Source organism: Salvelinus alpinus, chromosome 25 (assembly GCF_045679555.1).
Source record: "Salvelinus alpinus chromosome 25, SLU_Salpinus.1, whole genome shotgun sequence".
NCBI classification, from domain to species: Eukaryota; Metazoa; Chordata; class Actinopteri; order Salmoniformes; family Salmonidae; genus Salvelinus; species Salvelinus alpinus.
Window position 1 is genome coordinate 30,811,348 of NC_092110.1, and position 144,179 is coordinate 30,955,526.

The window sequence follows — 144,179 nt, forward strand, 5'->3', positions numbered from 1 at the left end:
TTGTTTCCTTTATTTAATTGGCACTGATCAGAAAGAACTACATCTATCCCCAATCATATAAGTTGAGATGAGTGCAGATGGAAGGGAGGAAGCCACTGTGTACTACTGACATGCAGCATGAAGCCTGTAGGCTTGACAGGGTTCCTCCACTGTCCTCTTAAGGCGGCTGCATTTATTTCCAGACAGAACACCATGCCACTCCAAGCTGAGTCCACCCCTCTGGGTGACTGACGTGCGTGCGTGTGTTCCTGCTTCTCGGCAACTGCTTGTGCGTATGTATTTGCGTGAGTGTCCATGCTTTCAGAATATATTTGTGCGAGTGAATGAATGTGTGTGTTGCTCTGGCCAGCTGATGTAATTGTTGTCTCAGGGATTAGCTGACCTGTGCTGTTAAGGAGGTGTGGAATATCTGGAGGCTAGACACTTCCAGATGGATCGCAGTACATGGAAGGAAGGATGGCTCATGGCCAGGTGAATTGGTTTGTTCTGAGTGACTTGGGCGAAATAAAGAAAACACATTCCATCTTCTGGTGTCTATCCTGTCTGTTATTTACAGAAAGTTATTTTCAGCTCATCCAAGCCATGTCTGAAATTGTCAAACCCACAATGAGGACACACTTAAAGGGTAGACCCTTTTCATTGGTGTGTTGAAAGATACTGAGCCATTATTGAATGAGATTTTCTAGATTTGTGAAATTAATGCTATTTGGCGACATCTGCTGTTCTGATTGTTGGGAATTTATTCAAGCTGCCATCAATCAAAATCAACATAGGTCACTACTTTTCAAATGTTTAGTTTACATGGTTACACAAATACTCCCGAGTCGATATTCACGTAATAATAAGGAATACCCCTCGACCACGCCCGCAATTTGGGGATAAAACATTTTCAATTGACCCCCATTGTAAAAGAGACAACTTTTTTTGTAATACTGAAATAACAAAACATGCCGAAAGCTGATATGTTGTTCAATGTAATATTACACTGAACAAAAAATATAAACGCAACTTGCAAAATTTTCAAAGATTATACTGAGCTACAGTTCACATAAGGAAATCAGTCAATTGAAATCAATGAATTAGGTCCTAATCTATGGATGTCACATGACTGGGAATAGAGATATGCATCTGTTGGACACAGACGCCTTTTAAAACAGGTCGGGGTGTGGATCAGAAAACCAGTCAGTATCTGGTGGGACCACCATTTGCCTCATGCAGGCGCCACATCTTCGCATAGAGTTGATCAGGCTGTTGGTCCACTCCTCTCCCATAGGGTGGCCCACAATTGGCCCAGTGTCGTCCGGGTTATGGGTTGGCCTGCGTAGGATATATACTACAGGTGAGTCTTGGAGAGGAGGGGTAGGATTACCTGGTATATACTACAGGTGAGTCTTGGAGAGGAGGGGTAGGATTACCTGGTATATACTACAGGTGAGTCTTGGAGGAGGGGGTAGGATTACCTGGTATAGTGCAGGAGACAATGTCATGGTTATCCAAATCTAGGGACAGGCCCGCTGGCCAAAAACTGGTTTAAAAAATATATGTGATGACATTGAATCAACGTGGAAAACCAGTTGGATTTGCAAAAAGTAATCAACGTAAGGGCATTTCATATTTTTTCACACAACTTTTAACCTAAATCCAATGACGGTAAATATTTTTTTGTTGATTTCACGCCAGTTGACAACTCAATCAAATGTAAATCAAAACTACACGTAAAAATACTTACCTAATGCACAATGTTCAGTTAATGTTGGTTTGCCTGTTGAATATTAGGGGAGACAGTCCTTTCTTCTTGGTCCAAAATACTCCTGATGAAGTGATGTTCACTGAAGTAGTTTAAACCTACAGTGGGGCAAAAAAGTATTTAGTCAGCCACCAATTGTGCAAGTTCTCCCACTTAAAAAGATGAGAGGGGCCTGTAATTTTCATCATAGGTACACTTCAACTATGACAGACAAAATGAGGGAAAAAAATCCAGAAAATCACATTGTAGGCTTTTTAATGAATTTATTTGCAAATTATGGTGGAAAATAAACTTTTGTTATTGACCAAATACTTATCTCAATACTTTGTTATATACCCTTTGTTGGCAATGACAGAGGTCAAACGTTTTCTGTAAGTCTTCACAAGGTTTTCACACACCGTTGCTGGTATTTTGGCCCATTCCTCCATGCAGATCTCCTCTAGAGCAGTGATGTTTTGGGGCTGTTGCTGGGCAACACGGACTTTCAACTCCCTCCAAAGATTTTCTGAATGCTGAGGACTGGGGTAAAGTAATTTTTTCTGATGAATCCCCTTTCCGATTGTTTAGGGCATCCGGAAAAAAGCTTGTCCGGAGAAGACAAGGTGAGCGCTACCATCAGTCCTGTGTCATGCCAACAGTAAAGCATCCTGAGACCATTCATGTGTGGGGTTGCTTCTCAGCCAAGGGAGTGGACTCACTCACAATTTTGCCTAAGAACACAGCCATGAATAAAGAATGGTACCAACACATCCTCCGAGAGCAACTTCTCCCAACCATCAGGGACAGTTTGGTGACAAACAATGCCTTTTCCAGCATGATGGAGCACCTTGCCATAAGGCAAAAGTGATAACTAAGTGGCTCGGGGAACAAAACATCGATATTTTGGGTCCATGGCCAGGAAACTCCCCAGACCTTAATCCCATTGTGAACTTGTGGTCAATCCTCAAGAGGCAGGTGGACAAACAAAAACCCACAAATTTTGACAAACTCCAATTATTGATTATGCAAGAATGGGCTGTCAGGATGTGGCCCAGAAGTTAATTGACATCATGCCAGGGCGGATTGCAGAGGTCTTGAAAAAGAAGGGTCAACACTGCAAATATTGACTCTGCATCAACTTCATGTAATTGTCAATAAAAGCCTTTGACACTTATGAAATGCTTGTAATTATACTTCAGTATTCCATAGTAACATCTGACAAAAATATCTAAAGACACTGAAGCAGCAAACTTTGTGAAAATTAATATTTGTGTTATTCTCAAAACTTTTGGACACGACTGTACAGCCCGTTTGATTATGTTGTTCTTGGCTAGCTTCGTGTTCCTTCGGTAGCTACATAGCACTCAGTCACACCATCATGAAAAGACGCCTCACAATGTTACGTTTTTCTAAGTAGTGAGAATGCTAGGGAGCAGGCAATGTTGAAAAGTAATCATTAGACATGTTGTACTTTTCTTAAATGTAGTTTTGTAATTGATTTTTAAAAAGTAGACAAGTAGTAGACGCTTAGCGTTTGAAAAAGGTCAAGTTTTTGCTTTTGGCCAATGCAGTAAAGTAGGTAACCACAGGTTGTTTTCCCCGGCAGGGCCAAGTACCCCTGACTGCAGTGTGTAATTCGGCTTCTCGGCAGGGCCAAGTACCCCTGACTGCAGTGTGTAATTCGGCTTCTCGGCAGGGCCAAGTACCCCTGACTGCAGTGTGTAATTCGGCTTCTCGGCAGGGCCGCGGAGTTCTATCTAATAGCGACTGGAACTTTCAGAAAGTGACACGGCAACTGAAACCAAGCAACAGATGCCATGGATTTTTCAATTAAACACATCCGCGCGAGCATAACTATATGTAACTTATTTCAGATTCTTTACTCTCTTTTTTTCCAAAATGAGTTTCTGTCCGCATCTTGCATGCCGCAGCTCTCACGACTTTTGCTCGAGCATAGAATGCACAGCCGTGAGAGCGGATATTATGCCCGCGCTCTGAGGCTCGCTGTTTCCGGACTAGCTCAGCCGAATGCCCGGTCTCCAACTGATGCCAGCCTCGATGATCATGCTGATAACACCGTTACACTGGTATGCCATGAAGGTAATTGCTTGGTTCAGGAATGGATATCCAGTACCAGTCAAAAGTTTGGACACACCTACTCATTCCAGGGTTTTCTTAATTTATTTTGCTATTTTCTACATTGTAGAATAGTAGTGAAGACATCAACACTATGACATAACACATATGAAATCATGTTGTAACCAAAAAAAAGTTAAACAAATCAAAATATATTTGAGATTCTTCAAAGTTGCCACCCTTTGCCTTGATGACAGCTTTGCTGCACAGAGTTCAAGTAACAGACACATCTCAACATCAACTGTTCAGAGGAGACTGCTTGAATCAGGCCTTCATGGTTGAATTGCTGCAAAGAAACCACTACTAAAATAAACTAAGAAGAAGAAGAGACTTGCTTGGGCCAAGAAACATGAGCAATGAACATTAGACCGGTGGAAATCTATCCTTTGGTCTGATGAGTCCAAATGTGAGATTTTTGGTTCCAACCACCGTGTCTTTGTGAGACACAGAGTAGGTGAACGGATGATCTCTGCATGTGTGGTTCCCACCGTGAAGCATGGAGGAAGAGGTGTGATGGTGTGGGGGTGCTTTGCTGGTGACACAGGGATTTATTTAGAATTCAAGGCACACTTAACCAGCATGTCTGCCACAGCATTCTGCAGTGATACGCCATCCCATCTGGTTTGTGCTTAGTAGGACTATCATTTGTTTTTCAACAGGACAATGACCTTAAACACACCTCCAGGCTGTGTAAGGGCTATTTGACCAAGAAGGAGAGTGATGGTTTGCTGCATCAGATGACCTGGCCTCCACAATCACCCGACCTCAACCCAATTGAGATGGTTTGGGATGAGTTGGACCGCAGAGGGAAGGAAAAGCAGCCAACAAGTGCTCAGCATATGTGGAAACTCCAAGACTGTTGGAAAAGCATTCCTCATGAAGCTGGTTGGGAGAATGCCAAGAGTGTGTAAACCTGTCATCAAGGCAAAGGGTGGCTACTTTGAATAATCTAAAATCATTTTGATTTGTTTAACACTTTTTGGGCTATTGCATTATTCCATATGTGTTATTTCATAGTTTTGATGTCTTCACTATTATTCTACAATGTAGACTGGTACTGTATATATCCTATATATATCCTATATAATAATTTATAGAACTACCTGGCTACTACCAATGTCAAGGAGCCTGTTTGAGGTGATAATGATTTTAGGGAAAAGGGGGTACCTAGTCAGTTGTCCAACTAAAATGTGTCTTCCGCATTTAACCCAACCCCTCTGAATCAGAGAGGTGCGGGGGGCTGCCTTAATCGACATCCACGTCTTCGGCGCCCGGGGAACAGTGGGTTAACTGCCTTGCTCAGGGGCAGAATGACAGATTTTTACCTTGTCAGCTCAGAGATTCGATCCAGCATCCTTACGGTTACTAGTCCAACACTCTAACCACTATGCTACCTGCCGCCCCTACACTCTAACCACTAGGCTACCTGCTGCCCCTACACTCTAACCACTAGGCTACCTGCCGCCCCTACACTCTAACCACTAGGCAGGCTATTTCTCAGTGTTAAATTTGACCATATTGACTACAATGATTAGTTGTTTCCCTTTTCAAGGAAAATTAACATAAACGATTCCAAAGTTTATTATGCAACTATGATTGACTGGATTTATTGGTGGTTGAACTGTTGTCCCTCACAGATGGGCCTAGTGCCCAGGGTCCACCCACCCCAGGGCAGTTCTGATGGGGACACCAACCCCCACACACCAGGCATCGCCCTGGGGTGCCCCAGAACCTCCCGTCCTCGCCCATGGACCCCCATAGGTAGGACCAGGCTGAATCCGCAGAGGCAGAATTTCCTGAAAGTAGCCTACTCACTTGTGATTTTAAACATCATCAAATCTGTGTGTGCTGTGGTCCCACCCTTCTGTAGGTGTCTGTTGTGCAACAGGGACGTACAGCAGGAGGGACCACAATGGAGCTACAGTCAGCATCAGTGGATCCATGCACACCTCCACCCACCCTGCCTCTGCCCTTAGCCCTGCTTCTGCCCAACCAGCCCCTACCCCTGCATATCTCAACCCAGCCTGCCCCAGGCAGCCCTTGCCCCTACGCCTGACTTTGTAACTTTGTTAATTTGGAAATACTTCATTTATTTTACTTTGTGTCAGTTACACATCCATTTTCTTTTAAAGCATGGTTCCATTAAAAACGGTTTGTCTGCACTCTTTCAGCAGTATGGCATGTGTGTGTATCGAGAGAGTGTGTAACTAGAGAGAGATGGAGAGATCTGGAGAGCCCCTTTGTTGTCTGTCTGTACCCTGCAGTGGTGGGACCAAGTGATTGTTTTGCAAGTCACAAGTAAGTCTCAAGTCTTAGCACTCAAGTCCCAAGTCAAGTCTCAAGTCAAGACGCCAAGTATCAAGTCAAGTCTCAAGTCCTAAACTTTCAGTTTCGAGTCCTAAACAAGTCATAATGTGCTCTTCACCAAATGTAATACCATTTCATATTTTTAACAATAGTAATAGTATATTACATTTACGCAAATCATGAATGCTTTTAAAAATATCTATATATTTATTACTTTCCAAATAAACTTTATATTTCCATTGAAATACATGGGTAGCCATGAGAAAGACCACCCCCCCACAATAGTGATCGACTATCGAGGATCTATATATATTCTATATATATTTATCGCCCTCCAGGTTCCCTTGGAGAGTTCATCAATGAGCTTGACGCCCTGATAAGTTCCTTTCCTGAGGATGGCTCACCTCTCACAGTTCTGGGTGACTTTAACCTCCCCACGTCTACCTTTGACTCATTCCTCTCTGCCTCCTTCTTTCCACTCCTCTCCTCTTTTGACCTCACCCTCTCACCTTCCCCCCCTACTCACAAGGCAGGCAATACGCTTGACCTCATCTTTACTAGATGCTGTTCTTCCACTAATCTCATTGCAACTCCCCTCCAAGTCTCCGACCACTACCTTGTATCCTTTTCCCTCTCGCTCTCATCCAACACTTCCCACACTGCCCCTACTCGCATGGTATCGCGCCGTCCCAACCTTCGCTCTCTCTCCCCCGCTACTCTCTCCTCTTCCATCCTATCATCTCTTCCCTCTGCTCAAACCAACCTATCTCCTGATTCTGCCTCCTCAACCCTCCTCTCCTCCCTCTCTGCATCCTTTGACTCTCTATGTCCCCTATCCTCCAGGCCGGCTCGGTCCTCCCCTCCTGCTCCGTGGCTCGACGACTCACTGCGAGCTCACAGAACAGGGCTCCGGGCAGCCGAGCGGAAATGGAGGAAAACTCGCCTCCCTGCGGACCTGGCATCCTTTCACTCCCTCCTCTCTACATTCTCCTCTTCTGTCTCTGCTGCTAAAGCCACTTTCTACCACTCTAAATTCCAAGCATCTGCCTCTAACCCTAGGAAGCTCTTTGCCACCTTCTCCTCCCTCCTGAATCCTCCTCCCCCTCCTCCCCCCTCCTCCCTCTCTGCGGATGACTTCGTCAACCATTTTGAAAAGAAGGTCGACGACATCCGAATCCTCGTTTGCTAAGTCAAACGACACTGCTGGTTCTGCTCACACTGCCCTACCCTGTGCTTTGACCTCTTTCTCCCCTCTCTCTCCAGATGAAATCTCGCGTCTTGTGACGGCCGGCCGCCCAACAACCTGCCCGCTTGACCCTATCCCCTCCTCTCTTCTCCAGACCATTTCCGGAGACCTTCTCCCTTACCTCACCTCGCTCATCAACTCATCCTTGACCGCTGGCTACGTCCCTTCCGTCTTCAAGAGAGCGAGAGTTGCACCCCTTCTGAAAAAACCTACACTCGATCCCTCCGATGTCAACAACTACAGACCAGTATCCCTTCTTTCTTTTCTCTCCAAAACTCTTGAACGTGCCGTCCTTGGCCAGCTCTCCTGCTATCTCTCTCAGAATGACCTTCTTGATCCAAATCAGTCAGGTTTCAAGACTAGTCATTCAACTGAGACTGCTCTTCTCTGTGTCACGGAGGCGCTCCGCACTGCTAAAGCTAACTCTCTCTCCTCTGCTCTCATCCTTCTAGACCTATCGGCTGCCTTTGATACTGTGAACCATCAGATCCTCCTCTCCACCCTCTCCGAGCTGGGCATCTCCGGCGCGGCCCACGCTTGGATTGCGTCCTACCTGACAGGTCGCTCCTACCAGGTGGCGTGGCGAGAATCTGTCTCCGCACCACGTGCTCTCACCACTGGTGTCCCCCAGGGCTCTGTTCTAGGCCCTCTCCTATTCTCGCTATACACCAAGTCACTTGGCTCTGTCATATCCTCACATGGTCTCTCCTATCATTGCTATGCAGACGACACACAATTAATCTTCTCCTTTCCCCCCTCTGATAACCAGGTGGCGAATCGCATCTCTGCATGTCTGGCAGACATATCAGTGTGGATGACGGATCACCACCTCAAGCTGAACCTCGGCAAGACGGAGCTGCTCTTCCTCCCGGGGAAGGACTGCCCGTTCCATGATCTCGCCATCACGGTTGACAAACTCCATTGTGTCCTCCTCCCAGAGTGCTAAGAACCTTGGCGTGATCCTGGACAACACCCTGTCGTTCTCAACTCACATCAAGGCGGTGACCCGTTCCTGTAGGTTCATGCTCTACAACATTCGCAGAGTACGACCCTGCCTCACACAGGAAGCAGCGCAGGTCCTAATCCAGGCACTTGTCATCTCCCGTCTGGACTACTGCAACTCGCTGTTGGCTGGGCTCCCTGCCTGTGCTATTAAACCCCTACAACTCATCCAGAACGCCGCAGCCCGTCTGGTGTTCAACCTTCCCAAGTTCTCTCACGTCACCCCGCTCCTCCGCTCTCTCCACTGGCTTCCAGTTGAAGCTCGCATCCGCTACAAGACCATGGTGCTTGCCTACGGAGCTGTGAGGGGAACGGCACCTCCGTACCTTCAGGCTCTGATCAGGCCCTACACCCAAACAAGGGCACTGCGTTCATCCACCTCTGGCCTGCTCGCCTCCCTACCTCTGAGGAAGTACAGTTCCCGCTCAGCCCAGTCAAAACTGTTCGCTGCTCTGGCACCCCAATGGTGGAACAAACTCCCTCACGACGCCAGGTCAGCGGAGTCAATCACCACCTTCCGGAGACACCTGAAACCCCACCTCTTTAAGGAATACCTAGGATAGGATAAAGTAATCCTTCTAACCCCCCCCTCCCCCTTAAAAGAGTTAGATGCACTATTGTAAAGTGGCTGTTCCACTGGATATCATAAGGTGAATGCACCAATTTGTAAGTCGCTCTGGATAAGAGCGTCTGCTAAATGACTTAAATTTAAATGTCTATATGGGTGCAATCGGGCGATGTATGCTTGTACACAATCGCCCAACCTTAACACACACACTCTCTGTGTGGTTACAGTAGGCTAATGTATGTCAATGGTTTTAGGAACAGCAGTAACATCAGGCAGGATTTAGGCTACCTACTGCCTAGCCAGTTGTAGCTCAATCTTGGGTGCAATGATCACGTTCCCGTACTGACTGACTGTGTGGAGGCTCATTGATTTAACGTTACGTTAGCCTACATGATACACCAGTAAAGTAATAAAATATATAGCTGTCGGCTATATTAGCCACGACTTACCGTTCTTTGTGCAGCTTCAAATGTCGATCAAAGTTGGAAATTGTTGCGCCTCCGTCTGTAATTTTCTTCCTGCATGTTTTGGAAGTTGCAATCAATTTTTTGTTGATACAGCATCGTCTTTATATCCGAAAATAATAATTTTGGGTCTCATCTTTCCAAGGGCTCCATCTGACTTCCCCCGCCAACGTTCCTCTGCACTGCCACGCACAACTTTTTCTCAGTTGGCACAATTTGATTGGCTGCTGTCCGATTCAAACTTTAATCCGTTAAATGAAGAGTTGATGCGCTGCACACTTTTTTAAATAGCATCATTTTTTATATTTGGGCGTGGGGAGGGTATCAAGTCAGGTCAAGTCATAAGGCTCAAGTCCAAGTCAAGTCACGAGTCATTGGTGTTAAGTCAAAGTTGAGTTGCAAGTCATCATATTTGTGACTCGAGTCTGACTCGAGTCTAAGTCATGTGACTTGAGTCAACACCTCTGGTACCCTGTGTGGTAAAATCTGCAACTCTCTATTAATGTGCCATAGCTGACAGAAAGCTCTCACTAGCAGGACAGATGGGGAGGTGGGAGAACCAGAGACTTCATTCTTACACCATCCTGAGCATACTGTATAAAGTCACCCAGTTGTGCTGAACACCATGGAGAATAGATTAGATTAGATTTAGATAGACCTCTCCAGCCAACAATTCTAGGGAGAGAGAATGTTTTTTAATTTTACCTGTAATGTTCCCCTAATGTTTGAGTGTCCAGTTTTCTGTTAATTAGGGGAAAATTGTATCTATCTTTATTTATTTTATATTTTATGTAGAAAAAACCTTCTGATAACCTTTTTAGCATGTTTTGGTGTTAAAGTTAAGAGAATATTCCCTTTGTCACACCTTGATCTGTTTCGCCTGTCTTTGTTGATTGTCTCCACCTCCCTCCAGGTGTCGCCCATCTTCCCCATTATCCCCTGTGTATTTATACCTGTGTTCTCTGTTTGTCTGTTGCTAGTTTGTTTTGTTTGTCAAACCTACCAGCGTTTGTTCCGCTGCTCCTGCCTGTTTTCCTGCTCCTGTTTTCTAGTCCTTCCCGGTTTTGACTGTTCTGCCTGCCCTGACCCTGAGACTTCCTGCCGTTCTGGACCCTTTATACGTTCTCTGGATTATTGACCCCTGCCTGCCTTGACCTGTCGTTTGCCTGCCCCTGTTGTTAGGAATTAACTTTTGTTTCTTCAACTCTGTCTGCATCTGGGACATACCTCAAACGTGATAGTACGAACTGGCCCAGACTGACCCAGCAGACTCGGCCCAGCTCCGCAACGCCATCTCCTCCCAAGGAGCCACCATTGGAAGGCACGAGGAGTTGGAGGCATTGGCTGGAGGGGGCGGAACATCCATTCATCGTGTAGACCGACCACAAGAACCTGGAATATCTCCGCACCGCCAAGCACATCAATTCCAGGCAGGCTAGGTGGGCCCTACTGTTCACCCAGTTCAACTTCTCCCTCTCCTACCGGCTGGGATCAATGAACGTCAAGCCAGATGCGCTGTCACGCCGCTATAGCCCCACGAATACTACCCCAGAACCTGAGACCATCCTTCCCACCTCGTGCCTGGCGACGGCACTCAGCTGGGGAATAGGGAAGCATGTTCGGGAGGCGCAGCATTCCCAGCCGAACCCCGGGGGGGGGGGGGGGGGTCCAGATAACCGGATGTTCCTGCCTGACGTGGTCCTGGAGTGGGCCCACTCCTCCAGACTTGCCTGCCACCCAGAATCCCGTCGGACCTTGACTTTTCTGCGACAATGCTTTTGGTTGCTTACCATGGTCCCTAACGTCTTCATATTCGTCCCCGCTTGCACGTTTTGTGCACAAAACAAGACTCCTCAGCAAGCTCCGCCTGGTCTCCTCCAACCTCTGCCCGTCCCTCACCGTCCCTGGTCTCACATTTCCCTGGACTTTGTCACAGGTCTTCCCCCGTCTGATGGCAACACCGCCATCCTGACTGTGGTGGATCGCTTTTCCAAGTCCGCCCATTTCATTCCTCTCCGGAAGCTACCCTCTGCCAAGGAGACGGCCCAGCTCATGGTGCAGCACGTCTTCCTAATCCATGGACTGCCCGTGCACATGGTCTCCAACCGGGGTCCTCAGTTCTCGTCCCGGTTCTGGAAGGTGTTCTGCACCCTCATTGGGTCATCGGCAAGCTTGTCCTCCGGGTTCTACCCCCAGTCCAATGGCTAGTCGGAGCGAGCCAACCAGGACCTCGAGACTACTCTGCGCTGCCTGGTCTCCGCCAACCCCACCACCTGAGCAAGCAGCTTGTGTGGGTGGAAAATGCCGGCAACAACCTTCCCTGCTCTGCCATGGACCTATCGCCATTTGAGTGTTCCCTGGGGTATCATCCCCCTCTCTTCCCCGAGCAGGAAGAAGAGGTCGGCATACCTTCTGCCCAGATGTTTGTCCGCCGCTGTCGTCGTACCTGGAGGAAAGCTCAGTCGGCTCTCCTCAAGACCACCTCCAGGTATCGACGACAAGCGGATCGCCACCGGACCCCGGCTCCCGGTATCGTCTCCGGCAGAAGGTATGGCTATCCACCCGGGATCTGCCCCTCCGGGTGGAATCCCGCAAACTCTCCCCCCGGTTTATTGTCCCGTTTCCCATCTCCAAAATGATTAGCCCCTCTGCTGTTCGTCTTCTGTTGCCCCGAACCATTCGTATACATCCCACCTTTCATGTGTCCAGAGTTAAACCCATGTCTCACAGCCCTTTGTCTCCTGTTTCCAGGCCCACACCTCTCCCACGTCTCAACGACGGCCAACCGGCGTACATGGTGAGGCGTCTCCTGAAGGTTCGACCTCGGTGAAGGGGGTTCCAGTACCTGGTTGAGTGGAAGGATTATGGCCCAGAGGAGAGGTGCTGGGTCCCCGCCAGGGACATCCTGGACCCAAGCATCATCGCGGATTTCCAACGCAGACACCCCGGTCAACCAGGTATGTGCCCAGGTATGACGCCAGGTGGCGCCCCTATGACGCCTGGGTCCCCCTTATTCATCAAACCTACCAGCGTTTGTTCCGCTGCTCCTGCCTGTTTTCCTGCTCCTGTTTTCTAGTCCTTCCCGGTTTTGACTGTTCTGCCTGCCCTGACCCTGAGACTGCCTGCCGTTCTGGACCCTTTATACGTTCTCTGGATTATTGACCCCTGCCTGCCTTAACCTGTCGTTTGCCTGCCCCTGTTAGGAATTAACTTTTGTTTCTTCAACTCTGTCTGCATCTGGATCATACCTCAAACGTGATACCCTTAATGTCAAACAGAACGTATCTAGAACTTACAATGTTCGCAATATACCACATTAATGTTCTAGATGTGTTTTATGGGATGTTGGAAGGACATTAGTGTCCAGTTTTCTGACGGTTAGGAGGATATTCCATCAACGTCCCACCAAACATAAACAGAACATGGTTGCCATGTTCTCAGAATGTAAGATAATAATGTTCTAGACATGCTTTATGGGAACATTGCAAAAATATTTCTGTGTCAGTTGTCAAGATGTTGCCAGATAGTCCCAAAGAAACATTCTCCCCCCAAAACATGTCATTACATATCACACCTTGTTAATGTTGCCAAGCACATCAAGGCTCTGATTGGTGAACCACTGATCCATTCACAGCTCTTTTTGTCTGTTGACAAGGTTACTCATACTCAGAGTGCTTTTAACATACAGAGTTTTCAAGTTACATATTTGACACATTATTACATTGTGCATTTTTATACAGTAATTGTTAGTCAAATGTATTTGATGACAGGTAAGATGACTGAGAACACATTCTCATTTACAGCAACAACCTGCGGAATAGTTACAGGGGAGAGGAATTTGCCAATTGGAAGCTGGGGATGATTAAGTGGCCATGATGGTATGAGGGCCAGATTGGGAATTTAGCCAGGATACCAGGGTCAACATCATCCCTACTCATACAATAAGTCCCATGGGCTTTTTAGTGACCACAGAGAGTAAAGACACCTGTTTAACATCCCAGCCAAAAGACAGCACCCTACACAGGGCAATGTCCCAAATCACTGCCCATTGGAATATTTATTTTTTTAGAGCAGAGGAAAGAGTGCCTCTGGCCCTCCAACACCTCTTCCAGCAGCATCTGATCTCCCATCCAGGAACAACCCTGCTTAGATTTAGAGTCAAACCAAAAGTGTTAGTCAGTGTTAGTTATCAGTTAATTTTACTATTCTCTCATTGATTAGATTAATTTATTTTAACAATGTAAGGGCTTTCTGTATAGTTGTCTGATGTTGAAAGGACATATTAACCTGTTTTAATGACACCCCTGAATCACTGATCAACAAAGTTTTTATTGGGTCTGCTTTTAACAGTGAACCGCTAAGGAAGTCACCCTACTCTCACATTCTTAGCAATATATTTTTATGTCATTATTTGGCAACAGTAACAACACACCTATCTTATCTAATTAAGATGTGTTTCTCATTGAAAGATTGGGATTGGTAGAATTCTAGATACCGGAGCATCTCAAAGAGAACTCTCTGTTGTCTTTTTGAAATCCACACCACATATACCATGAAAACAAACATGTCTCTGATTAAGAATCACATCAAAATGCCTATTTACTCTGTTCCGTCTGACTGCGCAATCCACTCTCATCAGCCCAGCCAGGCAATTTATAAACTTGATCGCCACTATAAAAAGCATCTAGACATTATCTCACATTTCTTTAAGACTAACATTTAGTTTTCAACAGCAGAGATTTGTATAAACCTTGCTGTTTTCTCTCTGACATTTGCCACATTGTTTCAATATTCAAATTTGATCTCCAGCTGTCCCATAGTAATGAACGTGTTGGGAGTCGGGATGAGACAGACAGGCAGGCAGTGTTTCTCAGCCAGTCGAAATCATGAATCAGCTGGCATCATTTTCATGGATATCAAAAAAGGTGAAAACAAAACGAAGTGCAGCTAGTTTGCAGTCTTTCCAGCCTCAGATTGAAGTGATTGTGTGTTAGGAATTTTATGAATAATGACTAAAACAATGTCTACATTTAGATAAAACTATAACTAATTGAACTCTGCACGGTATTATTATTATATCTGATTAATAATGTTAATTCATAAGGAAGGGATTAGGTAGTATGAATGCAATAAACACCATTCCAACTTAGTTAGAGAGATTTGTGCTGTGGGTTATAAAGTAAGCAAAAAGGGTCGTTAAACTATGGTTGAACTGACCCAACTTACCCAGAGATGTTTAGATAAGGCAGTGAGTAACTTTTTAGGTCTTCCATTATCTTGAGTTGTCTGCTAAAGTGGTAATAAAATATAGTGAGCCTTCAGGAGAATAAATTATATTGTGTGTCATGTGTGTGCGCTGGGGAGTTGGAATGAACTTTTGAACCTGTTTTATCTTGGTCAAGAGGAGGAGATTTATTCTGTAACCAATGACGTCATATCTTGTATATAAACTGTTGTTCATGGTTAAATGGGAGCGTGCTCCGAGAATAAATACTATTATCTAATTTTAATAAGACTGTACAATAAGACTATTTTATGTTAATAAGTATCTTACAAATACTTAGAAATAGACAGATTGATTTGAATTAATGAGTACATAGAGGAATTATTTAATTCCCTTAACATTGTGTTAGCTGTGTTGTTGGCTAGCTCCTCTGAACAGCAGTGTCCTGACGAGAGAGCACATTTTCTATGCCAGGCGAAATGGCGCCTCATTAGCTCATTGTTATGGATGGATCCAAATAAATGTCACTAGAAAACAGCTTAAACAAATGCAAATGCAGGTACTGTTGTTAGTCTGACTGCACTGTTGGCTAGCTAGCAAGCAAGGGATAAGAACGTTGCCAGCCAGTATGGCAATGGAACATTTAGAACGAATGACTGGGTCAAAAAGACTGAACGACTGGGTCGCGTCCATAGATACAGAACAAAAAGACTGAACGACTGGGTCGCGTCCATAGATACAGAACAAAAAAACTGAACGTCTGGGTCGCGTCTCTGGCAACCGAACTGATAGAACAAACAACCAGCCGGCTGGGTAGCAACTCTAGATTTGTGTCGGGACTATATGTTGTGGAAGGATGAAATAGTATGAATAAATTAATCAAAATAATGTTTTTAATGAAAATATGTAAATCATTATTGTAATATGTTGGTAACCCATTGTATAAAAGTGATAATGCCCTCGAAGCCGGTGTTTTGAGGATATATTGGCACGGTTTGCCGGTCCTCGACCCCTTTGTGGTTGAATCTGTGTTTGAAATTCATTGCTCGACTGAGGGACCTTACAGATAATTGCACAGAGATGAGGTCGTTATTAAAAAATCATGTTAAACACTATTATTGCACTCAGCGTGAGTACATGAAACTGATTATGTTCATTGTGAAGCACATATTTAATCCTGAATGTATTTAAGCTTGCCATAACAAAGAGATTGAATACTTATTGACTCAAGACATTTCAGCTTTTCATTTTTGATTAACATAACTCCACTTTGACATTGTGGGGTACTGTGTGTAGAACAGTGACAAAAAAATCTACATTTTAAATTCAGGCTGTAAAATTGTTTTGTTTGGAAAAAGTCAAGGGGTTTCTGTGAATACTTTCTGAAGACATTGTATAATAATATGATGGTGTGTATAGACATTATGGACAGTATATGAATAGAAAAGATGTGTACAGCAGTAGTTATATAGGATGAGACATTACTAGAAAACAGTATATACATATGAAGTGGGTAAAACAGTATGGAAACTTTATTAAAGTGACCAATGTTCAATGACTATGTACATAGTGCAGCAGTCTCTCAGGTGCAGGGTAGAGTACTGGATGATATCCAGCTAGTAACAGTGACTAAGGTTCAGGGCAGGGTACTGAGCGGAGGCCGGCTAGTGGTGACTATTTAACAGTAGTATAGACAGCTTGGTTGTTCAGCAACAAAACCGATGCGTGCACAACTATGGGGCAAAACAGACGGGGTTGGCTTAGATTGCTGACAACATGTAAACTATATTTAGTCTTAAATGTTTATTGAAAGCATAAATACATTTGCACAATGAGTACTCAAATACATTGTTACAGTTAGAATTTTAGCCATATTAGCATTGCACATAATGTTGCTGCTACCGTCTCTTATGACCGAAAAGAGCTTCTGGACATCAGAACAACGATTACTAACCTTGAATTGGACGAAGAATTTTTCTTTTAATGAGTCGGACGAGAGGGATTTACTCCACACACCCGAACAGGCCCTCATCCCCATCATTCGCAGGAGAAAGAGACAGATTTCACGGAAGGAGATCCGGGTGCCTTGTGAGGATCAGGCGACGAGTGGCTAATCTCTCTTTGCCGTCCATACTATTGGCCAATGTACAATCGCTGGATAATAAATTGGACAAACTAAAAGCATGTATATCCTACCAACGGGACATTCAAAACTACATTCAGAAAACGACGAAATTGCAAGAGCTAGCAACAGTTGAAGTCGGAAGTTTACATACACTTAGGTTGGAGTCATTAAAACTCATTTTTCAACCACTCCACAAATGTCTTGTTAACAAACTATAGTTTTGTGTCCGACCCAAGTCGGTTAGGACATCTACTTTGTGCATGACACAAGTACTTTTTCCAACAATTGTTTACAGACAGATTATTTCACTTATAATTCACTGTATCACAATTCCAGTGGATCAGAAGTTTACATACACTAAGTTGACTGTGCCTTTAAACAGCTTGGAAAATTCCAGAAAATTATGTCATGGCTTTAGAAGCTTCTGATAGGCTAATTGACATAATTTGAGTCAATTGGAGGTGTACCTGTGGATGTATTTCAAGGCCTACCTTCAAACTCAGCACCTCTTTGCTTGACATCATGGGAAAATCAAAAGAAATGAGCCAAAATAAATTGTAGACCTCCACAAGTCTGGTTCATCCTTGGGAACAATTTCCAAACGCCTGAAGGTACCACATTCATCTGTACAAACAATAGTACGCAAGTATAAGCACCATGGGACCACGCAGCTGTCATACCGCTCAGGAAGGAGACGCATTCTGTCTCCTAGAGATGAACGTACTTGCGAAAAGTGAAAACCAATCCCAGAACAGCAGCAAAGGACCTTGTGAAGATGCTGGAGGAAGCAGGTACAAAGTATCTATATCCACAGTAAAACAAGTCCTATATCGACATAACCTGAAAGGTCGCTCAACAAGGAAGAAGCCACTGCTCCAAAACCGCCATAGAAAAGCCAGACTACGGTTTGCAACTGCACATGGGGACAAAGATCGTACTTTTTGGAGAAATGTCCTCTGGTCTGATGAAACAAAAATAGAACTGTTTGGTCATAATGACCATCGTTATGTTTGGAAGAAAAAGGGGGAGGCTTGCAAGCCGAAGAACACCATCCCAACCGGAGGCTGCAGGAGGGACTGGTGCACTTCACCAAATAGATGGCATCATGAGGTAGGAAAATTATGTGGTTATATTGAAGCAACATCTCAAGACATCAGTCAGGAAGTTAAAGCTTGGTCGCAAATGGGTCTTCCAAATGGACAATGACCCCAAGCATACTTCCAAAGTTGTGGAAAAATGGCTTAAGGACAACAAAGTTAAGGTATTGGAGTGGCCATCACAAAGCCCTGACCTCAATCCTATAGAGAATTTGTGGGCAGAACTGAAAAAGCGTGTGTGAGCAAGGAGGCCTACAAACCTGACTCAGTTACACCAGCTCTGTCAGGAGGAATGGGCCAAAATTCACCCAACTTATTGTGGAAGGCAGCCCGAAATGTTTGACCCAAGTTAAACAATTTAAAGGCAATGCTACCAAATACTAATTGAGTGTATGTCAACTTCTGACCCACTGGGAATGTGATGAAAGAAATAAAAGCTGAAATAAATCATTCACTCTACTATTATTTTTACATTTCACATTCTTAAATCAAGTGGTGATCCTAACTGACCTAAGACAGGGAATTTTTACTAGGATTAAATGTCAGGAATTGTGAAAAACTGAATTTAAATGTATTTGGCTAAGGTGTATGTAAACTTCCGACTTCAACTGTATGTACTGTCCCACAAAATTGCTAAACATAGCAAGCCATTCACTGAAGGCGAATTCATTAACGAATGTTTAATTGACTCTGCAGCAATGACAAGAAAAGAGCTGTTTGAAAATGTTTCCCTGTCAAGACGAACAGTGACACGGCGTGTTGAGGACATCGCAGAGAATATGGAACAACAGTTGAAAGACAAGGTAATGGATTTCACCTATTTCTCCTTGGCCCTGGATGAGAGCAGTGATGCACATGACATGGCACAGTTCAAATCAAATCAAAGTGTATTTGTCACGTGCGCCTAATACAACAGGTAGACCTTACAGTGAAATGCTTACTTACAGGCCCTAACCAACAATGTGATTTTTAAGTAAAAAATAGGTATTAGGTGAACAATAGATAAGTAAAGAAATAAAAACAACAGTAAAAAGACAGTGAAAAATAACAGTAGCGAGGCTATAAAAGTAGCGAGGCTAAATACAGGCACTGGTTAATCGGGCTAATTGAGGTAGTATGTACATGTAGGTATGGTTAAAGTGACTATGCATATATGATAAACAGAGAGTAGCAGTAGCGTAAAAGAGGGGTTGGCGGGTGGTGGGACACAATGCAGATAGTCCAGGTAGCCAATGTGCGGGGGCACCGGTTAATCGGACTAATTGAGGTAGTATGTACATGACTGTATAGTTAAAGTGACCATGCACATATGATAAACAGAGTAGCAGCAGCGTAAAAGAGGGGTGACACGCGCAGTTGTTGATATTCTTACGTGGCATAACCTCAGACTTTAAAATTACAGAGGAGCTTGCTTCAATGCAGTCAATGCAGTCAGCACAACCACAGGGAAAGATTTATTGGAGGTGGAACCTCTTAAGGATCCGCCCCTTTTTTTCAATTTTCTCCTAAAATGACATACCCAAATCTAACTGCCTGTAGCTCAGGACCTGAAGCAAGGATATGCATATTCTTGATACCATTTGAAAGGAAACACTTTGAAGTTTGTGGAAATGTGAAATTAATGTAGGAGAATATAACACATTAGATCTGGTAAAACCTCCTGTAGAGGTTTTAATAAGTGTGTGGCAAAGCTGGGACTGAGTTTTGAAAAGTTATCCAGTGTGACCACTGATGGGTGCCCAAACTTGACAGGAAAAAACATGGCTTTTTGAAAAGAATACAAGATCAAGTAGCTGAGCTGAACCCAGATCAGAAAATGATTTTCCTGCATTGCATTATTCATCAGGAGGTGCTCTGTAAATGTGTTCTGAAAATGAGCCATGTTGTGGCTAAAGTCACTAAATTGGTAAACTTCATAAGAGCAAAATCTTTAAAGCACAGGCAGTTTGTCTCACTGTTGGAAGAGACAGAGTCGGGTCATGCAGATCTCCCCTACCACACAAACGTGAGATGGATGAGTTTGGGGAAGGTGCTTAAAAGGGTGTGGGACCTGAAGTCGGAGATTGCTGAGTTTTTGCAGATGAATGGAAATATGTGGACAAGATAAAGAATAGTTGGCTGATTTTGCCTTCACCGTGAACATTATGGCTCTCATGAATGAACTGAGTTCCAAACTACAAGGGAAGGGCCTTTTTGCACATCAGATTTACAGCCTTGTCAAAGCCTTCAAGGGAAAATTACTCCTCCTGACCCGTCAAGTAGAAGCCAAGTAGAAGCCATCTCACCCACCTTACGACACTACTAGTCTGTTCCCTATCAGATGACCAGTATACATCGCTGCTGCGTGCTTTGAACGGTGAGTTTTCACGTCGTTTTGAGGATTTCAAAGTGTTGGAAAATGACATGGTGTTGGTTTCCTCTCCTTTCACCTTCAATGTGGATAACACTCCCACTGACTTGCAACTTCAGCTTATCGATCTTCAGTCTGATGCAGTGATTGGAGAACTATTCAAAACAATGTCACTGACGAGGTTCTATGCATCTCTCGATGAACAATACTTTCCAAAGATTAGGAGTCATGCTCATAAGATGTTTGTACTGTTTGAGTCAACCTTTGTATGTGAACAGACATTTTCAGTGATGAAATATAACAAGTCAAGGCACAGATCATCTCTTACTGACTAACCTCTCAGCAATCCTGCGCATAGCGACGTCAGAAACTATACCTGACTTCACTGCTCTAGTCAATGCCCATCAGACTTCACTCCTCACACTGATTGAGTAGTTTAAATGTAATGTTGAGCTCCCTCTCTTTCTTGTGTTTTTGTGCATAGCCGTTAACAAGAGCTCTGTCCGTGGTGCTGAATGCACAGTGTACTTTTCCCTCCGTGTAGTTCATTGCATGTTTAATAATGAAAATACCTAACAAAAGGAGAACATGGATGTGGTTTATTTCTGTGCATGTTAAGAAAGTTAAATAAGTAGCATATCCGGACGTGATTTACAGTAGATATATCTGTCAACACAGTCATACACATGATGTATAATCCTGTTATATGATTCTGGCCCGCCATGGAAAAAATATTTTCTAATGAGGCCCTCCATGGAAAATAATTGCCCAGGCCTGGTCTAGGGTGTCGGGTAAGTTGGAGGTGATATGATCCATTAACTAGCCTCTAAAAGGACTTCATGATGACAGATGTGAGTGCTACGGGGCGATAGTAATTTAGTTAAGTTACCTCTTCTTTCCTGGGTACAGGAACAATGGTGGACATCTTGAAGCAAGTGGGGACAATAGACTGGGATAGTGAAAAATATCTGCACATGCTCGGCTTGGGATGCCGTCTGGGCTGGCAGACTTGCAAGGGTTAACACGCCTGAATGTCTTACTCACGTTGGCCACGGAGAACGAGAGCTCAAAGTTCTCGTGAGCTGCAGAGGCCCACGTTGGCGGCTCAGCGTTTACCTTGAAGCCGGCGAAGACGGTGTTTAGCTGGTCCGGGAGCGAGGTGACGGTGGCTGGCTTTCCCTTCATAATCTGTTATTGTCTGGAGTCCCTGCCACATATGTCTTGCCTAAGCCTTTGAAATGCGACTCCACTTTGTCCCTGAACTGTCGTTTTGCCTCTTTGATAGCCTTAAGGAGAGCATAGCTGGTCTGTTTGTACACGTCCATGTTCTCAGCCACCTTGCCGGTGCGCCATTGTGCATAAATAAATTTTGTCCCCCTACACCAAACGCGATCACGACACGCAGGTTAAAATATCAAAACAAACTCTGAACCAATGACATTCATTTGGGGACAGGTCGAAAAGCATTAAACATTTATGGCAATTTAGCTAGTCAGCTTGCACTTGCTAGCTAAATTGTCCTATTTAGCTAGCTTGCTGTTGCTAGCTAATTTGTCCTGGTATATAAACATTAGGTTGTTATTTTACCTGAAATGCACAAGGTCCTCTACTCCTACAATTAATCCACACATTAAAACGGTCAACCGAATCGTTTCTAGTCATCTCTCCTCCTTCCAGGCTTTTTCATCGTTGAACTTAAACGGTGATTGGCATCTAAACTTTCATATTATTACCACGACAACCGGCAACACAGTTTGTCTTTCAATCACCCACGTGGGTATAACCAATGAGGAGATGGCACGTGGGTACCTGCTTCTATAAACCAATGAGGAGATGGGAGAGGCAGGACTTGCAACGCCATCTGCGTCAGAAATAGGAATGACTTCTATTTTTTAGCCTTTTGGCAACGCGCGCGAGCAGTGTGGGAGCAATATTTGAATAACATAGATTTCTAAATTTATTTTGCAATGCTCGCGCACGCGATGCGAGCGGTGTAGTCAGGGTATCAGTGTATACGTCGATAATATTTGGAGAGGCAATCCGGAACATTTCCCAGTCCGTGTGATCAAAACGATCTTGAACCATAGATTCTGATTGGTCAGACCAACGTTGAAAAGTCCTTACCACGGGTATGTCCTGTTTAAGACTCTGCCTATGGGAGGGGAGGAACAAAATGGAGGGGTGATTTGATTGGCCAAAGGGAGGGCGCTGCCCCATGGGTCTCCCGGTCGCGGCCAGCTACGACAGAGCCTGGACTCGAACCCAGAATCTCTAGTGCTGCGATGCAGTGCCTTAGACCACTGTGCCACTCGGGAAGCCCAGTGTAGTTCCTTGAGAGCCGTCGTGGTGTGAATTTAAGTATGCTCCTTTTAATTCTCTCTCTCTCTCTCTTTGTCTTTGTCTTTGTCTTCTCTCCGGTACATGGCCATGACGATGACCGAATAAAATTATCTTGGGAGGTAATGCAGCCGGCATTTGATGGTGAGGTATTCCAGATTGGAGGAACAAAAGGACTTTGGCAAAGTGGGTGGGGTCCTGCCTGGTTGGCCCTGTCCGGGGGTACAGTCGGATGGGGCCACAGTGTCTCCCAACCCCTCCTGTCTCAGCCTCCAGTAATTATGCTGCAATAGTTTATGTGTCGGGGAGTAGGGTCAGTCTGTTATATCTGGAGTATTTCTCCTGTCTTATCCGGTGTCCTGTGTGAATTTAAGTAAGCTCCTTTTAATTCTCTCTCTCTTTCTTTCTTTCTTTCTTTCTTTCTTTCTTTTTTTTTTTTTTGTGTGTGTGTGTGTGACCTGAGCTCTAGGACCATACCTCAGGACTACCTGGCCTGATTACTCCTTGCTGTCCCCAATCCACCTGGTCGTGCTGCTGCTACAGTTTCAACTGTTCTGCCTGCGGCTATGGAACCCTGACCTGTTCACCGGATGTGCTACCTTGTCCCAGACCTGCTGTTTTCGACTCTCTCTCTACCGTACCTGCTGTCTCTAACTCTGAATGATCAGCTATGAAAAGCCAACTGAAATCAACTCCTGAACTGTTGCACCCTCGACAACCACTGTGATTATTATTATTTATTATAATGGTATTACATCTATGAACGTTTGAACATCTTGGCCATGTACTGTTATAATCTCCACCCGGCACAGCCAGAAGAGGACTGGCCACCCCTCAGAGCCTGGTTCCTCTCTAAGTTTCTTCCTAGCCACCGTGCTTCTACTCTGCATTGCTTGCTGTTTGGGGTTTTAGGCTGGGTGTCACGTTCCTGACCTGTTTTGTATTTATTTAGTATGGTCAGGGCGTGAGTTGGGTGGGTTGTCTATGTCTTCTGACGAAGAGGAGGAAATCTGCCGTTACACTGGGTTTCTGTATTGCACTAAGGCATCGGCTGATGTAAAAAGGGCTTCATAAATACATTTGATTGATTGATTGACTTGAGTTGCAGTATGTTACCACAAACATACCAGGAGTAGTTAATCCTGAAACATACACCTCCGCCTTTCTTTTTCCTGGGGAGTTTGTTCTTCCTGTCCACACGATGGACGAAGAACCCCGCTGGCTGAATGGACAGGGAAAGTATATCCAGAGGGCGCCATGAATTCGTAAAAACAGAGTATGTAACAGTCCCTAATGTCTCTCTGGAAAGAGATCTTCGCTCTGAGCTCATCGACTATATTTACATTTAACATTTAAGTCATTTAGCAGACGCTCTTATCCAGAGCGACTTACAAATCGGAAAGTTCATACATATTCATCCTGGTCCCCCTGTGGGGAATGAACCCACAACCCTGGCGTTGCAAGCGCCATGCTCTACCAACTGAGCCACACGGGACCACAAGGTCCACTTGTGGTCCACAAGACCACAAGGTCTCAGTCCAGGGACTGAGCGTTACCGAGTAATATACTTGGAAGCTGTAGTTGGTATGCACACCTCCTGAGTCTGATTACGAGCCCACATATTTTTTCTCTTCTACTGTGACTGCGTCTTGGAGCAGCTCCCGGGATGAATGGAACTGCCTCAGGAAGTTCAAACAAAGTATCCAATTCAGGGAAGTCTAATTTATGATCTAAATGCTGGTCAGTGACCGCTGATCTAATATCCCAAAGTTATTTTTGTCTGTAGGTAATAATGCAAAAAACTTTTTGGAGCAAATTATGTTAAAAAAAATTACTACAAAGTTGGCTAGGAGCTAGAACAGAGCAACCATGTCTGTCGGCAGAGGGTTGACAAGATATTAACTGCTTATCTTCAACTTTTTTATGAGAAATATTATGATAAATTCCAGATTCTCTGCATAACCAAATAATATATAACTCAGACACCCATACATACCCCACAAGTCATCCCACCAGGGGTCCCTTCACAGCAATGCACAGTGTTTTACAGAGCCATAATCACATGTAACTCCCATCCATCTCCAATTCCTCAAGCAAACAGCAAAATTACCTTTAGAACATTTATAAAACAACATCTCATGGCACAATAGGGATTGTGAAATGATACACACACACACACACAGACACACTCTAATACACACATTATTCTTTAGTTATATTGTTAGTACTTTGTTATATAAAAAAATTGTGTGACTGTTCTTGTCTATCAGCGTATCAGTGTTTTGTTACTTGTCGTGTTTTATATTTTTGTGTGGGCCCCAGGAAGAATAGCTGCTGCTTCGGCAAAAGCTAATGGGGATCCAAATATGACAATAGGGGCATCAGGGCCTTTTGAAATCCTTGCCGCCCAGACTGTGGAAAGCCACCAACAAATTAACAAAGACAACATTTTAAAGCATCTCTCAATCAGTTTGGTTGCTGAGCAAATTGAAAAAGCAACTACTCTCTAAAGAGGTAGGCAAGTTGTGGTGTTAAAAATGTTTGATTAGACTGTTGTGCAATACAGTGAGCTATGATGTCATAAAGGACATCCAACATGTCACCCCAATCTAATTATGATGATCGCCCCTCCTTTATGACATCACTGCTATACGATAAATTGAATGTTGATGATTTCAACAGGGTGATAGATTGAAATGTGTCTAAGGAATAGAGTTTTCTCCAATCACAGTATTCCAGTTTTACCTGTAGTGAGTAGGTAGACAATAACATGGCCAACAGAAAAAGTATGTTTTAACACTTTGCTTCTTCCCTTATAGAGAGCTTACTGTTAAGTTAGGCTTGAAAGGGTGATTGGTTCTTACCCTCCATCATGCCTGTGACTCCAAGCCTGCCCTTGCCCTCTCCCTAGCCATAGACTTAACAGGCACTCAGCTACCGTGTCTCTCTCTCTCCCAGACCAGGACCACATAAGCACACACACACAACTCAATGATAACACATTAACAATAAAACAGTTGATTGTGGTCTAATTTAGTGAATAACTTTCTAAACTTTTTGGAAAGCAGTAACTTCTCTATCACTGATAAAGTTTGATTGTCTCATTAGTCAACAAGTCCGCCAGGGGGCGGTCAAAGTCAATCAAATATACTGTTACAAACTAAGCGTTTATCAAGGGTGCATTCAAGATCATATGTTTCTGGGACGTTGCTGCAACAGCAATTTCCAAAACTACGAATCCCAGAGAACCTCACCGCGCTTGCTATGTCAATATGGCCACTGTCAGACAGACAAAGGCACATCAATCTCGCCACGAAATGAAATTAGCAGACTAGAGGAGGACGGCTGTCATTGTGAAAACCGTCTGGTGCCTGTTCCCGTGTCGGGGATATAGAAGAGGACTTGTCGCGAGGACCAACTAAACACCGGTTTATTAAATGCTGTGGTGGACGGGGGCCCTAGATTCTAAGATCAAGGTAAGACTTGCAAGACTGGTAGCTAGTGAGTTAGCTAGCATAACTAGCATTTCTGCAGGCTCGCCCGCAGTCATTGGCACTGGTCCCAATGCTAGTCAGCAAGCTAACTTTAATAGCTAGCTAGCTAAGGGTTGCTGGTCAGTGGTAGAGGGGCGAGAGGCTTTACTCCGCCCAACATCTGTCCACGAAAATAAGCCCACGAAGTAAAGAATTTGTCTATGGAGGTCAATGAGAGTGTCGAATTTGGTCAACAAAACATTTAATGGTCATTTGCTACGTGAGGCTTATTTAATATAATATACATTTCACAGTAGTTAGGTTGTTACGAATGCACTGATATTAGTGGCCTCACGTGGCATTTCGGTAATTTGGGGTAAAAAATGACTTTATATTGGAGTTGTGCCTGTTGTCATAGAGACAGATAGACTCATCATGGATATAACCCGTTTTAGCATGGACATTGCTATTGAGAGCTTTCACCATATTAAAAGTAGTCAACTGGGTGGGGATTCCTATGAGTTAGGAGCAATCAGTCAATGAAGAAGAAAATTGACTACTTTAAAAAGGAGATGATATAATGTCACAGATACATAGATGAGGCCTCTATCTATCTGTGTCCTGTTCACATGCACTATATGTCCTCTCATTGGCTAGAATGGTGGTGCATATTCATTAAGTAAACCATTTACTGTTTTTAAGAAGCAAACGGAGCAAAACAAGAGTTTATATTGGACAAATTCAGGTAAGTCCCTCCCCGTTTTGTTCCGTTTGCTTCTGTTTAATAAACGTTTTGTAACAGAATTTGCTTAAAGAATACGCCCCTGGTCTTGCCTAATATCCATTGTTAGATTGGTCTTTGTCAGTGGTCACTTTATAGCTAATGCCAGGTCAGCTTTTATGAAGTCGTTGGAAAAGTCTGTTTGCTCTATAGAGGTTGTAAAGATTACTAGCTAGCTAACTAGCGAGATGTCATAGCTACAACAAAGATTTGAATAACTAAACCAAGATAGACCACAGCCTGCCATTTCCAATAAGACCAAATGAGTCATAGTGGGCAAAACCAAGCACGAGCTAGCGAGATCCTATTTATGTGTTCTAGCATGTATCCGCATATTTTCGTTAGGGAACGCCTACTCTGTGATGTTCGCGTGTGAAATAACAACATTTGCCTTTGCAGTCCTTCTAAACAATGTGATTTAAAAAAAAAAAACTTTGTAAAGGGTAAAGTCTACAAAACTTGGTCCAACAGATTCGAGTTTGGGGAACAGAACTGTATTGAGATAAAATGTTTCATCGATGAGAACATTTGCAGAATTTCTGCCTAAATCCATCTCGTTCCATATCCCAGTGGGCTTCCTGTCACTACCATATTTAGTAGTGAGTGGAAACGCCAAGCGGTTGCTTCACATTTACACATCCGGTGAAATATCTGTGTCATTGTTCCATCGGTGGCTACAACATTAGTTTATATATTTGTCAAGCTAACTAACTAGCTAGTAATTAACGGTTCCCTGTAGCTATTTGTCATTGAACAACCATACTGCCATACTCAACTAATTAGATCACTAGCTAGCAACATGAATTTTGACCACAAGCCATGCCATACTCAACTGGTTAGATAGTTCATGTCAAACAGAGCTATTTGCAAAGGTTGGCTAAGTAAGCTAGAGCTGGACTGTGATTGAACACCCCTCCTGTCCCCAAACACTTAGCAAACAGATGTCAACTCTTACCCCTGGGGTGTTAGCTTGCTGTTTATCTACAGGTTATGCATATTGTTTTTGCATTGCATAACTGTTCGGACTGTGTTTGAGTTATTAGATTGTGTGATTGAGTGGATCGTCCGCGCCATATGATGCATGGGCGTTCGTTTCCCTGTTGATTCACCGTGATTGTCATTTGAGTCACCATGTTGAAAGCCCCCACTTCATTTTAATCTAGACACGCATTTGATACCAAACTGACACCCCTTCGAAATAAAACATTCTATTTTTTACATTATGCACTCTCATCACATACTTTGAGGCATTTGACTATAGCTTTTGGAAGTAAGCAACCATAACAGGGGAAATAGGTTGGTTTAACCACAAGCTAAAGATTAACTTGTCAACCAAATGTTTGCTTGTCATTGATTAAAGGAATTACTTGTCAGTAAACTTTTCCAACTCTGGTTTGAGTCTCCCTAGTTAAACATGCACATGTTTCCTCTAGTCCAAATTTGTATATCATTACTCGGGTTACCCATTGCATTTCCCTGTGTAGGCTCTGTGTTGCAAGACTAGATTAGCAGTCAGTGTTCGCAATACAAAACCACAGCACAGACAGACACCAAATTCACCAGCGGTGTAGGCCTTTTCATTACGCCGATTCTGTTTTGCAACAGAAACGGTTTACTCCAAACGGAAAACGTTTTGCACCGAAAACAAGAGTTTCTATTGGACAAATTCAGGTAGGTCTCTCCCCGTTTCGTTCTGTTTGCTTCCATTGGTTCCTAAACTGTAAACGGTTTCCGTTGAAAGATGGTGTATAATAAATACACCCCAGTATCCACCTTTCACCAGGTACCTGGTAACCCATAAGGTTTCTAGGCACAGGGAGTGAGGGTAAGTTTCCCATTTGCTGTGAAGCTAGTGGCTACCTTCCACATCTGGCTAAATACATCTTCCTGGCACCTACTCTTTTCCAGGGGTCCTAACGATTCAACTAAACAGTTTACAAGCTTGGAATGGTTTATTAGGCATGGAAAAATGTGTAGCTGCAGGCTAAGCCCTTTTAGCTTGTGTACCAGTCTGTTCGTGCCATCATGCCACTCCTTTCAACTCCTTGTCATGCCAAACAGTTGGAATGATGGCACAAACAGATCTGGGACCAGGCTACGATCTTTTGCTCCCGAGGACTATAATTTCCTTGGCATTGCAGTTTCCAGCACAAACATGGTACAATGGATGCAAAGAGGTCAGTGGAATGCAGACCGCGGGGGATAGAAGGACGCCGGATTGGCGCACGTTCAACCAATCTGATCTAACAATCAGTCATGATTGATGTATTGTAACAGACCGACAATGTGGCTACTAAAGTCCCATTTTGATATATTTGGCTGTTTTCACTGCATATCATTTAGAAGTTGTTACTTTTCAGGTTTAGAGGAAGTGACTGCTAAATGCTAACTCCCATTAATATGAACTGGTAGCATAGCTAGCATACAGACATCTGTGGTGGTAGTCCAAGTCGTTTTTTAACTGCAATGCAGTTGATTGGTGACAATGACATGAACATGTGTTGGGGTTGACATCCATACAAGCAGTATAGTCAAATGGTTTACCTCAACATGGTGTGAAATACACATAGCAACAATAGCCTACATGTAGGGTAATTTTGCTGGGGGGCAACGAGGAGATGCTGGATCTTTCCCCCACGCGTTTCCATGGCATTATTATTGTTTGGGTTGAGTTCCATTGACCTCTTTACCGCATCTATGGTTTCACATTTGGAATATGCTAATAGTTGCATCAGCTTGTGTAGTATAAGTCACTCAGTCAGACTCAAACATGCTCAGTACATGTGTAAGACTTTGTTTTTTTCTGCTGAGTGTGTTCTGACACACACAAACTTTTTAAAAGCCATGAGGCTCTCAGGGCATATATTTCTCTCTCTCTTCACACCACCCTTCATCCCTCTCTCCCTCCGGTCTTTCTGCTGAGTAGAGATCTATAAAGATAATTGACCAGTGCTAGTCAACTCAGCGGTATTACACCTCTGTCCTCCCCAGAGCCTCTGCACCAGAGGAAGACAGGAAGGTCAGGGAGTTAAAGATTTGTGGAGAAACTTGTTTTACTGAACCAAGGAGCAGCAGCTTGACTCCAGCCCAGGGTTTATAAATTGCAGACTGACTAACTATAATTGTTTCTCATGGTTTCTTCTTTTTGGTCCTGCCCACACCTAGCTGGCACACCTGATTCAACTAGTCAAGCCCTTGATGATTAGCCCAGTTCATCTATTAGTTGTGTCAGGTGAGTTTGCACTGGGCTAGAGCAGAATATGTAGGGTAGGTTTTGGTACGTTGTATAAGGCTGTACATAACATATAGGCAGGTCTCATTAGCACAGATAGAACAATGAGCCAGATGTTTCACCGGATGTATAAATCTAAAGAATCCGGTTTGCATTTCCACTCACTACCAAATATGGTGATGAGAGGAAGCCCAGTGGCTGGCAGTGGGAGAGTATGGAGCAAGATGGATTTTGGATGACATTCTGCAAATTTTGTCATCTATGACGTATTTGATCTCAATGCAGTTTTATTTTCCCAAAACTAGAATCTATTACAAACAAAGTGGACTAAGTTTTGTAGACTTTACACTTTGCGAAAGCTTCTAAAAATGGCATTGTCTAGAAGGCGTGCAAGGGTGAATTGAGTTATTTGCACACCCGCACTTCAGAGTAGGAAATCCCTAACGGAAATATGGGAATACATGCTAGAACGCGGCAAATAGGATCTCGCTAGCTCGTGCTTGGCTCTGCCCACCTTGCTTGTTCTGCCTACTATAATTCATTTGCTCCCATTGGAAACGACAGGCTGTGGTCTGTCTTGGGTTAGGTATCTTTGTCACTATTGTGTAATATGGATTAAGACTAAGTCTAGTCCATCTCCACCAGCCTTCATTCAGTAGGTCTAGACACTAGCCTGTGTGTGTGCGCACGTATGTCCATGCATGTTTCTGTGCACCTGCGTCTGTGGTTGTGTCCTCTACTGTTTTTGACCCTGTCTGTTTCTGTCTGCCTGTTTGAACTGTACTGCGCTTTTTAATGCAGTGTGTGGGTGTGTGTCCTGGCTGTGTATGTATGTTTTGCACACTACTGTATGTACTTGTCTGTCTGTGATATCCTATACACTGTCCTATGACTCATCCCCACTCTCTTTTAAAGGGAAAATGTGGAGGTTGGCCGCTTGGGACAGAGATTTTTCTTGGCGTTTTTCCCAAGTCACACTCTCTCTTAACCCCCTCCCTTTCACCTCTCAATCTTTCTTCACTCACTCTCTTATGCATGTGTTCTCTGTCAGCTCTTTTTCTCTCACACATACGGTTCGCTCTCTCTTTCTATTTCCATCTCTCTCACCCTCCTCCCCCCGTTCACACTATCTAAGTCTGTCTCACACTATCTAAGTCTGTCTGTCTCTCTGTCTCTCTGTCTGTCTGTCTGTCTGTCTGTGTTGGTAGAATAATCCATTTAATGTCTGTGCTGTAGCTCCTGAACCAGTCTTCACTAAGCATGCTGCTGATGAGGAGATAAAGTGTGTAAGCTGTATGATGTTTGTTCGTGAGTGCATACGTTTCTCAGCGTAGTCTTTTGTAAGAGCTGCCATGGTCTCCCGCATAATAATAGGTTATGTTAACATGTCTTGTGTCTATGCAGCAGTTTTCTGGATGTATACCAGGCAGGGCCTAAGGGTACGGTAGTAGTTTTCTGGATGTATACCAGGCAGGGCCTAAGGAGCTGGTAGTAGTTTTCTGGATGTATACCAGACAGGGCCTAAGGAGCTGGTAGTAGTTTTCTGGATGTATACCAGACAGGGCCTAAGGGGATGGTAGTAGTTTTCTGGATGTATACCAGACAGGGCCTAAGGGGATGGTAGTAGTTTTCTGGATGTATACCAGACAGGGCCTAAGGAGCTGGTAGTAGTTTTCTGGATGTATACCAGACAGGGCCTAAGGGGATGGTAGTAGTTTTCTGGATGTATACCAGGCAGGGCCTAAGGGGATGGTAGTAGTTTTCTGGATGTATACCAGGCAGGGCCTAAGGGGATGGTAGTAGTTTTCTGGATGTATACCAGACAGGGCCTAAGGGGATGGTAGTAGTTTTCTGGATGTATACCAGACAGGGCCTAAGGAGCTGGTAGTAGTTTTCTGGATGTATACCAGACAGGGCCTAAGGGGATGGTAGTAGTTTTCTGGATGTATACCAGGCAGGGCCTAAGGGGATGGTAGTAGTTTTCTGGACAGGGCCTAAGGGGATGGTAGTAGTTTTCTGGATGTATACCAGACAGGGCCTAAGGAGCTGGTAGTAGTTTTCTGGATGTATACCAGACAGGGCCTAAGGGGATGGTAGTAGTTTTCTGGATGTATACCAGGCAGGGCCTAAGGGGATGGTAGTAGTTTTCTGGATGTATACCAGGCAGGGCCTAAGGAGCTGGTAGTAGTTTTCTGGACAGGGCCTAAGGAGCTGGTAGTAGTTTTCTGGTTAGGGCTATATACAATCAGCAACAGCCCCCATCTCTCCAACCATCCATCAATCCCTGACTGTATCATCCACAGTCTTGTACTTCTCTCCTCCTTTCTCCATTCATCCTATCTAAACTCTCTTTTCTCTCACTCCATCTAAACCCTTCTCCTCTCTCCCTCTCCAGGATGTCTCGGTATACCGACGAGCCTCGTTTCACCATTGAGCAGATTGACCTGCTCCAGCGGCTGAGGAGGACTGGGATGACCAAGCCAGAGCTCCTCCACGCCCTCGACATCCTGGACAGACTGGATCACCAGCACGGACACAAGTTCGGACACCGTCCCCAGCCCGCCTATCAGGGACCGACGCCCAATTACAACACTAATACAACATCTTCTTCGGCGTCCTCATCAACATCCACGACCGCCACACAGACTGGTTACCTGGGGAATGGGAGTGGAAGTGGCGGGAGTGGCCTGTCGCCGTCACCTAGCAACAACTATGATATGTCACCGCCCCCTCCGGCGGTTGTATCCGCCCCGGTTGCTATGGCAGTGGTGGCGCAGAACGGGCGTGGGGTTGGTGGCGATGAGCTGGTTGCCATGACGAACGGGAAGTTGTCTCCACCACGGTTTCCTGACAGTGTAGGCGCGGTGAGTGGCGGCGTGACGGGGAGCGGCTACGGGTTTGAGGCCAGCGAGGAGGAACTAGACGTGGACGACAAAGTGGAGCAACTCCTGAGGTGAGGAGGAGGAGCCTGGGTTTTTTCTGAACACATCAATAGGCACAACATGAGAACCAAACAAACTACATGTTACACTACCTCAACGTGTTACACTACCTCAACGTGTTACACTACCTCAACGTGTTACACTACCTCAACATGTTACACTACCTCAACATGTTACACTACCTCAACGTGTTACACTACCTCAACGTGTTACACTACTTCAACGTGTTACACTACCTCAACATGTTACACTACCTCAACGTGTTACACTACCTCAACATGTTACACTACCTCAACATGTTACACTACCTAAACATGTTACACTACCTCAACGTGTCTTAATAAGAATCCTCATTTTTGTTTCGGGTTTTTAAGGTTTTCTAGTAAACTAGACCCTGAGCACAGAGTTTAGTAATGCATTAGGTGACACCTGTCTCTAAACATAGGCACCACACTTTAGTCACACGCGCACACACACACACGCCCTGTCCGTCAACCTTTTCGCTGCTCTTTTGTATTGTGTGTTGTTCGCAGTGATACAGTCACTATTGATTTAGATGGAGTGATGAAAATGAAAGGGAAGGAGAAAAAAATGTCAATGAATTTCTGGCAGCTCAGCGCTGCCTCTGATTCTCTCACATTTTCCATGAAGAGGAATCAATATAAATGTAAATGAGAAGGCAGTGTATCGGCAGACAGAAGAAAGACTGTGTGTGTGGTTCCAGTGTTTTCACAGACACGTCACATCTATGGGAATTGCTCTCCTCCCTCGCTCTCCCCCCCTCGCTCTCGCTCTCCCCCCCTCGCTCTCCCCCCTCGCTCTCCCCCCCTCGCTCTACCCCCCTCGCTCTCCCCCCCTCGCTCTCGCTCTCCCCCCCTCGCTCTCGCTCTCCCCCCCTCGCTCTCGCTCTCGCCCCCTCGCTCTCGCTCTCGCCCCCTCGCTCTCGCTCTCGACCCTCGCTCTCGACCCCTCGCTCTCGACCTCTCGCTCTCGCTCTCGCCCCCTCGCTCTCGCTCTCGCCCCCTCGCTCTCGCTCTCCCCCCCTCGCTCTCCCCCCCTCGCTCTCCCCCCCTCGCTCTCCCGCTCTCGCTCTCCACCTCTCGCTCTCCCCCCTCGCTCTCGCTCTCCACCTCTCGCTCTCGCTCTCCCCCCCTCGCCCTCGCTCTCCCCCTCTCGCCCTCGCTCTCCCCCTCTCGCCCTCGCTCTCCCCCTCGCTCTCGCTCTCCCCCCCTCACCCTCGCTCTCCCCCTCTCGCTCTCCCCCCTCGCTCTCCCCCCTCGCTCTCCCCCCCTCCCCCTCGCTCTCCCCCCCTCGCTCTCGCTCTCCCCCCCTCGCTCTCGCTCTCCCCCCCTCGCTCTCGCTCTCCCCCCTCGCCCCTTCGCTCTCGCCCCCTCGCTCTCCCCCTCTCGCCCTCGCTCTCCCCCCCTCACCCTCGCTCTCCCCCCTCGCTCTCCCCCCCTCGCTCTCCCCCCCTCGCTCTCCCCCCTCCCCCTCGCTCTCCCCCCCTCGCTCTCCCCCCCTCGCTCTCCCCCCTCGCCCCTTCGCTCTCGCCCCCTCGCTCTCACTCTCGCCCCCTCGCTCTCACTCTCGCCCCTTCGCTCGCCCCCTCGCTCCCCCCTCTCGCCCCCTCGCCCCCTCGCTCTCGCCCCCTCGCGCTCGCTCTCGCTCTCTCGCCCCCTCGCTCTCGCCCCCTCGCTCTCGCCCCCTCGCTCTCGCTACCCTCGCTCTCGCTCTCCCCCCCTCGCTCTCGCTCTCACTCTCGCCCCTTCACTCTCGCCCCCTCGCTCTCGCCCCCTCGCTCTCGCGCTCTCGCTCTCCCCCTCTCGCTCTCCCCCCCTCGCCCTCGCTCTCCCCCTCTCGCTCTCGCCCTCGCTCTCCCCCTCTCGCCCTCCCCCCCTCGCTCTCCCCCCCTCGCCCTCGCCCTCGCTCTCCCCCTCTCGCTCTCCCCCCCTCGCCCTCGCTCTCCCCCTCTCGCTCTCCCCCCCTCGCCCTCGCTCTCCCCCTCTCGCTCTCCCCCCCTCGCTCTCGCTCTCTCGCCCTCGCTCTCCCCCCCTCGCCCTCGCTCTCCCCCCTCGCTCTCCCCCCTCGCTCTCCCCCCCTCGCTCTCCCCCCCTCGCTTTCCCCCCCTCGCTCTCGCTCTCCCCCGCTCGCTCTCGCTCTCCCCCCCTCGCTCTCACTCTCGCCCCTTCGCTCTCGCCCCCTCGCTCTCGCCCCCTCGCTCTCGCCCCCTCGCTCTCGCCCCCTCGCTCTCGCTCTCGCTCTCGCCCCCTCGCTCTCGCCCCCTCGCTCTCGCCCCCTCGCTCTCGCCCCCTCGCTCTCTCGCTCTCGACCTCTCGCTCTCGACCTCTCGCTCTCGCTCTCGACCTCTCGCTCTCGACCTCTCGCTCTCGCCCCCTCGCTCTCGCTCTCCCGCTCTCCCGCTCTCGCTCTCCCCCCCTCGCTCTCGCTCTCCCCCCCTCGCCCTCGCTCTCGCCCCCTCGCTCTCGCCCTCTCGCTCTCGCTCTCGCCCCCTCGCTCTCGCCCCCTCGCTCTCGCCCCCTCGCTCTCGCCCCCTCGCTCTCGCTCTCCCCCCCTCGCCCTCGCTCTCCCCCTCTCGCTCTCCCCCCCTCGCCCTCGCTCTCCCCCTCTCGCTCTCCCCCCCTCGCCCTCGCTCTCCCCCTCTCGCTCTCCCCCCCTCGCTCTCGCTCTCTCCCCCTCGCCCTCGCTCTCCCCCCCTCGCCCTCGCTCTCCCCCTCTCGCTCTCACTCTCCCCCTCTCGCTCTCACTCTCCCCCCCCTTGCTCTCGCTCTCCCCCCCCTTGCTCTCGCTCTCCCCCCCCTTGCTCTCGCTCTCCCCCCCTTGCTCTCGCTCTCCCCCCCTCGCTCTCGCTCTCGCTCTCCCCCCCTCGCTCTCCCCGCCTCGCTCTCGCCTCTCGCTCTCGCCCTCTCGCTCTCGCCCCCCCCCCCCCTCTCGCTCTCGCCCCCCCCCCCCTCTCGCTCTCGCCCCCCCTCTCGCTCTCGCCCCCCCCTCGCTCTCTCCGCTCGCTCGCTCTCCCCTCGCGCGCTCTCCCCCTCCCCCCTCACGCTCTGTCTTCCCCCCTCTCGCCCTCTCTTCCCCCCTCTCGCCCTCTCTTCCCCCCCTCGCTCTCACTCTCCCCCCCTCGCCCTCGCTCTCCCCCTCTCGCTCTCCCGCCCTCGCTCTCCCCCTCTCGCTCTCACTCTCCCCCCCCCCTTGCTCTCACTCTCCCCCCCCCTTGCTCTCACTCTCCCCCCCTTGCTCTCACTCTCCCCCCCCTTGCTCTCACTCTCCCCCCCCTTGCTCTCGCTCTCCCCCCTCTCACTCTCCCCCCCTCGCTCTCCCCGCCTCGCTCCCCCCCTCTCGCTCTCGCCCCCCCCCTCACGCTCCCCCCCCCCCCTCACGCTTTCTCCCCCCCCTCACGCCCCCCCCCCCCCCCTCACGCTCTGTCTTCCCCCCTCTCGCCCTCTCTTCCCCCCTCTCGCCCTCTCTTCCCCCCCCTCGCTCTCACTCTCCCCCCCCTCTCGCTCTCGCCCCCCCCTCTCGCTCTCGCCCCCCCCCCCCTCCTCCGCTCGCGCGCTCTCTCTCCCCCCCTCACGCTCTGTCTTTTGTCGCATTCACTCTGACAATCACCCATAACCATGTTTAGTTATAGTGCTTTTCTTCTAAAGTTTTGTTTCTGGATGGGGTTTGAGCTTCTGAATCTGATGGGTTTATGCTGCCAGTAGATGCCAACGTTTCAAATAGACCTAGCTTGTGTATCACTAGCAATCACCAGCTAACAGGGAAGAAATCTGAGGGCGAGCACGGAGCGTGACTGGGCCAAGCTAGAACAGATTGTGAAGTTGCTGGAGCCTTTCGCAAATCCAAACTGACATCCAGTCGCTGTCTGATTTGGTTCTGTGCCTTCTCAACCTTGAGGCACACTTGCAGTCAACTACAAAACTACACTTGCAGTCAACTGCAAAACAGTTGGCACAGGTCCTCCTGAAGTCATTGTGTGAGCACTTCACATGCATACTGACTCCTCTGGTAGCCAACTTCTATCCAACCCCTGGAGCAGCTTGCCTGATGGACCCAAGTGTGTCCCTGGCACTTCGCTCAACAGAGATGAAGTCACTAATGAGGCAAGCAGAGTATTTTGTACTTCAGAAAATTAGAGGGTACAGCCGTGGAGCGGCAGGACCCCAGGAAGATGCCAACACGATGAATCTAGCAAGTATCTCAACCACAGTGCTTCAGAAGTATAGCTTCCTCTCATTGAAGATTGTGTCTGAGTCACTGTCCAGCTGGAGGGTCAGACTGGCAGAGCATTAAGTGTCGAAATACCTGGAAAAGGTTTGGGGTGGGGGGCATGTTTAGACTCACCTCTCTAGTTCTGGCAGGCAAGGATGGCTGGTTATTGAAAGCTGTGCCCTGTTGCACTGGATCTGGTATCTGCCTCTGCATCCCAAGTGTTCGTGGAGAGAATATTCTCTGTCTGTGGACAACTGCCATCAGGCTTGAGAAACCGAACGACCACCTCTTTGGAATGCAATCTTCTAGTAGGTGAACCAGAATATTGTTTGGTTGAACAGAAACACACACAAGCTGTCTGGCTGTGAACTGATAGATTTGTAAAGAAGTGTTGTATTGCGTATGTTTTTGCTGCTGGTCCAGGTGTTTTTATTAATCCTGTTGGAAGGGGTTAGTTAGTGATACATGTTATGTTTCTGTAATATTAAACATGTCAAATGTGACATGACTTCATTAGTTGATTTTTCTTTCCGTCAGGTAAAGATACATGATCATTCTTACATCTACTAAAGTAAAAAAACAACAACATTGGATTGGTGTTAACAAGGGCAAGAGATTCCTTCCACCATATTTCTTGCACCAGTCTAACCTTTAAATCCAAGTCACGTTAGGATTGATTTATAATATAAACCTAACCAAACCTATGTCCTGGCCATGGAGTTGTGTGGAGTCCTCTATTGGCCAAAAGCCGATGTTAGCAATGGCTGTGCCATTGACGACTTACACCATTTTTATTTAGTCAACTCGGGGCTTCGAGCTTCATTGGCTGATCCCTCCTGATGACCGGGTTGGAGTCGTGACAGCCGGGTCATCAGGAGGGATCAGCCAATGAATTTTACTTGTGAACAAGAAAATTAGACTTTCAGATGGAGAAGGCCTCAATGGCGCTGCCCATGCTCTCACAAACACCATCATGACACAGATACAGAGATGTTATGTCTATGGTCCTGGCCCATCACTCTATGTATTAGTGCCCCCCAGTGGCAAGAAGTGACATCACAAAAAACACACCATATGCCTACAACACCTCGCCTCCCAGGCTGCTGTCTGTCCCTAACACTAACACTGAAACTAACACTGAAACTAACACTGAAACTGACACTAACACTGACACTGACACTGACACTAAATCATATAAACAGGAAATAGAAATGTGTTTATGGGACTGAAACTATACTGAAAAAAATTCAAAGATTTTACAGAGTTACAGGTCATATACTGTAATGAAATCAGTCAATTTAAATTAATTCATTAGGTCCTAATCTATGGATGTCACATGACTGGGAATAGAGATATGAATCTGTTGGTCACAGATACCTTAAAAATAAAAAGGTAGGGGCGTGTATCAGAAAACCAGTCAGTATCTGGGGTGAACATAATTTGCCTCATGCAGCGTGACACATTTCCTTCGCATAGAGTTGATCAGGCTGTTGATTGTGGCCTGTGGACTGTTGTCCCACTCCTCTTCAATGGCTGTGCGAAGTTGCAGGATATTGGCGGGAACTGGAACACTGTCATACACGTAGATCCAGAACATCCCAAACAGGGCCTAAAATTAACTTTTTGGTCCACCAGCTACTGTGGCAGGTAGATTGAAAAATCTACCAGCCACTCAAATATTTTTGCTGCTAACCATTCTTTTTTCTGTTAAAATTACACTAACAAAACACACAAAAATTGATTAGCATGCTTTGTAATGTTTCTAAAAAAAGAAATATATTACTTGTAAGAAGTAATGTGGTATATTGTTTAATATTGTTTTTGTGACCTTAGTCTTTTAAACAAAATATCACAGATGAGACTAAAATATTCACCTGCCCCTTTAAGGGTGGGATGTTACCGTGGTAACGCGACTCCTGTCATGTTTGTGCACGTGCGTCCGCCATCCTGTTCAATTGTATTTTGTCCCCCCACACCAAATGTGATCAGGACATGCTGGTTGAAATATCAAAACAATCTCTGAACCAATTATATTCATTTGGGGACAGGTCGAATAGCATTAAACGTTTATGGCAATTTAGCTAGCTTGCAGTTGCTATCTAATTTATCCTATTTAGCTAGCTAGCTTGCTGTTGCTAGCTAATTTGTCCTGGTATATACACATTGAGTTGTTATTTAACCTGAAATGCACAAGGTCCTCTACTCTGACAATTAATCCACACAAACGGTCAACTGAATCGTTTCTAGTCATCTCTACTCCTTCCAGGCTTTCTCTTCTTTGGACTTTATATGGCGATTGGCAACTTTCATAATAAGGTGTATTACCATAATCGACCTCTTCATCTTTCAATCACCCATGTGGGTATAACCAATGAGGAGCTGGCATGTGGGTATATGCTTCTAAAAGCCAATGAGGAGATGGGGAGAGGCAGGACTTGCAGCGTGTTCTGTGCCACAATAGAATCAACTTCTATTTTAGCGCCTGGCAACGCAGACGTTTGTTGGCGCGCGCAATGATTGAATAACATGTATGTGCAAATGTATTTTGCAGCGCACGCGACTGGTGTGGTCAGCATGTTAGTCTGACTAGTAGAGGCGTTATCTTCTCTTCCCTAGCAGTTGAAATTCAATCATCGAAAACAACCTAGCTTGTGAACAAAACTGTAAATAGCCAAGAAACCCAAGTATATTAGACCAACTTTTATGCCTGTGCGCAGCTCTTCACGTGCACACAGCCCCCAGGCAGGTAGTGTTGCAGTGCGAGTTGGGATAGGCTATATAGGATTCGTAGTTCTTTGACTTTGTGGGAATATTTTACCAGCTATGAAACAAAATGGCAGAATTACTTAGAAAACAGCTACTGCAGCATTTATTTTACTATAAATATGATAATACTTGACCATTTTTTTATTCCTAAATGCGAGTGAAATTCTTGCGTGGCTAGTGAAATAGACATCTTACCGCCAATCCCAAAATCTAGCCGCAGGTGGTGGGTGTTAGGCCCTGATCCCACACATGCTGAATGGATGAAATGTCTGGTGAGTATGCAGGCCATGGAAGATCGTGGGGCTGTGCATTATCATGCTGAAACATGAGGTGATGGCGGTGGATGAAAGGCACGACAATGGGCCTCAGGATCTCGTCACAGTATCTCGTTGCATTCAAATTGCCATTGATTTAAAATGCAATTGTGTTCGTTGTCCGTAGCTTATGCCTGCCCATACCATAACACTACCGCCACCATGGGGCACTCTGTTTACAACGTTGACATTAGCAAACCGCTCGCCCACTCGACACCATACATGCTGTCAGGGGCCATCGAAGGTGAGCATTTGCCTACTGAAGTCGGTTACGACCCCAAACTGCTGTCAGGTCAAGGCCCTGGTGAGGACGACGAGCACACAGATTAGCTTCCCTGAGACGCTTTCTGACACTTTGTGCAGAAATTATTTGGTTGTGCAAACCCACAGTTTCATCAGCTGTTCAGGTGGCTGGTCTCAGACGATCCCACATGTGAAGAAGCCGGATGTGGAGGTGCTGGGCTAGCGTGGTTGTGAGACCGGTTGGACATACTGCCAAATTCTCACAAATTTGAGGCGGCTTATGGTAGAGAAATTAACATTACATTCTCTGGCAACAGCTGTGGTGAACATTCCTGCAGTCAGCATGCCAATTGCACGCTCCCTCAACTTGAGACATCGGTGGCATTGTGTTGTGTGACACAACTGCACATTTTACATTCCCCAGCACAAGGTGCACCTGTGTAATGGTCATGCTGTTTAATCAGCTTCTTGATATGCCACACCTGTCAGGTGGATGAATTATGTTGGCAAAGGAGAAATGCTCACTCACAGGGATGTAAACAAATTAGTGCACAAAATTTGAGAGACGCTTTTTGTGTGTATGGAAAATTACAGGATATTTTATTTCAGGTCATGAAACATTCAACCAACACTTTACATGTTACGTTTATATTTTTGTTCAGTATAAATAAAAAGAGTAAATCTGAAAAGTCTTAACTGACAAACTAATAATAATAAATAATTATATATACAGTACCAGTCAAAAGTTTACTACTCATTCAAGGGTTTTTCTTTATTTTTACTATTTTCTACATTTTAGAATAATAGTGAAGACATCAGCTATGGAATGGCACATATGACATCATGGTGTAACCAAAAAACAAAAATATATATTAGATTCTTCAAAGTAGCCTTTGTTCAAAGCTGTCAATCTTGGCATTCGCTCAACCAGCTTCATGAGGAATGCTTTTCCAACAGTCTTGAAGGAGTATATTAAAACAAAATGACAACGAATAACCTTGGCATACACACATTTTCTCTGCACTTACCCCTCTTCTCCTTGCTTTCTCTCAGCCCCTCATATTTCCTGTTTTTGATTCAGTCTTTCCTTCCTATCCAACTCAATTGTACTTTCCGGTCTCCCGCTCTTCATGGCTTATCTTCATTTTCTCATTTCCTCTCCATCTTTCCACAGTCACCTCTCTCTCTTTTCCTTACACCATCCTCTCTCTAGCTTCCAAGTAAAGAGAACAATGTTCTCTTTTCTATTTTTTCTCGCTCTCTTTCTCTCTCGCTCTCTTTCTCTCGCGCTCTCGCTCTCTTTCACTCTCGCTTTCTCTCGCTCGCTTGCTCTCTCACTCTTTATCTCTCTCCCTCCAGAAGGGACAGTGCCATAATCAAGGAGGAGATCAAGGCATTCCTGGGGAACAGGCGCATCTCTCAGGCTGTGGTGGCTCAGGTCACAGGTCAGTATGCTTCCTAGTGGCTAATACAGCACACTACACTATGTTGGAGTGGAACTGTGCTCACTTTGGTGTACACTTAAAACAGAGTCATCATCATGATTTCTAGGAGTGTTAGTGTGGCTTGAATGACACATAGCAAGTACTTCATCCACTGTATATGCATTGGCTAGTTAATAAATCTTGCTTTCTGTGCTCTTTCTCCCTTTCCCTCTCCCATATTTTTCTCTCTCTGTCTCTTTCTGTCCCCCCTCCCCGCCTCCCTCCAGGTATCAGTCAGAGTCGTATCTCCCACTGGCTGCTGCAGCAGGGCTCGGACCTTAGCGAACAGAAGAAGAGGGCCTTCTACCGCTGGTACCAGCTGGAGAAGACCACCCCTGGTAATGCCCACCACCACCACCCGCATGCCCAGTCCCACCACCACTTCCACGTCCTCCACCCGTTGGCAGACCCCCTCCTCAGCCCCCCCACCTCCAGCCTCCTCCCGTCTGTCCAGTCCCTCTTCAGTTGTTCCACCCGTTCCATCCACTATTAGACACTCTCTCTGATTCTGCACAAACTAGAGAGGGCAGAAGGGGTTATATGATGACAACTGATGGGTGAGTCCATTGACTATTTCTTGACATTCTAGGGCTGGAAAGTAATGATGGCCCTTCCAAATCCTCGCTATGTATCCCTAGTAAATAGTAAAAACTGTTACTTTTGCCCAATGTAATGCACTTTTCTAGGGGACACTAATGCCAAATCTGTCTTTGTTTGTAGTCACTACATGTGACTACACTACCCATATGCCCTCTTGCGCCCCCTCTGTTTCAATGGACATAGTTTCTCCTCAGACATGCCCCATGCAGTATTAAAGTCCTTCCCCAAACTGTTCCAGTCAGTATTTGTCCCGCCCCAAATCCTTTTACAGCACCTTTCCAACTCCCCTACAACCTGTTTCTGCCCCCACAACCCCATTGTGTGTCTGACTCCATCCTGTGTCCAAATGTGTCACTTCCCATTTCCTGTGTCCCACCCTCTGGGTGCAGCAGCCAATAAGCTATCACAGCCACAAATATTCAAATGCTCATTAGTGGCAGGTGTTTGAGTAGCAGTATTTGTAGTTGTATAGCTATGATGTTGCTACTACAATTGAGTAGAAATGTAAAGTGTTTTAAGCGCTGTATAAACCTCATTGAATACGTTATTATGATGACTATAGCTAGACCTTAAAGAGTACTGGTGTCTGACTGTATATGACCATGGTGAAAAACAGATTTTTAATAAAAAGCAAACTTGTGAAATCACACCGGCCTCTGTGTCTGTGTTGAGGGGAGGGTGTAGTGGCGCGCCCTGGTGGACTGTGTATGTCACAGGACCTATAGACAATTAGTGTAAGTGTGTACAGTGCTACATACAGCAGAACTATTTACATCCGGGCTTCCAGCCCTGCTGTACTGCAGGGTTTTCTTCTTTCTCCCTAGTCATTAATTGATTGCTTGATCCATGCCACTGATTGGCCCAATAGTCCACTTAAAGGTCTTTATTGGTCCCTGATTAGAGGGGAAGAAACAGCAGTGGTGTGGAACTCGAGGCCCCGATTTTAAAACCTGCTGATCTGTGTTGACTGTATCGATCTAGATGGATAACATATTATTGTAGTTTATTATTTTAGTTACAATTTAAAAAAAAAACATGCATAGATTTGCAGTCAGGAAGTAATACATGTAGGTTCTAGTCAAGCACAAGCAAGAACATCCATAGATCGTCACATCAGTTACATATTTATATGTAAACAATCACATTCCCAACCCACCTTTCCCTGGCTGTGTGTGTGTCACAGCCATCCAGCAGCTTTCCTTGTTCATTAGGTTAATGCTCTATGGTGCTATGGCAGAAACACCAACACTCACTACATACTGTAAACAAATCCATATTTCTGTCCAGACACACACACACTACATTTGATGAGGCTTCAGAGGGGGTTCACTGTGAATTACTGTCCACAGGTTCTTCTTTTATAGTCGCCACACAGCCAATATAATACTCTAAAGTTATTGTTCTTCTATACAATAGGGTGCTGAATCATCATAAATGTACTCATCAACAATGAAAATCACAGCATTTTCCAAATAGATTTCAAACATTCTGAACGTTTCACCTCACTAAATACACCCATGGCTAGTTACATCATGGTTGTATTTCCATGGTTACATCATGGTTGTGTCTCCAGGTGCAACTCTGATGATGCGACCCGCCCCCATGGCTCTGGAGGACGTGTTGGAGTTGCGGCAGACTCCGCCCCCTATAAGCTCCACCCCCGGGAGCTTCCGTCTGCGCAGAGGCAGTCGCTTTACCTGGAGGAAAGAATGTCTGTCTGTGATGGAGAGGTGAGGAGGAGAGAGGGAGTGGTGATGAGGAGGAGGGAAAGGTTGAAAGGGAGGCAGATGGGACGTGTTGTTGTGCTAGATAAGGGGTGTTCGTGGGGAAAAGAGCTTCCGTTACATTTGGAACAAAGTGAATATTGCCTAGTAAATAGTATTGTGGTTATTTGTGTTTTCTCTTCCAGTTACTTCAATGAGAACCAGTACCCCGATGAAGCTAAAAGAGAGGAGATCGCTAACGCCTGCAACGCTGTCATCCAGAAGCCAGGTGAGAACCAGCAGGAGGAAAGTCTAGAGAAAGGACAGTGGCTTCAGAAAGTATTCAAACTCCTTTACTTTTTCCCCCAATATTTTTTTACAAAGTAGGATTAAAATGGATTTAATTGTAATTTTGTGTCAACTATCTACACAAAATACCAAATTAATGACCATGACCATGAGTACGCACATTACCAAGTGGTGGAAAAAGGAAACGGTTTGTCAAGCGCAGAATGGGGAAAATATATGTTGAAATTGTGAGAGTAATAATTAAATCATTTTCGATTTCATTGTGAATTCATGTAACATATTTTGACAGGATATATGCTGTATAATTTGACCACATCAGTGCATTCGTTACCATTTATAATCCATATAAAATAGGTCTACAGTAATGTGTTAAATTCAAGGCATGTGTGAAATTATTAAATACGGAGATCTTGCTCTGTTTTAAGATTTGGCACAAGCTGCATTTGGCAGAGACAAAAGCGAACATGTCGGGCCTCCCGGGTGGCGCAGTGGTCTAGAGCACTGCATCGCAGTGCTATGCTGCGCCACCAGAGTCTGGGTTCGCGCCCAGGCTCTGTCGCAGCCGGCCGCGACCGGGAGGTCCGTGGGGCGACGCACAATTGGCTTAGCGTCGTCCGGGTTAGGGAGGGTTTGGCCGGTAGGGATATCCTTGTCTCATCGCGCTCCAGCGACTCCTGTGGCGGGCCGGGCGCAGTGCGCGCTAACTGAGGGGGGCGGGTGCACGGTGTTTCCTCCGACACATTGGTGCGGCTGGCTTCCGGGTTGGAGGCGCGCTGTGTTAAGAAGCAGTGCGGCTTGGTTGGGTTGTGCTTCGGAGGACGCATGACTTTCGACCTTCGTCTCTCCCGAGCCCGTACGGGAGTTGTAGCGATGAGACAAGATAGTAATTACTAGCGATTGGATACCACGAAAATTGGGGAGAAAAGGGGATAAAATTTATTTAAAAAAAAAAAAAAAAATAAAAAAATAAAAAAGCGAACATGTCAGCGGCAGCTTGCAGAACGGAATCTCACAGCCCTCGATGAGCCAATGTTTGAGTCATCAGCAAAACGAACTGTACCATACAATTTCCATACACCATCACACAACAGATTGAAGTCAAGAGGGGTTTCTTTGCCATCAATGGTCTTCCCGAATACGAACAGAGCAATAGACGGCACCCACATCGCCATAAAAGCGCCATCCAAAAACGAGTTCAACTATGTGAACAGACTTCCACTCTTAATGTGCAGGAGATGGGTTATGTGATTCACCAAAACCGCTGCTGAATGGTGGTGGCCAGTTGGAACGCACGACTCGTTCATTCTGCAGAACAAAAGTGTTGGCCTACAGGAGGGAGCTGTTGAGGATGGATGGCTTATTGGTTAGTGTTGCCTACTCATCTGAAGTATACTGAACAAAAATATAAACAAGCTGAAATTACAGATCCCATTTTTCCATACGCACAAAAATGTGGGACGCAAATTTGTTTACATCCCTGTGAGTGAGCATTTCTCCTTTGCCGACATAATTCATCCACCTGACAGGTGTGGCATATTAAACAGCATGATCATTACACAGGTGCACCTTGTACTGGGGACAATAAAAGGTCACTAAAATGTGCAGTTTTGTCACACAACACAATGCCACAGATGTTTTGAGGGAGTGTGCAATTGGCATGCTGACTGCAGATAATTGCAAGTTAATTTCTCTACCATAAGCTTTGCCCACCCATGGCTGCCCAGTCATGTGACATCCATAGGTTAGGGCCTAACACATTTATTTCTATTGACTTACTTTCTTATGAACTGTAACTCAGTAAAATCGTTGCAATTTGTGTTTATATTTTTGTTCAGTATATGTGACTTGTTAAGCACATTTTTACTCCTGAACTTATTTAGGCTTGCCATTACGAAAGGGTTGACTCTCAAAATACTTACTGACTTTAGACATTTCAGCTTTACATTTTTTATTCATTTGTAAACATTTCTAAAAACATAAATCCACTTTGACATTGAGGTATTGTGTGTAGACACAAAATTCAGGCTGTAACATAACAAAGTGTATAAAGTCAAGGGGTGTGAATACTTTCTGAAGGCACTGTATATTGAGTAAGTACACTTGTAACACTGAGAATGTGTGTGTGTGTGTGTGTTTGTGAGTGCAGGGAAGAAGCTGTCTGATCTGGAGAAGGTCACGTCTCTGAAGGTCTACAACTGGTTCGCCAACCGCCGCAAAGAGATCAAGAGACGTGCCAACATAGGTAGCGTTTACGACCCCCTCGGTGTGTGTGTGTGTGTGAGAGAGTCTGTATGTGTGTGTGTGTGAGAGAGTCTGTATGTGTGTGTGTGTGAGAGAGTCTGTATGTGTGTGTGTGTGTGAGAGAGTCTGTATGTGTGTGTGTGTGTGAGAGAGTCTGTATGTGTGTGTGTGTGTGAGAGAGTCTGTATGTGTGTGTGTGTGTGTGAGAGAGTCTGTATGTGTGTGTGTGTGTGTGAGAGAGTCTGTATGTGTGTGTGTGTGTGTGAGAGAGTCTGTATGTGTGTGTGTGTGTGAGAGAGTCTGTATGTGTGTGTGTGTGTGAGAGAGTCTGTATGTGTGTGTGTGTGAGAGAGTCTGTATGTGTGTGTGTGTGTGAGAGAGTCTGTGTGTGTGTGTGTGAGAGAGTCTGTGTGTGTGTGTGTGTGTGTGAGAGAGTCTGTGTGTGTGTGTGTGCGTGTGAGAGAGAGTCTGTGTGCGTGTGAGAGAGAGTCTGTGTGCGTGTGAGAGAGAGTCTGTGTGCGTGTGAGAGAGAGTCTGTGTGCGTGTGAGAGAGAGTCTGTGTGCGTGAGAGAGAGTCTGTGTGCGTGTGAGAGAGAGTCTGTGAGAGAGAGTCTGTGTGCGTGTGAGAGAGAGTCTGTGTGCGTGTGAGAGAGAGTCTGTGTGCGTGTGAGAGAGTCTGTGTGCGTGTGAGAGAGAGTCTGCGTGCGAGAGAGAGTCTGTGTGTCTGTGTGCGAGAGAGAGTCTGTGTGTCTGTGTGCGAGAGAGAGTCTGTGTGTCTGTGTGTGTGGTAGAGAGTCTGTATGTCAGTGTGTGTGTGAGAGTCTGTGTGTGTGGTAGAGAGTCTGTCTGTCAGTGTGTGGTAGAGAGTCTGTGTGTCAGTGTGTGTCTGTGTGTGTGTGGTAGAGAGTCTGTGTGTCAGTGTGTGTGTGGTAGAGAGTCTGTGTGTGTGGTAGACATCAGATATGTTATGATCAGGTCTGTTTTTTTCCGAAGAAGCAGCAATCCTTGAGAGCCATGGGATCGAAGTCCAGAGCCCTGGAGGACACTCCAACAGCGATGAAATCGACGGGAATGACTTCTCTGACCAGGTAACCACCCGTAAGAAAGTGGAGTGGTCCAGAACCCATGCACTTTGTTGTATCTGACAGGTGGTCTATGATACACATGATGGATCACCCCTGAGAAAGTGAAATGTTCTCTCCCAGTTTGTGTTGTATGTTGTAGCCAAGGGGCGTGGTTTAACACCTTGCCTCTTTGTTTACCTACAGGGCTGTGAGGTTCCTCTGTTTGAGAAGAGAGCTGTGACTAGACCTTTCAGTCTCAGCCTCTTTGTTTACCTACAGGGCTGTGAGGTTCCTCTGTTTGAGAAGAGAGCTGTGACTAGACCTTTCAGTCTCAGCCTCTTTGTTTACCTACAGGGCTGTGAGGTTCCTCTGTTTGAGAAGAGAGCTGTGACTAGACCTTTCAGTCTCAGCCTCTTTGTTTACCTACAGGGCTGTGAGGTTCCTCTGTTTGAGAAGAGAGCTGTGACTAGACCTTTCAGTCTCAGCCTCTTTGTTTACCTACAGGGCTGTGAGGTTCCTCTGTTTGAGAAGAGAGCTGTGACTAGACCTTTCAGTCTCAGCCTCTTTGTTTACCTACAGGGCTGTGAGGTTCCTCTGTTTGAGAAGAGAGCTGTGACCAGACCTTTCAGTCTCAGTCGACGAGACCTGTCCTCTCCCACACAGGTACTGTATCCTGTTATCCTGTTGTATCCTGTATCCTGTTACTCCTATTGTATTTTGGTTTACATATTCATACTGTACTCCATGTTTGGTACAGAACTTTTTCTCTATACCAAATCTGTTAGACGGATAGCTAATCAGCAAGTGGGGGGGAAAACAAATTCTTATCATTTGTTTGCATGCGTTTGACCATGCGAGCCAGTTGTCTTCCGTAACCGAACAAGGGTGCGTCTCCAGGAGATTCTCCATCTGAAAAAGCAGGACAGTGGAAATCAACCCGTTAGACTTTGCTTTAGCTATCCATGTCAGTGTAGATCAGGGGTCTCAAACCCAGATGTGGTCTGTGAACTGATTTGTGGTTTTGCGTAGTAAATGCGCTGCTCAGTTGTCTGTCTCAGGGTTGAAGACCACAGATGTGTAAACATGACCCATGACTCCTCCCCCTCTTGCAGGTGCCCACCCTGCTGCCAAGCTGGCTGGCGGCTTGGCCCGGCTCGGGCAGGGGGGGCTTGGCCGCCCAGAGGGCCAGCTCTCTGATTTGCCGCTCCTTGCTCTCGGGAGCGGGTCTCGCTCAGGGGGCAGTGACGGAAGGTTCCAGACTGACAGGTGTGTCCTGGTCTGCCCCCTCCCCCCCCTCCCTCCAGGACGACTCCTCCACCAATCACAGCAATGCCCTGGAGCACCAGGACCCCATCACTCTCGCAGTGGAGATGGCGGCCGTCAATCATAGCATCCTCGCCCTGGCCACGCAGGCGGGGGGAGGATTGGCCCTGGGCGGGACAGGCAGGGACATCAAGACCGAGGTGGTGGAGCCCAACTAGAGGAAGGGGGGGGCTGTGGATGAGCGGGAGGGATGAGAGGGAGGGAAAGATGTGTGTATACATGACAGTATGAAAGAGGGAGGGAAAGGAGTGTGTACATCACAGTAAGAAAGAGGGAGTGTATACTACCGTTGAAAAGTTTGGGGTCACTTAGAAATGTCCTTGTTTTTGAAAGAAAAGCAAAAAATGTTTGTCCATTAAAATAACATCAAATTGATCAGAAATACAGTGTAGACATTGTTAATGTTGTAAATGACTGTTGTAGCTGGAAACGGCAGATTTTTTTAATGAAATATCTACATAGATGTACAGAGGCCCATTATCAGCAACCATCACTCCTGTGTTCCAATGGCGCGTTGTTAGCTAATCCAAGTTTATAATTTTAAAAGGCTAATTGATCATCAGAAAACCCTTTTGCAATTATGTTAGCACAGCTGAAAACTGTTGTCCTGATTTAAAGAAGCAATAAAGCTGGCCTTCTTTAGGCTAGTTGAGTATTTGGAGCATCAGCATTTGTGGGTTCGATTACAGGTCCTCAACTGGCAGCTTCATTAAATAGTACCCGCAAAACACCAGTCTCAACAGTGAAGAGGCAACTCCGGGATGCTGGCCTTCTAGGTAGAGTTCCTCTGTCCAGTGTATGTGTCGTTTTGCCCATCTTAATCTTTTATTTTTATTGGCCAGTCTGAGATATGGCTTTTCCTTTGCAACTCTGCCTAGAAGGCCAGCATCCTGGAGTCGCCTCTTCACTGTTGACGTTGAGACTGGTGTTTTGTGGGTACTATTTAATGAAGCTGCCAGTTGAGGACTTGTGAGGCGTCTGTTTCTCAAACTAGACACTCTAATGTACTTGTCCTCTTGCTCAGTTGTGCACCGGGGCCTCCCACTCTTTCTATTCTGGTTAGAGAAAGTTTGCGCTGTTCTCTGAAGGGAGAAGTACACAGCGTTGTACAAAATCTTCAGTTTCTTGGCAATTTCTTGAATGGAATAGCCTTCATTTCTCAGAACAAGAATAGACTGATGGGTTTCAGAAGAAAGTGCTTTGTTTTTGGCCATTTTGAGCCTGTAATTAAACCCACAAATGCTGATGCTCCAGATACTCAACTAGTCTAAAGAAGGACAGTTTTATTGCTTCTTTAAATCAGGACAACAGTTTTCAGCTGTGCTAACATAATTGCAAAAGGGTTTTCTAATGATCAATTAGCCTTTTAAAATTATAAACTTGGATTAGCTAACACAAGTGATGGTTGCTGATAATGGGCCTCTGTGTAGATGTTTCCAGCTACAACAGTCATTTACAACATTAACAATGTCTACACTGTATTTCTAATAAATTGTTACTTTAATGGACAAAAAAGGACATTTCTAAACCCAAACGTTTGAATGGTAGTGTATGTGTGTATACGTGACTGTGAGAAAGAGAGTGTACATGGGGATGAGGTTATAGTTGAGTATGAAAACATTGTTTGTCATGGTGCAAGTAGAGCTTATTGGAGTGTCAAACTAATTTTTTCCTACAAATTTTTTCCTACCTCCACCCCACCCCCTCCCTAATACCTCTACCCCACCCCCTCCCTAATACCTCTACCACCCTAGTAAACCCTTTTAGACTGTTCTAGAGGTGTTGGGAGGCCTGGTTCTACCTCCACCCCTATCCCCTAATAGCTATACCTCGTTACCCCCTAGTACCCCCTTTAGACTGTTCTGGAGGCATTGCGTTGGCAAGTCTGGTCCTGAAGGTGTGGGTGTATGTATGGTATATGCTCTTGTCTGTGTGGGTCTAAAGATTTAGAATAGTTTATTATGTAACCCTGCACACCTCCCTCTAAGCTTAGAGGGAGGTGTGCAGGGACCCCTGCCTTGGCACCTTCTCCCCAAGGTGCTCTGCACACTTTGATTCTCTTACTCTCTCATCGCTCTCACTCCCTATGCCCGTCATCACTCTACCCCTCTGTCTTTGTCTCCCACCTCCAACTTCGCAGTATAAGGGAGACGGGAAGTGGTGAGGGTTTAACAGGCCTCTGGAGACAGGAAGTGGTGAGGGTTTAACAGGCCTCTGGAGAAGCCTATATATTCCCTAACATGTATTTCCTTGTTGTAGCACTACCTAAACTGGTTAGGTTTAAAGCCAGTGAGATCAGACATTCATTATATTATTGCTTACGAATGATGCTATAAAAAAACTGCCCCTAAATTCTTAATAATGAAGGGAATAGATAGAATCATGCTTGCTAGTGAGAGGGGCCTTGTGTATGTGGTTGTTATGGGGGTAACTATAAGCATATTGTAGCTGTACCCAAAGCATTTGTTTTTAGCTTTTAACCTTAATTTAAGGCAACCGACTGATGTTATAATCACGTTCCCCAGTTGAAAGGAAATTATTTACGCTTTTAAAAGATTGCCAATGAAGGGTGCATTATAAATGTCCCTATTGTTATTGGTACTGGGAGTAATGCAAACACTTATTTTTCTATATGCCATGACGTGTTCTACACACAAGCTGTTATCTAAGATACTTACTCTTAGATTGTATTTTAAAAAGACACTTTATGGGAGAAACTACCATGGCGCTTCAGTTTCCTCCACTCGTAGCTTATTGGTCATCCTGAGTGATTGACAGACCAGGCAGGCAATAGGAGGAAGGAAGACTGATCTGCTGGCTGACACATGTTGGAGGGTTAGGGGTAATTTGGTGTTTTAAACACCTTCCCCTTCCCTATTAGCCAATTCCCCTCAACTCCCAGGTCACTGCTTTTAATGTGAAATAAGTGAATAACTTTGATTTTCTAACCTTTACAGGGGTGGTTTAGTTGTGTAGGTCCTATTATGATTAACTCTGTAGACCTCAATCCCAAACGATTTGGAAACTTTCTCATTGCCAGATCTACACAACAATTGGAGTGATGGCCCCAGCTTATCGTTAGACCACTTCTAAAGTGTTGGCTGACCAGCAAGATTCAAGGTGCAGAGATTAGACTAACATTGTTTGGGGTGAACTGTCCCTTTAAGTCATCCAGTATGTATTGAATGACAGCCAAGTTGACCCGAGGACAGTTTCTGCTAGCCATTAACCTAGTGCTTTGTCTAATCAAATATGTATCTTACAAGATAAGCGATTTCATATTTTACTTCCATGTGTAAAATTCTGCCAAACAGGAATGTATATTAGATTCATGAAATGCTTTTTATTTTTTATATCATGTTTTGTGTTCGTTTTCCATTTGATATATGCACAATCTGCCTTGTGTTTTGAATTGCATCACTCAAAGGCAAAGCTTCTTCCTTCAGGTTTCTGAGGTCTTTACTAGTCTCTCAAGACCGTTAACCTGAGACTTAATGCCATATTAAGTAGCATACACTTTGGTGTTGCGTCTTTGACATCACCCAAATCTCTGCATATTAAACCAGGTGAAAAGGTTGCATTTGCTCAAGACTGCTACTCAATGAACTTTAACCTGTGTGGGAGGTGCTTTGCCTTTGCCGTTCCGAAGGAACGGATATCGCCAGTCCTTGTATGAGTATCAAATTGATATAGTTAAAGAGTCCTGTTCTCCTACTTCAGAATTTAGTGCCTTTTTTGGACAGTAGACTGTTCTGTAATGAATATGTAGAAAACTATGCCTTTGTTACATTTTCTCATTTGTTTACTGTACCTACTAGAGAATAAAGAATGAACAATATGTGGTTTTGTTGAGCAACTGAAATCTAACTGCATGATTTCACAATGTGTATCAACTGGTTCAAATCTTGAACTTGAGCTGCACATTTAACTCGAATTGCCATCAATGCATGGCTTCTGGAAGATCACTGCAGACGATAGAAATGACATCTTTTTATTCTTTCCTTTACAGGGAGATTATTGTCCAGGCGATAAAAAAGACATGATTATTCTTTGGATTTCAGCATAGAATTACACAGAACAATTAAATTAAATCAAAACCCAAACTTGCGCTTAGATTGTTAAGTCTTAATATATACATAGTCACGCATTCATGACACGCAAATGATTGATTATAATATTAACTCAAGACTCCAGGACGAGGCACAAACCAGAGCTGGTCTCAAGTGAGTCGTTGTGTCCAAATTGGAACCCTATTCTCTGTGCACTATATGGGGAGTAGGGTGCCATTTCATGACGAAACCGGTGTACAAATGGTCTGAAGATCGGGCCCAATTCCATTTCTGTCCCTTCCTCCAGCTCAAACCCCTTTAGAAATGGAACGTGGCTCCTGAGTTGCAGGTAAAGATTCTCAGCTCTAGTTGATATCTGTTAGTAACCTCTACTAACGTGAGCTCCCATGGGGCAGTGGGTCTGATGTAGTGTGAAGAAAGTCTTCCAATATACAGGTCTCTCTATGGCGGGAGTTTAAGGGTTTGCAGTTATTGAGTCTCGCTTTGCCAGACTGGGTTTAATAACTAAAAACCTCTGAGGGGGACAGACTGAAGGCCACATAAAGGCAGGTGTCATATTGCTCTGAGCTCTGGACCAGGGTTGCCAAAGATACACAGGAAATGCATATAAACAAATGTATACTCTTGAAATATTATTCCCCCCATAACGGTTTGTTGCATCTGTGTCCTTGGGCCTTTAAAAATATGCTCACAGTAGCACTTAAAAAAAAAAAATCTTTAAAAAAACAGAACATGCCTTCTGTGGAATGATGAAAGGGTAACTGTATAGACAGTCTAAGGGTAAAACTCAATAGAATACAGGGGTGTATTCATTAGTTGCAGAACGTAGCAAAAGTGGTTTTCCATTTACTCCACACAAGAGTTTCTATTGGACAAATTCAGGTAGGTCCCTTCCCACTTTGTTTCAATTGCTTCTGGTTCCTAGTGAATACACCCCTGATGTGGTTCTGAGCGCAAACAGTCACAACCATATATGGTCAAATATAAAGTCCATGATGACGCCTATTGAAATGAAAGACAGAGGATGCATGTTTGACAAATGACTTCCTCTTCCTGCCGTTACACAGCATTCAGGTACATGTGTACCTGCTTTTCAGTACAAAAATGTATGCACTAAAGTCGCACTGGATAAGAGCATCTGCTAAATTACAGAAATGAGGACGGTTTCCGCAAATGCGGGAACACTGCCTTTAAAAGGTGCATAGCCGACAAAGTTTGAACAGATTGAATCCCGGCCTCACTGCAACTATTTCGAGTCAGAAGCGAAGACTCCACCGGCAATGTGAAATAACCGATAAAAGTTAATGAAATGTGTTTGAATCAGAGCTACTTCCTGATATGAGAGAGAGAGGCACGGAAATAAAGAAATAGATAAGCCTGAAGTGATCTCAAAAGACTCTTCAGTCTCTGTGCAGAGGTGAGAAGACGAAGGCCAAATCCATCCATTCATTCATTCCAACACCGCGCGTTCACACACACTCAGTTCCCCTCCTATTACCACAAGTATGATCACTTGGTAAACGCTTGACGACAAACTTTTAAAAAACACCTAGCTATAGAAAGAGCAATGTAAAGTGTCTGACCAACTTGGGGACAGTACATGACAATAAATAAGCACTTGCTACGTTCCATTTCTCTATCAATTGGCCAGTCATCAGCCCATAGACAACTCCTCCTTACTCTCTCCCATCTCAAGTGGTGTATAGAAGGCTAAAAAGCAAGACTAGAATGTCAATGATGGAATCCATTTACAGTTATATAACAGTGGCTATAGCAGCACCATTTCTCATTAAATCACTTGTGCAAGCAACAATATTTTCCAGTACAATTTAGAAGGCTATCTATTTCACATGATAAAGGCATATGTACAACCATTAAAATATATATAACATTGCAAATTTAGGCTTCTCTTAAATCAGATGATAAAGTAGTCAAAAGAAATGTCATAGCGTTGGGGTGAAGGGGTTGAGCTTTCAGATCCTTCATGTGACTCTGCTTGCTGGATGGACTTGTGTTAAAACCCATTGTGCATCTCGTTACAGTTTGTACCTCCGCTCACTAGGGGAGAATACACAGTTTACATTTCTATTCAATGGAATTTCAAAAAGAGGCAATCTGCAGTTGTTACATCCACTTTTGGATGTTTAAGTTAATGATATACACCCATTGATTAATTTGAGAGCGGTTACATTTCTCCAGTCCCATTTACCAAAACTGTGGCGGGGACACCACTTTGTTGTTGTTTGAACTGCAGATTGCCCCTTTAAGTATTAACTTCAAATGTCTAATAAAAATGAGATTCACTACATTTTGTAAGAACTTCAGGGATCAATTAATATTTTAAATAAAATTCCATAGTTTCAAACGAAATAACTTTTAAAACAATCTGAATCTGAAAAAACACTGCTCCCACAACCTTGTCTTCTTTCATCTCCCAAAGCCATTGACTCTGTATGTAAATGATAGACCCTATTACAGATCTGTATCTTCACACAAATGGTGAATGTATGCAGAGATCTTTATCCCCCAAAACACAACTCAATGACAAGCATAAAACATACCAGATCCTACCTTCCATCCATCATCCACACGTTACATGAAGCTCCACAACGTTAACACAAAGTTACATACACACAAGACCAGCAGTCCAGCATACATACCACTGCTACCTCCTCAAACACTTCTAGAACCAAAGACAACCATTCTGCTAACACACGTCACCAAACTAACCTCTAACGTGCAAAATCTCCCAGTGAGCACTTGATGTTAAAAAGACATTGAGAAAAGCAATTTCAACCAATTTTGCTCCCTGGGCTTCTCATAGTGGAACCATCCTTCAACTTACAATTTAAAACCAACGGCTATTACTGTTACACAAACCACGTCGTCATAACGACGGTGCTTCATCTTTCAGATCAGCCGGAAACATGCACACACACAGACGTGCATATACACACACGCACAGGGATCATTTTTCTCCCAGCCTATACTGTAAATTGCCATGGTTAAATTCAGCTTCAAGGGCCAAACTTTTAAAACACAGGCGCACACACACAAATCTTCTCACAGGTACGTCCATGTCCACTCTGCAGTCCCTGAGATCACCTCACACTTACACAAGGCATTCTCCTCAAAGCTCAACAGAGGGAGAAACGTGTATCGAATAAAACCACTAAGAAATATAACAAAGTAAAATAAACTCATGAAGGCACATTCTGGAAGAATCGATCATTTCAGATGAATGACTTCACAGGGGAAACAGATACAGTAACTGTTAAAATGTCAGTCCACAAAAAGGACTGATAATATCATTTAGTTAAAAGGGACAGTTCCATTCAAAAATAGGAGGGGGTAAAATAGACAGTTCCATTGAAAAAAGAGGGGCGTTCCGGTCAGAGTCCGGTGGAATAGTAGTCTCATTATTTCAGAACGATTCTTGAAGTGTGACCAGAGTTTGATGACATCAGAGAAAGTGATGTCATCACTTCAGAACCTGAACCTTGGCCCAAGGAGAAACAGTTCCTATTAGCCACCCAGTGGGTCACTTCATACAGACAGCAACACTCTGTAGACTACTTCAGGTGCTGTGGAACCACTCAGGGCCTGTGCCCAATCCATACCACAGGCTGTGTCCAGATGGGGAGACAGCAGGGGCTTGTTGGGTAAAGGTCTTCCCTATTGAAATGAACCCAGACAGATCTAAGGTACTATAGCTATGGGTGGGCATAGGACAGGGACCGTTTTCCATTAGATGCAGTAGTATTGCATAGTTAGGGGGAGATTGAGAGACAGGGTGCTAAGCGAGATGGAGGCTTAGAAACAGGATGTGTTTCTAGTTGATCCGAGCCAGGAGACAGAGGGATGTGTAGAATAATGGTCTCTCCCAGCCAAGCCTGTTTCTCTCCAGTTCAGCTGCTCCAGGACTTGCGGTTCTCCCCTCTCCTGATAGTGGACTCTCCCCGCAGAACGGGCTGGTAGAACTCGCCGCTGCGCCGGTTCTCCGGGTTCCGTTTGGTGGAACGCTCCCGTCGGAGAACCCGGTCGGGACGCACCAGGACACCGTAACCAGGGTTACAGCGGAAGTAGTGGCGCCCGCCTACGGACCCGTCGTTCTTACCTGTAGAGAGAGAGAATAAGACAAAGGGGTGAGGGGTAGACAAGGAAGAGAGTTGGTTTAGTACTTTGAATTTCCTGAACTAAGCATTGCCTGCTCTGATGATTCTCATGTACATGTGGACAAGGCCCTCTAAATTTGTTATTTTCAGGCTGTTTGCTTAGAGTTACATTTCTTCTAGTGTCATTATGTTGAGTCATGCGATTCTGTGTGAACAGTAAACACACAAACACACCTGAGGGCGAGTCAAGCTCCACCCCGACCCACACGCCCTCGGCGAACTCAGTGTTGCCCACGTAGCGCACTGTCCCGCCCTTATTGGCTCCCACCGTCACGTACACCCCCTCTCTCAGCCAATCAGGTAGCACGTAGTCGTAGCCGCCATCCTCGTCGTCCAGGACGATTTCCAGTCTCTCCAGACTCCCTTGTCTTCCTCCTCCTCTCGCCTCCACTTCCTCCCCCAGGATGCGCTGCTGGAACGACTTCAGGTCCGACGTCGACACCCTCTGTACGGAGAAGGGCTTGTTGCCTGTGGTGACGCTGTAGCCGGGACCTGTGGTGGCCATTTTGTTGTCATACTGAGGAGAGGCAGCAGTAACACCGTTCCGTTCAGCTCGCTGCTGCTGCTGGGTTCTGGGTAACGTAGTTTCAGGAGCATCAATCCCCTTTAGTCCCACCCCTGCATCTACGAGGGTGAGGGAGGAGGAGGGGCGGAGGGGGGTGGCAGGGTGGTCACCAGCGGTGCTGGCTGAAGCCTCGGTCAGGGTTGCAGTGGAAACACTAGTGGAGAAGTAGCCGCTGGAGGCCTCGCTGATGGGGCTGAGGGGATAGTCATGCTGGGAGGACGGAACAGGAAGAGGGGCTTCGGTGGACTCTGACCACCTGTCATTGGTCAGGGCCGGGATAAGGGCGGTCCTCCCTACCTTAGCAACCTACGGGGAGGAATCACGGCAATCACACTACAACAGGAATTTAAGAACTCCAACAAACTTAAGACTGACTGGAGCAAACCAAGACATCATGATGCCAACACAATTATCAATACCATAATGATCACATCACCACCATCTTCATCATTATCATCATGAGATCCTCAGATCCCCTAGCTTACTACCAACCATAGCTTCATATTTCAGTCAATACACTGTCTCAGCCTGGAGAGTTGTTGTAAACTAACTGATTTCAACTAATCAACTATAACTAGACTGATCTCTAACAAACTACAACTCCCAGTGACCACAAGAAGCTGAAAAGACGTCCTTTTAAACATATTTTTAACATCTTGTGCTCATAGGGAGTAGAACATTGAACAAGGGGGAGCAGGCAGGAGGAGAGTTGAGATGACAGACTGACAGAAGGTTCTTACCGATTCTATCCTGATCCTGCCGTCTTCAGGCCCCGTCGTCTGCATGATGATACGAGGCATGTGCTGCCAGGAAGAGAGAGAAAAACAATTATTGTTCAAATGATTGAAGGTTCAATTATTCATTGAAATACATCAGTATTGTCTCACATTGTCCATAATTTTACGAGTTAATGTAAAAATTCAAAAGCTCAGTTGATTATATTCAGCGCTTGACAAAAATGGTTTTAATCCCTAAAAATAATGGCTAAATCCATAGTGGAATTATCTGTCTTTAAAGAATGACAAACAGATGGTGGTATTACTAAAGATATATCGTCTTTATGGAAATTAAATAGCAAGCTTGGTATATCCTACATCCAGTCTTCAGGGACTTTTGACTTCATTATATATGGACATAACCAACTCAGTGGCATGTGGTTCGGGTGTCTGCCCTAAGATTGGAAGGTTGGGAGTTCAATCCCCGGCCGAGTCAAACCAAAAACTGGCACTCAGCATTAAGGAGATAGATTGAGGGAAAGGCCCTGTCAGTTTTTTGTTCTTCCTTTACCTTAAGGCTTGGACACACCGGTTAGCGTTTGCCGGCCGAGAGCAATCAGCACCTTTGAAAAGAGTGCCGGCCCTTAATTTGAAAAAATGTGTGCTAATCGATTCTACAAGTAGAAACACTCAAAAATGTCCACCGGCTGGTTTGGGCGACATGGCCTAAAAAAAACCTGATACAGTGCATTCGGAAAGTATTCAGACCCCTTCCCTTTTCCCACATTTTGTTACTGTAATGGGAATTTTAATGTTTGTGCTTTTCTTATAAACTATTTCTGTGTTCATGCAAGTGGCTGACTGAACAAATCCTCACTATCAGTAGCTGCAATTTGGCAGTAAGCCCTTGTTTTGAGAACGAACGAAAGATGTCTCAGTTTCAAGGTCTCAGCTTAGAGAGAAGCCTCGTAAGGTATTGGTCTAAAACTGTGTGAACCTCAACACCCCTTCTAACCGGCTGAAATAACGGCGAAAATGCCATTCAGTATGGTCCTTCACCACTTCTACCGTGAGACCGGAGTCCGAGCCAGCAACCTGTACACAGCATCCAGACGAAGCTATCAGCTGCCCTTTCTCTCATGAGAAGAGAAAAGACACGCACTCTCTCTCAGGAGTGCGTCATGGGTCCATGGAGAGTGAGCATGGAGAGAGATCCAGTCCAAACGTATCTCATGCTGCTGGTGTACTGGTAGGAAAATGGACAAGACATGATGGACTGTAAAGGACAGCGTGAGAGACATTATCAAGGACCATCCACTTTGAACATGTGCCATTAAAAGGAAGAACAGAAACACTATCTGAAGAAGAACATGAAGAAACGGCAGGAAAGGAAGGATGAGTGCTGGGGACAGAGGGGTGGTCAACCGTGCCCGTAATTGATTTAGTCTTATCCAATATTGTATATTTGGGGTATCAGGTTGATTGTGGAGGTCTGCACACTGCAGAATGTATAGTAATTTAGACTAAGAATGCACTGAAATACCAATCTGTCATTACCACAAGTAACAAGAAAAGTTAGGGTCTTAAATTAAAGTGATAGCACCAACGTGAAGCACTAAGTTTGATTTAGATACTTTATCAATAGTTACAATTCTGATTTGGAAAGGCAGGGCTTCTAGAGACAGTACTGTGCCCTAAAATGTGAGGACCGCTACTAGACTGTAGCTTGGGCGAACCTTGCCTCGATCTCATTCTTAGCAAGTTTGGTATGAAACTGTTATAACGTGTTCTCTTTTTCCTCCCTGTGAAATGTTATTAACATGCTGTAAGGCGATCTGCGCCTCTCTGGCTGGTAAGATTTCAGCAGCTATCATGTTTTCTGCTCCTCCTCACTAACAGTAGCTGCAATTTGGCAGTACGCCCAGACAATTTGGCAGTACGACCAGACAATTTGGCAGTACGACCAGACCTTGTTTTGAAAACGAACTACAGATATCTCAGTTTCAAGGTCTCAGCTTAGAGAGAAGAAGCCTCGTGAGGTATTGGTCTGTCACATGTTATGAACCAGTATTGGTCTGTCACATGTTATGAACCAGTATTGGTCGGTCACATTAATGAAACAAAACGGTAATGATTAATGAGTTATGCTAAATCATGCAAATATAACTTGTCTGTGTCTAGCCAGCCGTACATAACAACTGCTGGGACTACCCAGGCAGAGCTCCTGATTGACGTGTACTATGGTGCATTGTGGTGGTTGGAAGCTCTCCAGCACGCTGACAAACAATGATTCATTTAAGATCAACTTTGAGTGACCTTGTTTAAGAATTTCCACAACATTACCTTACAGCCTTCTTCTAAAATGTATTAAATAGTTTCCCCCCCTGATCAATCTACACACAATACCCCATAATGATAAAGTGAAAACAGTTCAGAAATGTTTGTTAATGTATATAAAAAAACGGAAATACCTAATTTACATAAGTATTCAGACCCTTTGCTATGATACTCGAAATTGGGCTCAGGTGCATCCTGTTTCCATGGATAATCCTTGATGTTTCTGCAACTTGATTAAGTCCACCTGTGGTAAATTCAATTGGTTGGACATGATTTGGAAAGAAACACACCTGTCTATATAAGGTCCCACAGTTGACAGTGCATGTCAGAGCAAAAACCAAGTCATGAGTTCAAAGGAATTGTCCATAGAGCTCTGAGACAGGATTATGTCGAGGCACAGATCTAGGGAAGGGTACCAAAACATTTCTGCAGCATTGAAGGTCCTCATGAACAGTGGCCTCCATCATTCTTAAATGGAAGAAGTTTGGAACCACCAATACTTTTTCTTGAACTGGCCGCCGGCCAACCTGAGCAATCAGGAAGAAAGGCCTTGGTCAGGGAGGTGACCAACAACCCGATGGTCACTCTGACAGAGCTCTACAGTTCCTCTGTGGAGATGGGAGAACCTTCCAGAAGGACAACCATCTCTGCAGAACTCCACCAATCAGGCATTTATGGTAGAGTGGCGAGACAGAAGCCACTCCTCAGTAAAAGGCACGACAACCCGCTTTGCCAAAAGGCACCTAAAGACTCTCAGACCATGAGAAACAAGATTCTCTGGTCTGATGCACACAGCCAAGACAAAGCGGCACTGGCTTCAGGACAAATCTCTGAATGTCCTTGAGTGGCCCAGCCAGAGCCCGGACTTGAACCTGATCAAACATCTCTGGAGAGACCTGAAAATAGCTGTACAGCAACACTCCCAATCCAACCTGAAAGAACTTGAGAGGATCTGGAGAGACAAATGGTGTGCCAAGCTTGTAGCGTCATACCCAAGGCTAGAGGCTGTAATCGCTGCCAAAGGTGCTTCAACAAAGTACTGAGTTAAGAGTCTGAATACTTAAGTAAATGTGATTTACGTTTTTTCTTGTTAAGAAATTTGCAAAAATTTCTTAAAACCTGTTTTGCTTTGTCATTATGGGGTATTGTGTGTAGATTGATGGGGGGGGGGGGGGGGGGAATACATTTTAGAATGAGGCTGTAACGTAACAAAATGTGGAGAAAGTCAAAGGGTCTGAATACTTTCCGAAGGCACTGTACCTCACCCCCCCGGGCCTTATTGCTTAATAATAGCACTAAACTGCTCTCTCCCCAGTCTGTCTTCTGAGAGAGGCTTGTCTAAAAGCCTGTTATACAAGTGTGTTTCATCTGGAAGCTGAGTAACAGTCACTGGTCTAGATGGGACTTCCTCTGAATGCCCTAAATACCATCTACACTTTCCTCTGCTCAAATGCAGATGATGATGGGTCTCATTGTGATAGCAGCACTTGGTAAAAGTCCTGATGGACAAAATAAAAATGGAAATACAGGCTACACTGAAAATAAGGCATGGATTACAGCAATGGTTTGAGGCAGAGGACGGGGAGACGGTGAACTATAGTGTATTATAGACTCACATCGACCATCCAGTTTCTCAGGGCTCCCAGTTACTGACTGGTGTTGTGGCTAGAAACAGGGTTTGGTTTATTTGGTGTATCACAAGAAAATGGGAAAGGATTCAATGGGGTTACAAGATAAAAAAGGGAATTACTTATTTTAACCAAGGTCAAAAGGTCACTGGGGTATGTGCATCGTACCTGTAGAGAGTGGGGTGAGGGACGCAGGGGCTCCTTCTTGTCCTCGCGGGCAGGGAACAGGGACTTGAGCAGCTTGGGCATCTGTGGCACCAGGGCTTTGACTGAAAGATAAGAGGCAGCAAGCCCTGAACGACCTGAGGGGAGAACCGGTGAGAGAGGAGGAGGAAAGGGAGGAGGAAGAAAAGAGGAGGAGCAGCAGGAAAAAAAGATGGAGAGGAGGAAAAGAGGATGGTGAGGAGGATTGGAAGGTAGGGGAAGTGTGAGTGATTAAGACAGGAAGTTGAAAAGCAAGCCCAGGAAATGACATTGAAAAATGGCACACAATGAAGAAAATGGCTGGACCAGGTCAGCGAGCAAGACAAAGAATTGATTAAAATAACTGAAAATAATCAAATAAAGATGATTTTAGCATGTGATAACATTATAATCTCTGGATTATAATCATAAAAGACGGCAAATTAATCTGAATGATTAACTGTCATTGGTCACACTCACATTCATTACAATGACATCACTACTGAGAAAGTGAAATCAAAGAAAGAAAACAGACAATATGACTACTGTATGCAACACACTTAAAACAGTTGAAACACAAGACAACACTTGTAGACAGGACAGACAGAACCACACCAAAGGTCTACTGCACAGAAAAGAGAGATGACAGGAGGAGAGAGGGGTGGAGAGTAAGGGCAGACTGAGGTAGAGTCAGCCAGTCAGCAAGGCCAGGTTAGTAGAGCAGTCTCAGGGGGAGAAAGGTAGAGAGGGGGAGTTATACTCTTACCTTGCTCTGGTTCTGTGGGGGAGTAGTAGGGGGAGGGGGAGTCAGGCTCTTACCTTGCTCTGGGTCCTGGCTCTGGTTCTGTGGGGGAGTAGTAGGGGGAGGGGAGAGGGGAGGGGGAGTCAGGCTCTTACCTTGCTCTGGGTCCTGGATCTGGTTCTGTGGGGGAGTAGTAGGGGGAGGGGAGAGGGGGAGTCAGGCTCTTACCTTGCTCTGGGTCCTGGATCTGGTTCTGTGGGGGAGTAGTAGGGGGAGGGGGAGTCAGGCTCTTACCTTGCTCTGGGTCCTGGATCTGGTTCTGTGGGGGAGTAGTAGGGGGAGGGGGAGTCAGGCTCTTACCTTGCTCTGGGTCCTGGATCTGGTTCTGTGGGGGAGTAGTAGGGGGAGAGGAGGAGGGACGAGGCAGGGTGTGGCTAAACTGGGGCGAGGTCATGAAGATGTCCTGCTGGCTCTCCCAGCGAGTCTGGAGCAGAGAAGACAGAAAAAAACAGCAGAGGTTAAAGATGTGAGGATTGATCTGTGTACTTTGGCATGTGGGGTTGTTCAGTTTGAGTATTAACAGTGGCACAGCTTCAAAAGGGTTGTACACACCTTGTTGTCGTCCAGATTGCAGTCAGAGGACAGGTCCTGTTTGCTGCCAGAGAGCTAAAGACGACAAGGAGAGAGAAAGAGAGAGGGAGGGAAAAAAGACTAATGTCATGACCTCAGTGGCTTAAAACTATTCAATAAATCAATAGGACCCAGTAATACCCCAACAGAAGATGTGCCATTTACCCTGTGGACACTGGGGGAGCTGAGACTGCGTCTGTTACCCTTCCCTTTGCCTGCCAGGTGCTCCTTCACCGCCACTTCCTGCGCACACACACACGAAATAAGCAACAGTACCATTAATAAAAATGTGTGTTAAGCATGTGAACAGCGTTTCCTGGTGACCCCAAGGGGTTCACGTTTGTTTTTTGCCCTGGTATTACACAGCTTTTTCCAATAACCAACTCATCAGCCTTTGATTAGTTTAATCAGCCGTGTAGTCTTGGGACAAAAAACTAAATGCGCACACCTTGGACCGAGTTTGGGAAACACTGCTGTAGATAATCCTAGTGTGAAGGTGTGTAGTGACCTGTCGTAGTCGGTCCAGAGTGAGGATGTTCTCCACAGCCAGGACACTGCGGAGGTATTTCTCTATGGCCGCCTCGTTGTCGGCCGACTTGGGGTTCTCAGCGCTGGCGGCTAGACGAGCCAACATCTCCCTGTCCTCTGAACCCTGGGCATCCTGAGAGAGAGAGTTAGTAGAGCTGACAAAAAGACAGACTAAATCTCAATTGCTAAAAAATCTCTTCCCCTTCATATGCACTGGTTGGAAAACACTACTTGACAGATGAAAACAATATGGTGGTGCCAAGGGTATCATTAGGTTGGCATTTCGCCTTCCTCATATCAGTGCAACGAAGGAGAGGACGTGAGGAGAGGACAGACAGTCGAGAGCTACAGCCGTTGTAGTAAATCACTACCAAAAAGAACCAAAGTAATTGATGATAAATTAAGTCATTTCCCTCCTGTCACACCCTCACCCCGGGGATGTTGGAGACCACCTCGAAGGTGACCCCACAGCCGGGGATGGTGGAGCGCGTGGACATCCTCTTGAGGAGGTTCTGAGCGAAGCCCTGTCTGCCGGGGTTCAGGTTGACACAGATCCGTTTCCTCAGCACCAGCTGCATGTCTGCCGGATGGCTGAGCTGCACCACGCAGCGCACCGTCAGATACACCCTCTGCTCCGGGCACGCTCCGCCGCGGCTCAGCTGGGGACACTGGTGCACTGTGGAGTCCCACGATGCCTCAGCTTTTACCTAGTGGAAGGGGTGGGGATACATCGTTGTGTTCATTAAGGACGCAAAATTCCAGTAACTTTCCCAAAAATTCCCACGTTTTCCAGAAATCCTAGTTAATGGATTTCAGATTTCCTTGCTGATTCTAGTAATGTTCCAATTTCTGGAGAATCTGGAAATATTGGGAAAGTTACTGGAATTTTGCAACCCTATTAGGGATCATATGGTGAAATAAGGGGGGGGATTAGGTGGACTTGCCCAATTAGAAACACTGGTTTTGGTTTTCTTTTGCAAAGCGTTTTGCTACGCCGTGCTCTGATGAAAAGGACCCCTGGAGCTCACCTCTTCATCATAATGTTTGACGATCTGCAGGTCGAAGAATTCTTCCTCGTCCTCTCCGCTCAGAGTGGCGTCCCAACCCCCAGCCTCCGGGACCTCCAAAGCATCCTGGGAACTGAAGTCATCCGCTGGAGAGGCGAGAGAGATGACGAGGATGGGGGAGAGAGAGAGAGAGGTAGGTAAGAGAAAAACATGAGTTAAGCGTGAAAGTGAGGATTTTAATAATTGACTGGTCACTAAACCAGTCAGAGATAAAACACTGAAGAAGGAAAACGTACCACTGAGGTCCAGGAAAAGAACAGGGGTATGGGCCTCCATTCCAGGTAGGGGGACCCTAAAGACACAAACAATGTACACAATTGTCAGATTCACTTCCTGAACAATATTAACATTTATGATTAAAAACTGGATCATTATACATTTAAGTTGAGACCCAACTCTCCCACACACACTCTCCGGTCTCTCTCACCACTCTGCAGGAGCTCCAGGGATGCCGCTCCCAGCTGAAGGCACCATGACGGCGTTCCTCTCCTCGGTCAGTGTCAGGCGCCATTCCAACAGCTGGGCCTCCCTCTCCACGTCATCCTCTGTCTTCTCTGTAGAGGGAGCACAACAATGTCAAAGTCTATCTTCCTCAATTCCACCCAGATGTTCACACAGATGTGTACGCAATCAGAACATTACTACCGTCCCTAACCAGAGGAATCTGTTTCCTGCCACCACTTCTTCTCCCTCATTTGCTGTGCCCTTTGACCTGCCGCCCAAACGCTACTCCAGTAAAGGTAGTTATACTTCCTCGTTCCTCCACTATACACTGACTGCAGTGTGTGTGTGTGTGTGTTAGTTACCTGGCTTGCTGACCAGGGTCTGAAGGTGTTGGTCCAGGTACTCCTGTCTCTTGGTGAGAGCCGTCAGCCACTGATGACGCAGACGCTCCAGATCACGCTCCTATTGGACAGAACACACACACCAACGACCAATCAGAGCGAGAACAACAGGACCAATCAACCGGAGCGAGTGCAGGAGGGAAACCGGTCAAAACAATCACACAAAAAAACAAGACAGACATGACCAATCCATCACAGATCCACAGAAACAGGCACATGCATTGTAGCATCCTCTTCAGTGGAGTCGTCTGATTTGATCAGATACAGTGGGGATATATGAAAGAGATACTTCAGTCGAGACAAGACAGTGAAAAGTGTTTACCTGATAGCTGTCCATCTCATCCCCCTCCATCTGTGAGACAAACAAAATACACAATTGTATTAGTCCAGAACAGACATATCGTAAATGGCATTCACAGCCATCTTCCTGCATAGTAACGTACAGAGCATTCGGAAAGTATTCAGACCACTTCCTTTTCTCCACATTGTTGCGTTACAGCCTTATTCGAAAATTGATTCAATTAAATGTTTCCTCATCAATCTACACACCTGACAGAGCTAGAGAGGATCTGCAGAGAAGGGAGAAACTCCCCAAATACAGGTGTGCCAAGCTTGTAGTGTCATACCCAAGAAGACTCGAGACTGTAATCGCTGCCAAAGGTGCTTCAACAAAGTACTGAGGAAACGGTCTGAATACTTATGTAAATGTGATTTCATTTTTTCATTTTTAAAACATTTGTTAAAATTTATGTTGTCATTATGGGGTATTGTGTGTAGATTGATTCAATAGTTTTTTTCCTTCATCAATTTTAGAATAAGGCTGTAACGTAACACAATGTGGAAAAAGTCCAGGGGTCTGAATACTTTCTGAATGCACTCTATCTGTATAGGTATGTGTCCGTGTGTGTTACCTGTACGGGTTCGTTGTTGGCCTTGGCCTGGCGTGTCTGTCTGATCTCCACACAGCCCACAGACACGGCCAACAGCACCTCCGCTATCAGCGGCATCGTCCCACTGTCCTGCACAGACTTCACCTCCACCTGCAGACGTCTGGACTGGCCCTGAGGGGGGAGGGAAGGGGAACAACAGATTAGACATGTCTTTGGGAGGGAGAGGGAGGGGGTGAAGGAGAGGGAACTGGCCCTGAGGGAGAGGGAGGGGGTGAAGGAACAGATTAGACATGTCTTTGGGACTGGCCCTGAGGACTGGCCCTGAGGGACACGTGTAATCAATAGAACATTAGTGGTGAAAACAGCTGGGCTTTCTTCCTCTTACTGATTCAATCAACAATTCAGTTAAGTTTTTTCTTCTCTTTGATTCTAATGTGTGTATTGTTGTGTTCCTGACGTAAATATGTATTGGATTGTCTTTTTCATTCTGAGGTAAAGGACCATTTGGAATTCCTGATTAAAACAGGAAAAAAAAACATTTGGGGATAGCCACACACACACACACACAGACAGACACGTAACACCTACCTGTCGCAGTTGGAATATACCTCCTGTGCGTACGTCTTTGGCAGGTATGACCTCCACAGGCATGAAGTCTCCGTTCTCGTTGATCTCCAACACCTGGATCCACATCTCCAGACGACGTGTTACCTCACTCCACCTGCAGGGGGAGACAGAACACCAATATGGAATTTAGAAGGTTGCTTTTATGTGGAACTGGAACCTTTGGCAAATGTGTCAGTGTCAACTTGTGCTGTGTGACTGTGTGTGACTGTCCCGTAGTGCGCGAACCTGTCCCGTAGTGCGTGTGTACCTGTCCCGTAGTGCGCGTGAACCTGTCCCGTAGTGCGCGCGAACCTGTCCCGTAGTGCGCGCGAACCTGTCCCGTAGTGCGCGCGAACCTGTCCCGTAGTGCGCGTGAACCTGTCCCGTAGTGCGCGTGAACCTGTCCCGTAGTGCGCGTGTACCTGTCCCGTAGTGCGCGTGAACCTGTCCCGTAGTGCGCGTGAACCTGTCCCGTAGTGCGCGTGAACCTGTCCCGTAGTGCGCGTGTACCTGTCCCGTAGTGTGCGTGTACCTGTCCCGTAGTGTGCGTGTCTTGGCTTGTATAATGCTGAGGTCCCAGAAGGCAGGGTTCCTGCCGGAGTCAGCCTGTCCGGCGGCGGCCTGTCTGTGTCCGTACACCTCCATGGCCACTGCCCCCTCTGTCAGATACTCTATAAACTCCTCTGTTACTGACACACCCATCTCCTATAGGGGGAGAGACGGAGAGATAAACAGAATTAGAAAGGGCAGAAAGAATAGCATAGAAAACCAAAAGAGATGAATTAGCAGAAAACAGAGCATAAACACACTGTAAGAAGACTAAGAAGATAGGAAGGGTCCTAATACACAGCCTGGTTAAACTAGACTGAACGCTGTGCTCACCACTGGTTAAACCAGGCTACCTGATTCATCCTGGGCTATTAGAGCTGCAACATGACTGAAATCTGCATTTATTTTATATCCTGCTGGATTTTTTAACATTGCTGCTTTTACAATACAAGTACTTTTACCATGCCAATATACCAGTAAAGCATTTTAAATTTAATTGGATGTCTGACCTTGCAGCTGTCAAAGACCACCATGCAGTGAGGGTCCTTGCTGCTTGGGGACGAGGCAGAGGGGTCCACCTCTGGGGCCACGATTATGGGCTCCGCCTGGTCCCAGAACGAGTATTGGCAGAAGACAAAGTTGGAAAGGTACTGGGGGAGACCTGTTGCCTGAAGAATCTTGATCTGAAGAGAGAGGGAGAGAGAGAGAGAGAGATAGGGAGGGAGGGAGGGAGATAGGGAGGGAGGGAGGGAGATAGGGAGGGAGGGAGGGAGATAGGGAGGTAGGGAGGGAGGGAGGGAGATAGGGAGGGAGGGAGGGAGATAGGGAGGGAGGGAGGGAGATAGGGAGGGAGGGAGATAGGGAGGGAGGGAGATAGGGAGGGAGGGAGATAGGGAGGGAGGGAGATAGGGAGGGAGGGAGGGAGGGAGGGAGGGAGATAGGGAGGGAGATAGGGAGGGAGATAGGGAGGGAGATAGGGAGGGAGATAGGGAGGGAGATAGGGAGGGAGGGAGGGAGATAGGGAGGGAGGGAGATAGGGAGGGAGGGAGATAGGGAGGGAGATAGGGAGGGAGGGAGATAGGGAGGGAGGGAGATAGGGAGGGAGGGAGATAGGGAGGGAGGGAGATAGGGAGGGAGATAGGGAGGGAGGGAGATAGGGAGGGAGATAGGGAGGGAGGGAGATAGGGAGGGAGGGAGATAGGGAGGGAGATAGGGAGGGAGGGAGATAGGGAGGGAGGGAGATAGGGAGGGAGGGAGATAGGGAGGGAGGGAGATAGGGAGGGAGGGAGATAGGGAGGGAGGGAGATAGGGAGGGAGACAGGGAGGGAGGGGATATGATTAAATATGATTTGAAAGAGAACAAGCAAACTATATTGCTTGGCATTCCAGAAGAACTATATAAAACAAATGACTTTCCTGTGTATGTGTGTATTCTGAGTGTTCAAAACGGACTTACCATGCAGACCAGTTTCCTCTCCTGCACCTCTCCGTCTGGGCTGGTCTCATTATCCTCTCCACCAGCCATGCTGTCCTCAAACCCCCCTGCCACTCTCACCACCTCCACGTGTAACCTCCCAACCACCTACAAGACAACCAACGCCTGGATGAAACCATCATAACACGATTCATTCTGTGCTGCATCATCACTTCGCGACAGTGTAAAGTTTTAATTTCAGCACATCACCAAGACACCTCGTTCCTTCAAACAATCGACTCAGGGCAGTCGTCAATCTAGATGACGATTCGTTTTATCAGGTGTGTTAGTGCTGGGTTGGAACACAAATTGGAAAGTAGGGATGGGCGGTGTACCGTATTTGACTATATATCTGTTTTGATGCATGGACCGGTTCGGGTTTTTACTTTACCTTCTATAACGGTATTTGAAGGTTTGGTTTGTTAAATGTGATAGTTTACTCCCCTACTTGAGTCATCCCTCTCCGCTCTCTCTCTCTCCATGCCGCTTTCCACACAGACCTAGTCCCACCCCGTCACTCAAGGAGCCCATGTTGTTGCTTGACCACGAGACACTTGCGTTCAGTCTGCATGGTCAATGCAGCACATGTTGATGACAACGATGTTGTTTCCACTTTGATCTTAATATAAATCCACAAGCGTTCTATAATTACAATATTAGTTTGTGTTTCTTACATCTGCAAACAGCTAGTTTGTATTTTCTTAGCAAGTTGAGCTAAATCGTGTTAGCCACTAATGCTAATCAGTAGTTAACTGGCTAGCTATTAAAAGTACTGAGTCAGAGCAAACGTAGCTAGCTAATACAGCCTGATACCAGTACTGGTGAAGGCCTAAATCAGCATGTTGTTTGTGCAACAGTATCTTCTAAATCAAAGAGGGATAGGCTAAGCATGAATATGTTGGCTATATGAATAAAGATTTAATGTAGCCAAAGATTATAGCGTCCCCTAGGAAACACTGAACATCACTTTGGTTTCTACCCTGTCACAATAACTCATCCATGGCATTTTCAAACACCGTAGTCAAAGTGCCCACTATTATTTATATTCTAACTATAGAATTATTATAAACATTCTATTTCCATGATTCCAAAAGTTCACCCAAGTGTTGAAGTGAAATTACTTTAGGTTGAAGTTGAATTGGATCACCCTAGGATCACTCACTACTCATTAAGTAAATGAGAACTTTTATTCATCAAAAACATCAACAATTTGAAAAATACCATATGATATGATATTTTGGCCATATGGCCCAGCCCTATTGGATATCACTGGTTGAGAAACAGGGTTGTATTCATTTGGCGACTAACAGAATAAAACAGACAAACAGGGAGGAACTACCTGAACTTCTCCAATAGGAAATGCTTCTTTTTTATTTATTTTTTTCTGTTTCAAAAAAGTTCTGCTACACTGTCTCTACTGAATACGATGTTGATGTTATGTGATACTGAAGGCCGTCTCTTTACCTCCCCCTTCTGGTTGATGATGGGTACTGCGTATTGCAGCTTGACGTCATAGAACAGACAGGACAGGAAGACATTGGCTACGCCGATCAGACTGTGGTTCTCCTGCTCATCAAAGAACGGGTCGGCACGCTTAAAGTAGGAACGCATCACCTGGAGAGGAGGGAGAGAGTGTAGAGAAGAGAAATGTGATTAGATCCTAAATGGAGCCCTTACAGTACGTGTTAACTGAAGATGATGTGGGTTTCCATTCATTTTTAAATCGGGCGTTTCAAGCAAATACTCTGCGATAAAGCCAATCGATTAACCAATCGAAGCTCACTCCAGATCCTAGTCGATTGGCTGTTGATACCTAGCATGCTTGCTAGCACCACCTTACACGGCGTTTGTGTACATCTGAATGGACTAGACTCTCAAAAACAATGATTTGTCACACAGGGTTCATATTCGTTGTAGTCCAAGTTCACAGTACCACACTCACACTCCAAAAATGACACTGGCTAGACGGGTTACCATACACACCCATTAACCCACCCTATGCACAACCACCCTCACACACTCACTGGGTTGTCATCGTCGTACTCCTTCCATTCCTGGTACAGTTCTCTCATGTCCACCAGTCTGTTCTCCATCTTCTCCAGAGCCCAGATCTGCTTCCCTTTCCCCTTACGCCTCACCTGCACCGCAGGCTCACTGAGCACTGCATCACGCTACGAGGAGGGAGGGAGAGAGAGAGACAGAGGTGGTAAGGGTGTGTGTCTTTATGTGAGAGAAATAGATAAGCGACACACTGCACCAGGTGTGTGTGTGTGTGAGCATGCTAATACTTGTGTGTACCTTGCGGTTGGCATTGAGGTTAGCAGCAGGTATCTGCAAGGTGACTCTGTACTCGGTGCGTTTGTCCAGCTCCTCTGCTATGAAGCCAGCCTCCTGCACCAGCAGGTTAGCTCTCACTATCTGCTCCCTCAGCTTACGCAGGCTCCGGGTCAACATCGCCTCTCTGAGGGGGGAATCATCGTCAACATCTCATTCGAAGTGTACACACACACCATCCACCCCAACCCTGTGATCTACAACCTCCCTCCCTCTCACCTCTCCTCGCTCCACTGCTTCAGCCTGCTCTGTGCGCTGGGTGAGTTGGACATGCTGAGTCTCTCCAGGCTGCGGTAGTGGGGCTGTCCCGGCCTGTCAGCCTGGCCCTGTGATTGGCTGGGGGCCATGCCTGTCTGTCCTACAGACGGTCTATCCGGGTGCAGCCGTCTTTTCAGCTGTTGCAGTTCCTGTTCGTACATCAGCCTTTGTCTCTCCAGCGCCGAGCGCTTCTCCTCCTCGTGCTGCCTCTCTAGGGACTGGAGCACTGCCTGCATGGGGTCTGAAGGTGACGGACAGGGACGAGAGCCAATCAAGGACAGTGGGATCCGGATAAGCAATCAATCTTGATTCATATGCGGTGTGATGGACAGAAGTTGCAGCCAATCAGTGATTCTCAACATGTTATTTGTTTCTGAAGGGCACTTATCATTAGTTCTCCCCCTTCCTCCTTTCCCTCTCCTTAATACACATCCCTCTCGTCGTTGTTTGTAAGGACCTGTGTGTGTGTGTGCTCACCATTGTTGCCCAGGGCCTTCATCATGACCTCTGTCTGGGCGAACTCGTAGGAGAAGGAGACCTCGGAGGAAACCTCACTGTTGGTGTCTCCGTCGCCCTCCAGCTGTTCACTACTGCTACTGTTCTTCATCAGGCCCCCCTCACCCTCCTCTTCCTCACCACCACCCCGCGACCGCCACTTAGGCAGGTTGATCCTGTGGGGAAGAGAGGAGGAAAGGGGAGAGAGAAGGAGGGGGGAGAGAAAGGGGTTTCAGTAATATGGTGAATATCTAGTATAACAGATTCATTGTTTTCAAACCAGGACAAGTAGCTGAGGGAGACATTGTGATTTGCAGTATTGTCAGAACTGTCACAAGACACACACACACACACACACACACACACGTGTGCACACACACCTGAAGAAGTGGTTGTTTCCCCACAGGATGCGGTCTCCATGGTGGAGCTGCTGAGGGCTGGTGCAAGGAGAGCCGTTCACACACGTTCTGTAACGTAACCACATCATAAAAACACACGTTCTGTAACGTCACCACATCATAAAAACACACGTTCTGTAACGTCACCACATCATAAAAACACACGTTCTGTAACGTCACCACATCATAAAAACACACGTTCTGTAACGTCACCACATCATAAAAACACACGTTCTGTAACGTCACCACATCATAAAAACACACGTTCTGTAACGTCACCACATCATAAAAACACACGTTCTGTAACGTCACCACATCATAAAAACACACGTTCTGTAACGTCACCACATCATAAAAACACACGTTCTGTAACGTCACCACATCATAAAAACACACGTTCTGTAACGTCACCACATCATAAAAACACACGTTCTGTAACGTCACCACATCATAAAAACACACGTTCTGTAACGTAACCACATCATAAAAACACACGTTCTGTAACGTCACCACATCATAAAAACACACGTTCTGTAACGTAACCACATCATAAAAACACACGTTCTGTAACGTCACCACATCATAAAAACACACGTTCTGTAACGTCACCACATCATAAAAACACACGTTCTGTAACGTCACCACATCATAAAAACACACGTTCTGTAACGTCACCACATCATAAAAACACACGTTCTGTAACGTCACCACATCATAAAAACACACGTTCTGTAACATCACCACATCATAAAAACACACGTTCTGTAACGTAACCACATCATAAAAACACACGTTCTGTAACGTAACCACATCATAAAAACACACGTTCTGTAACATCAATACATTAAACCACAAGAAGATTACCATACAGTTGGCTCATTCAAGCAGGCAGCGGCTGGTGGGAGAAGCTATAGGGCTCATTGTAATGGCATAAAAACAGATGTTTGATGTGTTTGATTCCGTTCCAGCCATTACAATCAGCGCATCCTCCTATAGCTCCCCCCACCAGCCTCCTCTGCAAGTAGGCCATGTAATCTCTAAGGGCCTAAAGGCAACATGACATCATCCTTATCTGGAAGCAGGGAAGTCATGAGGTGAGGAGTCACAGTGGGCTGACCAGGATCATCATTCTGATGTGGCGTGTTGAGATGATATTGATGACTAAGCTGGTGTACCGTGACTCCTTGTGGGGTGCGAGATGCCAGCAGGCAAAATATGACATTTTTTACAACCAAATTTCAACCTGTTGGTTGTAGAGACGTTATTTTATCTAGTTTTGCCCCACTGGGAATTGTGATGATGGAGACGAAGAGGAGTGTTCTACCTTGAGTTCCTGTGAGGAGTGAGAACCACCCGTTGGTCAGCTGTGATGTCTATGATGCAGTGTTCAGCCTGAATACCCATCCCACACAGCTGAATGTCCTGGGAGTCTGCTGAACCAACCTTAGTGTGCTCCTACAGTACACAACAACACATGATCACACAATGTTATAATGGTGTGTCTGTGTAAGCATATGTGAATGCACCATTGTGTGCGTACCTTCAGGTAGTAGACCAGCAGTTCGTTGAGAGCGGGGTCAGCGTTGAGGTTGACTAGAAAACACTTGTCTTCTCCCACTCTGATGCCAGACGACTGGAGAGAGATGCCCAGGGACTCCAACTGTTTCTGACGCTCCTACAGGACACACAACACAGGAACTATTGATCCAGCCTCTAGCCTCCAGTTAATTAGTGCACACTTTTCAAAACGTTGTGCAACAAAAAATGAAATAAAGCATTTCTTATTGGACAATTTCAGAAAGTTCCAGTTTCAGACCGTTGTCTTCTGTTTCGTGCCTAATGAACACAACCCAGGACAGAATGTACAAAGGTGTGTTGTGTACCTGTGCGATCTCCTCCGTCTTGCGTAGTTTCTCTTCCCAGGTGACGGTCATCTCCTGGATGAGTTTTTCAGACTCCTCCAGCCTCTCCTTCAGCTCTGGGGCCTTCATAGACTGGATAGGAGACAAGAAAACACTTTCCATCTCTACAAGCAGGCAATATGTAGAAGTCCATGTCACTGATGTTCTGGTTAAAAAGGCTTCATACAACCTAATTACAACCAACAGGTACCTGCTACAATCAGATGAAGACATTGTTTTCTGAATGCAAAAACAAAAGCATAAAAACGTCCTTATATGACCACAACGCAACCTTAACGTGACCAGTTTTGCCAGCTGGTATAGCCAGGCTCTCTCTCCACAATCCATCCTTACCCTGGACTGTCAGTTGATCTCCCTCTTCCCCCTTTTCTCCCCCCCACCTCTGCCTGTGTCATCTGGTCCCGTAGTTTCTCCACCTCCTTGCTTTTCTCCCCCCCTACCTCTGCCTGTGTCAGCTGGTCCCGTAGTTTCTCCCCCTCCTTCCTTTTCTCCCTCCCTACCTCTGCCTGTGTCAGCTGGTCCCGTAGTTTCTCCACCTCCTCTCGGAGCTCCCTGATGATGCGTGCGTTGGGGTCCTCATTGACAACAGCGTGGTTGACGATGCTCTTGGCCCGGTCGGCGTAGCGCAGTGTGGACAGCGTCTCGTCGTAGTTGTCTGCTGCCGGGCTCACCGTGGCCACCATGGCCGTGCGGCTGTTGCCGCCCAGGCTGTCCTGGAGACGAGAGAGAGAGAGAGAGCGAGAGAGGAGACGAGGGAGAGAGAGAGCGAGAGGGAGAGACGAGGGAGAGAGAGAGCGAGAGGGAGAGACGAGGGAGAGAGAGCGAGAGAGAGCGAGAGGGAGCGAGAGGGAGAGAGAGAGAGAGGGGAGAGAGGGGAGAGAGAGAGGAGAGAGAGAGAGAGGGGAGAGAGAGAGGAGAGAGAGAGAGAGGGGAGAGAGAGAGAGAGGGGGAGAGAGAGAGAGAGAGAGAGAGAGAGAGAGAGAGAGAGAGAGAGAGAGAGAGAGAGAGAGAGAGAGAGAGAGAGAGGGGAGAGAGAGGAGAGAGAGAGGGAGAGAGAGGGGAGAGAGAGGGGAGAGAGAGGGGAGAGAGAGAGGAGAGAGAGGGAGAGAGAGGGGAGAGAGAGAGAGAGAGAGAGAGAGAGGGAGAGAGAGGAGAGAGAGAGAGAGAGAGAGAGGGGAGAGAGAGAGAGAGAGAGAGAGAGGAGAGATGAGGGAGAGAGAGAGGAGAGAGACGAGGGAGAGAGAAGAGTGAGGAGAGACGAGGGAGAGAGAAGAGTGTTAGTGAGAGTTAGTGAGAGAGGGGGAATGAAAGAGGAAGATACAAGGTCGTCAGAACCAAATCTTCAAATGACTGTAGGAGCAGAAGCGTTCAAATCTCTAAAGGAAACAGGAAGATAAGCCTCCATCCCTCTCACGTTGAGCGGAACGAGAGAGAGAGAGGGAGGACCAGAGAAGTTATAGTAAGAGCAGGGAAAAATACAAAATGTGTGTCTCTTACCTTTAGCAGCCATGTTAGCACAGAGTCTCTGTAAGGGACAAATTTGGTCTTGTTTTTCCCACATCCCTGTTCTGCCAGAGCAGATATGACCAGGCCTAGAGTAGTCAGAGACCTGCAGAGACACACAACAACCCACTATCATAACAGGTGGCATATTTGCTAAGTGAAAAGTGTTAATCTTTGTTGAACTTCTTATGGCTGCAGGGGCAGTATTGAGTAGCTTGGATGAAAAGGTGCCCAGAGGTGCCCAGAGTAAACTGCCTGCTCCTCAGTCCCAGTTGCTAATATATGCATATTATTATTAGTATTGGATAGAAAACACTCTGAAGTTTCTAAAACTGTAAAGCCTATTTGAAATCGGACACTGTGGTGGGATTAACAAGAAGTGTATCTTTAAAATGGTGTGAAATACTTGTATGCTTGAGGAATGTTAATTATGAGATTTCTGTTGTTTGAATTTGGCGCCCTGCACTTTCACTGGCTGTTGTCATATCGATCCCGTTAACGGGATTGCAGTCCTAAAAAGTTAAAAGGGGAACTAGAACACTTGGTGCTGTGTGTGTGTGTGTGTGTTGTGGTCTCACTGAGGATGTATGAATGGGTGCGTTAAAGTGCTTGGTAACATACTTGTTGATGTTGCTGCCCTCCTTCATCCTCTCTCCAGTAGCTCCAGTCTTAGCTGCTCTCTCACTGCCAGCCAGGTCTACCAGACTCAGCTTACTCACCTTCTCACCACTCGTCTACAGAGGGGGAGAGGCGAGAGAGAGATACGAGGAAGGGGAGAGCGGATAGAAAGTAATCTTGGTAGATTAGATTTTTGATAACATCCTTCATTTTAAACTGTTAAAATGACTCCAATCCTGCACACTGCATAAACCTCGAATGCAAACAAATGCAAATGTTTCAGTCAAAGATTTCCCATCTCATCCCAGTCATTTCCATGCAGGATACAACCATCATGTCTCCCTGCTCTAACATAAAGGTCCAGGAAGGATGAGATATATATATATATATATACACACACATAGGATTCATTAACCAGGTATTCCTATGGAGAACAGAGGCCAAAAGCCACACACAGTGAGGCAGAGACAGACATAGATAGAGAACGAGAGAGAGCGAGAGAGAAAGCGAGAACGAGAGAGAAAGCGAGAACGAGAGAGCGAGGAGAGAGAGAACGAGAGATCGAGGAGAGAACGAGAGAAAGAGATCGAGGAGAGAGAGCGCAAGAGAGCATGCGATTAAGAGATAAAAAGAGCAAGAAAGAGCGCGTACGAGAGTGAGAAAGAGATAGAGAGAACAAGAGAGAGCGTGCGACAGCGTGTGAGAGAAAGCGAGCTGGAGAGAGAGGCTGGAGTAACAATCTCCCATTGTTCTCTGTGATTTACAATGTTAGCTGCAGGGGTGGAGCTTCACTCACTGTATTTGTGTGTGTGTGTGTGTGTTTGTGCTCACGTAATGGGGTCCTTATCTTAAATAAGGTGTGTGCATTAAGGACTGGAGCTTGACTGGGAGACGGAGAGATAATGGAGATAAGAGAGAAGGGGAGGTAGGGACGAGAGAGAGAGAGAGAGAGAAGGGGAGGTAGGGACGAGAGAGAGAGAGAGAGAGAAGGGGAGGTAGGGACGAGAGAGAGAGAGAGAGAGAGAGACGAGAGAGAGAGAGAGAGAGAGAGAGAGAGAGAGAGAGAGAGAGAGAGAGAGAGAGAGAGAGAGAGAGAGAGAGAGAGAGAGAGAGAGAGAGAGAGAGAGAGAGAGAGAGAGAGAGAGAGAGAGAAGGTGAGGTAGGGACGAGAGAGAGAGAGAGAGAGAAGGTGAGGTAGGGACGAGAGAGAGAGAGAGAGAGGGGAGGTAGGGACGAGAGAGAGAGAGAGAAGGTGAGGTAGGGACGAGAGAGAGAGAGAGAAGGTGAGGTAGGGACGAGAGAGAGAGAGAGAAGGTGAGGTAGGGACGAGAGAGAGAGAGAGAAGGTGAGGTAGGGACGAGAGAGAGAGAGAGAAGGTGAGGTAGGGACGAGAGAGAGAGAGAGAAGGGGATGTAGGGACGAGAGAGTGAAGGGGAGGTAGGGACGGACGAGAGAGAGAGAGTGTAGGGGAGGTAGGGACGAGAGAGAGAACGAGAGAGAGAGAGTGTGTGGGGGAGGTAGGGACGAGAGAGAGAGAACGAGAGAGAGAGAGAGCAGGGGAGGTAGGGACGAGATGAAAGAGAGTAGGGGAGGTAGGGACGGGATGAGAAAGTATGGGAGGTAGAGAGGGATGAGAGTAGGGAGGGGATGAGAGAGTAGGGGAGGTAGGGAGGGGATGAGAGAGTAGGGGAAGTAGGGAGGGATGAGAGGAGGAAGGAGAGATCGTGTAAGAGAGGAAGAACAGAGAAAATGCATGAATGCAGTAGTGGAAGGAAAGAATGTACGTGTGAGAGTTTACGCTAAATATATAGAAAGAGAGAGAGAGAGAGAGATGGGGTGAGTGAATGATGTGAGCAAGAAATGATAGAGATGGGGGTGGGGGTAGAGAGACAAAGGGCAGTGGGGGCAGAGGGGGGTGTGTGCATTATTTTCGGAGTCGTGTGTGTGTGTGTGTTACATCCGGCGTCGTGCTGAGTGGGAATAGAGATTACAGTGAGTTGTGAAAACAAAGACTGCCCTTGTCCCCAGAGAGAGCAAGAGAGGCGAGAGAGAAGAGAGGAGAGAGAAGAACGAGAGAGAAGAGAGGAGGAGAGGAGAAAAAGCATGAAACAGGGTGGACCCGAGTCAAAAATGATTTGACGTATTTGGCTGATACCTCATTAAATGTGGAATTCAGTATATTTTAAACTCTTAGGTCATCTAGTTGAGTAACAATCTTGCAGGATTTCCCCTAGTATTTGCCTACGGTTTAGTTAATGTGCCGTTGCAACTTCATCCCCCTTTTCTAAAGATGCTAAACTTCCTTCTCTCTCACCATGGCACTCCCAAAGCAACATCTCAGAGACATTCAGATTACTCTCTGTCAACAGGCCCCTGTGAATTTGCATAGGACTGAGTTTCCATGGAGATTAGTAAAGGGAGGATAAAGCCAAGTGAACCTCAGCAGAAATAGGAGGCCCAAAGACGCTCTTTATCTCAGTGTGTGTGTGTGTGTGTGTGCGCACACCGAGGCGGACAGCCTTTATTTGTGCATCAGTTTAAATGATCAGACTCAGACTATATTTAACTCTGTTTCCATTCCACCACAGGTGCACCTGGGGCTGTGTTCAGCAACACAACAAGGTATCAAACTGTTACAGCCTCCAAAAGGGAGGCTCAGTCAACAATGTGCAACACTTTAGATCAGGGATGGGCAACTTTGATGGGGGGGTGGGTGCCACAACAAAAAGCTACCGACATCCATACCACACATGCAGTCAGAGCTGGCCCTAGGGTTTTGGGGGCCCTAAGCACCACCCACATCAAGATCATTTTTAGAGTTAGTTTCCTGCAATTGTAAACATTTTGCCATGGGATGTAGAGAAAATGTATCAGTTTTAAAGCAAGTTTGTTGCAATTCCATACATATGGGGTTAGAGAGCAATGTTTGCAGTTTTTAAAACGTCTGACTAACAAAATCAATGGGGGCCATCCGGTCAGTAATTCATGATTAAACCATGATTACTAACTCAGCAAAAAAAGAAATATCCTCGCACTGTCAACTGCATTTATTTTCAGCAAACTTAACATGTGTAAATATTTGTATGAACATAACAAGATTCAACAACTGAGACATAAAATGAACAAGTTCCACAGACATGTGACTAACAGAAATGGAATAATGTCAAAATCAAAAGTAACAGTCAGTATCTGGTGTGGCCACCAGCTGCATTAAGTACTGCAGTGCATCTCCTCCTCATGGACTGCACCAGCTTTGCCAGTTCATGCTGTGAGATGTTACCCCACTCTTCCACCAAAGCACCTGCAAGTTCCTGGACGTTTCTGGGGGGAATGGCCCTAGCCCTCACCCTCCGATCCAACAGGTCCCAGATGTGCTCAATGGGATTCAGATCCGGGCTCTTCGCTGACCATGGCAGAACACTGACATTCCTGTCTTGCAGGAAATCACGCACAGAACGAGCAGTATGGCTGGTGGCATTGTCATGCTGGAGGGTCATGTCAGGATGAGCCTGCAGGAAGGGTACCACATGAGGGAGGAGGATGTCTTCCCTGTAACACACAGCATTGAGATTGCCTGCAATGACAACAAGCTCAGTCCTATGATGCTGTGACACTCCGCCCCAGACCATGACAGACCCTCCACCACCAAATCGATCCCGCTCCAGAGTACAGGACTCGGTGTAACGCTCATTCCTTCGACGATAAACACGAATCCGACCATCACCCCTGGTGAAACAAAACCGCGACTCGTCAGTGAAGAGCACTTTTTGCCAGTCCTGTCTGGTCCAGCGACGGTGGGATGTGCCCATAGGCGCGACGTTGTTGCCGGTGATATCTGGTGAGGACCTGCCTTACAACAGGCCTACAAGCTCTCAGTCCAGCCTCTCTCAGCCTATTGCGGACAGTCTGAGCACTGATGGAGGGATTGTGCATTCCTGGTGTAACTCGGGCAGCTGTTGTTGCCATCGTGTACTTGTCCCGCAGGTGTGATGTTCGGATGTACTGATCCTGTGCTGGTGTTACACGTGGTCTGCCACTGCGAGGACGATCAGCTGTCCCTCCTGTAGCACTGTCTTAGGCGTCTCACAGTACGGACATTGCAATTTATTGCCCTGGCCACATCTGCAGTCCTCATGCCTCCTTGCAGCATGGCTAAGGCACGTTCACGCAGATGAGCAGGGACCCTGGGCATCTTTCTTTTGGTGTTTTTTAGAGTCAGTAGAAAGGCCTCTTTAGTGTCCTAACTTTTCATAACTGTGACCTTAATTGCCTACCGTCTGTAAGCTGTTAGTGTCTTAACGACCGTTCCACAGGTGCATGTTCATTAATTGTTTATGGTTCATTGAACAAGCATGGGAAACAGTGTTTAAACCCTTTACAATGAAGATCTGTGAAGTTATTTGGATTTTTACGAATTATCTTTGAATGGCAGGGTCCTGAAAAAGGGACGTTTCTTTTTTCGCTGAGTTTACAAGATCAGACAGACAGACATATAAAAAATGCCTATTAACCCGACATGAGAGAAAAACTGCTGATGCACAACCAAATTTCAAAATTGCACCTTGTACATTCTACTATTCTAACTCTCAAAGGTAAGTTGAGACCCGACTGAGTTTTTTGGGGTAATTGATCTGCGTGCCTACAGCGGGCCTACAGCTGCCCATCCCGGCTTTAGATTAACTGCCTGCGTTACATTCGTTAGGAAGAGTGTTCCCAAACATTCTGAAATGTGTTTAATTTGAATTAGCTTTTTTGAAATACTGATGTGGATAATAACATATGACTGTCCTTATGGGGATAAGAGGTTCACTTGTCTGTTCCAGCCTTATTTGACCCAAACTAGAATCAACTGTTCCAGCCTTTTCTTTTCTGAACTAGAATCAACTGTTCCACTCCTGCATTATTCACCCTGTGTGCTACCCATATAATGCAGGGAGACCAGGGTTGGGTGATCAGGTGACACACGCACAGACACAAGCTCGCAACACACACACACAAACATACAGTCCCAGGGTTGGATAACCAACCAGGTGTGGATAAAACAGGAGCAGGCTAACACAGCAGATCAGCTGACATCAAGACAGACAGAGAGAGCACTTCATTACTTATTTACAGGTTTCCTGGAGGATGACATCACTAGCTAGTTCCTGAACAGTAGAAACTAGGGCTCACTGACAGGACAGACAGTCTCTCTGGGACACTACTACCCTCAGTGACCCGGTTCAACAGTGCTTTAGAACTAGAGGGAAACAGAGTGATATGACGAAGACGAAGTAGTCACAAAACATTACAGCAGTCGACTAAGATGTTACCGGGGAGAGGTTGGATTGACCGTTGCGTAACAATCAGTTGGAGAGTGTGTGTGTCCGTGAGTGTTTGTGTGTGTGTGTGTGTGTGTGTGTGTGTGTCTTACCCCAAACCGTAGGTCTTTGAGTGTGTGTGTGTGTGTGTGTCCGTGAGTGTGTCTGTGTGTGTGTGTGTCTTACCCCAGACTGCAGGTCTTTGAGTGTGTGTGTGTGTGTGTGTGTGTGTGTGTCTGTGTCTTACCCCAGACTGCAGGTCTTTGAGTGTGTGTGTGAGGATGATGTTGAAGACACCGTGAGATCTGCTACTCTCCTCGTTCATGTTGGTGGCAGCCACCGTACGAGACTTATTCCCCTCCGACATCAGAGACTCAATGTCCTAGAGAATAGATAGGAGAGAGGGAGGGATGGATGGAGAGAGAGGGGACAAGGATGGAAGGCCAGGGGGGAGGTAAGAAGAAGAGGAACAGGGGACAGAAGGCAGGACATGGGGGGATGGAGATAGGGTTGGAGGGAAGAAGAGAGAGGGGAAGGAAGAGAGATAGATAGATAAATACATACTTTTCTCCAGAGAAAGCAACCCTCTTGAGCAGGGCTGAATAGTAACTTACCACCGATATGTAAACAGTTGTCAAAGTCATTAGCCATGGTAAGCCTTGAATCCAGGGAGTGTGAAGTGAGAGAGAGAGTGTGTGTGTGTGTGTGTGTGTGTGTGTGTGTGTGTGTGTGTGCAGTCAGCCTTCAAGTCAGTGTGTTAATTAAATAAGTGTGTGTGTGTGTGTGTGTGTGGTTAACTCAGTTGAATTGTTTTCTTTTTGACATGGCTCATCTAACAGAGCTCTCAGCTCCCACACCCCTCTCTACGCTCTCCTCTATACGCCAACCCAGAACATGAAGATTTCATATCTATTATTTACCATCATATCAATTCTGTTGTTTATGAATCTAGAATGAAGGTCATATCAGTAGTCATCCTACTAGTGATGATAGTGGTGTAGTGTACCTTGTAGCTGGCCACAGCCAGGCGTGACAGGCCGTCCACGTACGGCCCCAACACCTTGTGCTCCCTCACTCTAAGAGCCTGCCTGCTCCTGGGGGGGGGGGGGGGGGGGGGCGACACATATCAATGTGGTTAACTACAAAAACAAACAGTCATCATGCTTCCATGTTCTATCAACAAAAATGTTTACGTTAATAATCTCAAATAGTATTTTATTTGAGATGTATCCCACTACGCCAGGGTCGTGCATCAGCAGCCACTCAATTAGCCCACGTCAGTAAACATTGTTTTAGACTGGTAAGAGTCTAGTGGCCAGCTGTCTAAACTAGGCGTAAGCATGGTCCAATTACTTAACTGTAAACGTCTGCCTCCACCATATGTCAAAATGTGTAGAATTGCATCAACTTGCTTTAAAACAGCAGCATTTTCTCTACGCCCCATCGTAAAATGCGCTGAATGGCAGGAAATGTAACTTTAAAACGTAATTTATTTTTATCTTCACTGTCACAAGGGGGTGCGGCTAAAACGTTTTGCTCGCAAAGTGGTGGGTGGGTGGTATGGATATGGGTACGCAGACCCACAAGCCACTGCGGCCCCTCACCAGTTCAATTTTGTGGCCTCCACCCCCATCAAAGTTGCCCATCCCTGCTCTACACATATCAATAGACTCCATATTGAGCTACAGGCTCTACATCATCCTGTGTAGCATGGCAGACTGACTGCATATGGCTGGACCATGTAGAGCCTCCTACTCCTGTGACATGCATCTCTGTTATTCTATAGATTGCTTTAACAGAGGTGACGGGGTCATAACCTTTGGGGTCAAGCGGGGTGCCATAGGAGCTCTGAACAGACAAGCGTGTGCGAAAGCACTGGGGCCCAGTTCTGAAATGTGTTTGGAAATTATGTACTTGTTTCCTCAGAGTGTAATCACAGATAGGCAAAAGCTATGTCATTGAACCACTGCTTATACCAATCTAATTGTGTTAGAAAAGTGACTAGACTTCAAGGAAGAGAGGAAGCGTGTTTAAACTGGGGCCACTGACAAATTCCAACAAATAACTCAAACAAAACAAGAGTCCAAGAAGTGGTTAAAGGTCAATATTCAGGGTCATACGTACCCTTTGGGGTCGAGGAGGTCGCGGACCTTCTCGTTGTATATCTCCATGTAGGAGACCTCTATGGTGAAGCCTTCCCCCTCCCGCTGCTCCTGCAGGGTGCGGTCAAACAGAGAGCTGCAGAGCCGCGGGATCAGACCTGGAGAGTCCACAGAACCCATCATGGTGTACGACTTTCCCGAACCTGGAGGGGGACACACGCAGCCAATGGATGAGAGCAGCCGTTAGGAGACAACCAATGATCTTCAACCGGTTTTAAACTTGAAACTGTAAAGACCCGTTCCATGCCAACAATATGAGGCCAGTTAGTAGTATCATAACGTACCAGTGTCATAACATACCTGTCTGTCCGTAGGCGAAGATGCAGGCGTTGTAGCCCTGGAAGGCGTTGTGCAAAAGACTCTCCCCAAGGCACTGGAACACCACGTCCTGACCTGGAGACAACCACCAGACAACGTTACACAATACAATCATATTAATTATACAATATAAAACCCTACAATATGACTTGACTGATCCCCGTCGGGGTGATTTAGAAATCATCTGGAGCACACTAACACAATTACAAGATAATGGACACGTTATGCATGTGTAAGTGTTAATTCATATAGGACCTTCAGACTGTATACACGAACAGTGTGATAAACAGCATTAGGTACAATAGGCCCTAGTTGGGTTTTGGCCTACAGCACAAAGAGGTGGATGACTAGCAGGTCTGACAGGAATATTAGACATTTAAATTAAGCCAAACACCTAGAGATCCATCCAAGCAAGTAAACAACAAAGAAAATTCAGGTGGGATCCTTAGTCACTGTAGAGAAAGAATAAACTTCTGAAAATACTTGAAAACCACCTGGACAGACCTATACCTGGGGTGCGTTCAACAGGACGCACCGTTTAGGAACATTGAGATAGAAATATGTTGCATAGAACAAATAGGCCTCTGTAGGCCGTCATGTAGAACAAGCAACAGTGTCGACTCTATTTGTGGCATTTCTACCTGCAATGTTCGATAACGTTTGGCAACTGAATGTGGCCTACTAAATATACTGGAGGAGGAAGAGCAGAGGGAAGGTAGTGAGGAAAAGGGGTTAAAGAGAGGGAAACAAAGACTGACCCGCAAACTTGTCCTTTTCCGACTCATCCATGGACCAGAAACAGTAGTCATAGGCAAAGGTCTGAGGGGACGAGAGACACAATGACACAATGAAACAAAATAGTTTACAACACATTTATAACAGCTGTTATCCAGCGGGCAAAACACTTTGAAATGATCAGTTGAAATGACATTGTTATGACATTATTTCTAACAGTTTTTCCCCGTTGGGTGGTCCGTGTTGAGCACAGGCAGTGATAAACATGGCATACAAGTTAGCCTAACAGTTTTTGAACATGTCAATATACAGTCGTGGCCAAACGTTTTGAGAATGACACAAATATTAATTTTCACAAAGTCTGCTGCCTCATTTTGTATGATGGTAATTTGCATATACTCTAGAATGTTATGAAGAGTGATCAGATGAATTGCAATTCATTGCAAAGTCCCTCTTTGCCATGCAAATGAACTGAATCCCCCCCAAAAACATTTCCACTGCATTTCAGCCCTGCCACAAAAGGACCAGCTGACATCATGTCAGTGATTCTCTCGTTAACACAGGTGTGAGTGTTGACGAGGACAAGGCTGGAGATCACTCTGTCATGCTGATTGAGTTCGAATAACAGACTGGGAGCTTCAAAAGGAGGGTGGTGCTTGGAATCATTGTTCTTCCTCTGTCAACCATGGTTACTTGCAAGGAAACACGTGCCGTCATCATTGAGTTGCATAAAAAGGCCTTCACAGGCAAGGATATTGCTGCCAGTAAGAGGAAAAACATCCAGGACAGACTGAGGACGGGGTTAAAGTCATTTTCTCTGATGAATCCCCTTTCTGATTGTTTTGGGCATCCGGACAAAGCTTGTCCGGAGAAGACAAGGTGAGCGCTACCATCAGTCCTGTGTCATGCCAACAGTAAAGCATCCTGAGACCATTCATGTGTGGGGTTGCTTCTCAGCCAAGGGAGTGGGCTCACTCACAATTTTGCCAAAGAACACAGCCATAAATAAAGAATGGTACCAACACATCCTGCGAGAGCAACTTCTCCCAACCATCCAGGAACAGTTTGGTGACAAACAATGCCTTTTCCAGCATGATGGAGCACCTTGCCATAAGGAAAAAGTGATAACTAAGTGGCTCGGGGAACAAAACATCGATATTTTGGGTCCATGGCCAGGAAACTCCCCAGACCTTAATCCCATTGAGAACTTGTGGTCAATCCTCAAGAGGCGGGTGGACAAACAAAAACCCACAAATTTTGACAAACTCCAAGCATTGATTATGCAAGAATGGGCTGCCATCAGTCAGGATGTGGCCCAGAAGTTAATTGACAGCATGCCAGGGCGGAATGCAGAGGTCTTGAAAAAGAAGGGTCAACACTGCAAATATTGACTCTTTGCATCAACTTCATGTAATTGTCAATAAAAGCCTTTGACACTTATGAAATGCTTGTAATTATACTTCAGTATTCCATAGTAAAAGCTGACAAAAATATCTAAAGACACTGAAGCAGCAAACTTTGTGAAAATTAATATTTGTGTCATTCTCAAAACTTTTGGCCACGAGTGAACAAGTACAATGATTGCTATATAATCACAGCTCCACAAAGTAGCTAGTGTGTCAACACAGAGACCATTAACAGCATTGACAACCAAGCATTAACACAAATCAGTAGTAATGTACTGGACAGGGCTTACCTTGGTCTGACTCCTGAGGAAGTTCACACAGAGGTCAAAGGATGGTTACATGGGTAGAGAGAGAGAGAAGGATCATATCTCAGACACCAATGTAAACAAACACCAGTGGTGTAATCATTAGTGCACACCGTAGCAAATGGTTGCAAACAGGAAAACTCTTTGCAACAACACCAAGAGTTTCTATTGGACAAATTCAGGTAGGTCCCTCCCTGTTTCGTTCTGTTTGCTTCTGTCTGGTTCCTAGTGAATACACACCTGGACATTTTTATGTACTGTAGTGTACACCCAGACAGTAACAGGATTTTCTAAGACTGGTAAAAATAATAAAGTCTGTCACTGCGTCATGGATACACATTGGTGAATGACAGATTAATATCCATCTATAAAAACCAAAGACCACAAGGTTGTTAGCCTGTCTGTCTGTCAATAACCATTTTATTTGAAGTAGGCCACACAGTTTATGAGCACAATATGGTCTATCAGACTGGTGAAAGAGATTACATCCTATTATCAATCGTGTGATCGGCACTTGATAACAAGGGAAGAAAATAAAGATTACAGGGCTGTCTCAATGACAGGCCTACAGATCATAAAATACACAGTATTCATACTGTCAGAGGTCTGCAAATCCACCATTCCTGATAAATGAGGAACAAAAAATACAACAATAATCACATCTCCCAACTGAAACAGGATGCAGCATGGGTAATAGAGCTAACATGAATCAAGATGCCTATTCATAAGAATGTAGGCTTGCTTCCACTCAAACTTCCTGCTCTCTCCCTCTCCATTTCTCTCAGTATTTGACACTCTTTCTCTCGCTCTCTAAAATGTTCAGTCCTGTGGGTGCCGAGGCCTGGAGATGATAAACCCTTGTTTACGACAATGTTTCAATGTTACTCAACCAGGGTGGGATATTAACTCATGCCAAATGCATGAGTACATTTTGTCGTCATTGGCAGGTAAGAATGTCTATTTCACCAGCCACATTTGCAGGTGGTCACACAGAGAATTTGGCTACTAAAGTGTGACTTTGTCATCGTGTTTCTTGGCTATTTACATTATTTGTTCACATGCTAGGTTGTTTTTCAATGTTAGTTTGAGTTTGCTGCAAATCATCTGCTTTTTGGCGATTATTGGTGTAATTATGATGGGGGGCGGGGGGAATGGGAAAGAGAGTAAAAGACAAACTCACAGAATGACAGAGGGAGAGTCGAACAGAGAAGCAAAATAAAGGATTTGTATCTTTCCCTTTCAAGACGATGCGATATGTACAGTTGAAGTTGGAAGTTTAAATACACTTTTTCCAACAACTGTTTACAGACAGATTATTTCACTTATAATTCACTATCACAATTCCAGTGGGTCAGAAGTTTCCAGAAAATGATGTCATGGCTTTAGAAGCTTCTGATAGGCTAATTGACATAATTTGAGTCAATTGGAGATGTACCTGTGGATGCATTTCAAGGCCTACCTTCAAAAGTGCCCCTTTGCTTGACATCATGGGAAAATCAAAAGAAATCAGCCAAGACCTCAGAAAGAAAAAAAAATTGTAGACCTCCACAAGTCTGGTTCATTCTTGGGAGCAATTTCCAAATGCCCTAGGGTACCATGTTCAACTGTACAAACAATAGTACGCTAGTATAAACACCATGGGACCACGCAGCCGTCATAGCACTCAGGAAGGAGACGCGTTCTGTCTCCTAGAGATGAACGTACTTTGGTGCGAAAAGTGAAAATCAATCCCAGAACAGCAGCAAAGGACCTTGTGAAGATGCTGGAGGAAACAGGTACAAAAGTATCTATATCCACAATAAAACGAGTCCTAAATCGACATAACCTGAAAGGCCGCTCAGCAAGGAAGAAGCCACTGCTCCAAAACCCGCGTTGTCCGGGTTAGGGAGGGTTTGGCCGGCAGGGATATCCTTGTCTTATCGTGCACTAGCAACTCTGTGGTGGGCCGGGTGCAGTGCACGCTGACCAGGTCGCCAGGTGTACGGTGTTTCCTCCGACACATTGGTGCGGCTGGCTTCCAGGTTGGATGGGCATTGTGTCAAGAAGCAGTGCGGCTTTGTTGGGTTGTGTTTCGGAGGACGCATGGCTCTCGACCTTCGCCTCTCCCGAGTACTTACGGGAGTTGCAGCGATGGGACAAGACCAATTGGATACCACAAAATTGGGGAGAAAAAGGGGGCAATTTTTTTTTTTTTTTTTAAATAGCTGTGCAGCTATGTGTGGTGTGCCAACCCTGACAGAGCTTGAGAGGACCTGCAGAGAAAGGGAGAAACTCGCCAAATAAAGGTGTGCCAAGCTTGTAGCGTCATACCCAAGAAGACTTGAGGCTGTAATCGCTGCCAAAGGTGCTTCAGGGTCTGAATACTTATGTAAATGTGATATTAACATTTTATATTTATATAAGTTCCTAACATTTCTAAAAACCTGTTTTTGCTTTATCATTATGGGGTATTGCGTGTTGATTTATGAGAATTTATTTAAACCATTTTAGAATAAGGCTGTAACAAAATGTGTAAAAAGTCAAGGGGGCTGAATCCTTCCGAATGCACTGCATCTTAAACATTTAAAAATCAGGGACCGGTGTATCAGTGAATCTTACACCCCTAGTAAAATGCCTGAGTACTTCTTTATCTACCCTGTGGCTGAGAAGACGCTTTGCACAGCACTGCATGAACCCAATGACCAACAGTAATATTATACACTAACACACACTAACTCACAGGCAGCGGGAGAGAGACAAGGAGACACTCAGTTTCTACAATGGATTCACAAAAATGCTGGGGATGCATTGTAGAAGAGACACGCATTTACACGCACTGACATTTTGTTTGTTCTTTAAAAGGCCCCACACACTGATTGTCCATTAGTACAGGAGTCTAATAATAGATGTTACGTCTGCTTTCTGCACATCATACTACAGACATTCACAATGACCACAATAAACATGGGGTGTGTATTAGCTAACACGTCAGTGGGTGCGGACCAGGCCTCTATGTCTCCGGCCCGGAAGCAGACAGAGCTGGGTGGTGGGCATAGCCAAATCAGTTATTACTGACTGGAACCAGCATAGCCAATCAGGCTTTAGTGACTGGAACCAGCATAGCCAATCAGGCTTTAATGACTGGAACCAGCATAGCCAAATCAGCGCTCAGGTTCAAGCCCAGTGCAGCTATCGGACGATATGCGGACACACCCATTGTAGCAGGCAATTGGCAGAGGATACAATAGTGTAGCTTGCATGTTGGATAAAATCTGTCTGGCACATAGGCCATTCTCAATAGGAGATAAGAACTCATCTCACAGAGACAATTGTTTGATGCTAGGGGTGTGGCGGTAGCTGTAATAGGCTAGCCCAAGGCCTATAAAGGATTATTGGCTGAGTAAACTTGTACTCACTTTTTACAGCCCTGCCTGCAACCTCAGGCCTACGTTGCCGACTGCTGAATCAGAAGGAAGGGTGTGTGTGTGAGTGTGAGTGAGTGAGTGAGTGAGTGAGTGAGTGAGTGAGTGAGTGAGAGAGAGCAGATTGCTACATGTTCTCACACACACCCCAGCCAACTCCCTTCCTAAACAATGTAGCAACAGTTACTTTGCCCTTGTCCTATCACTGACTGCTCCTCTAGCCCATGGCACTGTTATTATCAGACCCTATCACAACACCATTACATGGCCAGAGACACATGGCCAGAGACACATGACCAGAGACACATGGCCAGAGACACTGCTCAGTCAGCAAGGTGGACCACCACAGCTATATGGATGGTTAAGTAGGGGAAACATTAAATTACTACTACTGTCAGATGGATTCTATGCAGAGACTTGATTTGAAAACCCTAGGGCTGACCACAAAAATGGCGCCAGAGAAGAAGGCAGACGTTTTACGTGTCAACAACCGATTGTGTTTGTTTATTTGCGTACATAATGCTGCTGCTACCGTCTCTTATGGCCGAAAATAACTTCTGGACATCAGGACTGTGATTACTCACCACGGACTGGCAGAATCATTTTTTTCCTTTAACGAGTCTGACGAGCCCGACGCGAACGATATACTGCTTTCTTGGGAACAGGCCCAGATCCCCGTGAAGAGGCGGCGGAGAAAAAAAGGGGCCAGAGGGCAGGCTGACTTTTGAGAATTCGTAGGCGATCAAATAAACCCCCACTTCCTTCCATTCTGCTAGCAAACGTGCAATCTTCGAAGAATAAAACCGATGACCTATGCGCAAGATTATACTACCAACGAGACATTCAAAACTGCAATATCTTATGCTTCATGGAGTCGTGGCTGAATGACGACACTATCAACATACAGCTGGCTGGTTATATGCTGTACCGGCAGGATAGAACAGCGGCGTCTGGTAAGACAAGGGGCGGCGGAGTATGTATTTTTGTAAGAGCTGGTGCACGATATCTAATGAAGTCTTGAGCTATTGCATCTCATGATAAGCTGTAGACCACACTATCTACCTAGAGAGTTTTAATCTGTATTTTTTACTTAGCACCACAGTCAGAGGCTGGCACTAAGACAGCATTGAATGAGCTGTATTCCGCCATAAGCAAACAAGAAAACACTCACCCAGAGGCGGCGCGCCTAGTAGCCGGGGATTTTAATGCAGGGAAACTTAAAATCTGTTTTACCAAATGTCTAATCAATATGTTAAATGTGCAACCAGAGGGGAAATAAACTGGACCACCTTTACTCCACACACAGAGACGCATACAAAGCTCTCCCTCGCCCTCCATTCGGCAAATCTGACCATAATTCTATCCTTCTGATTCCTGCTTACAAGCCAAAATTAAAGCAGGAAGCACCAGTGACTAGATCAATAAAAAAAGAGGTCAGAGGAAGCAGATGCTGAGCTACAGGACTATTTTGCTAGAACAGACTGGAATACGTTCCAGGATTCCTCCGATGGCATTGAGGAGTACACCACATCAGTTATTGGCTGCATCAATGACGTCGTCCCCACAGTGACCATACGTACATACCCCAACCAGAAGCCATGGATTACAGGCAACATCCGCACTGAGCTAAAGGCTAGAGCTGCCACTTTCAAGGAGCGGGACTCTAACCCGGAAGCTTATAAGAAATCCCGCTATGACCTCCGATGAACCATCAAACAGGCAAAGCATCCATACAGAACCAAGATCGAATCGTACTACACCGGCTCTGACGCTCGTCGGATGTGGCACGGCTTGCAAACCATTACAGACTACAAAGGGAAGCACAGCCGAGAGCTGCCCAGTGACACGAGCCTACCAGACGAGCTACTTCTATGCTTGCTTTGAGACAAATAACACTGAAACATGCATGAGAGCACCAGCTGTTCCTGAAGACTGATCATGCTCTCCGCAGCTGATGCAAGTAAGACCTTTAAAACATTCACAAGGCCGCAAGGCCAGACGGATTACCAGGACGTGTACTGCGAGCATGCGCTGACCAACTGGCAAGTGTCTTCAATCTTTCCCTGTCCGAGTCTGTAATACCAACATGTTTTAAGCAGACCACCATAGTGCCTGTGCCCAAGAACACTAAGGCAGCATGCCTAAATGACTACCGACCCATCTGTAGCCATGAAAGGATGCTGGCCTTGTAGGCAGAGTTCCTCTGTCCAGTATCTGTTCTTTTGCCCATCTTCATCTTTTATTGGCCAGTCTGAGATATTACTTTTTCTTTGCAACTCTGCCTAGAAGGCCAGCATCCCGGAGTCGCCTCTTCACTGTTGACGTTGAGACTGGTGTTTTGCAGGTACTATTTAATGAAGCTGCCAGTTGAGGACTTGTGAGGCGTCTGTTTCTCAAACGAGATACTAATGTACTTGTCCTCAGTTGTGCACCGAGGCCTCCCACTCCTCCTCCTATTCTGGAGGCCTCCCACTTCTCCTCCTATTCTGGTTAGAGACAGTTTGTACACAGCGTTGTACGAGATCTTCAGTTTCTTGGCAATTTCTCGCATGGAATAGCCTTCATTTCTCAGAACAAGAATAGACTGATGAGTTTCAGAAGTGCTTTGTTTCTGGCCATTTTGAGCTCGTCATCGAACCCACGCATGCTGATGCTCCAGATACTCAAGTAGTCTAAAGAAGGCCAGTTTTATTGCTTCTTTAAATCAGGACAACAGTTTTCAGCTGTGCTAACATAGGAAAACATCTGTGCAGATTCCACCTGGCACTAGGCTGGGGTCCCAAATGGAACCTTATTCCCTATTTAGGCCACTACTTTTGACCAGGGCCCATAGGGAACACTATAGAGGAAAATGTGTGCCATTTGGGACGCAGACCACAGTGTTGAGCTGACAAGTCCTGCCACGGACAGTGAGTTACCCCAGGCTTAGCTCTCTGATAGCCAGGGAGGGAGGGAAGGTGTGGGCGAAGGAAGGATGGTCGGTAGGGGAGTGGTAGTAATTGGCAGCTGCTTCCCAGTCCTTTTCCCACCAACCTCACCCCACAGCTTGCTCTCCTTATCCCCTGGTATTCCTATTCCCCACTGGGGCCTGGCTACAGCATGCTGTTACAGCATCAGCAGACCGGCATGCTGTCTCAACCTGTCTGGGTAGTGAGAGTAAAAGACAGCTTAGAAGCATGCCCGCCAGGCACGCCGACTGCACCCATAAAACATGTGGGCCTTATGAATCATGATATGTGGGCTGGGGGAAAAAAGTTGTCTGCTACAGGCTGGAAACTCATTGTAAATAGTTATTCTGTCTGTCTGTCTGTCTGTCTGTCTGTCTGTCTGTCTGTCTGTCTGTGTAATATTGTGTGACTGTTTGTTCACTCCCATTGGCAGAGCGGTGACAACCAGGTAGGCGAGACATAAGCAAACAGCTATAACTTCCCAGATCCTTTCCTAGAAGATTCCTGAAGGAAAGTGGCTTACAAATTGGACATTCAATCAAACTCAACACTAAAAACAGAGGCTTGTGGAGTCAGAACAGAAACTACCATTCCCAGCCAGGAGAGTTAAATCTAGTGTCCTCTAGCCAGACAACTTCCCTCTATCTAGTGGGCTGTGCCTCAGACCTCACTTAGATTATTTGGTAGTTTGGGAGTTTATTGGCTAGGCTGTTAAGTTCAGTTCATGCCCCAATTAACCCAAACCCTGGAGTGGTCCCAGTGAAGAAAAGCATCGACTAATGGAGGCAGGGGGAATCCTCTCCACTCTCCTGTGACGTGCTGCTTTGTTTACTATCATTCCGGACAATAGATTTCTCCTGTCGCAGAGTCCCTGTAAAACTGTTTGGGAGCTTTTATCCTCAATTTGGAACGGAGCTCTGCTATAACAGCAGCTGCTGCTCTCGCATTCCCCAACACACGTGTGCACAGCTTATATAGGCCTGGCTACATACTACCGAGACAGCCTAGCGGAGGAAGAGATGGGAGTGGAATGTAACCCCCTAGGTGGTGATAGTCCTGTTACTACATCTGTCCATCTAAACCATCGGAAGAGTCATGAATTTCTCACTAACCTAATCCAATCCAAAAGGGCTGCACTACCACCATACACCTCAAAATTTTGGGGGGGTGGCTGTCAAAAATATGTAATTTCTTCATTAGGCTTATGAGATTAAATGCAGTAAATCTGAAGGGCTCTAATCAACTGCAGCCAAACCCAAGCTAGCATAGGCTAGTTCTAGTGGGAACTAACATCACATGTACAGTTTCTGCTAGCTCTAGTGTTCAGCAGCATCAAATCATCATTGTCATTCACAAGTGCTTTGTCAATCCTCCCTCCTTCTGCCCTCTACCTCTTTTTCTACTCCATGTCTTCCCTTGCCTAGCATTTAGAGCATTGGGCCAGTGACCGAAAGGTTGCTGGTTCGTATACCCGATCCGACGTGAAAATCGGTCTACGTGCCCTTGAGTAAGGCACTTCATCCTAATTCACTCCAGGTGCGCCGTAGAATCTACAAGGTGTCAAAAGCCTTCCACAGGGATGCTGGCCCATGTTGACTCCAATGCTTCCCAAAGTTGTGTCAAGATGGCTGGATGTCCTTTGGGTGGTGGACCATTCTTGATATACATGGGAAACTGTTGAACGTGAAAAACCCAGCAGCGTTGTGGTTCTTGACACAAACCATACCCCGTTCAAAGGCACTTACATCTGTTGTCTTGCCCATTCACCCTCTGAATGGCACACAATCCATGTCTCAATTGTCTCAAGGTTTAACAAAAAAATTATATTATTTAACTTTTACTGCCTCAGAAACCCGGATCCGGGAGCACCCCCCACCCCCCACACACTGATTAGCATAGATAGCATAGCTTCAGAAGTAGATAGTAGCATCTAAATATCATTAAATCACAAGTCCAAGACACCAGATGAAAGATACAGATCTTGTGAATAAAGCCACCATTTCAGATTTTTAAAATGTTTTACAGGGAAGACAAAATATGTAAATCTATTAGCTAAACACGTTAGCAAAATACACCACTATTCTAACTCCATCAGTTTCTTACTCCTTCAGGTGCTATCACCAATTCGGCTCAACTAAGATATTGATAGCCAATAACCTATAAAAAAAACCATCAGATGACAGTCTGATAACATATTCATGGTATAGGATAGTTTTTGTTAGAAAAAAGTGCATATTTCAGGTAGAAATCACAGTTTACAATTGCACCGACCATCACAAATCCACTAGAATTACTAGATAGAGCAACGTGTATGACCAATTTACTCATCATAAAACATTTCATAAAAATAGACAAAGCATAGCAATGGAAAGACCCAGTTCTTGTGATTTCAGACCATATTTCAGATTTTCTAAGCGTTTTTCAGCGAAAACACAATAAATCGATAAGTTAGCATACTACATGTTCCAACGTTACCAGAGCATCGATTCCAGCCAAAGAGCGCTATAACGTAACCACCGCCAAAAGATATTAATTTTTTCACTAACCTTCTCAGAATTCTTCCGATGACACTCCTGTAACATCATTTTACAACATACATATACAGTTTGTTCGAAAAGGTGCATATTTAGCCATACAAAACCGTGGTTACACAATGAAAATACTAGGAAATCAAGCCTCAATATGTCTGACGTCATCTATCAGAGTGATCTAGTTTAATTAAAAGCTAATCATATACTTGACTAAAAAATACAGGGTTGACAGGAATCGAAAGACAAATTAGTTCTTAATGCAACCGCTGATTTACATTTTTAAAATTATCCTTACTTTTCAATACAGGGTTGGCCAAGTGAAGCTATACCAAACAAAATGGCGATATGTGCGTTTAAAATATTTCGACAGAAACACGGTTTATCATATTAAATATTGCTTACTTTGAGCTGATCTTCCATCATATTCTTGGGCAATGTATCCTTTCTATGTTATAAACGTCTTTTGGTCGATAGATGTCCTCTGTCCTTCGAAATGTCCATCACCAACGACCGACACCCTAAAGCGTGTCCAAACTTTCAGAGTGCACGACAAAGAAATTCCTCAAAATCGCACTAAACGGATATAAATTGATATAAAACGGTTAAAATTCACTACATTATGATGTTTTTAACAACTATAACGACTGAAAACATGACCGGAGAAATACTGCTGGTTAGAAAACGATTTGGAACGAGGCAGGTCCGATGTCCTTTACGCTTCAGGTGCACGTTGAGAAAGGGTGGTCTCTGTACATTTTCGTCTTTTATAATGGCTGTGAACGTCCCATCGATTCCATTGAAAACGTGATGACGTACAGACACCCAGAGGAAGACGTAGGCAGTGTCGGTTTCTTCATAGCATTCACTGTCGCCTTAAAAACAGACCCCAGATCAGAGGTAAAAATTTCTGAAATCTGAACCCTGTCATGAAAAGTGCTGTAGAAATTGTTCTGTACCACTCAGAGACAAAATTTCAACTCCTATAGAAACTATAGACTGTTTTCTATCCAATAATAACAATAATATGCATATTGTACGATCAAGAATTGAGTACGAGGCAGTTTAATTTGGAAATGTAAAAAAAAAAATAATGCTAACAGCTCCCCCTATTGACAAAAGGTTAACCCGTCTCCTCCCCTTCATCTACACTGATTGAAGTGGATTGAAGTGACATCAAGAAGGGATCATAGCTTTCACTTAGTCTGTCAAGGAAAGAGCATAGTTCTTAATGTTTTGTACACTCAGCCCACTCCTCTCTCCCCTGCACATCCTCTCCTCCCCCATAACATCAGCCTCTAGCCCTTTCTAGTCCTCCATTTCACTCATCCCTCCATGATACCTGTCAAACCAGACAGGACGGAATCAGACTCATAAGATGAGCACTACAGGCAAAACAACCTGAAGGCATAGACGACACACACACACTACATGGGAAAAAAAACATACACTCAGAGGCACACGCTAGAAGTGTCACGCGCACACACGAAAAAAACAAACATACACTTGACGCAAACGACAAAGAGATTGTTGACAATCGAAACACAAATATTTCACCAACTAATACATTTCACTTTGTGATATGGCCAACACAGACAGACACACACCTGTTTCCCTTTATCCATGCACATTCTTTGAAAATGCCTCAGCTGAACTTCAGCTCTTTAAAAACATCCAAAACTCTGGCAGGTATCTGACACGGGACAATTCCATAGAGCTGTATGTTTTGTTTAACTTTGCAATCATTGGTTTTTGTTTTACATACATTTGAAAGTGAAAAATCTGAGTCTCAACATCACTCCGTTATAGTGGAATTGCCCTATGTCATTTCACTGACACTAAGCTACATAGAACAACTGACATAAGCCTTCATAGCCTATTTCCCTAATAGCTCCAACTGACAGTAGGCTACATAGAACAGACATATAGACAGATGCCTCTGTCTTCTATCCTTCCATCACGATGTCTCTGTCTCTCTTCTATCCTTCCATCACGATGTCTCTGTCTCTTCTCTCCTTCCATCACGATGTCTCTGTCTCTTCTCTCCTTCCATCACGATGTCTCTGTCTCTTCTATCCTTCCATCACGATGTCTCTGTCTCTCTTCTCTCCTTCCATCACGATGTCTCTGTCTCTCTTCTCTCCTTCCATCACGATGTCTCTGTCTCTCTTCTCTCCTTCCATCACGATGTCTCTGTCTCTTCTATCCTTCCATCACGATGTCTCTGTCTCTTCTATCCTTCCATCACGATGTCTCTGTCTCTTCTATCCTTCCATCACGAGGTCTCTGTCTCTTCTATCCTTCCATCACGATGTCTCTGTCTCTTCTATCCTTCCATCACAATGTCTCTGTCTCTTCTATCCTTCCATCACAATGTCTCTGTCTCTTCTCTCCTTCCATCACAATGTCTCTCTCTCTTCTATCCTTCCATCACGATGTCTGTCTCTTCTATCCTTCCATCACGATGTCTCTGTCTCTTCTATCCTTCCATCACGATGTCTCTGTCTCTTCTATCCTTCCATCACGATGTCTCTGTCTCTCTTCTATCCTTCCATCACGATGTCTCTGTCTCTTCTTTCCTTCCATCACGATGTCTCTGTCGCTCTTCTATCCTTCCATCACGATGTCTCTGTCTCTCTTCTATCCTTCCATCACGATGTCTCTGTCTCTCTTCTATCCTTCCATCACGATGTCTCTGTCTCTCTTCTATCCTTCCATCACGATGTCTCTGTCTCTCTTCTATCCTTCCATCACGATGTCTCTGTCTCTTCTATCCTTCCATCACGATGTCTCTGTCTCTTCTATCCTTCCATCACGATGTCTCTGTCTCTCTTCTATCCTTCCATCACGATGTCTCTGTCTCTTCGATCCTTCCATCACGATGTCTCTGTCTCTCTTCTATCCTTCCACCACCCCCCTTCCTTTTATCTCTTGCTTTTCCCATCATACTCATCTCTCCAAGACCAGGAGCCGTGTCTCGTACACACACACACACACACACACACACACACACACACAGTGAGAGAAAACCCCACAGCCCAGCCCATAATTTCCCCCAATTTCTTCAAGAACTTAGTGAACACTGTATAGTGCAGTGAGTCAGTATAAACCTTGCAGCCAAACAGCACAGCACAATCTAACCAACCCTCGCCAACAGCACAATCTAACCAACCCTCGCCAACAGCACAGCTCACTCTAACCAACCCTCGCCAACAGCACAATCTAACCAACCCTCGCCAACAGCACAGCTCAATCTAACCAACCCTCGCCAACAGCACAATCTAACCAACCCTCGCCAACAGCACAGCTCAATCTAACCAACCCTCGCCAACAGCACAGCTCAATCTAACCAACCCTTGCCAACAGCACAGCTCAATCTAACCAACCCTCGCCAACAGCACAGCTCAATCTAACCAACCCTCGCCAACAGCACAGCTCAATCTAACCAACCCTCGCCAACAGCACAGCTCACTCTAACCAACCCTCGCCAACAGCACAGCTCACTCTAACCAACCCTCGCCAACAGCACAGCTCACTCTAACCAACCCTCGCCAACAGCACAGCTCAATCTAACCAACCCTCGCAAACAGCACAGCTCACTCTAACCAACCCTCGCCAACAGCACAGCTCAATCTAACCAACCCTCGCCAACAGCACAGCTCACTCTAACCAACCCTCGCCAACAGCACAGCTCAATCTAACCAACCCTCGCCAACAGCACAGCTCAATCTAACCAACAGCACAGCTCAATCTAACCAACCCTCGCCAAGAGCACAGCTCACTCTAACCAACCCTCGCCAACAGCACAGCTCAATCTAACCAACCCTCGCCAATGCATTGTTACTGGATGTCTTTCTTGTCCAGTTTCACCATAAAGGAGGAGAACCCTCCCGCCCCCCAGCCATAACCCACTCAGAGGTTGACGGTCGCCACACTGACAGCTGTCACAGCGAATCAGGGGCCGGGATGCAGCACTGGGTTGGGGGATTTCAGACTCCAGAGGGCTGTGAGGGGCCCCGTCCTGCACCCCATAACCCAGTTACACATCACGCGACACGGCCCACCGGCCAATGAGAGGAGAGAGGGAGGCAGTCAGGAGACTGAGTGCCCGCCCGCCTGTCCTTCCTCGTTCGTTCTCTGGTTCTCTCTGTTACGATCGCAGTCACTTAAAAAAATATGTTTCCGCGTGGATGCACGCTGGCCGCTCACTCCCCTCTCCTGTGACTGTGCATGCCATGGTTGCAGAAGACATAGGGAGGGTGAGTATGGAGAGGGACAAGGTTCAGGCTGGGCTACAGCCTATTACAGGTAAGGGTTAGGGAGGATGGGATAGGGGACACCCTCCCTTGTGCTCCTTACTGTACTATTGACCTAAATAGTACAGGGATGCAAACTGGTGACCACTCCAATTTGCATACAGTCCCAACATATCCACAGATGATGCAATCTCGATTGCACTCACTCAACACTGCCCTTTCCCACCTGGACAAAAGGAACACCTATGTGAGAATGCTTTTCATTGGCTACAGCTCAGCGTTCAACACCATAGTGACCTCAAAAGGCCGAGCACACCCCCATTCTCATCGACGGGGCTGTAGTGGAGCCGGTTGAGAGCTTCAAGCTGCAACAAACTATCATGGTCCATGATACAGCTGCACCATCAAGAGCATCCTGACTGGTTACATCACCGGCTGGTATGGCAACTGCTCAGCAAGGCGCTACAGAGGGTAGTGCGTATGGCCCAGTACATCACTGGGGCAAAGCTTCCTGCCATCCAGGACCTCTATACCAGGCGGTGTCAGAGGAAGGCCCTAAAAATTGCCAAAGATTCCAGTCCCCCAAGTCATAGACTGTTCTTTCTGGTTCCACAAAGCAATTGATACCGGAGTGCCAGGTCTAGGTCCAAAAGGCTTCTTAACAGCTTCTACCTCTAAGCCATAAGACTGCTGAACAGCTAATCAACTGGCTACCCAGATTATTTGAATTGACCCTCCCCCCCTTTACCTTGACTAACCTGTACCCCCGCACATTGACTCGGTAACGGTACTCCGTATATAGTCTCATTATTGTTACTCTTATTTTTTACTTTAGTTTATTTAGTAATTATTTTTCTTAAAACTGCATTGTTGGTTAAGGGCTTGTAAGTAAGCGTTTCACAGTAAGGTCTACACCTGTTCTATTCGGCGCATGTGACAAATAAAATTTGATGGCCCAAAAAAGGGGGGGGGTAAATTTGCGCATTGTCACAATAGGACATTTTTCTAACGGTGTGATTGATACCAGGCCAAGTATCAGGAGTAGCACCGTGATACCACAGGGTCTTTTTGCGATCAAAACTGAGAATATCACTGAATAATGACCTATTTGCATCCCTGTAATTAGCAATCGCACTGCTTCAGCAGAGCACACACATTCGAATGAGTGATTATGCCATGGGTGTCTGATGGGTGTCTGATCACAATACTACTCTGAATAACAAGCAGAGGTCAGCGATGAGCGGTCAGGTCAGTGGACTGGGCCTTTAAGGCTTGGCCCACAATATATGACATCAACCACATGAAAGGTTACCCTCTCAGGAGCGACCAACTGTGTTTATAATCGTGTCAAATGAGTGTGGCTTCATTGTGCTTTTATATGGATCACACTACATGCAATTAAAAAGAGGACTTGTTTGAACAACACTTCAGATGGAGGCATCATTGTGTTGGCTACCTCTGTATGTTTTTCCATTCACAGCTACGCATTTCCTATGTGTAATAAACAACTTGTCAATATAATAAACTGGGTGGTTCGAGACCTGAATGCTGATTGGCTGACAGCTGTGGTATATCAGACAGTATACCACGGGTATGACAAAACATACATTTTTACTGCTCTAATTACGTTGGTAACCAGTTTATAACAGCAATAAAGCACCTCAGGGGTTTGTGATATATGGCCAATATACCACGGCTAAGGGATGTATCCACTCCGCGTTGCGTCGTGACTATGAACAGACCTTAGCCATGGTATATTGGCCACCACATATAATATGAAATGACATGTTGAGAGTTTGAGCCCAAGTCTGACTGAACAAGTCAACACTGCATTCCAACACTTATGCAAATAAAGCCTTTCGTCACTATGCAAACTAATGGCAGCAGGAAGGACATGAGCGAGCCAGCTGTCGGCCCACCCAGCCTCAGCCAGGGTATCAACAATAGACCGTGTACTGTAGGCCTATTGACCATTCATTAGACATGATCATTTTCCACTCATGAATCACAATACCCCAGATCAGGCAACACAGAAGCTGCTCCAGTTTCAACTGTTCTGCCTGCGGCTGGGTTTGTGTATAAGCACGTTGTGACATCTGATGATGTAAAAAGGGTTTTATAAATACATTTGATTGATTAACAGAGAGGGCTATCCCTGTTTGTAACTATTGCTACAGGGGAGAAAAACACCTTATCGGCCATTAACTTTAAGACACAGGAGCAGAGACAAAACATTGCAAGGTCAATGTTCCACTAGTCACAATGGAGAGAGATCAGTTAAGACAGGCAACAACGTCCCACCCTCCACATGCTGGGAGCAGGAAAAAGGACAGGGGTGTGGAGGGATACAGATTGGGTTAGGCCTACGTCATCAGAGAGAACTCCAGTGGAAGCGCTGTCTGCTCCTGGAGCTCATGGGGAGTAGGACCCCCCCCTCCACCACCACAGACACAGATCCACTCATACTGCAGTCATGTGAACTGGGGCCATAGGAGGCATCTGGGGCCCTATGGCAATGAATGCCTATGGGAGTGGGAGAGGTGCCTCTGTCCTAAATAAACTGGGCACAACACTGAGCTGTGTATACTGCAGACAGTCGTGTGAACTGGGGCCATAGGAAGGCATTTGGTGCCATGAGAGTCAGTAGAGGCTCTATAGGAGTGAGGAGGGCCTCTCTTTAGCATTCATCTCTCCATCCCAGGATGAGTCTCCGCAGCAGGGCCCACAACATGAACCCAGCTCCACCGTTTAAGTGTCTGGAGTGTGATGGGGAGCAGCCAGCTCAGTCTTTCTCCAAGTTTGAAACCTGTTCGTCGCAACCCCCCCCACCACCTCTCGCCCCATTGTCTCCCAGATGGAAAGAGACAGGAGGAAAAGAAGGCAGAGAAATGATAGCGCATCCCTTGTTTAACCCCATAAAAGCCAGTAGAGGATCTTTATGGCCGACAGATGCTAAAGCAAACGTGCACTTCTTCTTTCGCTCTCTCTTCCCCTTTTTTTTTAATGTCCCTCGCTCCCTAGCTTCTCCAAAAGTAAGAGGGGGTTCCGTGGTCGCCTGGTATTGACCCGCGTGACCTCCCCCCGCGTTGTCGGGGCAACGGAAGGGTTGAGAAACAGAGAAGAAGTCAGCCGGAGGAGAGTTATGCCCCAACACAGGCAGCCTGGGAGAGAGGAATGGGCCGTCGAGTGACACACACAAGCTCTCACACATAGACCTGCTCAACCCATCTTCCTGACCCAAATCATTGTGCACTCAGCAGGTGATATAGACAGACTGACTATCGACACGCAAACAGTCATGTGACACTCTCCAAATCACTGGACACCCACTCTCAACAACTGAAACTGAGTCCCATGGGTGGGTGCACGCACACACACACACACCTGGAGTCTCCTTTGCCCAGGTTTCCTCCGCCTGGATGCAGGATGGTCTGGTTGCCTTCCATATCCACAATACATTTTGTGTTCAGGTCCTTTTCTGTGAGGGAGAGAAGGGAAAAGGTTCAGAGTACTGTACAAACATTCAGATCAACCTCCAGTTGCATGGTAGGTACTTCCTCATGCGGGCACATCACGTGACTAGAAAGGAGAATAACCGTTCACTGTTTACTGATTATATTGTGGACCTGAATGGCTCAGTTGGTAGAGCAAGGCGACTGCAACGGCAGAATTGTGGGTTCGATTCCCAGGGCCACTCATGCAAAAAATGTATGCACACATGACTACGTCGCTTCGGATAAAAGCGTCTTCTGAATGGCATTTGAATTCAATCACTTTGACAGCATCCCCTATGACTTAAAACAAAACTTTCCATTAGGTCTGTCCCCAACTTTAAAAAATATAAGTCGACCGAAAGTCTGTTCTTTCGACCAATTTATTGGTCTATTTTTAAACGTGTATTTTTACATATAGACACACCCTAAGTGTTTTAATAAAATCAACTATATGCACTGAGCTTGTCTGATGCTTAAAGTTTACTGTTTGATGAAATAAGACAAATGCCTCAAGAGGGTGCCAGAGATCTAGATAACCAAAAGAAAAAAAGCGTAACCTGACCCAACTATTCTCCTCCCGCTCCAGATTCTGCCACTACACTCCTGAAGTTGCAGATAATAGGCTACATGAGGAGTCAGCAACCTTTCTCATGTGGACTGCCAAGTTATCTGCCTATCTTCATATGCACATTTTAATTTAATTTATAATAACGTCTTCATATCTCAAAATAATTGTGAAAAACTTAGACGGGGGGGGGGGGGGGGGGTCTTTAATAAATTTTTGAATAAGGCTGTGACGTAACACAGTGTTAAGAAATAATAAAATACGAAGGTCACCTCAGTCCATGTAGCCACTTTATTAGCTATTTGTCAGACTTATGGCATGGAGATAGAAGCTGTTTAGGAGCCTGTTGGTGACTTGATGCAACAGGTGAATGACGTTTTGACCTTTTCGTAAGCTTTAAAATGATCAAACTCAACCTTTTATCTATTCCAGTGATGAAGACATGGATGTCTCATGGTTTGGCGGGGTATGCAAAATGGGTCAACGTTGAGCACCTTTATCTCAAATGTTTTGTCATTCAGGTCCAAAAAGACCCTTTCTGAGCACTTCTACAACGGGCAAATATGCATGGAAGGTTTCATTCAAATCAAAAAGGGGTGATGTCAAAAAGTGATTGAATTCAAATGGATTTACCCATATATTATTATTAGTATTCTAATATTAATTAAATGACCCACCGCTGCTCCTGAGTGGCGCAGTGGTCTAATGCACTGCATCTCAGTGCTAGAGGCATCACCTGGTTAGATTCCAGGCTGTATCACAATGGGCCATGATTGGGAGTCCCATAGGGCGAAACTCCCCAAATACCTAAGAAGACTCAACGCTGTAATCGCTGTCAAAGGTGCTTCAACAAAGTACTGAGTGAAGCGTCTGAATAATTATGTGAATGTGATTTAAACCAAGTTTATAAAAAACTATTTTTGCTTTGTCTTTATGGGGTATTGTGTGTAAATTGATGAGGAGAAAAAACTATTTAATCCGTTTTAGAATAAGGCTGCAACGTAACAAAATGTGGAAAAAGTCAAGGGGTCTGAATACTTTCCGGATGCACTGTATATGCTATGTATAAGAGGCTATTAAGTCTTGGCAGAAACCTTTGTTAAGTGATTGGTGGCCGGTGCTGGGTAGCCTAGGCCCTGGCTTGTTGCCTTTTCTCTTGAGAGTTGAGCTGTAACTCAATCAATAACTGTAGAACAAAGTGTCTGAAACCATTAGTCCTCCTCACACAAATACCTCATGTGATGTGGGACATTGACTCAACCACACTTTGACCCTGACCCTCTGATGCCAAACCATGACTCACCACTTGGCCTTGGAGACAACAGCTATCACTTGCACCACTCAGGCTCAGCCAAACGGCTCAGTACTACTTACTTGATTGGAAGAAGGTGCTGACTGTCGCAAAAACCAAGTTTGCGAGTTCAATACCCACAAGGGTCACATAGGCTACTAATGGACACTGTAGGCCTATATGACAGTAAGTCACTTGTGAGTCACTTTACCTGTAAACATGCCTGATGAATGACCATGTAGAAATAATGTTACTTTAGCCAAACTGGAAAGAGAATAAAAATAAATCCCATTAAATAAAAGAGATCCCATGATATATTATTTGCTGAACTCAAACTGTTCTATGGCCACATTGAAAGCACAATGACTTTGGCTAAGGCCCTGTCAGTTAGTACATGGTAGCTAGTGTAGCCTAGCGGTGCATCTAGAGGCCTAATAATAGCAGCATTGGTTATTGGGCTATCCAGCTGTACTGCTAGCCTAAATATGGGCCAATCCCTTTCCACATTCAGCTTTCTCATTTCAATTGCCACCCTGCATCCCACTGCTGGCTTGCTTCTGAAGCTAAGCAGGGTTGGTCCTGGTCAGTCCCTGGATGGGAGACCAGATGCTGCTGGAAGTGGTGTTGGAGGGCCAGTAGGAGGCACTCTTTCCTCTGGTCTAAAAAATATCCCAATGCCCCAGGGCAGTGATTGGGGACACTGCCCTGTGTAGGGTGCCGTCTTTCGGATGGGACATTAAACGGGTGTCCTGACTCTCTGAGGTCATTAAAGATCCCATGGCACTTATCGTAAGAGTAGGGGTGTTAACCCCGGTGTCCTGGCTAAATTCCCAAGCTGTCCCTCATACCATCACGGTCAACTAATCATCCCCAGCTTACAATTGGCTCATTCATCCCCCTCCTCTCCCCTGTAACTATTCCCCAAGTCGTTGCTGTAAATGAGAATGTAAAATAACGGTAAAATAAATAAATATTAGCACACCTTTACCATATTATGATGTAGCCTAGATTTAATCTGTACTTGACTATGTAGAAAATGATTCCTTACTGTATTCTTAGGTCACATGGTAGTAATATTTCAAAAAGTAAATTATTTTCAAAACCCTTTGTTTCCTCTAGGCCCGTGGGGTCTAATATTGACAATTCAAAAATGTTTTACCATAGACAGGAACACAAAAACAATAAATATTCACAGCTACGCTACAAACACACCCATACACATTCCATTTCAACCACAATAGGGCTGTCTGACAAAAAAAAAAAAAACTGGTTCTTTCGACCAATCGACTGGTCAAAAGTGTATTTTTCCATTTAGACACCCTAAGTGTAATAAATTATAAATAAAATGAACTATATGCATAGAGTTGTCTGATGCTTAAAGCTTTAGTCTGATGCCTCAAGAGGGCGCCAGAGATCTAGATAACCAGAAGAAAAAAAACATAACCTGAACCAACTATTCTCCTCCCGCTGGCTTTCGTAGATTCTGCCATTACTCTCCTGAAGTTGCCGGTAATAGGCTACACAAGGAGTCAACAACCTTTCTCATGTGGAATGCCAATTTATCTTCCCATTTCTACCTATCTGCGTGCTAGTTATGGTTTTCATATGCACATTATCATTTAATTTATAATAACGTCTTCATATCACAAAAGCATTGTCATGTGGTTAATAACATTTTTATCCAAATCTAAATGAAAATGATAACCTAAAAAGTAACTTCCATTGTCAACTAGATAAAAATAGCCTACATAAAGCCAACAAATAAAAACATTGCAGCCTACAGGTAGAAAATATCCTGATTAAAATAAATATCTTATAAATCACACTGGCTACACATGGCCTGTCTGCAACGAACTTGAAACATTGTACCAACTATTAACTTGCTCAGGCCTAAAGCTGGTGCTAGTGAACTTCCAACATTGTATCAAATATTCTTGGCCCTCAGAGTTTCCTGCACCAATGAGCACGGGACAGACACAGATGTAGGCTATTTGCGCAAAGGATAAGAAGCAGTGCTTGACTTCGGCAAGAGCTAACCCGGAGCGGAGTACAGGCAACCCAAAATGTTCTACCGCTTGAGCTCCTGTTTCTCTTATAGAATATTAGCTCAAAAGTATTGTGGAACTCCTGCACCTAAATATAAACAGTAGCAGCACCCAAAATGAGTAACGAAACATATCAGTCCAAGTCAAGCACTGATAAGAATCCTATTTTATGACATTTCCACTGGATCAGAGCATGACATTTTCCCCTTTCATGCTGAGTGGTTATCGAAAGGGAGAGAGCTGGAAAGATTTTTCAAATACATTGAGGAACTAGTGTGATTCTCAATGGATGTAAAAAATACTTTGTTTGCTTGCGGTTTGAGGTGAAGAAAAATGTACTTTAAGAAGCTCCACAGGTCATTAGTGGTGGTGCGTTAAGCCAATCAGAAATACTATAATTTCCCCAAATGAGCACATTTATGTGTCTAGATTTGCCCGCAGGCAAGGTAGCCTATAGGCCTACTTCTATGCCTGAAGGTCGTTAATCAACATTGACAGGAGCGATCCAAACAAAAGACAAATGACTAAATTGACAGAACTTGTAAATGGATTTAAAGGAATCAAAATGAGTTTCTCACTAGTGTAGCATAGGCTGTGCACTCTGCAAACAATGAGTCCACTCTGACAATGAGAACAGGAAGGCTGGAGGAATAAAATTGAATTCATTCAAATAAATGACCGTAACCAAAGCAAATCATTGTAGATTAGAAATTATCCGAATTAATTAACAGTAAATGTAGAGTACTAAGGGTAATATACAGTCACAGTCAAAAGTTTGGACAGAGGATTTAATTCTGATTCGATAATCCTCACAGCTGTCATCCAATCACAATAGTTATGCAAATTAGACATATGATATATATTTGAGGAAAGAAGCACCTTACTCTTGTTTGCTGGATATAAAATAGGCCAAAGTGTTCACAACAAACTGGCGGGGAAGTTTGAATGGCTAAAGCTTCTCTGGTGTGATGTGATCAACCAGCTTCATGAGGTAGTCACCTGGAATGCATTTCAATTAACAGGTGTCTTGTTAAGTTACACAAATTAACTTATTTCCTTCTTAAATGCGTTTGAGCCAATCAGTTGTGTTGTGACATGGTAGGGGTGGTATACGGAAGATAGCCCTATTTGGTAAAATACCAAAAATATTGGATCATGCATATAACCCAGTGGTTCTCAATCCAGTGGTTCTCAATCCTGGTCCTGGGAACACAAAGGGGTACACATTTTTGTTTCATCCCTAGCACTACAGAGCTGACTAAAATGATCAACTCATCATCAGGCTTTGATGATTTGAATCAGGTGTGTTCAGTTCAACTTAACCCCCCCCCAAAAAACTCAGCATTTCCCTCAATTTCTTCTAACTCTATAGTTAGTTTAATAGTGCGAACTTAAAATACAGTGTTGCTTGACATGACAACGAATGAAAATATCAGGGAAGCGTTATTGTGACAGGGTAGGAACCAAAATTGTCAGTGTTGCCTAACATTTAAAGTTCTCTCTTAGCTACTTCATGTAGCTAACATATTTATGCTTTGCGTATTCCTCTTTGATTTAGAAGATACTGCTGCACAAACATGCTGATTTAGGTAGCACCATCCCTGGTATTATCAGGCTGTATAGCTAGTTACGTTTGCTCTGACTCAGTACATTTATTAGCTAGCTAGCCAGCTAAATAGCGATTAGCAGAGGTGGGAGCAAGTCATTGTTTTACAAGTAAGTCTCGTGTCCTAAACTTTGAGTTGAGTCCTAAACAAGTCATAATGTGCTCTTCACCAAATGTAATACCATTTCATAAGAGTAATAGTTGTTGCGCCTCAGTCTAATTTTCTTCTCGCATCTTTTGCAAGTTGCAATCCATTTTTTGTTGACTACAGCATAGTCTTTATATCCGAAAATAATAATTTTGGGTATCATCTTTCCACGGGCTCCATCTGAATTCACCCGCCGACGTTCCTCTGCACTGCCACACACAACTTTTTCTCAGCTGGCACAATTTGATTGGCTGCTGTCCGATTCAAACTGTAATCCATTAAATGAAGAGTTGATGCGTTGCACACTTTTTAAAAATCGCATAATTTTTTATATTTGGGCTTGGGGAGGATATCAAGTCAGGTCGAGTCAAAGGGCTCAAGTCCAAGTTAAGTCACGAGTCATTGGTGTTAAAGTCGAAGTCGAGTTGCAAGTCATCATATTTGTGAATCGAGTCTGACTCGAGTCCAAGTCATGTGACTCGAGTCCACACCTCTGGCGATTAGTATTAGCGGCTAACCTCGACTTAGGCCCAAGTTGCTAAGGCAAATTAGCAGTTTGCAAATGTAAGAAACAAACTATTAGTGTAATTATAGAATGCTAGTGGATTTATATTAAGAAGCAAAATGAAAACAGCATTTTTGTCAACAAAATTGTTGCATGTGCTGCATTGACCATGCAGACCGAACGCAAGTGGTCGAGGAACAACAAATTTGCTCCTTGAGTGGCAGGGGATAGGTCTGTGTGGAAAGCAGTATATATATAGATAGAGAGAGACGACTCAAGTAGCGGAGTAAACTATAAAATTGACATTACACACGGCGTGTCACATTTAACAAACTAAGCATTAAAATCAAATCAAATTTTATTTGTCACATACACATGGTTAGCAGATGTTAATGCGAGTGTAGCGAAATGCTTGTGCTTCTAGTTCCGACAATGCAGTAATAACCAACGAGTAATCTAACCTAACAATTTCACAACAACTACCTTATACACATAAGTGTAAAGGAATGAAGAATATGTACATAAAAATATATGAATGAGTGATGGTACAGAACGGCATAGGCAAGATGTTATAGAAGGTAAAGGTTTGTGCATCAATAATGATATATCGTAAAATAAGCTATACCACCCAGCCCTATTTCAAATGGTGTTCACTGATTTGGCTCATGCAATGGAATGTATTTTTTGCAATGTCAGTCGAGTTGAATCAAGAAATCAAAGCACATATTGATGGTACACTTCCCGCTTCAACCTCCTCGCAATGGCCGCCAGTCTATCCATTATGCCATCATTAACTAAAATGGGGTTATATTCATTCCATTAACGCCATCCAAAATGCCATTACCGTCACAGCCCTAGTTTGTTTGTGTGTGTGCGTGTCAGGGGCATCATCACATGGGTATGAGCGTCAGCTCTAAGCAAAGGCTACGGTAAGGCCACACAGAGTTCACTGGTAGTACGGATCAGTGTGTGTGTTCATACACCTGCTAATCATGTTATAACCAGTTATGACTGTTCGATGACTTTCAGGAACAGCATTGAGATCTTCCTTTTCTCAAAGGAAATAGAAGAAAAATATCTGAGGTAAAATGCAATGAGTATTCATCTCATCTTTCACCAGATTCTCTCCAGTACCAGCAAATGTTCCACTGGCACTTGTGCTTTCTTCCATGCGGTAAGTGAAACCGCACTGGGCTTGGTTGGTGGTACAATAGGCATGACATCAGTGTGGAAATGGAAAAGCCGTGACTATGCTGTGATTGGGATGGAGCCGATGAGGCTGTTCTTCGAAGGCCTAGCCTCTCAATAACTCCTCTACCGCCATGGGAACATGGTCAGTTATGCAAAGCTAGCAAATAGTCCTTTCAAACTGACTCCCTTCCTGCCTTTGTCCAGCACAGCCAGAGACCAGCTAGCTCTGACTGACACACACACACACACACACACACACACACACACACACACACACACACACACACACACACACACACACACAGGCCAAGGTTGAAAGAGAAATATGATGCCTTGCCAAAACACAGGGGACACATTGAGATGTCAGTGACATATAAACCAAACTTAACTTTCAACAGTGTGAAGGAGAAAACGATGTTATGTTCTGATTTATGTGGTTATTAGCAAATCTATTACAGTTTATCTTCAAAGAAGAGGCGTCTATGATCTGTTTTGGTGGGAATCCAATTCATTCGTAAACAGTGGGCTACTATCAAAATGGACAAGGATACGAGTAGTGGGGGATATAACTGTCTGAATGGATACATACTGATACTGCCCTGGGCTTGTTTCATTGCATGCTAAACCGCTTTGGTTGGAGGCTACGAGAGCGAGTTCCCCCGTCTTGTGACCGATTTCTACACTCTGTGAAAAGGCACACGTGACATGGTCCGCTACATTGTAGTTAGACTCAGTATTTTCCGCCTCAATAGACTCCTGTTCTTCCAGATATGTTCTCCCACGGCTAAATTCGACTAGGCACACGGCTAAAATGTCATTTCTTTCCCCCGAGGAGCATTCATAGCCCGAATTATAATTGAAATAATAATTGTAGTGCGCGCGCACAGATTAATTAACTGGAGGCATGTCACTGTGCATTTATTATAGCGGCTTATGTTATGAAAGGGTGACTACACATGTTCAGGCAGATCACATGAACTTCTTGAATAGGCAGCTAGTTTGTGTATTATGGGCCAGGGTGTCCAAAACCATTTAGTACAGTGGATTTTAGGCCCGTTTCACAACAACTGAGCCGAGTGTTAAGTCATCAATTTAGCGATAAGCCAGCAAATGCTACTCACCTCTCCTGTTCATAGGACGAACACGTACTGCGACCTTCACATTCGATTCGTTGAGACTGGTCTCCCCCATTGTGTCCACTGTCAGATGGACAGACAATGCGACTGTCTCGGCGATAAGTTACAGGACCTCTCCAAAAGATAATAATGATCCCCAATGGGCTCTAGTCGAAGAATCATCCAGAATCCTTGATATGTGGTGCCAACTGCCTGGTCAGCCAGCTAAATTAGTTACAAAGGTTCGTCCTCATACATTGCATTTTCCATCATCACACAATGGCTTGCTACTAGGAGGGGAATTCTCTCTCCTTCAGCAAATCTTCAATAAACAGCTATTCTCCAGATCATGCATGTCCCGAGGGGTTTAATCTGTAAAATAAAATCCAGAAAATACGTCAATAAATGCTGAAAACAAGCAATAACTCTGATGAGCTTCACACAAGACAAGAGTCCACACATGTTAGCTGGTGCCGCTAACTAAGTCGCTAATGCCCGTTACTTTTGCGATGTAGACATGCATTTGGCATTGACCTGTTCGCGTTTAAAACTCAGCTAAACAATTTCAATTAATAGTTAATCGGCTAACGCGTAAGATTGCATATTCATGGTTACCTTGGCTATGAGCTAACCAAGCGAAATGGTCGTTAGTTTTGATACACTAGTTTAACCCTGTGACATCATGCCCTCGGACAAAACTATTGTCTGTCTTCAAACAGAATGACAGCAAATATTGATTAAAGGACACACCCAACAAGCATACCTAATAACTGAATAGTTTATACCATGATAGTTTCCATATGCAAACAACGAAATATATTTGCTTTGCGACCGAACCCCTTGGCTGACAAAAATGTGCTAGTTAGCGAGCTACATAGCTAATAATGCAATGCTAACTGGCTAGCTAGCCAAACAGCTAACGGGCTGGGTCGAGGGACTCAACTTCGCGATTTAGGTACAAGAAAGTGCTAGGGCTCAATCTACCGGCTAACGACACTGTTCCATGTTTTAAAATACACTCTTCTTCCAAACGGAGAAGTGCTGTGTGGTTTGAGATTAATGTCTCCGTTCTCTTCGCCAAATTTTCCACCTGTTTGCCAAACAACTCTCTGTCTCTCTGTCTCAGCACCGTGTTCTATTCCGATGATTCTGTTCGCGAGCTCTCAACCTAAGGATAACAAAAAGAAACCAGGGGATACCTCGTGCCCGCCCCTTCCGGTGGGGAAGGTCGGTAGCAAATCTTGAGCAAAGTTTCACTGCATTAACATTGCAGAAAGAAACGTGATTTTTGTCTTCGAAAACAGTCATATCATGATTAGTTATCTGTCACTTGAAAGAAATGAAATGTTTCTCTTACGTGAAATACATTATATTTAAAAGTGCAACGTTGAAGAACACTGTAGAAAGAAAGGCCGACAGACTCCCTGGCCATAATGGTAAGGTCAAACACATATAAAGTTTAGTGTAGGTAGGCCACACAAACCTATTTAGGCTTACAATGGATTTGTTTACAATAGGCTAGGCCTACATGTTGCCCGTTGTTGATCTTAGGTATAATGTTGTGTGTTTGACTACCACATTCCTCTTCTACCGTACTGTTTAATTTGATTAATGTCAGTCAGTGCTAGCTGGCTGCCAACAAAGCAGTGTTGTCACCATTTCTCTGTGTCAATCATAAAACACAATTCCATGACCGCAAGAGTTAATAATTTATTATAACTAGTTGGCACCCTACTTGTGACTGAGTCAACTGGCCTATAAAAGAAGGATCCTCCCTTACAACACACCTATAATTAATCAATGCAAACATATGTCAGGGTCCAAAAGGTCATATTTTCAAGGGCCCTGTTCTGCAGGTCTTTGGTGCTTCCTGGTTCAATGTAAACCACATGGTGTGACTGTTGGCATCTTATGCAACTGGGTAGTTGACCTGCATGGGTCAGTGATAAAGAGATCTATGCAAACGAAAGAAATAGTTTCAAAACAAGGAAGGGGGCATGGGACAACTGCTGCTTATGTTTATACAGCAGAAGGGATTTTTTTTACAGTGATATGGCGACACTTGCTGGTGATAGCCGTATAGTGAAGTAAGCACCAGGGTTGGGCTCAACTCAATTTTGAGTTGAGAATGCCTCATAAATTCCAATTATATTCTTGAATTTGAATTGAAGTAGTAAACATAATACAGATTTGAAATTCGAATTTGAATTAAATGAAATATAATTGAATTTAGTAAAATTAAATTAAATTCAAATGCCTCTTCCATATTAGGTGTAGTGTATAGAAATATACATATTGTACATAAAACATAAAACATTTCGTTATACAGGCCTACATGCATATAAAATATTGTTGTAACAATTGATTTTCAGGATAAACTCTTGAAATTAATGATAAAGGAAAACAAATGGGCTATTCTAAGCAATAAGGTTTGAATTGAGCTCAACCCTGGTATGCACCCCTTCACGCATTTTAAAGGAATAGATTGGAGTGGAAACACTGTAAATTCACTCCATGGGGGGGAGTTAACAAGTGCACATGTAAGGTTGAGAATCAGACTGGGTGAATCTCAATTGTATTTCCTTAATTTCTTGTGTCCTCTTTTCTCCAAATGCATTTGGTTCCACTAGTTAGTAGAAGATGCAGTGCATCTACACTGGACTGCACTAGAGGGAGCCATGCTACCAGACTCAGAACAGGGCTATTCTTTTGCTCTCATCTTCAGAGAAAACTATTGCTGTCATTCATCTCATAGTTCAAATTAAATGTTTGTGTGAAAGTGCTAGACACTCCCATAACCAATTAGGGGATCCCCATAATCTTGTAAAGTTTAGAATTCTTGGATCATGATCTCCTACATGTTTAGAAAATTCCTCTTTCTTTCCCCTTCAGTGTTGACATATTTGAAGGAACTGTGGAAGCAATGGCGGAAGCTTGTCTCTTCAGGTCTGCAAACAACATGGGTTGGGACAAGTAGCTCTACTTTCTTTAACATAAACTCAGAAAAAAAAGAAACCTCCCTTTTTCAGGATCCTGTCTTCGTAAAAACCCAAATAACTTCACAGATCTTCATTGTAAAGGGTTTAAACACTGTTTACCATGCTTGTTCAATGAAGACACTAACAGCTTACAGACGGTAGGCAATTAAGGTCACAGTTATGAAAAGTTAGGACACTAAAGAGGCCTTTCTACTGACTCTAAAAAACACCAAAAGAAAGATTCCCAGGGTCCCTGCTCATCTGCGTGAACGTGCCTTAGGCATGCTGCAAGGAGGCATGAGGACTGCAGATGTGGCCAGGGCAATAAATTGCAATGTCCGTATTGTGAGAAGCCTAAGACAGTGCTGCAGGGAGACAGGACGGACAGCTGATCATCTTCGCAGTGGCAGACCACGTGTAACAACACCTGCACAGGATCCGTACATCCGAACTTCACACCTGCGGGACAGGTACAGGATGGAAGTGGCAACAGCTGCCCGAGTTACACCAGGAACACACAATCCCTCCATCAGTGCTCAGACTGTCCGCAATAGGCTGAGAGAGGCTGGACTGAGGGCGTGTAAGCCTGTTGTAAGGCAGGTCCTCACCAGACATCACCGGCAACAACGTCACCTATGGGCACAAACCCACCGTCGCTGGACCAGACAGGACTGGCAAAAAGTGCTCTTCACTGACAAGTCGCGGTTTTGTCTCACCAGGGGTGTGTCAGGTTTTGGCCAGGACTGTTCAGGTTTTGGTCACTAGATGTCCCCATTGCACCTTTTTTTGTACCTTTTGTTTTTTCCTTGCTCTAATTATTGTTTGCACCTGTGTGTCGTTCCCTTGTTAGTATTTAAACCCTGTGTGTTCCTCAGTTCTTTGCTCAGTGTTTGTATGTTAGCACCCAGCCCCAGCCTTGTTGTGAACATATATTTCTCTTATTGGATTTTCCAGAGGTTCTCTGGTTTAGTGCTTGTGTATTTTTGAGTAGTCTTTTGAGGTTTGTTTTTCCCTGCTGTTTTTACCACTTTGTGGAGTTTCTTTGTATTTTGGAGGATATCCATTTTGTGCCTCTTGGCTTTATTTTTGGACGTGGTGGATTTATATTCTTTGCCTGAAGATCTTGTCCTTTTATTAAACCACCATCTCTAGTACTGCTGAGTCTGCCTCATCTTCTGGGTTTTGCCGACTATTAGTGACTGTTTCTCTCACCGGGTCCTGACAGGGTGATGGTCGGATTCGCGTTTATCGTCGAAGGAATGAGCGTTACACCGAGGCCTGTACTCTGGAGCGTGATGGATTGGAGGTGGAGGGTCCGTCATGGTCTGAGGCGGTGTGTCACAGCATCATCGGACTGAGCTTGTTGTCATTGCAGGCAATCTCAACGCTGTGCGTTACAGGGAAGACATCCTCCTCCCTCATGTGGTACCCTTCCTGCATTCTCCTCCTGACATGACCGTACAGCATGTCAATGCCACCAGCCATACTGCTCATAATGTGTGTGATTTCCTGCAAGACAGGAATGTCAGTGTCCTGCCATGGCCAGCGAAGAGCCCGTTTCTCAATCCCATTGAACCTGGAACCTGCTGGATCGGAGGGTGAGGGCTAGGGCCATTCCCCCCAGAAATGTCCGGGAACATGCAGGTGCCTTGGTGGAAGAGTGGGGTAACATCTCACAGGAAGAACTGGCAAATCTGGTGCAGTCTATGAGGAGGAGATGCACTACAGTACTTAATGCAGCTGGTGGCCACACCAGATGCTGACTGTTACTTTTGATTCTGACCCCCCCTTTGTTCAGGGACACATTATTCCATTTCTGTTAGTCACATGTCTGTGGAACTTGTTCAGTTTATGTCTCAGTTGTTGAATCTTGTTATGTTCATACAAATATTTACACATGTTAAGTTTGCTGAAAATAAATGCAGTTGACAGTGAGAGGACTTTTCTTTTTTTGCTGAGTTTATGTCTCTCTGAAATGTCAAGCATTGTCTCTCTCTCTCTCTTTGTCTCTCTCTGTTTCTGTTGGTACAAAGTGAATGCCCTTGCTGCTTGTCCCTTGGTCTACTATAGAGCGAAGGGTTGTTGGTTGAGTAGGGCTGTTGGTTGAGTAAGATTACCTTTTCATTTCCAGACCCACCAATGGAGTGAAATTACAAGGATAGACAGAGCTGTGCAGCAAGTTATTGCTGTGTGTGTGTGTGTGTGTGTGTGTGTGTGTGTGTTGCGGTGAGGTGTCTCCATCCTCTCCTGCGCTGCTTATGACTCAAACAAATGTTTGAACCAAAGTGAACTTCTGCCATAGAAAGTTGGTCTGTGAAACTCGACTAACATAGACCTAAAGTGGCTTTGTGTAGCTGCAGTGCTTCAAGGGTTCATCTCCCTCTTTCTTGCAAAATTACCCAAAAATCAGTTACCACAGTTACCTCAAGTCAAATCAAATGTTATTGGTCGCATACACATATTTAGCAGATGTTATTGCTGGTGTAGCGAAATGCTTGTGTTCCTAGCTCCAACAGTGCAGTAATATCTAACAATACACACAAATCTATAACGTAAAATAATGGAATTAAGAAATCTAGAAATATTAGAGTCATTGATTAGAGATTAGACGCATGAAATGTCTCTCGCATTTGTGTGTATGTGTGTGTGTGTGTGTGTGTATACAGATGTTGTGTGTACAGTCTCCTACAGTGTCTTTGAAGCTGGCTAATTTAATGTAAATATTATGGCTGTTGTAGCACTCTGGATAGCCGGTGGTATCCATGACCCCCTGGCAGAACCTTGGTTGGAGAGGCTGTGATGTGAGCAGCACTGAGGGGTTTTGAATCTGGTCTCCTTTCCACTCAGGCCCTCTACCTCTCTTTCTCATTCTACCTCTCTCTCTCTGTTTACCTCTTCTCTGTCTCTCGATGCCTGTGTGTGTGTGCCCGTCGGTGTGCCCGTACGAGCGCCCGTCTGCGTCCGTGCACGCTTGTGGGATGATGGCAGCTGATATTGTGCGTAGGCGAAGGTCTCCTGAATTAAGATGACCAACGTGGTCTCTCCTTATCAGCTGCTTCATTAAGATACATGATTAGAGTAATTGTTCCGGCCACTAATCAGACGGAAGCATGGCAGGGGACGTGCGTGTGTGTAAGCTGGGCATAGAAAGGGGCGGTGTTGATTGATTTTAAGAATGACCCTTGTCTTTCCTTTGGCGGTCCAGAGAGCAAGGACAGTCACATGGGTGCCAGACGGAGATTTCAATATCACTCAAAACTCAGCTACAAATCAGACTCAAATGTAACTATTTCTTCACCCACAGCATGATATCTCCCAGTGGGTAACGCGCAGGTGAAAGGTTTAATGTTGTATGTTTTTCAGCACAGTACGGTTCCAGCAACTACGGCGGATGCATAACCAGGCCAGTATAGCTTGGCTTGGTTCTTTCTTATGTGAATCTGTTTTTCTTTAGCTCTCTTTGTCCCCGCAGCATGACCCAATAGCAGTGAATGCAGAACCACTTTCTCCCTCTTAATAACTATTCAACCTCAACTGATGCACCTTCAGATCAATAGAGAATTACATAGCGAGTTGGCCTTGAAGACCAGGTTTGTAATTGGTGGTAAGTAACCGGGTCAACGGTTTGATTAACCTCTGAGAAGTAAATAGAAACCGCAGTCTATTTGTGGTTCTGAAATGGAAATGGAGAGGAGAGGGGAGAGGTTTTTAAGTCAGCATAATTTCAAGGAGGATTTCACAATCTCATTCGGGCAGTGTAATGCTACTTTGCTACTTTGTTCCACTGCAATTACAGAAGTGTGTGTGTCTGCAAGTGAGCTAGCATATGTATGTATGCGTGCCAGCGAGCAAGTGTGTGTGTGTGTGTCAGAGTGAGTCATGCAGGCCCAACATGCTGTGTCCAAATAGAAGATTAGTGTTTTGGAGGCAGAAGCCTGGAGAGTCTGGAGGTGAATGCTCATCTTCTCACAGTGAAGGAAGATTCAAAAAGAGAGAGTCTGTGTGTGTGTGTGTGTGTGTGTGTGTGTGTGTGTGTGTGTGTGTGTGTGTGTGTGTGTGTGTGTGTGTGTGTGTGTGTGTGTGTGTGTGTGTGTGTGTGTGTGTTTATTGTGTGCTGTAGGTGATATAGTGAGTGTATAGATATGGTGTCAAAAGCACTCTACATTGTGTCAGGGTAACTCATATTGAACAACAGCACACAGATGCCGTCCATCTGTGGAAGAGATACAGTTCCTAATCCTCTATATGTAAAGCTTGGATGGCAACCTCTCTTCCCCTTTTCTCCATCATCCCCTATTTCCATCCCTTCATCTTCAGGCAATATCCCTCCATCCAACCTAATCACTATATCCCTCCATCCAACCTAATCACCATATCCCTCCATCCAACCTAATCACCATATCCCTCCATCCAACCTAATCACCATATCGCTCCATCCAACCTAATCACCATATCCTTCCATCCAACCTAATCACCATATCCTTCCATCCAACCTAATCACCATATCCTTCCATCCAACCTAATCACCATATCCTTCCATCCAACCTAATCACCATATCCTTCCATCCAACCTAATCACCATATCATTCCATCCAACCTAATCACCATATCCTTCCATCCAACCTAATCACCATATCCCTCCATCCAACCTAATCACCATATCCCTCCATCCAACCTAATCACCATATCTTTCCATCCAACCTAATCACCATATCCTTCCATCCAACCTAATCACCATATCCTTCCATCCAACCTAATCACCATATACCTCCATCCAACCTAATCACCATATCCCTCCATCCAACCTAATCACCTTATCCTTCCATCCAACCTAATCACCATATCCCTCCATCCAACCTAATCACCATATCCATCCATCCAACCTAATCACCATATCCCTCCATCCAACCTAATCACCATATCCCTCCATCCAACCTAATCACCATATCCTTCCATCCAACCTAATCAGCATATCGCTCCATCCAACCTAATCACCATATCCTTCCATCCAACCTAATCACCATACCCTTCCATCCAACCTAATCACCATATCCTTCCATCCAACCTAATCACCATATCATTCCATCCAACCTAATCACCATATCCCTCCATCCAACCTAATCACCATATCCTTCCATCCAACCTAATCACCATATCCTTCCATCCAACCTAATCACCATACCCTTCCATCCAACCTAATCACCATATCCTTCCATCCAACCTAATCACCATATCATTCCATCCAACCTAATCACCATATCATTCCATCCAACCTAATCACCATATCCCTCCATCCAACCTAATCACCATATCCCTCCATCCAACCTAATCACCATATCGCTCCATCCCACCTAATCACCATATCCCTCCATCCAACCTAATCACCATATCCCTCCATCCAACCTAATCACCATATCCCTCCATCCAACCTAATCACCATATCCCTCCATCCAACCTAATCACCATATCCTTCCATCAAACCTAATCACCATATCCCTCCATCCAACCTAATCACAATATCCTTCCATCCAACCTAATCACCATATCCTTCCATCCAACCTAATCACCATATCCTTCCATCCAACCTAATCACCATATCCCTCCATCCAACCTAATCACCATATCCTTCCATCCAACCTAATCAACATATCCTTCCATCCAACCTAATCACCATATCATTCCATCCAACCTAATCACCATATCCCTCCATCCAACCTAATCACCATATCCCTCCATCCAACCTAATCACCATATCCCTCCATCCCACCTAATCACCATATCCCTCCATCCAACCTAATCACCATATCCCTCCATCCAACCTAATCACCATATCCCTCCATCCAACCTAATCACCATATCCCTCCATCCAACCTAATCACCATATCCTTCCATCAAACCTAATCACCATATCCCTCCATCCAACCTAATCACAATATCCTTCCATCCAACCTAATCACCATATCCTTCCATCCAACCTAATCACCATATCCTTCCATCCAACCTAATCACCATATCCCTCCATCCAACCTAATCACCATATCCTTCCATCCAACCTAATCAACATATCCTTCCATCCAACCTAATCACCATATCCTTCCATCCAACCTAATCACCATATCCCTCCATCCAACCTAATCACCATATCCTTCCATCCAACCTAATCAACATATCCTTCCATCCAACCTAATCACCATATCCCTCCATCCAACCTAATCACCATGTCCATTCCACTCATTGCCCAACTTCTGATTGCAACTCCATTTCATTTCAATATGAAAGAAGAAAAAAACCTATGCAATTTTTTCAGTTACCTCAGTGGCTAATATCCTAAATGTTTGGTGATGGCTGAGACTGAGAGCGGTTTGACGCAGACGATAGTCTTTTATGGTCGTTGGTTGCAGCTAGCGATGACCGTATAGACTCCCATTATTGAGGGTTCAATCAAGACAAATGAATTGAGAGGGTTTATTGGTAGGGGGTAATTACTTAAGCAAGGGTATTGAATCTGTTGTCTAACCGCAGCCCACAATGTGGTCACACAGAACTGCATTGTGGGTAAATTGGTCCCTGAGGTGTCCCCTGTGGGTTTAGAGACAGAAAAAAATGAGAAAAAAAAACAGACCCATACTGACTGATCAAATCAAATTTATTTATAAAGCCCGTCTTACATCAGCTGATATCTCAAAGTGCTGTACAGAAACCCAGCCTAAAACCCCAAACAGCAAGCAATGCAGGTGTAGAAGCACGGTGGCTAGGAAAAACTCCCTAGAAAGGCCAAAACCTAGGAAGAAACCTAGAGAGGAACCAGGCTATGAGGGGTGGCCAGTCCTCTTCTGGCTGTGCCGGGTGGAGATTATAACAGAACATGGCCAAGATGTTCAAATGTTCATAAATGACCAGCATGGTCAAATAATAATAATCACAGTAGTTGTCGAGGGTGCAGCAAGTCAGCACCTCAGGAGTAAATGTCAGTTGGCTTTTCATAGCCGATCATTAAGAGTATCTCTACCGCTCCTGCGGTCTCTAGAGAGTTGAAAAGAGCAGGTCTGGGACAGGTAGCACGTCCGGTGAACAGGTCAGGGTTCCATAGCCGCAGGCAGAACAGTTGAAACTGGAGCAGCAGCACGACCAGGTGGACTGGGGACTGTCCCCTGATATCTTTCTTATCTAATGTAAGTGATTTATTTTCATATTTTCAAGTGGAAAAAAGTGGAGAAAATCTCCTTGAGAAATATCTGTTTTTTTTGTGTTTGTTTGTGAGTGTTACATTAGTTTGATCCTGGCCATGGATGGTTTGCTCTCTCACTCTACAGTAACTGTGTTGTCCTCTATGCTCCCCTTATCCTCTCCTCCATTCACCCTCTTCAAACCTCTCTACTCTGCTCACCGTCTCTTCCTCACTTCAGTGTCATTGTGTCATTCAAAACAGTGCTTTTGCCCTATAAAGAATACTAAATCCAATACTGCACTATAATCTTTAATAGCACAACAGTGACTGGAGAATTTTCAAAGTCAGTGACGCTCATTAGCCAACAAATCGTGCATTGAGTGAAAATAAATTAATTTAATATTACTAATGATCAAACTAATTAGGCATTATCTGCATGTTGTCCTGGGAGACCCTTGAGCGTAATGGAAGAATGAAGTTGTGTTGTACTGTAGGTAATGTACGCCATATGTCAGACTGAGAAGTATTAACGTGAGAGCTTGTATATACGGTGATGATTGTCTATGTGCAGAGACACTTGACAAAGAATGAGTGCGTGCGTGCAGGTCTTTATTTCCTATTTCTTTATTTCTGTCTGTCGTTTTCTTTTTTTCTTTCTGTCTTCCTGCCTTGCCCTCCCTCTGTCTTTCCATCTCCCTCCATCACTATCTAAATTTTTTCATGTCTCCCTCCCCTCCTTTCAACCTTCCCTCCATCCATCCAGCCTTGCTGGAACGTAGTTACAATTCATGCTAAATGACGAGCTAGATAGATAGTTATAAAGTATGATTCATGGTATTGAGGTATCATAGAAAAAAATTGTGCCCACGTTGCAAATATTTTCAAATGAAACCAACCTTTTACTGTAAAAAACAAAATGCACACCCTCCCCGCTCATACTCATAGAATTAACTCAAAATCATGTTTGCGACCACAAATAACAATAACTTTAGCGACCCTGTATTTATAAACGTGGATATCGACTTTGCTACTTCAGCATATTTTTGTGGCGCGGGGATACAGGCCAGAGGGTTGAGGGTTCACCAACCATCCCTCTCACTGCCTGTTTCATTACACTATGATCAGAGCCGACTGCAGACAATCATCAGCTTGGTAGAAATCGGATTTTCAATATTTTGACGCTATATTTAAAATTATATACTGGTGGGGGGGGTGGGGGGGGGTTGTCAAAAATATATTTTCCCCGGGAGCATATGTGGCCACATTATTATAGGACGACTTGGGAGAATGATGATCTGCAACAGACAGCACATCTCAGTATCAGAAGTAAAAAAAAATACAGCCAGACTGTCCTGCTACTGTGTCTTTCTAGACCCTATAAACTGACGAGAGTAGACCCACAACTGATCTAAATGGACTGAAACATTCAAATCATCTATCACAGGTCTTTTGCGCCGTTATTCACATGACATTTTCACTGCAGCCTAGAGTAGAATTCTGTACTCACTTGAAAACAAATATGCAGTTAATCATTGTGTTGTTGTAGTCTAGTCTAGGTAGGATCATTGTGTTGTAGGTTAGTCTAGGTAGGATCATTGTATTGTAGGCTAGTCTAGGTAGGATCATTGTGTTGTAGGTTAGTCTAGGTAGGATCATTGTATTGTGTTGTAGGCTAGTCTAGGTAGGATCATTGTGTTGTATGCTATTCTAGGTAGGATCATTGTGTTGTAGGCTAGTCTAGGTAGGATCATTGTGTTGTAGGCTAGTCTAGGTAGGATCATTGTGTTGTAGACTAGTCTAGGTAGGATCATTGTGTTGTAGACTAGTCTAGGTAGGATCATTGTATTGTCGTGTTGTAGTCTAGTCTAGGTAGGATCATTGTATTGTGGTCTTGTAGTCTAGTCTAGGTAGGACCATTTTATTGTGTTGTAGGCTAGTCTAGGTAGATTCATTGTGTTGTAGGCTAGTCTAGGTAGGATCATTGTTTTGTGTTTTAGGCTAGTCTAAGTAGATTTATTGTGTTGTAGGCTATTCTAGGTAGGATCATTGTGTTGTAGGCTAGTGTAGGTAGGACCATTGTGTTGTAGACTAGTCTAGGTCGATTCATTGTGTTGTTGTAGGCTAGTCTAAGTAGAATCATTGTATTGTGGTGTAGACTAGTCTAGGTAGAATAATTGTATTGTGTTGTTGTAGGCTATAAGAGCGTCTGCTAAATGACTTAAATGTAAATGTAATGTAAATGTAGTCTAGGTAGGATCATTGTGTTGTAGGCTAGTCTAGGTAGGATCATTGTGTTGTAGACTAGTCTAGGTAGGATCATTGTGTTGTAGGCTAGTCTAGGTAGGATCATTGTGTTGTAGGCTAGTCTAGGTAGGATCATTGTGTTGTAGGCTAGTCTAGGAAGGATCATTGTGTTGTAGGCTAGCCTCTCTAGGCTAGGGGGTGGTATTTTCACATCTGGATGAAAAGCGTGCCCAAAGTAAACTGCCTGCTACTCAGGCCCAGAAGCTAGGATATGCATATTATTAGTAGATTTGGATAGAAAACACTCTGAAGTTTCTAAAACTGTTTGAATGATGTCTCTGAGTATAACAGACCTTATTTGGCGAAACCCCGAGGACAAACCAACCAGGAATTCTTTCTTTGAGGTCACTATCTTTTCAAAGGGATTTCAATGGGAATCTAGATTTCTAAGGCACTTGATTGCAGTTCCTATCGCTTCCACTGGATGTCAATAGTCTTTAGAAATTGGTTGAGGTTTTTCCTTTGAGAAATGAAGAAGTAGCCCTGTTCAGAACGAGGGTCGAGTGAAGTGTATTGTTTGTTAGAGGCGTATGACCTGAATGCTCGCTCCACTTTGTTTTCCTCCGATATTGAACACAGTTTATCCCGTCTTAAATTGTATCGATTATTTACGTTAAAAAATACCTAAAGTTGTATTAGGAAAGTTGTTTGAAATGTTTGGACAAAGATTACAGGTAACTTTTGAGATATTTTGTAGTCATGTTGCGCGAGTTGGAACAGGCGTTTTTCTGGATCAAATTTCGCCAAATAAATGGACATTTTGGAGATATATCAACGGAATTAATCGAACAAAAGGACCATTTGTGATGTTTATGGGACATACTGGAGTGCCAACAAAATAAGATCTTCAAAGGTAAGGCATGAATTATATAGTTATTTCTGAGTTTTGTGTTGTGCCTGGCGGGATGAAATATGATTGTCTGTGTTTGTTTGATGGGGTGCTATCCTCAGATAATAGTATGGTTTGCTTTCGCCGTAAAGCCTTTTTAAAATCTGACACAGCGGCTGGATTAACAGGAAGTTTATCTTTAATCCTATGTATAACACCATCTTTCATCAATGTTTATGATGAGTATTTCTGTAATTTGATTTGGCTCTCTGCAATTTCACCGGATGTTATTTGAGACAATGCATTATTGAACATAACGCACCAATTTAAACTGAGGTTTTTGGACATAAAGAGGGACTTTATTGAACAAAATGAACATTTATTGTGTAACATGGCGTCCTGGGAGTGCCACCAGATGAAGATCATCAAAGGTTAATGATTAATTTAATCGCTATTTCTGACTTTTGTGAGCCCTCTCCTTGGCTGGAGAATGTCTGTATGGTTTTTGTGACTAGGCGCTATCCTAACATAATCGCATGGTGTGCTTTCGCCGTAAAGCCTTTTTGAAATCGGACACTGTGGTTGGATTAACAAGAAGTGTATCTTTAAAATGGTGTATAATACTTGTATGTTTGAGGAATGTTAATTATGAGATTTCTGTTGTTTGAATTTGGCGCCCTGCAATTTCCCTGGATGTTGTCGAGGTGGGACGCTAGCATCCCACAAATCCCAGAGAGGCTAGTCTAGGTGGGATCATTGTGTTGTAGGCTAGTCTAGGTAGGATCATTGTGTTGTAGGCTAGTCTAGGTAGGATCATTGTGTTGTAGGCTAGTCTAGGTAGAATCATTGTATTGTGTTGTTGTAGGCTAGTCTAGGCGGGATCATTGTGTTGTAGGCTAGTCTAGGTGGGATCATTGTGTTGTAGGCTAGTCTAGGTAGGATCATTGTGTTGTAGGCTAGTCTAGGTAGGATCATTGTGTTGTAGGCTAGTCTAGGTATTGTCACTAAACAAGATCAATAGAGGAGCTTTTTGATCTCCATGTCTTATGTCTTCACTGTTCTTTCATGCTCAATGATGCACCTGGCCTCTCTACTGCCTATCAGCTATTTCTATTTGTTCTTGTGGATTCATATTGAAAATGTATGCAACTTTGAATACTTTTATCTGTGGTATGATTGCTAGTTAGCCTATTGCAGATCTGGACAAACGATCCAACTACCACTATTGTCACTATGAATGGTGGATAGAGGGCAGGATAGACAGTTAGACTGGTAGACTATACTGATCTGTGGTACAGTAAAAGTTAGCGTGTGGAAAAGTCTAGTGCATAAGGGAAGTACCAAAACACTTTGAAATAGGGGAGAAACATGCAAGCATATGAGGAAATTTGGCTAGGATGGAAGAAATGATATGGTTATACCTGCAAAAGAGCGAATGTAAACCAGGGAAATTGGAACCAACCAATGTAATTTCAGCTGTGGCCACAAAGGCCAGACTAGGGTCTTAGAGCTATTTGAATGAGCAAAAAATCTATATATTGTACCTTTGCATGTGGGCTTATACAATTGTCTCCCTCTCTCTCTCCTGCACTCTCTTACATGTTATATCTCTCTCTGAAATAAATCAAAGGTAGCTGATAATAGTTTCCCAATAGCTCCACCATCTACCCTTTTCAGAATCACAGGAAGTAGTTACATGTTCAGGGTTCAGTGCAGTACAACACTGACATTCATGCCGTGCTGTTCATTTACCTGTTTAGACCTGAAGACAAGATCTATAATAATCACAGCGGGTAAGAGACCATAGCAAAGGGGAAGCATAACAAAACTTTAATCTAAACTCTAACATTGGAATGTTGCTGACTTCGGTACAGTGTGCAACATAAAAGTGAAAGTAGATTTGTAATAACCTCAGAAGCCAATACAGACAGAGAAAATGGCTTCCAGATCGTTTCTCCTAGAGGAGAATCACTCTTGTCCTGTGTGCATGGACATCTTCGGTGATCCTGTGCTCCTGTCGTGTAGCCACAACTTCTGTAAATCCTGTCTGCAGCAATGCTGGAAAGGAATGGAAACTCAGGAATGTCCTATATGCAGACCATCAAAACACGAGTCTCTGAGCAACGAACCTCTGGTTTTAAAGAACCTGTGTGATGCCTTAGACTAGAGGAAAGGTGTCAGAGAGCTTCAGCAGGGTCCGAGCTGCTCTGCAGTAAGCACAGCGAGAAACTCAAGCTCTTCTGTCTGGACGATAAACAGCCTGTCTGCTTTGTGTGTCAGACTTCCAGAAAACACAAAAACCACACCTTCTGTCCCATAGATGAAGCTGCACAGGATTATAAGGTGAGAAAGTAACTGTGAGGACATACCTAATCATTCAGAATGAGGGTATACTGTATATAATGAGGATATAAGGACCTATATGAAGGTATATAAGAAACTAATATAGGGACTTATAAGGACATATATGAGGATATTAAAGGAACTAATATATGGACCTATAAGGACCTATATGAGAATTTATTTAAGCAATAAGGCACGAGGGGGTGTGGTATATGGCCAATATACCATGGCTAAGGGCTGTTCAGGTTGAGAGCTTCAAATTCCTTGGTGTCCACATCAACAACAAACTAGATTGGTCCAAACACACCAAGACAGTCGTGAAGAGAGCACGACAAAGCCTATTCCCCCTCAGGAAACTGAAAAGATTTGGCATGGGTCCTGAGATCGTCAAAAGGTTCTACAGCTGCAACATCGAGAGCATCCTGACCGGTTGCATCACTGCCTGGTACGGCAATTGCTCGGCCTCCGACCGCACGGCACTTCAGAGGGTAGTGCGTACGGCCCAGTACATCACTGGGGCAAAGTTGCCTGACATCCAGGACCTCTACACCAGGTGGTGTCAGAGGAAGGCCCTAAAAATTGTCAAAGACCCCAGCCACCCCAGTCATAGACTGTTCTCTCTACTACCGCATGGCAAGCGGTACCGGAGCGCCAAGTCTAGGACAAAAAGGCTTCTCAACAGTTTCTATCCCCAAGCCATAAGACTCCTGAACAGGTAACCAAATGGTTACCCGGACTATTTGCATTGTGTGCCCCCCCCAGCCCCTCTTTTACACTGCTGCTACTCTCTGTTTATCTTATATGCATAGTCACTTTAACTATACATTCATGTACATACTACCTAAATTGGCCCGACGAACCAGTGCTCCCGCACATTGGCTAACCGGGCTATCTGCATTGTGTCCCACCACCCGCCAACCCCTCTTTTTACGCTTCTGATACTCTCTGTTCATCATATATGCATAGTCACTTTAACGATACCTACATGTACATACTACCTCAATAAGCCTGACTAACAGGTGTCTGTATATAGCCTTGCTATTCTTTTTTCAAATGTCTTTTTACTGTTGTTTTATTTCTTTACTTACCTACACACACACACACACATACCGTTTTTTCCGCACCATTGGTTAGAGCCTGTAAGTAAGCATTTCACTGTAAGGTCTACTACACCTGTTGTATTCGGCACACTGACAAATAAACTTTGATTTGATTCTTATGCACAACGCAACACAGAGTGCCTGGATACAGCCCTTAGCTGTGGTATATTGGCCATATACCACAAACCACCGAGGTGCCTTATTGTTATTATAAACTGGTTACCAACATAATTAGAGCAGTAAAAATAATTTTTTTGTCATATCCGTGGTATACGGTCTGAAATATCACGGATGTCAGCCAATCAGCATTCAGGGCTCCAACCACCCAGTTTATAAAAGGACCAATAGAATCTGGTATACTGATCTACAAACTGGGTGTGTTAGAAATGAAACCCACATGATCTAGTACCTATAGTCAGTGGTGGTTCAGCCTGCTGTGTAAGTTTCCTATTGTGTGGATTTAAGTAGAAATATAAACGAGCTAAATCAGTGTCAGAATAGTAAACAAATGCCACTTGAATCTACGAAATAGATCACCTGATCCGAAGTTGTAAAACGTAGCCCTGCTACTCCACACTATCCAGATACAGACCAGGGGTGCACAACACCTGTCTTGGAAGGCTATTGATTTCCTAGGTAGCCTATTGATAACATTAATTAATCAGTGTCATGCAGAAACAAAATCGGAAGGACTAACAACCTTGTGGACTGTGTTAATATGCACCCCTGACATTAATAACCTCTACAGGATCGGTGGGTGTCCCGCGGGGCGGTTGAGCTAACTACTGTGTTATTTTGTTGCAGGAGGAACTCAAGACTGCACTGCAACCCTTACAAGAGAAGCTAAAGATCTTTAACATAGTTAAAGTAACATGTGATAGAACAGCAGAACACATAAAAGGTTAGACTACGGAATGCTGCTAGTATGCAGTATTTTGTATATATTTAATTCACCAAGTGTGTGAATAAACAGTTACCCACGTATTCCTCTCACTGTATCCAGAGCCAGGCCCAGACTACAGAAAAGCAAGTTAAGAAGGAGTTTGAGAAGCTTCACCAGTTTCTACGAGAGGAAGAGGCAGCCAGGATAGCTGCTATGAGGGAGGAAGAGGAGCAGAAGAGTCATCGGATGAAGAAGAAGATTGAGGAGATGAGTAAAGAGATATCATGTCTTTAGGACACAATCCGAGCCATACAGGAGGAGCTCGGAGCTGAAGACATCTCATTTCTACAAGTAAGAACCAACATATTTGTCCTTTGTAGACATGATTGTATGATAAATTGATTGGTAACGTTGACAACCCTCATCCTTCTGCAGAACTACACAGCCACGGTGAAAAGGCAAGTCATCTCCCTCCTGTGTCTCTCTTCTCTGTGGTTCTGAATCTGAACCCAACCGCACAACAGCACTGAGTCTTCAATGTTATTACAGAGCCGAGTCCACACTGCCAGATCCACAGCTGGTCTCAAGAGCGCTGATAGATGTGGCCAAACACCTGGGCAACCTGAAGTTCAGAGTCTGGGAGAAGATGCATGACATTGTTCAGTACAGTGAGTATTGTGTTATGATTATACAAATAAAATTGATGATTATATATTTGTACCAAAGAAACAAACAGAACTAGACAGTCATGGATATGCACATTTATAATTGTATTGGAAAATATGCAATGTATTATGTTAATCATAACATAAAAGTAGTTATTAAAAAATAAACATCATATGAAATGTCCTTTTAGTTTTAGTTTTAGTCATACTATGTTTCCGTTCTATCTCTTTAGGTCCTGTGATTCTGGACCCCAACACTGGTCACCCAGGTCTCCTCCTCTCTGATGATCTGACCAGTATGAGATGCATTGGAGTGACACAGAAGTTACCTGACAACCCAGAGAGGTTTGATAAATCTCACTTTGTCCTGGGCTCAGAGGGCTTTAACTCAGGGACACACAGCTGGGACATTGAGGTTGGAGATATTCAATTCTTTGCTGTAGGTGTGGCCCCAGAGTCTGTCTCCGGGGAAGGACATGGTGACTGGGTTAGAATGTGTGGAATACAGTGGTGTAATGCTGGATACATGCCATATTTGTCCCCCACCCTATTCACACTGAAACAGAGAGCTCCTCAGAGGGTCAGAGTACAACTGAACAGGGACAGAGGAAAGCTGTCATTCTCTGACCCTGATAACAACACACACCTACACACATCAACACACACTTTCACTGAAAGAGTCTTTCCATTCTTTTACTTTAATTGGTCTACTTTCTCACATTCACTAAGAGTCTTACCAGTGAACCCTCCGTAACAGCGGGACAGCACAACTAGAGTAGGGAGGGCGAATGAATGGGCTTCTACACAGTCATTATGGGAACTCTTTCTTAAGCTCCTGGTTAAATTGCGCATAAGAAAAAAAAAACTCTCTAAATGGTTAAACCAGTAACAAATATATGTGATTATTGTAAAAATCTGTGAATTTGCTTAATTTACTATCATCCTAAACTAAGATATTTCATTATTTTGCTATATCTAATGAATGTATATTATACTACTTTCCATGATGTGGACAGAATGTGTTACTACATTACACAAGCTGCTGTTTTGACCACATCGAATTGGGGGGGAATTACACATCTTAGTATAAAAGTTTATAGTTAGCACGATAACACAAGATCAAAACATAAAACAGATGAATATCTTTGGTTTTGTACTGTTGATTTTGTCATACGTGCTGGGGGTCTCAAGACTCTTGCTGTCAGTAACTAAGTTTCCATCCAATTGCTGACAGATGTTCATGCAATTATCCTAAAATCTGCATAAAGAAAATATGTTTTCCCACCAGTGGTGTGTTCCACCAAACGGACTTGTTGCGGATAAAAATCTGTGTGTGATGACGTAGTGCACACAAAATGCACGTGCACTCTAGCCAACAGCTCAAATCAAATCGCAGGTACAGTGTTGGGTAGGCTGTGTTGGGTAGGCTGTGTTGGGTAGACTGTGTTGGGTAGACTGTGTGGGGTAGACTGTGAAGGTAGACTGTGAAGTTAGGCTGTGTGGGGTAGACTGTGAAGGTAGACTGTGAAGGTAGACTGTGAAGGTAGGCTGTGGGAGAAGGATAGTTTACGTGATGAGAATATTATTAATAAGAGCGAGAACATTTTTTATTTGTCAACAGCAGTCAAGCATCGATCATCATGTCACCAGAATAAGATCCTTGATAGTTATCAGAAAGGAGCATCAAGCTCATCACCGTACACTTTCACCTCCCTGTGAAGTTCATCCTAACTTATGATGTAGCCTAATAAACTGCATGGTTTCCAGAGTCATAGTGGGAGGACCACACACCATATCATTGTCGTGACTCCAAGTTTACTTCGATATGATGGTTATTATATCAATATTTCAAATCAAATTGTATTAGTCACATGCGCCGAACACAACAGGTGTAGACCTTACAGTGAAATGTTTACTTACGAGCCCCAAACCAACAATACAGTTAAAAATAAGAATAAGAACTGGTGCCGCTGTAGAACTTTTTGAGGACCCATGACAAATCTTTTCAGTCTCCTGAGGGGGAATAGGCTTTGTCCTGCCCTCTTCATGACTGTCTTGGTGTGTTTTGGACCATGATAGTTTGTTGGTGAACTTGAAGGAACTTGAAGCTCTCAACCTGCTCCACTACAGCCCCGTCGATGAGAACAGCTGAACTAAGCTCATGAGGCATTTATAAGTTATATTCTTCAAGAATCAATGGGCACATTTAATTAATTCATAAGTGAACAAAATGTATGTAGTACCTGCAGATTGCCCTTTTAATGGGTTGTAACTGAAGCAAACTTTGAATCTTGTAGGCTAATATTTTCTGTATCATTATTTCTCTCTTTCATTACGGAGTCCTCTCTAGCCACTTTGTGTCATGTTTTGTCATTGATCATCATGTCTTGTCCCTGTGCTTCCCTCTGCTGGTCTTATTAGGTTCTTTCCCTCTTTTTATCCCTCTCTCTCCCCCTCCCTCTCTCCCTCTCTCGCTCTCTCTCTCTATCGTTCCGTTCCTGCTCCCAGCTGTTTCTCATTCTCCTAACTACCTCATTTACTCTTTCACACCTGTCCCCTATTTTGCCCTCTGATTCGAGTCCCTATTTCTCCCTCTGTTTTCCGCTTCTGTCCTTGTCGGATTCTTGTTTGATGTTTGCTGTTCTGTGTCCTTGTTCCGCCCTGTCGTGTTTTTGCCTTCTTCAGATGCTGCGTGTGAGCAGGTGTCTATGTCAGCTACGGCCTGTGCCTTCCTGAAGCGACCTGCAGTCTGTGGTCGCGTCTCCAGTCGTTCCTCTCTACTGACGAGAGGATTTCAGTTTCCTGTTTTGGATTTTCCTATGATAATATCCAGGAGTATCATTGTTTGGTTAAGACTGGATTAAAGACTCTGTTTCTCTTAAGTCGCTTTTGGGTCCTCATTCACCAGCATAACAGAAGAATCCGACCAAGAATGGACCCAGCGACTACGGATTCTCGCAACACTGCCGTCGAGTTCCAGGGAGCAATGCTCGGCAGACACGAGCAGGAATTGTTTGCTGCTCGTCATGCCGTTGAGACCCTGGCCGCTCAGGTCTCCGATCTCTCAGGACAGTTTCAGAGTCTTCGTCTCGTGCCACCAGCTACTTCCTGGTCTTCCGAGTCTCCGGAACCTAGGGTTAATAACCCACCATGTTACTCTGGGCAGCCCACTGAGTGTCGCTCCTTTCTCACCCAGTGTGATATTGTGTTCTCTCTCCAGCCCAACACATACTCAAGAGAGAGAGCTCGGATCGCTTACGTCATATCACTCCTTACTGGTCGGGCTCGGGAGTGGGGCACAGCTATCTGGGAGGCAAGGGCTGAGTGTTCTAACGTTTATCAGAACTTTAAAGAGGAGATGATACGGGTTTTTGATCGTTCAGTTTTTGGGAAGGAGGCTTCCAGGGCCCTGGCTTCCCTATGTCAAGGTGATCGATCCATAACGGATTACTCTATAGAGTTTCGCACTCTTGCTGCATCCAGTGACTGGAACGAGCCGGCGTTGCTCGCTCGTTTTCTGGAGGGACTCCACGCTGAGGTTAAGGATGAGATTCTCTCCCGGGAGGTTCCTTCCAGCGTGGACTCTTTGATTGCACTCGCCATCCGCATAGAACGACGGGTAGATCTTCGTCACCGAGCTCGTGGAAGAGAGCTCGCGTTAACGGTGTTCCCCCTCTCCGCATCTCAACCATCTCCTCCCACCGGCTCAGAGACTGAGCCCATGCAGCTGGGAGGTATTCGCATCTCGACTAAGGAGAGGGAACGGAGAATCACCAACCGCCTTTGCCTCTATTGCGGTTCTGCTGGACATTTTGTCATGTCATGTCCAGTAAAAGCCAGAGCTCATCAGTAAGCGGAGGGCTACTGGTGAGCGCTACTACTCAGGTCTCTCCATCAAGATCCTGTACTACCTTGTCGGTCCATCTACGCTGGACCGGTTCGGCTGCTTCCTGCAGTGCCTTGATAGACTCTGGGGCTGAGGGTTGTTTTATGGACGAAGCATGGGCTCGGAAACATGACATTCCTCTCAGACAGTTAGGGAAGCCCACGCCCATGTTCGCCTTAGATGGTAGTCTTCTCCCCAGTATCAGATGTGAGACACTACCTTTAACCCTCACAGTATCTGGTAACCACAGTGAGACCATTTCCTTTTTGATTTTTCGTTCACCTTTTACACCTGTTGTTTTGGGTCATCCCTGGCTAGTATGTCATAATCCTTCTATTAATTGGTCTAGTAATTCTATCCTATCCTGGAACGTTTCTTGTCATGTGAAGTGTTTAATGTCTGCTGTCCCTCCTGTTTCTTCTGTCCCCTCTACTCAGGAGGAACCTGGTGATTTGACAGGAGTGCCGGAGGAATATCATGATCTGCGCACGGTCTTCAGTCGGTCCAGAGCCAACTCTCTTCCTCCTCACCGGTCGTATGATTGTTGTATTGATCTCCTTCCGGGGACCACTCCCCCTCGGGGTAGACTATACTCTCTGTCGGCTCCCGAACGTAAGGCTCTCGAGGATTATCTGTCTGTTTCTCTCGACGCCGGTACCGTGGTGCCTTCTTCCTCTCCCGCCGGAGCGGGGTTTTTTTTTGTTAAGAAGAAGGACGGTACTCTGCGCCCCTGCGTGGATTATCGAGGGCTGAATGACATAACGGTTAAGAATCGTTATCCGCTTCCCCTTATGTCGTCAGCCTTCGAGATTCTGCAGGGAGCCAGGTTCTTTACTAAGTTGGACCTTCGTAACGCTTACCATCTCGTGCGCATCAGAGAGGGGGACGAGTGGAAAACGGCGTTTAACACTCCGTTAGGGCATTTTGAATACCGGGTTCTGCCGTTCGGTCTCGCTAATGCTCCAGCTGTCTTTCAGGCATTAGTTAATGATGTACTGAGAGACATGCTGAACATCTTTGTTTTCGTTTACCTTGACGATATCCTGATTTTTTCACCGTCACTCGAGATTCATGTTCAGCACGTTCGACGTGTACTCCAGCGCCTTTTAGAGAATTGTCTCTACGTGAAGGCTGAGAAGTGCGCCTTTCATGTCTCCTCTGTCACATTTCTCGGTTCTGTTATTTCCGCTGAAGGCATTCAGATGGATCCCGCTAAGGTCCAGGCTGTCAGCGATTGGCCCGTTCCTAAGTCACGTGTCGAGTTGCAGCGCTTTCTCGGTTTCGCTAATTTCTATCGGCGTTTCATTCGTAATTTCGGTCAAGTGGCTGCCCCTCTCACAGCTCTGACTTCTGTCAAGACTTGCTTTAAGTGGTCCGGTTCCGCCCAGGGAGCTTTTGATCTCCTCAAGAAGCGTTTTACTTCCGCTCCTATCCTTGTTACTCCTGACGTCACTAAACAATTCATTGTCGAGGTTGACGCTTCAGAGGTGGGCGTGGGAGCCATTCTGTCCCAGCGCTTCCTTTCTGACGATAAGGTCCATCCTTGTGCTTACTTTTCTCATCGCCTGTCGCCATCGGAACGCAACTATGATGTGGGTAACCGCGAACTGCTCGCCATCCGCTTAGCCATAGGCGAATGGCGACAGTGGTTGGAGGGGGCGACCGTCCCTTTTGTCGTTTGGACTGACCATAAGAACCTTGAGTACATCCGTTCTGCCAAACGACTTAATGCACGTCAAGCTCGTTGGGCGTTGTTTTTCGCTCGTTTCGAGTTCGTGATTTCCTATCGCCCGGGAAATAAGAACACCAAGCCTGATGCCTTATCCCGTCTCTTTAGTTCTTCTGTGGCTTCTACCGACCCCGAGGGGATTCTCCCTGAAGGGCGTGTTGTCGGGTTGACTGTCTGGGGAATTGAGAGACAGGTAAAGCAAGCACTCACTCACACTGCGTCGCCGCGCGCTTGTCCTAGTAACCTTCTGTTCGTTCCTGTCTCTACTCGTCTGGCTGTTCTTCAGTGGGCTCACTCTGCCAAGTTAGCTGGCCACCCCGGCGTTCGGGGTACGCTTGCTTCTATTCGCCAGCGGTTTTGGTGGCCTACTCAGGAGCGTGACACGCGTCGTTTCGTGGCTGCTTGTTCGGACTGCGCGCAGATTAAGTCAGGTAACTCTCCTCCTGCCGGTCGTCTCAGACCGCTTCCCATTCCTTCTCGACCATGGTCTCACATCGCCTTAGACTTTATTACCGGTCTGCCTTCGTCTGCGGGGAGGACTGTGATTCTTACGGTTATCGATAGGTTCTCTAAGGCGGCACATTTCATTCCCCTCGCTAAGCTTCCTTCCGCTAAGGAGACGGCACAGATCATCATTGAGAATGTGTTCAGAATTCATGGTCTCCCGTTAGACGCCGTTTCAGACAGAGGCCCGCAATTCACGTCACAGTTTTGGAGGGAGTTCTGTCGTTTGATTGGTGCTTCCGTCAGTCTCTCTTCCGGGTTTCATCCCCAGTCTAACGGTCAAGCAGAAAGGGCCAATCAGTCGATTGGTCGCATATTACGCAGCCTTTCTTTTCGAAACCCTGCGTCTTGGGCAGAACAGCTCCCCTGGGCAGAATACGCTCACAACTCGCTTCCTTCGTCTGCTACCGGGCTATCTCCGTTTCAGAGTAGTCTTGGGTACCAGCCTCCTCTGTTCTCGTCCCAGCTCGCCGAGTCCAGCGTTCCCTCCGCTCAGGCTTTTGTCCAACGTTGTGAGCGCACCTGGAGGAGGGTCAGGTCTGCACTTTGCCGCTACAGGGCGCAGACTGTGAGAGCCGCCAATAAACGTAGGATTAAGAGTCCTAGGTATTGTCGCGGTCAGAGAGTGTGGCTTTCCACTCGTAACCTTCCCCTTACGACAGCTTCTCGCAAGTTGACTCCGCGGTTCATTGGTCCGTTTCGTGTCTCTCAGGTCGTCAATCCTGTCGCTGTGCGACTGCTTCTTCCGCGACATCTTCGTCGCGTCCACCCTGTCTTCCATGTCTCCTGTGTCAAGCCTTTTCTTCGCGCCCCCGTTCGTCTTCCCTCCCCCCCCCCCCGTCCTTGTCGAGGGCGCACCTATTTACAAGGTACGGAAGATCATGGACATGCGTTCTCGGGGACGTGGTCACCAGTACTTAGTGGATTGGGAGGGTTACGGTCCTGAGGAGAGGAGTTGGGTTCCATCTCGGGACGTGCTGGACCGTTCGTTGATTGATGATTTCCTTCGTTGCCGCCAGGGTTCCTCCTCGAGTGCGCCAGGAGGCGCTCGGTGAGTGGGGGGGTACTGTCATGTTTTGTCATTGATCATCATGTCTTGTCCCTGTGCTTCCCTCTGCTGGTCTTATTAGGTTCTTTCCCTCTTTTTATCCCTCTCTCTCCCCCTCCCTCTCTCCCTCTCTCGCTCTCTCTCTCTATCGTTCCGTTCCTGCTCCCAGCTGTTTCTCATTCTCCTAACTACCTCATTTACTCTTTCACACCTGTCCCCTATTTTGCCCTCTGATTCGAGTCCCTATTTCTCCCTCTGTTTTCCGCTTCTGTCCTTGTCGGATTCTTGTTTGATGTTTGCTGTTCTGTGTCCTTGTTCCGCCCTGTCGTGTTTTTGCCTTCTTCAGATGCTGCGTGTGAGCAGGTGTCTATGTCAGCTACGGCCTGTGCCTTCCTGAAGCGACCTGCAGTCTGTGGTCGCGTCTCCAGTCGTTCCTCTCTACTGACGAGAGGATTTCAGTTTCCTGTTTTGGATTTTCCTATGATAATATCCAGGAGTATCATTGTTTGGTTAAGACTGGATTAAAGACTCTGTTTCTCTTAAGTCGCTTTTGGGTCCTCATTCACCAGCATAACACTTTGAACAACATCTTCAATCCAATCAATCAAATGTATTTATAAATCCCTTCTTACATCAGCTGATATATCAAAGTGCTGTACAGAAACCCGGCCTAAAACCCCAAACAGCAAGCAATGCAGATGTAGAAGCACGGTAAGACCATACAGTATTGGTCTTGCATTGACACTGCCATCTCAGAAGAGAATGACCACAGCAGGTCGTAACAGTATTGGTCTTGCATTGACACTGCCATCTCAGAAGAGAATGACCACAGCAGGTCGTAACAGTATTGTTTGTTGTGTGCACCCCGTGTTCTATAACATTGTCATGGAAAATATGAATGTTGTTTCCAATCAGCAACTATGGCGTAAATCCAGCTGCATATTAAAGGATAAGATTGCTGAAAAGCCAGTCTCTTTGGCAAAGACAAGGAGTGGAATGTTAGCTAAAGATACTGCTACTCAGGCTAGGTCTACTTTCCCGCCAGCAGGAAAATTGGTTTCTCGAGCTAAGGTTAGTAATTTGGGGATTATTTATTTTTACATAATAGCATGCATCTTCACCAATTTAACTTTCCTGAAAGCTGCACTTTATTAGATTAAATTCACAATTTTGAAAATTAACATAGGCTACTGTTTTATGTGGGATGTAGTATCTCAAAGTGATAATGCTCTGTCTGTAGTTTGCATAATAAATATAAAATGATCCCGAGGTGAATAAAATCATAATTACACTGTTATATTCTCTCTATTGTCACCCAGTTTGTGTTTAATAAAGAAAATTCACAACGACCTGATTATCAAATTGACCTGTTAATTCAACCATCTTGATGAGCAACCTTGACATACTGTACATTACGTATCCATAGTAACAGTGTGACCTCTGGCCTAGCAGGATGTTACAATCAGCATGAGTCAGTATTTGTGTCTGAAATGGCACCCTATACCCTATAGTGCACTATTTTTTTTACCAGGGCCCATGGGCCTCTCGTCAAAGGTAGTGCACTATATTAGAGAATAGGGTGCCATTTCGGATGCAACCAGTATTTTGAACAGCACATACAGTATTGGTCTCATACAGCAGCTAACAGTGGGGTTAAAGGGAGGTGAGTGGAGGATCACTGTCAGAGTTATGGACACACACTTAACGAAAAGAGAAAGTTCCTTTATCTTCACTGAGAAAACGAGAGGCCTCGTTTCAGGTCTCACACCAGAAGGTAAACCTGACCAGTCTTGGGAGGAAACACACAGGGGAATAATGATTGTAACTCTGTCATGTACACCACCATTGTAGGCAGGTAACAATAAGGAACAAGCAGAGGACACCTGCTCTTCTCCTCCTTTTGTCAGCCAGCCAGCCACGCATCAAGGAGCAAGATTGATCGTTTATTTTTAGGGGCTGTGTGTGTGTGTGTGTGTTTGTGTGTTTGTGGTATCAGGAGGAGGAGCGACACTCAACATGACTTCTGTCAGAGGAGGTAAGGTGTGTGTGTGTGTGTGTGTGTGTGTGTGTGTGTGTGTGTGTGTGTGTGTGTGTGTGTGTGTGTGTGTGTGTGTGTGTGTGTGTGTGTGTGTGTGTGTGTGTGTGTGTGGTAGGATGAGACAGACAGTGATAAGACAGCATCGACATCCGATTGATCTTCCGTATCGATTCCCTAGACTGCCAAATCGACTCGCCAGCCTGCCACATCCTGCTCACACGTCACAACTTAGACTGGAGCCGTGCTCTGACAGAGAGATGAAGGGAGAGAGAGGGAACAGGTAGGGGGGAGAACAGCAAGAGAGGAGGGAGAGGGATGGAGAGAGAGATAAACAATAGAAATAAACCCATTATTGTATTGTTTTTACTATCTACTATTTGAATAGTGAAATGTCATTACAAATGTTGAAATCTAAAGTCCACAACACCCTTGGTAGTTAATTTGAAAGTTTCTCCTGAACGCCGCCCACTCCAGTTTTGTCGTGACGTACTGTAAATCTCCTGCCTCCTCCCTCCACCGCCATCCCACGGTAATCTTCACGCTTGGAGAATAAAGAGGATTAAACTTCATATCAAACTCTGTCTGCTCGCCAAACTCAGGTAAGCTGTTCCACACAGGCACTGTGTGTGGCCTCGTACCTCCTAACCTGTGTGTGCCTGTATGAGTGTGTGCCTGCGTCTGCCTGCGTGTGTGTGTGTGCATGTGGAGTCGGACACGGACAGTGATCCAGCTGTTCAGGGAACTCTTAGAGATAAGAGAGCAATCACTTCCTGTCGCTCCGATAAGGACAGGAAGGAAGGACAACGTGTGTATGTGTGACAGAGAGAGAGAGAGGGAGTGTGTGTGTGGTGCCGAGAGTGTATGTCTCTCTGTCTGACAGAGATAACTGTTTGTGTGAGTCTGAGATATAGTTTGGTGTGTGTCTGTGTGTGTCACTGTCCTAGAAACATAAAGTAAAGTTCACGTTACCTTTTTTGAGAATAATAAAACCCAGTCGGTAGCTAAACTACAGTCGATGGTCTGAGTCAGCTATCCTTGAGTCCGTTTTCTCATCACAGCTCTGACAGACCTCAAGGCTAGTTTCCCACAATCCCTTTCACTGTGACGGCTCTGTCCGACAGGCCTCGCCCTCCTGCCGCCTCTTCAAATCCACAACTAATGCTTCTGACCCCAATTAGTGCCCCTTCCTTTCCCCCTACCCCCTTACCAGCCCCAATCCCCACTCATCATCAGAGGGCTGTCTCTCTCCTTTCCGTTCCCTTCTTCCTCTGCTCTCCTTTCCCCCTCTATTATCTCTTTCTACTGCTCTTTATCCTTCCTTCCTCTTCATCATCCCTCTCTCCTTCCTACCACTCTCTCTTCTCTCCTCTGTACGTCTCTCCTCTTCTCTCCCCTGTACGTTTCTCTTCTCCTTTACTCTCATCCTGTTCTTCTTTCTCCCCTTCCTCTCTCATGTCCTCTCTTCCCTGACCTGTTTTCTCCTCTGTGTGAAAACTGACAGATACTGGGTACATACGGAATTCACCCATTATTCAAATTTGGTCCAATGCGCTCATCAAATCAAGCACATTTGTCTCAAGCTCTGAGCAGCAGAGTTTAACTCTCCATTTTCAGATTACTGGGACTAATCTAATCTCTCTATCACACTTCTTCTTCCTCCTCCACTCCTCTCCTCCTCTCCCCATCACTCGTTATGCCCCCACCACCTGTGAACCATTAGTGGGGTTAGCTGGGCCAAATGAGGGGGTGGTGTTCTGTGTCAACAGGTGTCTCTGTGTGTCGACAGGTGCAGCATGTCTTGCGTCAACACCCTCGCCCTATCCCCTGCTAGCACTGATAGCTACAATGAGACATATGACCAATGCTAGGTTTACGGCGTCGATATCAGGAAGTCGCCAGGGAGGATTGCGCGATGATTTCCTAATATGGATGCCGTATTCTTCACCATATTTGGACATTGAAGCTAAAATTAAAAATGCACCTCTATACTCCAGCATTTTGGATTTGAGATCAAATTATCATGACACAATAGTACAAAATGTCACCTTTTCTTTGAGGGAATTTTCATACATATCTGTTTTACTATTTCAACATAAAAGCGCTTTATGTATCTAGTCCCCTCATATGAAGAAATCATATGTACTTGAACAAATTCACTTAAAGTTTGTTAAAGTAGTCTAAAGGTTAGTAGGCCTATTTGGTCCCATATTGCTTGCACCAATGACTACATTAAGCTTGTGATTCAACAAAAAAAATGAACAACTCCCAACTCACTTGAAGCTTGTCCTAAAGTTAACTCTTAAACGTATTAACTTAAATCAGATATGAGTTTCCTCAACATGTATTTTCGATCGAAGCTCCTTAACTCTTTTAATAATTTGGTAGGCCCATAAAGTGGAAGTTAGAGTTAATTGCATTAATGTACTTTGTTGTTTAATTAAGTGATAGGAATCACGTAATCACTATGAGGACTCTTTCGGTGGCACTTGTGTTATCGCGTGTTCCCCATTTCCTGTGTCTGAGTGGTGGGGTTGATTTGGGATGCTCTATGCCTGTCTTCTCTTCTATCTTTTCCTGCTTCCTTGTACTCTCTTCCTCCTTTCTTCAACTCTCCTCTTGTCTCCATCTCTCCCTTTATACATGGCTTTCCCTGTCTCCTCTTACTCTCTTCTATCTCTGCTTGCCTCCTCTCCTCCTGTTCTATTTCCCCCCCTCATCTCCTCTCTTCTCATCCTCTTCTCCTCTTCTGCTGACGCCCTCCTCTCATCCCAAGCTTCTCTCCTTCCCTTTCTCCTCATCTCCTTCCCTTTCTCCTTATCTCCTTCTCTCTGCTCTTTCCCTTTCTTTTTTTACTCTTCGTTTCTCCTTCAGGGGTGGACTTAGGGCCAGAGAGTCTTGCTAGGCAGAACCCAACGATGGCTGATCTGATGATCCATTAATCACCCTGAGGGAACTGTGATGTCATAAGGTCTCCCAGCTATTGAGTCCTTTTCTCTCTCTCTCTCTCGCTCGCTGATCTGTCGGTTATAATGACTCATTCAGATTCTGAAACAGAACAAGTCACATGATTAGATGACAGAACCAATCAAGGCCTGGGCACAACGACTGGTTATCGCCATGATGACGTTTCCCAGAACATCTACCGCGTAAAAACCACGAGGGGCCCAAACGAACAAGATAGAAATTTTTCTTCATGGGCTTCGCTCTGTTAATTTGGCAAAAGCAATAGCCAATTACATTTCAATCCTGGCCTGCACACTGCATCAAATACACAATGATTTACTGCTCTGTAAAAGGCACAGTGTAACAAATGCTACTGATGACAAATGGTTGGTAATAAAGGGGATAGGTACATTTCTATATCCTGACGGTGTGTGTGTCTGTGTGCGAGCCCTACGGGAGCCTGTAACGTGGTAATGATGACAGAGAATATGAGGGAGGCAGTAAACTCTTACCCAGAGTTCATGGATTGGCTTTATAGTGTACACACACATCAGCTGGTCAATTACCAATGTGTCATCTTCTCCATAGGTTATCTTATGGAATTATGATGATGATAACCGCA

At 45.3% G+C, this 144,179-nt stretch overlaps 2 protein-coding genes and 1 pseudogene across 14 annotated transcripts; 2 read left to right on the forward strand and 1 right to left on the reverse strand.

Moving 5' to 3' along the window:
- The first annotated feature begins 25,813 nt into the window (after nt 1-25,813).
- On the forward strand, nt 25,814-49,866 carry LOC139553802 (homeobox-containing protein 1-like). 8 transcript variants are annotated; one of them, XM_071366482.1, is made up of 10 exons: nt 25,814-26,058; nt 32,464-33,021; nt 41,923-42,008; nt 42,275-42,385; nt 44,221-44,377; nt 44,557-44,639; nt 46,806-46,901; nt 47,894-47,988; nt 48,169-48,627; nt 49,077-49,864. In XM_071366482.1, exons 2-10 carry the CDS (start codon nt 32,465-32,467, stop codon nt 49,443-49,445), a joined length of 2,013 nt encoding a protein of 670 aa, XP_071222583.1. In that variant the 5' UTR covers nt 25,814-26,058; nt 32,464; the 3' UTR covers nt 49,446-49,864. The 8 variants fall into 8 exon arrangements, with proteins under 8 accessions (XP_071222583.1, XP_071222585.1, XP_071222586.1 ...); XM_071366484.1 differs by having other exon boundaries at nt 47,897-47,988; XM_071366485.1 differs by having other exon boundaries at nt 47,900-47,988.
- Nucleotides 49,867-53,264: 3,398 nt separating this feature from the next.
- On the reverse strand, nt 53,265-114,312 carry LOC139553801 (kinesin-like protein KIF13B). 6 transcript variants are annotated; one of them, XM_071366479.1, is made up of 40 exons: nt 114,230-114,312; nt 113,146-113,511; nt 104,564-104,657; nt 88,032-88,044; nt 86,359-86,419; nt 85,583-85,675; nt 85,245-85,425; nt 84,127-84,214; nt 83,368-83,502; nt 77,824-77,936; nt 77,197-77,308; nt 76,200-76,412; nt 75,661-75,771; nt 75,318-75,452; nt 75,102-75,232; nt 73,760-73,846; nt 73,362-73,555; nt 72,846-73,125; nt 72,591-72,753; nt 72,317-72,463; nt 71,757-71,906; nt 70,275-70,400; nt 69,328-69,501; nt 68,802-68,974; nt 68,252-68,384; nt 67,685-67,834; nt 67,096-67,125; nt 66,735-66,834; nt 66,356-66,482; nt 66,165-66,220; nt 65,890-66,014; nt 65,293-65,568; nt 64,842-64,994; nt 64,499-64,576; nt 64,316-64,369; nt 64,064-64,187; nt 62,947-63,080; nt 58,838-58,900; nt 57,707-58,403; nt 53,265-57,474 (listed from the first exon to the last, which is right to left on the reverse strand). In XM_071366479.1, exons 2-40 carry the CDS (start codon nt 113,213-113,215, stop codon nt 57,266-57,268), a joined length of 5,553 nt encoding a protein of 1,850 aa, XP_071222580.1. In that variant the 5' UTR covers nt 113,216-113,511; nt 114,230-114,312; the 3' UTR covers nt 53,265-57,265. The 6 variants fall into 6 exon arrangements, with proteins under 6 accessions (XP_071222580.1, XP_071222577.1, XP_071222579.1 ...); XM_071366476.1 differs by having other exon boundaries at nt 114,124-114,301; XM_071366478.1 differs by having other exon boundaries at nt 113,925-114,301.
- Nucleotides 114,313-128,151: 13,839 nt separating this feature from the next.
- Nucleotides 128,152-133,098, forward strand: LOC139553099 (E3 ubiquitin-protein ligase TRIM35-like; annotated as a pseudogene).
- Nucleotides 133,099-144,179: the final 11,081 nt, after the last annotated feature.

Coding starts and splice junctions, on each gene's coding strand:
- LOC139553802 (XM_071366482.1), top strand. CDS start 32,465: ATGTCTCGGTATACCGACGAGCCTCGTTTCACCATTGAGCAGATTGAC. Junction 46,902..47,893: donor CAAGAGACGTGCCAACATAG/GTAGCGTTTACG, acceptor TTTTTTCCGAAG/AAGCAGCAATCCTTGAGAGC. Junction 48,628..49,076: donor ACCTGTCCTCTCCCACACAG/GTACTGTATCCT, acceptor CCCCTCTTGCAG/GTGCCCACCCTGCTGCCAAG.
- LOC139553801 (XM_071366479.1), bottom strand. CDS start 113,215: ATGGGGGAGACCAGTCTCAACGAATCGAATGTGAAGGTCGCAGTACGT. Junction 85,676..86,358: donor GGAAAAGGACAAGTTTGCGG/GTCAGTCTTTGT, acceptor GGTTGTCTCCAG/GTCAGGACGTGGTGTTCCAG. Junction 66,221..66,355: donor CCTGGAGCTCCTGCAGAGTG/GTGAGAGAGACC, acceptor TTGTGTCTTTAG/GGTCCCCCTACCTGGAATGG.